The sequence below is a fragment of the Artemia sp. Qi Xiang Cuo genome, chromosome 13, assembly GCF_049724085.1.
Source record: "Artemia sp. Qi Xiang Cuo chromosome 13, ASM4972408v1, whole genome shotgun sequence".
Taxonomy (NCBI): Eukaryota; Metazoa; Arthropoda; class Branchiopoda; order Anostraca; family Artemiidae; genus Artemia; species Artemia sp. Qi Xiang Cuo.
Window position 1 is genome coordinate 52,394,687 of NC_142806.1, and position 113,488 is coordinate 52,508,174.

Consider the following 113,488-nt stretch of genomic DNA (forward strand, 5'->3'; position numbering starts at 1 on the left):
CTTCATTTGGCACAGCCTCCGAGGGATGAGTTCGTCTTGTTTTTTCACATATTATTTCTTCCTTGTTTATTTCGTACCCTCTCATTTTACCGCGTATACTTCTTTCTGATTATATTATCTCTTATTCAATTAGTCAATAACCGGTAAGTTCAACAATTTTTCAAATAATGTCTAGACTTCATTAGGGACATTAAAACAAGCAGTTTTACGCGAGTGAAATATATCTCCGAATAACGAATTAACAAGGGTTGGACGAGAAAATAAACTGAAAAACCGCGCGAATATTCCACTAGTGAATTAGCTGGACTATAACTCAAACAGGGGAACTACCCTGTAAAACAAATCACGTATCCCTCCGGGATGCTCGTACTCCAAACATAATCTCCTCCTAGGCAGATTACTCAATAGAACAGGTGCCTTCCACCTTCCTTGTCCAATGTGCGCATAAACTGACAAATCCTCCTAATTGGTCGTCTTGAATACTCTTACAACCGTTGTCGCTGAAGATTAAATCTAAGTCCGCCAATTCACTCAAATAATAACCCACATCTCAACGTTTTCTTATTTGTCCTTAAACGCCGCAATACTTTTCAATACGGAGATTTCTCTACTGTGAAGTCAACTCATAAATTTCACCTTATTCTTTTTTATATTTGTCTAAAAAGGCACACATCCCATTATAGACCTTCATAATTCTATTAATTGATTACGTATTTCTGTCTTTTTATATGTTACCACAATAGGCTACTTTCTAGGCCAAATTAACCCGTCTCTTCGAAAACGCAGAATTCTTTTACTACCAGTGTTGTTGATAGCTCTTTTTCTTGCTGCCACCACTTATTGGGCTGTAAGTACGGGTGTCGCCACTTATTGATGCAAAAATGGCGCAAAGAGTTGCTATGCCACTGAATGGAGGGGGAGATCCCTCGTTGGTCCCAAAATATTGGGTTTTCCGCGGTTACTCCAAAGGTTCCGTATATACCAGCATGATTGGATTTTCTATGGCCAAATTTAAAACCGAGGTTTACCTATAAGATTTCTAACTATCTTTTAAGACTCGACCTAAGCTGAAAAGTTAGAAGAGTACATAATATAAAAAAGTCTTGTTGTATTCACTGCACGCTGTATAAAAGAACTGATTTTAAAAAGGACTCTTTCTCCCAGCCCGCTCCGCTAGTCGCGTGCTGCGACATGGGGTACGGGGGTGGTAAATGAATTTTTCCAACCAATCCTAGGACTTGCTAACTTACTGGTCAACTTCCCTAACTGCGCAATTTCTTACCTCGTGGTCTATTAAGCAACTACGCAATTAAGAAGACCAAAAATGACGTCACAAAATAAAAGGGAAATTAATATTTATTACTCGGGGAAGGAAAATAATTAAGGGGCCAAAAGAAAGGAATCTGGGAGGGAACTTTATCCAAACAAACTAGGACCAAGGGTTCCAACACTCCCCCTCCCCCAGGAGTATTTTTATTGTTTTTATTGTATGGAACAAGAAACAGTAAAAATCACAATGAAGTGCAAACCAAAGCGCTGCACAGCGGAAATTGTGGTTAGAAGACATAGCAATATTACATCTAAAGAAGGAACGTGTTAGTTCAGTTTTTTTTTTAAGTCTGTGAAGGATAAACAGAAAAGAGGAATTGATTTTTAGCACAGGAAACGTGCAAAATTACACAAAATTAGACGCCCCTGAGTAAAATATTCCTGGGTCTTACTGAATTGCATAATAGTGTAATTAAACCAAAAACACAAAGACAGGGGAAAGGCTGGGAAAGAAGTTTTTCGGTATCTTTGATGTCACATCGAATTGTAAATGAGATCTGCAGGTAGAAGAAAAGCGACAGTGAGAAAAACAAGGAGTCCCAAGGGAAAATATCATAGGCAGCGCAATCGCGCTGCCTAAGTAAAGAACGATGTTGGCACAATGTATTATTATTTTTCTGTTTTCTTCCATACCAGGGCACTTCGTATCGAAGGAGTTGTCATAGAAATTTTGAAAAGGGCTCATTCGATTGGAAATTGGAACGGCTAGTGCCCTTTAGTACTTTCAACGATTAAAAAGGGCACTAACCCTTTCAATTTCCAACCAAATGAGCCCTTTTGAAGTTTCTACGACAAAACTTTCTATAAAAGCCTTATATGCCCCCATGGCATAACTTACGACCTTTGCCCTGAGGGTTGTGGGTGGGAGGGTTGTCATCCTCAAAGACCTAATTTCCAGAACTTTCCACTACTTTGAACAAAATTAATATCTCTTTGATTGGATTCTTTTTTGGAAAATGGTGGGCGTGGGAGGGGGGTTAGTTGCTCTCCAATCACTTTCGACTATTAAGAAGGGCTTTACCCGTTTCAGTTTCAAATCAAATGAGCCCTTTTCGAAGTTTCTACGAAAACTCTTTCTATAAAAACCTCATCTGCCCCCAGGGCATAACTTACAACCCTTGCCCTGAGGGCTGTGGGGGGGGGGGGGGTGTCATCCTCAAAGACCTAATTTCTAGAACTTTAAACAATGTAGAAAAAATAGCTATCTCAAAACTTTATTGGATTTGTTTGTAGAAATGGTGGGCGTTAGTGGGGGGTTATTTGCCCCCCCCCCCCAATTATTTTCTAATATGAAAAAGGGCATTAGCCATTTCAATTTCCAATCAAATGAGCCCTTTTTGAAGTTTCTACGCCAACGCTTTCTATAAGAACCTTATATACCCCCAGGGCATAAATTACAACCCTTGCCCTGAGGGCTGGGGGAGGGGGTTGTCATCCTTAAAAACCTAATTTCTAAAACTTTCAACTACGTTGAACAAAATGGCTATCTAAAAATTTTGATTGGATGTGTTTGGGGAAAAGGTGGGCGGGAGAGGGGGGGGGGGTAGTTGCCCTCCAATCAATTTTGACTGTTAAAAAGGGCACTGGCCCTTGAATTTCCAATCGAGAGCACCTTTTTTAAAGTTTCTACGACAAAACTTTCAATAAAAACCTTTTATGCCCCCAGGCCATAACTTGTAATCCTTGCCCTGAGGGCTCTGAGGGGGAGGGGTGTCATCCTCAAAGACATAATTTCCAGAACTTACAACTACGTTGAACAAAATGGCTATCTGAAAATTTTGATGGGATGTGTTTGGATAAATAGTGGGCGTGAGAGGGGGATTAGTTGTCCTTCAATCACTTTCGACTATTAAAAATGGCACTAACCCTTTGAATTTCCAATCGAATGAACCCTTTTTCAACCTTTACGACAAAGTTTTCAATGAAAACCTTATAAGCCCCCTGGGCATAACTTATAACACTTGCCCTGAAGACTGTGCGGGGAGGGGATATCCGGTTCCAAGATACAATTTCCAAATCTTTCAACTGCGTTGAACCAACTGGCTATCTCAAAACTTTTATTGGACGTGTTTGGGGAAATGGTGGGCGCGAAATGGGTGTTAGATGCCTTGCAATTGATTTTGATTATCGGAAACGACACTAGCCCTTTAAATTTCCAATCAAACAACCCGTTTTTGAAGTTTCTACAACAACGCATTCTATAAAAATCTTGAATGCCCCAGGGTAAAACTTACAACCTTTGCCCAGAGGGATCTGAGGGGGGTGTCTTCCTCAAAGACCTAATTTCCAGAACTTTCAACTACGTTGAGCAAAATGGCTATCTCAAAATTTCCATTGGATATGTTTGGGGAAAAGGTTGGCGTAAGAGGGGGGTTAGTTGCCCTCCAATCACTTTCGACAATTAAAACGGGCACTAGCCCTTTGAATTTCCAATCGAATTAGCCTTTTTGGAGTTTCTACGACAACTCTTTCTATAAAAACCTTATATACCCCCTGGGCATAACTTACAACCCTTGCCCCGAGGGCTGTGGGGGAGTGTCCTCCTCCAAAACATATGTTCTATCTGGAAATCAACTACGTTGAACAAAATGGTTATCTCAAAATTTTGATTGGATGTGTTTGAGGAAATGGTGGGCGTGGAAAGGGTGTTAGTAGGTGTTAATTTGCACTTTACTGAATAAAATATAAATGAATGTGAATTTTTATTTGAATATACATATACTGATATTTAGTAATCAAAATGTTAATATTATTCGATTTATTAAAGTTATAACAGTATAAATATTTATATTTTTTCAGTAAAGTACAAGCTACGTCTTGGCCTGGGAGAAGCATAGGGGTTTTAAGTCCAACACCTGTTTATATCCGCCCGTTTTGAGCACGTCTCGGTTATTTATTGTAACATCTGTCCGGGCTGAGTTTTATTTACTCTTTAATGCCGATTTGCGTTAGCCCTACACTAGGAAGATTGATTTATTTTATTTTTTGTTCATTTATGGTTTAATGGAGTTCTTTACTTTTCTTTCAAAAACTTATTTTATGGAAAAAGTTTTTTTTAAAATTAATATCCTATAAAACGGATGATTCTTTAATGCAATGAAAGGAAGGAGGAATTGAATTCACGCCAGGATTTCTTAATTCAATCGAAATTTCGGATTTGCCACCTCACGACTGCAAACTAAGAAATAGTGCGATGATTTTACTATTGCGTAATTAGAGAACCAAGCGTGTAAAAGCCTGCGGTGTGCTGAGTGCCGGGGCTTGGGGTTGGCCTTTGTGGTTGGCTCTTCGCGATTCTCCGTTGGCTTCTCAGAGTTTATTATGTAATCATAAACTAAAACTGATAAGTGATCACGAAAAAATAAATATTTCATAAGATATTTTTACTTCGATTGAATTTCATTTGTTAATACCAAATGTTCTGAATAAGCTTTCTTTTAACTGTTAACATTCTGAAAAAAAAATTATGGATGAAAACGAAGACAGACGAACACGAGCGCTATATTTTAGAGGTTACCGAAATATTGCTCGGTTTGATATTTGTATCAAATGCCTTCAGTCTATAATCTTTGCTGTTGGATTTAAGGATATTATAGGGTCCTCATGCTGTTGTTTGGTCTGTAAGGATACATTTACTACCATAAATAAGATCGACATTAAATATTTTTGGGACAAGTAGCTTTCACTGGATGGTTGCATGATTTTTTAATGATTTTTTTTATCTCCATACAAACGTTTAATGAGTCTTGTAATGTTTTGAAAGTTTCGTTAAAGTAATGATGAATTTCAGGGTACTTTGACGAAGGACGTCTCTTCTAGGCAATGCTCCCACCCTTCATTTTTTCTACTCATATTTTATCCAAAGCCTGTGCTTATTAACTTTTCCTCTTCTGATATAGGTCTCTTCATGTGCTTGACGATTTGAAAAAAGAAGTCATTTTATGTAGATGTTACTAATAGTACTCTTATGGACAACTCATCACAGCCCAAAGCCACCTGGTGTCAACACAGCCGCATGCCCTCTTTCTCCGACCCGATGTGTTCAGTGCTTCACCCTAAACTCCCTCCTAAAATATCCCTTCTTTACTTCAAATCTTTTACTATTACCATTTCTTACCAGATTCCTGAGCGTTGTTGTCTTGTTTAGTTGGATTGTCGAAAAGCACGATCACCATCTTAAACTTTCTTCATTAAATCCTTAGAAAACCAGAGTGTGCTACATTTTCATTCATCTTAATGCAGCATATACGGTAGTTAATAGGATATAACAGGCTGTAGGATACAATGAGCATTTAAAACAGACCTTAAATTTTTTTTCCGGAAATAGTCCAGCATATCTTACTCGTGACAGAGCCATATTTTATCACTATTATTACTAAAGTTTCTAGCATCCTAATCTTATTTCTAACATTTTAGTTTTAAAACTTGTCTTCCTGTTCTTCAAGACTTTTGCTAACTGTGAAAGAACTACAGTCTATACTTTTTATATCTTCACTACATCCACCGTCCTCGTTACTAACGCTACCTAGCTGAGTAAAGTTTCCACTCTGTTACTTCCTTTTTTACTTAAGATCATCTCTTCATTCTTATTTATTCCTAATTTAAGCAGATTGGCTTTGATTGCATTAAATCTCAGGCTTTTTTCGAATTTGAAGTCTCAAAACCTTTAAAAAATCCTTAATATCACTAAAAATTTTACCCAGAATAGTTCAACGGCTCGTTAAATCTAAGTCTAGTAGAGTTTCAATTTTATAATTGATACCACGCTCTCCCGCAGTTGTTTGTATTTTCTTTAGGCTACAGCTTATCAAATAATCCATGTAAACAAGTAAAACTTCTCTAGAAAAATTTTTTGATTGGATGTGTTTGGGGAAAAGGTGGGCGTGAGAGGGGGCTTAGTTGCCCCCCAATCATTTTTGACTATTAAAAAGGGCACTAGCCCTTTCAGTTCCCAATTGAATAAGCCCTCTCTAAGTTTCTACGACAACCCTTTCTATAATAACCTTATATGCCCCCAGGGTATAACTTAAAACTCTTGCCCTGAGCGCTGTGGGGGAGTGTCATCCTCAAAGACATAATTCCCGGACCTTTCAACCACGTTGAACAGAATTTCTATCTCAATATTTTGATTGGATATGTTTTGGGAAATCGTGGGCGTTAGAGAGGGGTTAGTTGCCCTCCAATGACTTTCGACTTTTAAAAAGCGCACTAGCCCTTTCAGTTTCCAATAAAATAAGCCTTTTTGAAGTTTCTACGACGACACTTTCTATAAGAGCCTCATATGCCCCCAGGGCATAACTTACAACCCTTGCCCTGAGGGCTTTGTGGGAAGTGTCATCCTCAAAGACATAATTTCTGGACCTTTCAACTACGTTGAACAAAATGCCTATCTCAAAATTTTGATTGGATTGTTTGGGGAAATGGTGGGCGTGAGAGGGGGGTTAGGTGCCCTCCAATCAATTTTGACCATTCAAAAGGACATTAGCCCTTTCAATTTCGAATTGAATGAACCCCTTTTGAAGTTTTTACGACAACTCTATCATTAAAAACCTTATATGCCCCTAGGACATAACTTACAACCTTGCCCTCAGGGTTTTGGGGGGGGGATTGTCATCCTCAAAGAAAAAATTTCTAAAACTTTCAACTTCGTTGAACAAAATGGCTATCTCAAAACTTTGATTGGATGTTTTTGGAAAAATGGTGGGCGTGAGAGGAGGGTTTTTTGCCCTCCTATCACTTTCGACTATTAAAAAGGGCACTAGCTCTTTCAATTTCCAATCGAATGAGCCCTTTTTGAATTTACTACGACAACGCTTTCTATAAAAAAAAAAACTTATATGCACCTAGGGCATAGCTTACAAACCTTGCCCTGAGGGCTTTGGGGGGAGTGTCATCCTCAGAGACATAATTTCCGGACCTTTCAACTACGTTGAAGAAAATGCTTTTCTCGAAATTTTGATTGTGTGTGTTTGGGGAAATGTTGGGCGTGAGAGGGGGGTTAGATAGCCTCCAATCACTTTTGACTATTAAAAAGGGCAGTATCCCTTTTATTTTCCAATCGAATGTGCCCTTTTTGAAGTTTCTACGACAGCACTTTCTATAAAAACCTTATATGCCCCCAGGGCATAACTTACTACCCTTGCCCTGAGGGCTGTGGGGGGGGGGGGATATCATACTCAAAGACATAATTTACAGACTTTTCAACTACATTGAACAAAATGGCTATCTCAAAATTTTAATTGAATATGTTTGGGGAAATGGTGGGCGTGGAAGGAGTGTTAGTTGCCCTCCAATTACTTTTGACTGTTAAACAGGGCACTAGCCCTTCCGGTTTCAAATCGAATGAGCCCTTTTCAAAGTTCTACAACAACTCATTCGATAAGAAGTGCCCTGGTCTACAGAAAAAAACTAAAAAAAGAATAATACATTGTGCCAACATCGTTCTTTACTTAAGTAGCGCTATTACGCTGCCTATGATACGTTTTAAATTTTTACTTTATATCCCCACTTGGCATATTAATAGTAAGATAATTTATAAGTTTGAAGTATTCAATGTAATATCAAAGTTGGTTTTGCTGCTTGGTGAGCTATCAGATTCTATTTTTTACCGAGTTCCCCCAATCATATTTTAGTCCGTTCGACTAATTAATTTCATTGGTGTTTATGTCTTGTGTATTTTCTCTTTTTTTATTGTTTTACTCTATATGTGTCATTTTTGTATATTTTGAAATTTACACAAATCTTTAAGAAGAAATGTAATTCGTTGTACTCTAGAACTTAAAATAGTATTCGGCTACTTGTAATTCAATAATGTAACTGCTACGTTGTGTTCGTGCATAATTTTGATTTTGATTTACAGTTGTTAATACGATGCAGTGTTTCTATCATCCCCAAATTTTTCGGTATCTTCCCGAAAGAGTATTAAGACTTTCCCGGAATTTAATATGATAATAATATTAAATAAAATGAATTATTTGTATTTCACACTATTTTTTGTGGATTTAAGACTGTACAATACTTAAAGAATACCCAACTTATACACTATAAGCTGTTTTACTTTGTGTCGTAAACTGCTTACAGTGGATCGGGTGGTCTTGGCAGAACTAAAATAGCTTAAATAAGAGATCTCAACAAATGATGAAAAATTAACAGCCAACACCTACCCCCCCCCCCCCGGAAATATTAAAAAAACCTTTTAACTTCCCTGTTTTTTTTTATTAGACGGAGCAGAAATTTCTTTGTACAGTTCAGAAACAGAAAGTCCTTAATAATATTCTAGCACACTTGCTCGGAAAACAACAAAAAATATTTCAAAGGGATTATTATTTGAGTTATTTGGCCACCCTGAGAGCTACTTTTGGTGCCACCTGCTTTGATTGACAAACTCAGCAGCAAAAGTGAAGTAAATCTTGCTGTCTTTTCAGTCAAATTACACTGTTAAACCAAAATTCTCGGCATATTTTGATGATAGCTAGTCTCCTTGGAAGGTCTGCCTAATAGACCCTTTGTCTGTCAGACGGTCAGCTGACTATGAGGCTTATATAATGATTTTTAAGGTATCATATTGACTTAACGTTGATTTTCGGGAGATATCAGAAACTCACTTTGCTTTCGAAGAAATTCACGGCAAATTTCGAAAACTTTAGGGAGTGCGTAAGTGGAATTATAATGTGACCCAGGCATGGATAATTTGGTTATTTGTTTGTTGCGAAAGCTTTTTAGATTTGGAAAATGAGTTTTTGCATCGAATAGATTATCGTTGTAAAATTATTTTAGTGAGGTGAGACTCCAAGATGAACTGAGCCGCAAATAAAAAGTTTATGGTATATAAGTCTATTTGCCCTGTTTTACAACGTTAAAGGGCTTGGGTATTCGGGTATCTTCAGGCTATGTGTGATGATTCTGATGCGCGCTACATACCCGATGAACTGAGGATAGACCAGAACAGACATCAAATTTATTTTTACCGTAAAATTAATTCAGTTCGACATCTGTATTACAAAAGTTTTATCTGTGGACAGAACTTGATTTTTTACATAGATTTTATTCCAAAATATGATGAATTTTTTAGTTAAAAATGATAAAAGTGAATCGAAAAACCCAAAATTCACCTTCTACGGCGGATGGAAAACTTTCCTACAAACGGAAATAGTAACCCTGACTTCCGAGAATGGCACCCGCAAACTCTTACAGTTATAAATATTTAACATTGGCAACATAGCTTATAGGTTTAATTTAAAAACATGTGAGTTTGGCTCTGTGAAAGAATGAATTTGACATGTTGGATAGTTAATCAACAAGAACAATAGCTCTATTTGCAATGGAGCTTTCAGAAAGCAGCATTTATCTAAGTGCGTTTGATACGTCTTCATATGACCTTTTACATCTCAGAATTGTGTCTCATTCATTCTCTAGTACAGCTTCATCCAACTTACTAGGCCTATTTAGAAAGCAAAGAGAATGCTGCAGGTTCGTGTATCCTTTCATGATAAATTATGCTTTCATAAAGACTGTATTCTTTGGGCTTTTCTGCAGGGAACACTATAATAACATGAGTAATAACATTTCATTCCTCAGTCAACACTTTCCAAATTCAGCCTAGCCTAATGGTTGCTGTCATCATAAAACACTTCCATTCTATTGGGGTCATATATATTCTTAGGATGCATAAAACTGTCAGAAAAGCTATAATCATACAATGCTTACCTGTAATAGACTATTTAAGAACTTTCTGTCCATCAGTTTTTCATGTTTTTTTTTTCCATTTTCATCCATTTGATTGAATAATTTTCAATATAATTATAGGGTATAAGCCTAAAACTAGGGCTATTGAGAAGCAAACATGTTAAGAAAATGATGCACATGTTATAACATGCAGAAAAATTATACTGAACAAATTTTGAAAGCAATTTCAATAAAACTTTACCACCCTACCCCCCCCCCCCAGGGGCATCCTGAGGCTCTTTTTATTTGGGGGCGATTTTTGTAAGTTTACTAAATTGATACCTGATTTATGCCAAATTTTCTGCAGAAATCAAGAATTTTGGTCAATTTTGCAAATTTCTGCTGAAATTTTTGCCTTCAGCAAAAATTCTACTGAATGCCAAAAAAGTTTGGGGGGGGGGCAGTGCTCCCCCCCCCAATGTGCAAATATAAAGCCAGAATTGTATATTTCTCATGTTTTTCTGTCTCTAGATTTTTTGGTACTCTTTCACTAAACAAACTCTTTTATCTAGTGTATATAGAATGTCAAACTGCACATGCAATGAAAAACCTGTTTTTATGGGATGATTCAAGACACCACTGTAGAGAAATACAATGTATAATGTGGTTTTAATTGTGTATAAGATAATAAAAGTGTTGTTTTGTTTTGGGGGGGGGGAGGTACCTAGGTTAGGTTAGGTTATGTATTTAATATATGCTCTGCTTTTCCCCTGCCTACCCCCCCCCAATGTGCAAATATATAGCCCAAATTTGTTTCTAAACTATTATATATTCATCCTATTTTATTTCATTAGCATTAACCAAACTAGCACTATATAAAAGAGTCCATTTAATAGAAGAGTACCAATTTTTCAGTGTTGATTCAATTTATGGGTACATGAATTGAAACAAGAATGATGCAATGGAAATACATAATTTGGGTTCTATACTTGCACACTAGGGAAGGGGTGTCAGGGTAAAGTATAGCAGAATTGCTTTCAAAATTTGTTTACTACAATTTTTGTGCATATCATGTTGTAAAAATTTTTTCTTAATATATTTATTTCTCAATTGCCCCAATTCTAGGCCTCTATTAAAGATAATACCATTAGATTCCTTATTTTATGCTATTTCCAAATGTCATGGCCACTTTCTTAGCCCTAATAATACATTTCTGTATTATGGAATATTGTCTTTTGTCATAGCTTTTTGTTGACATATGTTTTCTACAGTGTCTGAACTTGATGCAACCTAGATTTGTGTGTGATTTTTTGCAATAGGCTGTGTATCCTAAATTACCTTAAATTATAGGCTGGAACAAGTAAGGGATTTTCATCCTTTTAATTCTGTGTGGTGACTTCTATAGGGCTTGGTTTCTTGTCTAGTTTCTTTTTGCTTCCTGGTTAAGGATTCAGCTACCTCTGAGTTGAACAGAAACTTCTGACATCTTTGTCAGTTTTGTACTTAAGTCTGTAAGGTGGTACTGCAGATACTTTGTCTTCTGAATGATTGTTTCATACTTTGGGAACTCTTTGGTAGAAGAAGCCCACCTTATCTAGTGGTACAATGTGGCTTAGGAAGTTTATTTGAATATCTTCTAATCATGTGATGCAAGGAGAAGGCAAATAGATCAAAAAACACTATTTGACATGATTTTAAAAGTGAAAAACTCAGAAAGAAAAATTATAATCAGACTTATAAAAACATGTTGCATATTTTAAAGTAATAACTTCATAGTTTTAGTGCTTTCTTTTAGTTTTGTATATTTCTAGGGCCATATGTAGAACTATCAGGTAAAGATAATGTGTATTATCAGATAAGTAACCATGATATTTAGAAATAATATAAAATGAGGAATTTAATGGTGCTACTTTTATTTTATTAAGGCGTTTTCTTGAGGACAGTGGTAAATCTAGAGTTACATAATATGTTTATCCAGCTGTTCTATTCTAATTCTTTCACATTGAAATGGTGTTATCATCCAGGTTAAGAATAAAATGCTGTTAACAAAAAGACACACAATAATTCAAGCAATGAAAAAAAATAGATAAATACATTCTACAGGGTTATATCCGGTCCTGCTGGAGGGGGGGGGTCATTCTCATGGTAGCAATTTTTCAGCCTAAATTTGGAAAAAGTGCTGATTAGGGAATCAAATCATAGCCTACTACTCTTATTTTTACAGTATTTTCCTATAGCTTGCAGAAGAACCCATAGAAAATAGTATTATCAAGCTTTCTGCTCTTTGCAATTGAAAAGTTTCTCTCCCACTACAAGAAAAAGATGATAAAGTTCTGTTTTCTGTACTACTCTGGAAATTATGTGTAGTGTAAAGGCACCAATGATTTGACAGTGCAATTTTGGAACCACTGTTGAAATTTTCCTTCAAAACAGGATAACTCTGCTTAGTTGTGACTTGGAACACCATCTCTTGAACCTTTTGTTATATTTTGACAATGCAAAATGGGGACATTATATCCAATACACCCATATATGAAAAGAATATTCAGTTCAATCAGTTTCCTGTTTTCAATACAAAATGAGCTCCCAACTATCTTTTAACTATGTAATGTTCAAACTATCATTACTTCGTTATTTTTGGCAAAAAAAAAGTTAGGATGAGCACCAATGCATCAAGATACATCCTATCTTCTCTAAAATGCAGCCATATTGGCATTTTCCTGATAAACTTAAGTTAAAATAGAAGCTAATATTATATTCACAAAACAATGTTCCAAATGTTGAAAATTCTTGTCTGATGTAGTGGAATACCTGACCAACTAAAAATGTTCGTTCAGCCAAATTCAAATGTAGATATTGGCTTCTATTATGATAATCATCTCTTTTGAGAATATCTTGTAATAACCGGATCAACATTTTTGACAGACAGCAACAGGCCCTTTCAAAATATAGGTGACTCTGTCAAAGCTTCATTGAACATGTAAAACAAATGAGAAACAATTGTTGTCAAAATTTAAGGGTCCTCTGACAAAAACATAGTTGTCAAATTTATGGGTACTTTCTCAACAACAAGAGGTTTTGATGATTATTAATTGCAATAATATTAAACATGAAAAAACATTCAAAAAGGCTGTTTTTTAATGTAGTTTTAATGATTTTATGCTAGATGCTAGATTTTTCCATCATCTAAGGAACTGCTACTTGGCCTCATGCTATGTTCATATTTTTAAGCATTTGACTTGGTTGATCACAACACCTTAATTCATTTATCACTGAATACATTTGAAGTACACCCTTTCTTAGTAAAGTTTATACACATTTTCTTTCAAATAGATTTCAAACTGTAAAATACGAGAGATTCTCTCTGAACCCCTCCCTAATTAGCATGGAATTCTTATCTGACCCAAAATGCTAATGACACATGTTAAACTCCTTGGTATCACAAATTTCTAATAATATTAAGTAGGACATGCATATTTCAAGAATTCTGGACTTTCCAGACAAAGGATGGTCAAAACTAATTTTTTTTAAATTGGATTAAACTGGTAGATTAACTTTGAAATGGCCAAATGTTGACAACACTTTAACTGTGAACAACAAAGAAATCTTGGTACTTGTTTAAAGTCCAGTTAACATGCAAGAAAGACTCCATCAAAATTTTAAAGATACTATATGAAAAAACAGGTTTTTGCTACCTAGTGAGGTATTGCTCACTCCATGACAGAGATTTAAACTTTAGTTTTTTGGGGTTGAAGGGGCAAAAAAGGTAACTAGGTTAGGTTACATATTTAATATATGCTATGCTTTATTCCCATCCCCCCTAGTGTGCAAATATATAGCCCAAATTTGTTTCTGAACTATTATATTTTAATCCTATTTTGTTTTATTTCATTAGCATTAACGAAAATTCACTTATCACGTGTTTACTGGATACTAAACAAGTACCAAAATCTTTGCTGGACCATTAAAGCTGAGACAAAGTGGGCCATTCCAGGTAGCATTTATAAAGAGACTATATCACACTATTATATCAACAATATATTATAGAGACCTAGGTCACCCAATTGCACTCCATATGATTATCCAATTTTGTCCCTATACTTTAGGCAATTTTTTAGTTTTCCACTTCCACATCTGAATAGTATTTTATACATTTGCACATTTAGAAAAGTTGAACAGAAACAATGAAATATCACAAAAAGGATGGGCATGTCAAATCCACCAGGATCCATCGCCAAGTATTTTGACATGTGTCAAATAGGGTTCTGACTTACGTTCAAAACAGGTAACTTTTTTGTTCTGTCAAATTTGTAGGTGAAAACGCTTCAATTTAAGAAAATCAGAATTTTATACCCTTTTCTGATAAAACTTCAAACTTCTAATCAAACAGTTAGATTTTTAGATATTTTTTCTGCCTACTGGAACCCTTTTCAAACCAAAAGTCTTTATTTTAAGCCTTCTGGAGTAGAAAAAGTGCTTTTTTTTAACAAAAACTGTCAAATCATAAGTACCTTTACCCTAGTTGAATTGGCTGGGTAACTGAGTAGGTTATTCGCCATTCTGAGCTGACCACTAGCATATAATAAAAAATTCTGGTTACAGTCTTTTTCTTGGCTTCTTCTGAACTAAACAAAATAGAAACATTATATTCATTTCCACAAATAAATTAATGACCACTACTGTGACAATTGCTTTCCCCCCTCTCCTAACTGCTTTCTGTGACAAGAACTTGTTTATTATTACAGTGTATAGAGACTTACAAGGAGGCCATTGCAGCAACCTCAAAAACCAACCCCAAGAAGTTCTGGAAATGCACCTCTGTGCATAAGCCATGTGCATGGTTACTGATCTAATTTGTTATGGAATACAGTCAAATGACCCCCAAAAAATTGCTGATGCCTTGAATCACCAGTTTATGTCAGTATTCACACCTGCAGACACTGCCCCCTCCCAACCCAACTACACTAAGGAATTAACATTCAAGTGTATCTAATAATGGAATGGATACACTTGAAGGCAATGGGAAACCACGGAATCAAATGGAGAGGAAAAAGTCTCCTGGACTTAGATTATGCTGAGGGTTAAAGCATCCTAGATGAAAGTGTGAGCAAAATGAATGAACTTTTAGAGGGTTTATGACTACAGGGTGCTAGAATAGGTTTAAAAATTAATGTTAAGAAGACTAAGTCACTAATTCTAGGAATAAGTGAAGATGAAAAGGTGACGTTGGGTAATGACAAGATTGATCAGGGGGGGGGCAGCTTCATTTACCTTGGTAGTATTATTAGCAAAGATGGTGGGAGCAGTGAAGATGTTAAAAGTAGAATAGCTAAGGCTCAGGGCGTTTTTTCACAGTTATAAAAAAAAAGTTTGGAAGAATAGGAAGATAAATCTGCAAACCAAGGTTAGACTATTGGAATCTACAGTGATGACAGTGGTCAAATATGGCTTTGAATTATGGACGCTCCAAAAAGCGGATGAAGATTTGCTAGATATGTTCCAGAGAAATTGCTTAAGGATTGTTCTGGGTACCCAGCTGACTGACTGTATTTCAAACAATAGGCTGTACAAAAAATGTGGTTCAATACCGCTTTCTAGGGCTATAATGAAAGAAAGGTTGAGATGGCTAGGGCACGTTGTGCGGATGAAGGATGACAGATTGCCAAAGATTGTTCTTTTCGGCCAACCGTCTAGGGCTAAACGGAAAGCAGGTCGTCCTCGTCTGGGGTGAAAGGACATCATGAAGAAAGATTATGGGAACTTCGTGGGAGGGTGTAAAAAGGGAGGCTTTGAATAGATTGGGATGGAGGAGGAGTGTGCGTAGCTTTGTTGGCCTCAGGCGGCTTGGTGCTGCAGTGAGTTGTTAGTGGTAGTAGTTAGTAGTATCCAATAATAGTGGATAAAGCTGAGCTTGAATTTCGGCTTAAAAAGATTAATCCAAATAAGTCTGTTGGGCCAGATGGCATTCATCCACAACTCTTAAAAGACACTCATGCCCAATTAGTAATGCCACTCTTAAGGCTCTCCCAAAAGTCTGTTGACACAAAAGTCATACCATTGGACTGGAAAGTTTCCCATATCTCGCCAATACATAAAGGAAGTGAAAGGACCAACGCTCCCAATTATCAGCCAATCAGTATTACCTCTGCTGTTGGGAAAAATCCTAGAAGGCATTGTAAATACTGCTGTTCTCAATTATTTGGCCACAATTAACCTGCAATCAAAATACCAACATGGATTCTGACCAGGTAGATCAGTTGAAACAAATCTGATTGACTCATATAATTACATAATTGAGCTCCTTGACCAAAGTCTCCTAGTTGATATGGTTCTACTAGACTTTGCTAAAACCTTCGATAAAGTCTGTCATCAAAGGCTCCAGTTGAAACTGAAGGCAATAGGTATTGAAGAGGGTATGGTGGACTGGATTATGTCTTTCTTGAAGGGAAAAAAGCAGCAGGTTAGAGTTTTTGGTGAAGGTGGTGCAGCTTTCTACTCAGAAATAGCAGAGGTCTTAAGTGGAGTGCCCCACTTAAGACCTTTTTAAACCACTTAAAATCTGTTTTTTTCAATTGCAAATTTTCTTAAAAAATTTGGACAAAAGCCAAACTTCAGTAAAAAGTAAGGAGCTAAGGAGGAGATAGCCCCCTTCATATAAAGAATAATGTGTTCAAATAGGTTTCAAATCTGTTCCTTGCTTTCAGTTGAAAAGTTTTTTTTTTTATTTAACTTCTGATTGTTTTCCAAATCATACCCAGGCCTAACCAAGGTGTAATTTGAGGTACCGGTCTCTTAGGTCCCTGGTTAATTGTTCTTAAAATTTGTAAATTAATAACTGTATGTTGATTAGTACCGTCCTACATTTAAATTTGCAATTTTAATTTTGGATAAAATTTGAATATACTTAAAAAATTGGCAATGAATAGTAATTTTGGTAAAAAGGCCTTGTTAATTTTACTACTTAAGAATTTCAGTTGGAGAAAAAGGAGTATTATTGTTTGTATGGATGGAAATTCTGTGAGACTTTTGATCTTCAACATAACTGAAGCCATTACAACCTGTACAATAGAATTTTCTTATCGATAAATATTACATATATTTGTCTAAATACATTGAAGTACTTCATATAAATAGAAAAAGAAAAATATTACCTATAAAATTGCTGAAAACTAAGTTCCTATCCAAGGCCGTACCCAGAGGGGGGGTGGGTTAGAGAGGTTTGAACCTCCCCCCCCCCAGAAATGTTTGTTTGACTCGTAAAAACGTAACAAAAATGGATATAAACAAATTTTATATGCGTTTTGAGTTTTTTTTTGTAACCCCCCACCCCACCCCCACTCCCCGAATTTAAAAAAGCCCCCCTCTGAAAAAAAAATCCTGGGTACGGCCTTGCCTATCAGTATTTGCCACCCCAAAGAAATTTCCTGACGGGGCTGATGATGGCCTACCTTGCCTTTTCAACTTCTGTGCTGGTAGATATGGGAACATAACATTTTAACTGTATAGAGAAACATTTTAATTAATTTCTGCTCCCCCCTACCTCTTTCAACATTCATCTGAAGCCTCATGAAGAGTAAGCAGTTTATCTATTAACATGTACTTTTTTAGGAATCTACCCTACTCCCACCTAAACAATCACTCACCCCCTCCTCATCATAGCTGATACGCAATTACAGATCACCAAATGTAGCCTAATTTCATTACAAATAAAGCTAATCAATTGGGTTGAATCCAGTACTGCCACCCTGCAGCATCACTTCTTTTGCAACTGGGAACCCTAAAATATAGTTATTGATACTTTAAAGTCAGTTAGCTTCTCAGAATTTTAAATTGATTGCAAATTCGTCCTCTTTGGGGTAAACTCGTAGTTCGGTGCCCTAAAATGGCAGAAAACAAGACTTTCCCCTGGCCCAATCTGTATGGTTACTTAAAAAAGAGCTTTAAATTTACGTTTGAATGAGCTCCCTCCCCAATATCTTGGACCTTCGGTTTGATAGAATCACCCCTGTAAAAAAAAACAAAACAAATAAACATCCATCGACGATGTTTCTTCTGAAAAATGGCGAAATTCCACATTTTGAAAATTGGAGCTCTAAGGAACTCTAAGGAAGCTCTAAGGAAGCTCTAAGGAACTCTAAGGAACTCTACCTCTAAGGTAGAGTTCTCTGATATGATTTATCTAATAAAAGGATTTTCAATAAGATTGCTTGCTTTTTTGAGGGTTTTTCCTTTGTTTTCAAAAATCAGGCAAATTTTCTCAGATTTTTGGTTTTGATGGGTTACAATAAACTAAATGAATTTTATATATTTAGAATTAGAATAAAAAGCCAATACTGCCGGCCTTTGTAGCAATTTTCATGAGAATTCCATTTTTAGTTTCGGGGAATATTGGCCCAAGTCACTTTATTTTAACCTGTTCATTTTATTTAGTTGAATAGGATAATAAAAAGAAAAAGGGTAAATTTAAGTGCTAGATAGTAAGTTTGAATTTTGTTTTTCTGTCGCTATTCTTTCTTTTTTGTAAATGTCTGAATATATAAGGGATTTAAGTTTGAGGGGGAGAATTGTCCTGTTATTAAAGAGGTAAATTTTATATGGCCAGTATAAAATCAAAACGTGGTATCTATGCAGGCAGGATGATTTTTGAGTATCTCTACTCTTTCTGTAAACTATTCTAAAGTGTAGGAAATGGCATAAAGACAAGTCTAAATCTGTTAAAATCTACAGAAGCAATAAATATTTCTGTAATTTTGGTTTGAGTTTGATTTTCTTTTAAGATTAAATGCATAATAATTAAATATATTATTGGTTAATAAATTTATCCTTTGCCAGGAATCCTTGTCGTTTATAATTTACTGTATTTTGTTTCATTTTGAATGTAATTTAATCGCTCTTTTTATTTGAGAGTTTTTTCCTAAAAGTATTTTTATTCTTTCTGTAAACTATTCTGAGGCGTAGGAAATTGCATAAAGACAAGTCTACATCTGTTATAATCTACGGAAGCAATAAATCTTTCTGTAATTTTGGTTTGAGTTTGATCTTCTTTTAAGATTAAATGCATAATGACTAGATAAATATCTGATTAAAATACTGATCCCATTACCAGGAATTCCTGTCGTTTGTAATTTACTGTATTTTGTTTCATTTTGCGTGCAATTTAATTGCTCTTCTTATTTGAGAGTTTTTTCCTAAAAGTATTTAAAAATAAACTTATTCCTACGAAAAAATATCCTGAAATATATTCCCTGTCACCCAGCCACTACGGGTATTTTGGCGTCTTCCCCTCCCCCCCCCCGGAAAATTTTCGGTCAGTGCCCTTGACCTCTTGTTTAGTAAATACTGCACAAACAGAAGGAAGACAAAAACAAACAAGAACAAGAAAACAAACTGACTTCACAACAAATAAATAGAAACAACTTAAATAAATAACAAATGATAACAAGTTTGTATCTATATTATATATAAAGTCTCAACTCGTAACTATACTTAAAATAATTTTTTTTGGATCAGAATGAAGGGAACCTCTTGAATTAATTAACTTAATGAGACAATTGTTGCCTATGTTTTGTGATTCTGAAGCATAAATGAAGGAGGGCAATGATTAATGGATTTTTCCTGGGATAAGGGGTAAAGAAATGCCCATAATACATTTTGAGTTACCATTTTGCAAAATATGGGGAGGGTCCTTTGCAACAACCTCTGAGGATTCTCCTATATTTCCTCTGTGTGCAAGTTTAAGTTTAACTATTTATGATCTCTGGCTAATAGCAAAAATATTTACTAACTTTTTTCTAGTCCACCATTGATGAGCAGATTATTTCCAATCATCCATTTATCATCATAATTGCCTACATAAACGTACTGTATCTTAACTGCACACAGACGAAGAGGATTGTCCTGCTAGGTTCAGTCCAAAGGAAACTTATGGAAATTTAAGCTATTTGTAGAATTTAACCTTTTGTGGTTTTGACAACAGGTTGTACAAAGAATTTGGTTCTATTTCACTTCCTAGGGGTGTCATAAATGATAGGTTGACATCGATAGGACGCATTCATGGTTGAAGGATGAGAGGTCGCCAAAGATTGTTCTTTTTGACCTTCAATAGGGAGCCCAACGAAAAGGTTATATAGGTAAGATATGTTAAGATAATGCTTTATTGATAAACCACTATCCCCAGTTAAAAATAGCTGAATATGCATTTGATGTCAAATAGTGTTAACATCAAAGCAGCCTGCCACTTTTTTCACTGGTAACGGGCTATAACATATTTTGCTACAGTAACCTTAGTCTTCGAAAAAAAATCAAAAGAATTTACTGAAAAAAATATGCATTGTCAGTTTAATATACATATGCTGTTATTTATTCCTTAAAATCATCTTCATTCCTTAAAAAGAGAATGATGAAATCTCTTTGATTTTTTTTTTAATTATTGGAAAAAACTAATATTTTTTTATTATTGAGAGTATAAAAAATCCTGTTCCCCTCCCTTTGGGGAGAAGATTAGAGTGAATAAAAATCACTGTGTTTTGTTGTTGTTTTTTGACTCAAACAGGTTTGGCAAACCATCATGTCCAGCCACTTCAAGCACTTGGTAAGGACTACAAAATATAGGTAAGAGTTAAGAGAACTTCTAAGTTGGAAGAAGAAGAAGAGTTTCTAAGTTGGATTCTACTGCTAGAATATTTCTGCTTTTTTAATTTGAATTGGCAAAGTCATGGTGTTTAAGGCTCTAATAGCTCCTAAATTCTTATTCTCCCGTTGTTATTCAGTATCATACAGTTTTACATTGCCTGAAAAGGAGAACTTTTTTTTACTAGACAATGGTGAGTGTTTCCAACCTTCATGTGTTCATAAAATTCTCTAAGTTTATCTCCAAGAATTGGACTTCTGGGTCTGGATATTCAAGTTTTGAGTCCTGGAATAAATATTAGCCCACGGAATCCTGAAGATTGCAACCTCTTGCCAATGTACATTGTATAAAAACTTTCAATAACTGAGTTTTTTCAAGGGAATGTGGTAACAATTGCAAGGATCATTTTCAGGGAATACAATACTGATCAGTGGTGAAACATTTTTTTTTTTTTTTTTTACAGATTATCATTGAAAAAATATATTTATATATTTCTAAGCTTGAAAAAAATAATAAAGTAATCAACAACACCAAAACATCCTGTTGTTCAGGCAGCAATTTCTTTTGGAGTTTTGGGAATTTACCTCTTTAAATTAATTAATTTATGGATTAATTAATTTATTAATCAGTTCTGATCCAACAAAGTAATTTTAAACATAGTTGGGAGTTGACAGTTTTTATATAATGTAGATATAAACGTGCTACTATTTGTTATTTATTTAAGTGTTGTTTCTATTCATTTGTTATTAAGGCAGTTTGTTGTCTTGTACGTTTTGTTTTTTCTTCTTCCTGTTTATGTAGTATTTACTGAACAGCAAACTTTACATTGAATAATAAATAAAATAGAAATATTGATACATTGTCCAATTGTAGAAAACAAATTGTAATGAGGATTTTGGAGATAACCAAAAAATTGATGACATAAAAACAATCACGCGCTTTTGAAGTGTTGTGTCTCTTCGCCCCAACCGACATTTACGTCAATGCATTGTTTAATGCTTCGTAATTAATTAATAAAAATGTTTCAAAGAAAAAGAAGAGCCATATAAAACCCAGTGGCGGATCTAGAGTAAAATCTTGGGTAGGCCCAATGTGAAAAGGACGCCAATGAGCAAAATCGGGGGGGGGGGGGTGTGACAAAGGGGGCAATAATTGACCAAATTGACAAATTTATTCTAAAAAAATGAAAAAAAGGAATGAGGGCACCAGAAAAAATCATGGAGCAGGCGGGTCCCTCCCCCCTGGATCCACCACTGTTAAAACCCAGGACTAGCAGATGAAAACTCGTGCAATAACTCAAACTTAAAATGAACAGGAATGTCTAGCAGGAATAAATGAAACACAGATATCACCAATGATTTTGGTGATTCACCATGATTCACCAATGACCAATGAGTCCAAGTATATAGTAGCCTTCTGGGAAAGCATTTTCTTTTATTTATATCTTAAAAGCGTTCCATTTCTCCACTTTGATGTTCAAGAACTCGCACCCTTATAAATTTGACAAGCATTATTACTCATTACCACTGTTTTTCTTTTCTCTGGAGCTGAGGGTTTTTATTATCCTCTTGCGTGGTTTTAAGGATATTAAAAATCATATTGCGAGTCTCAGCGTCAGTAGACTGTCTAAAAGACAAAGGACACACTAACGAAATTTTATAGCACCACAGGGAACTCCCAAAGTAATTTTGGTAGAAATTAGTAGGGAATCTTAAATTTGTCTAAAATTTGAAAAGCTAACAAGAGGCTAGTTAAGAATAGTTAATCTTTTATCAATTGCTAAGCAAAGTGCTGTCTACTCAATGTACTTACAGCATAAATATCGTCTTAAGAGATTTGATACCTTAAAGGTAGATGACTCTCTCTCCCTCATTATAGACTTTTTTAGTCTGTGCAGCCAAACTGCTCAGAATTAACTGAACAGTCTTGCCATAACTTGTATAGCTTTAATAAGGGATCCGAATAAACGGCAGAAAAGTGAAAGCCGACACATACTTCCCCGGAAATCTTGGGAAAAAACATTTAACTTATACCGTTTTCATCTGGAGATAAATGTTTTCAGATTCAAAGAAACTTACATGATTAGAAAGCGTGAATTTTATTTTTTTCGATTTACTGGAGCATAATTTTTTTTTAAGGTCAGGAAAGGGCAATCCCTAAATATATCCCAGCCCACCTGCTTGGAAAAAATTAATAACCAGCTCAAAAGAAGTATCATTTGATAATTAACAGCTTTGGAAGTTTCCTGTTGTGCTAACCGCCTTGATTGAAATCTTTGTTGACACAGGATGTATATTATTTATGCTGTATCTAAAGTGATTAGACAGCGTTTTACTTATTAGTAAGAGATTAGTATGTTTTCTTTGTTTCAAACTAGACTCTCGTTAGCTTTTTGAACTGTTGACACATTTAAGATCCCGTACTAATTTCTACCAAAATTACTTTGGAAGTTCCTTGTGGTTCTGGAAAAATTTGCCAATGAGCCCTTTATCTTTGAGACTGCCAGCCGATGCTGATACTTGCAAAATGATGTTCATAGTATCATATCCCCTTAAGCAGGTGGTGCTATTGTAATGTTTAGAGTGTGACGTTGTGATCCAAATGGCTGGCCCAGTTAAGTGGAGACATTAACCTTGACGAATTTTGAAAAAAATTGGTAATAGATAAATAAGACCTTTAGAAACGGATCTATAGTCTGGTTCTAGGAAGGTTTTTTTTAAAGCTCCTGTCTCCGTTTTTTTCCACGTTTAGTCCACATAATTTATTCCAAATTAATAAAGAAATATAGATTGGGATTAAATATCTTTGGTCCTTACTTGCTGCGGACGCTTCAACCGGTATCTAGAACACTCTGTATGGCTGACTCCCATTTGTCGCCATCTTGTGTATACTCTAATTTTTACAGTTTTTTTTCTTATTACAATCTTAGTCATTTGAGTCTTTTCTTGAGATGAGATGAGATGGGTTTTATTTTCAACTAATAATTACATCATACTTAACTGGCACTTACCACATTTTTTCTGAGATAAAAGTGAGATACAGTCTTTGGCTTAGCATACGACAGTTTAATTTATGGTATCATTTAAGCATACCAAATATGTCGCACTGCATCCAGGTGGAAAACACCTATTTCTTTAAAATAGCATGGATTTATTTCTGTTAAATTCATTAGTACAAATATATCCTTTCAGGGCCTTGCTAAAAGGAATAAAGAGCTGTCTGGTGGCGCCTACGTACGGCAATTCACACTTGATTCAATGTGCAGTACGTAAAGGAACCATCTCGTCATTGGGAGAATTCAACAAACTTCTTGCTAAACTAGACCTTGAGGTAAGTATCGATTAAGCTTTGTTTTGGCAGAGAACCAAACACCGTATATTCTTCCATGGACATATCTGTTAAGCCTGGGGAGGGGAGGGCTTGGATCCCAAATAAGAGGTAAGATTCCACAGGAATTGGAACGCTAGTTTTCTTGTTTTGTAACACATTCGATAAGTACCATAATATTAAAAAAAAAATTACTTTTCATGTGAGTTGAATTTATAATTCCTGTTTCGATAAGGAAAACAAAGAACTTTTCTTCTGTCGTGCAAAAACGGCAAACATTTGACGGGAACTGGCGTTTCATTTTAAGTTTTTGTACCCTCTTCCCGAAAAAAAATACTCCCCCCCCCAAAAAAAAGAAAGTCCTGGTTGTGGCCGTAGGGATTATATATCAATTTATGCTCCCACTCTCTTCTTGTCCCTCCCTTAGAACTAATTTTGTATTTACCTGAAGGCTCAATGAGAGTTGTGATGTTTTGGAATTACAATACTACCTTTGAGATATCTCCATCTCTCCCTAACTACAAAATAATCAGAGAACCCATTTTCGAGATTTAAAGAGTTCCAGTTCTTTTTTATCAGTCGAAAGTGATTGAAGACCAACCAGCCACGGGAGGTGGGGGAGCTATTTTCTGTTTTTTTTTGCGGGGAGTATTTTCTGTGTGTTTGTGTGTATGTGGGGGGTATTTTCTGGGGGTAAACGTCTAAACCCAAATTTGACTTGATATGAACACCAAATCGAATGCCTCCCTTGCCGACAGAGAATCAAATAAAACGTCAAAAGTCCTTTTCGTGTCGACAGAAATACTAATTCAAACGCGACCTGGTATGTTCGTCTTGTCTTTTGTTTAGTATATAGTAAAATTTTCAAACAAATGTTTTTTATTCAGTAATAGAAAAATTGAAACAGAATTCTGAAAACATTTTGTGCCTTAAAAGAGATGAACTTTTAATTTTTCATGATAACAGAATGCTAGCCAGTCAGTATAATCATTGTCTTAATTTGCATATTCTTTTGTATTTACAATATTATCCGCATTTGCAAAATCTATATGTAGAAGAATAGTCTTTCAAGAAGTTAAAGAAAAAATTTGTAAATTTATGGAATTTTAGCTAAAGCTCTTAATCATCACCAATTCAAAGAATGTTTCTTAGAAATGGAGAGTGGGTACGCTGGGTTTCTGGTTTATAACAAGGTACGTTGGTTATCAAGAGCGGACATTTTAAAAGTTTTGTGTCCCTCTTTCCGGAAATTAAGCATTTCTTCTTGAGAAGGGAGTTCACTATCCAGAACTAACAGACGATCAGTGGATCCAAAACTTATGTCATGATAGATGTTACGCCTCATCTAAATCAGATTAATCGTAAACTACAAGGGAAAGGTAACTTTATTTTTTTGATGTTGAAAGAAGCAATAACCTTCAAAAAACATTGTTCATTCAGTTTTCAGTGTTCATTCAGAGTTCATGGTGAAAAGACATGTTTTGGATTCAAACCTATTGCAAAGGATTCTATCAATGCAGACGAAAAAAATAGCTTTCTCCTGGATTGTAAACAAACCTGTGTGGTAAGTTTATCTTTGATGAACTTAATTTACTATTATTCAGTGCTCGTCGCCTGACCATCACGTGTACTTCGCGTGTGTTGGTTTAAATTATTGCTTTGAAGTGAATTTATGAGATGAGCGTTTTCAAGCTTTTGTATTCACCGCTGTTTAACTTTGTTCAGGAAAATTTAGCCTAAGTTGTGTTGATGAAGCCGTTATTTTACCGAAAGGAGTGGACTTTTTTAAAGATTTGGAAACTGGTGTCCAGAGTGCGAGCGACTAAAAAGCGGTGGACGGTGAATATTGAGAAATCCGCAGCTGAAGATTTTTGCAAATCAGCAAAGGAAGCTCTACCTGGTTCTAGTGTGAAAGTTTTATCTAAAAAACACACTGGTGTTATTCGAAAAATCCCGTCTGATTTTGACCTTGAAACGCTACGGAACCAGTTTGGTATAATCGGGTCTAGTCGATTTGGAACAAGCAAATCGGTTAAGCTTGAATTTGCAGATGCGATTACTGAAGGATCATATCTACGAAACAGTATGACTATTAAGGATGAAAACTTTCATGTTTGGGAGTTAAAGTAATTTCCAAAACTTTGCATCAAGTGTCATCCCACTGGCCATTCGTAAAGGGTGCATACTGGTAGTTTTCCCAATTTAATTTGTTGCACTAGACTACATTTATCTACGAACAGTGATCGTTGTACGGAACCTCCGAAATGTGCCAATTGTGGAGGATCTCATCCTTCTTACAGCATACGATGCCCTGTGATTAAGAAGATCACTGATAAGGTCTATTCTCAGAAATGAATCCGGACATAAGTATAGTCTCATTTAATATTAATGGAACGAGAGGCAAGGACTTTTTTATTGATGATCTGTATGTTAATTGTGTCGTTGTTTGTCTCCAAGAACATTTACTGACCGCCTTTAACGAAAATTGGGTCAATATCTACGAAATCATATTATTGAGTTAGGAATAAAGTGAATGCACCATTCGATGCCTTTTTTTATGCTAATTGCAAATACGATAAGCATTTCTATCGGAAATGAATTTCAGCCCCCCCCCCCCTATATAGGCTACACCTAACCCAACCTAACCTAACCCTGAATTGGCATATATAAGGGGGGGGGGCTGAAATTTCCGATAGAAATGCTTATTATATTCGTAATCAGCATAAAAAAAGGCATCGAATGGTGTATTCACTTTAGTCCTAACTCAATAATATGATTTGGTAGATATTGACCGAAAATTTTCTGAGACGAAGCAGTGATCACGTTGTTTTTGTGCGTCAAGCTAAAATTACGCGTGGCCGCCCTTCTGGCGGCTTAGCTTGTGTTTTTTAAGAAAAGTATTTCTGGTGCGAGTCCTGTGATTTTCCAATCGGATGACACTTTTCTTGCGGTGCGTCTTGGTAATATTGTGTTAATTAATGTGTATCTGCCATATAATGATCGTTCCATTCGTTCACTTCAGAATATCTCTTGTGCTTGTAATGGTCTTAAAACTTTAATTCAATAGATATCGGATAACGGGTTGCATTTTGTTATTGCTGGTGATTTTAATCCCGTTCTGGTTTCTGATAATGTAAGGAATGGTCAGCTTTTTGATTCTCTCCCGGCTTATAAAATTTTCGGAAGTCCCATGATTATACGTATATTCACCAATCAGGTAGTAAACCAGACGTTGAGCACATTATTTGTTCTACAGCTGTTTTCTGCTCACCACTTACAGCTCAATTTGACGAGCAAGATCTTGATCACCTTCCGCGGTCTTTTAGCTTATCAAAGTCTTTTGTTTGTTCTGGGAGTATGTCTAAGAGTCGTGGTGTACGTTCGAAATGGTTTTATAAGCCTGATTGGAATGATGCAAATTTTTCTGTTTATGTTCCAACATTGGCTGCACTGCTAAGCACGATTTATGATCTGTATCAGGTTCTACAGTGTTGTCAGAGTTTTATATATGCTTAATATGAAATAGACCGATATTATCATTATATCCTTTTCGCCATGAAAGAAGTTGAACAAATTTGTCCCAGTAATGCGAATCCGAAAGAATAATCAAAAGCCTCTTTGGTCACAAACCTTAATATTTAAGGTTTCCAAACATTAAGGCCTGTAAAAATAAAGCTAAATTTTGGCTAAAAGTTTGGACAGAATGTGGTCCGCCTAGGTCTGGTAATGTTTTTCCTATTAAACAGAAAACTAAATTAGAATTCAAGAAATATCTATAAAGTGTCCGATACCGAGGGCTTGATTTTCAATCTTCGTCTAATGATAAGAGGAAAGTAAATAATTCAAGTAAAACAGACGATTATGATGTAAGTAATAATGCTATTCCACCTAGTTCTTGTCATGCATATTATTTGAAGACTCTCTCCGTTTTGAATTATTCTGTTCGTAGAAAGTTTGTTGAAACAGTCCCTAGATTTCTAAATCACTACTTTATTCTGCCTATATCACGTTGTAAAGTTATGAATGTTTTGAATCATCTTAAGTCGAAATCTATTGATCCTGATTGCCTTTCCACAAAGCATCTAACTCCCCAGTGTGCTGAACATGTGTCACATTTTGCACTTTTGTTTCAAATGTGCTTGGCATCTTCTGTTGTCCTGGAAAGCTTTTTATGTGGCAGAGTGACTTCAATTTTAAAAAGAGGTAAACCGCCAACAGATTGCTCTTCTTACCGTCCAGTTTCTGTTTCTTGCAATATTAGAAAGGTCTTCGAGTATATTCTTTTACCTAATCCAACTCAAAATACTTCTTTCTTTGGCGAAAATCAACTTGGTTTCAGACATGGTGTGGGGTGCCAACATGCTCATCGTGTTCTTTCTTCTATTCTACTTTCTAATTCTTCTAAGGGTAAAGGCGTATATCTCTGTACACTTGATCTTTCAAAGGCTTTTGATTCTGTTGTTCCTAAGCAGCTTTTCTTTTCTTTGGCTTTTTCTGGTGTTAATTTTTCGGTTATTTACCTTTTACGGTTTTGGTATTCTAATTGTTACCTCCGCCTGAAATTTTCTCAAGAAACAACTATTAAAGTGCTTCGTGGTGTAATGCAGGGAGATGTTTTATCACCAACCCTTTTCAAAATTTGTATTTCTACTGTTCTGGAAAAGATCTCAGGCACTTATCTTTCTGGTTGTACTGATACTTCTTACATTGCCTATGCTGATGACATTCTGTTGATTAGTCGTACTAAATCTGCTCTTTCTGCGAGGATTTCTTTAGTTTTCAGTCTTTCCTAAATATTTGTCTATCCCTGAATCTTGACAAGTGTGAATTCTTATCTTATAATCTGTCTTTGTCTACTCCTCTGGTATGTAATGAATTTTCTGTACTTTCTGTCTCTTCCTTTCGGTGGCTTGGTATTACTGTTTCTAATTCTCTAGCTTTCTTTCGTAAACAGATTGTTGCTGATTCAGTAAGAAAAATTCAGTTCAGTTATTCAAAAATTGTAGTAAACCGTGGAAAATATAACAGAAGAGCTCTTGAGCGCTTATTCTCGACTCTTTCTGATCATTCTATGCTTTATTTTTTGGGTGTTCATTCTGTTCTTAAGCTAAAGGATTTAAATAAGATTAAAGTTATATATTTCAAATTTTGCAAATTTCTTCTTTCTCTGCCGCCATGGACTAGAAATCGGTATCTAGTTAAACGTTTCTATGTTACGGATGTAACTCAAAAAGTTCTGTGACCTACACAAAAAGCTTTCTGCTGATGCTTTTTGTAATATTGGCCCTGACCAAGGTCTCTTACAGATCTTTTCTTAGTTTAATTTAATTGCTAGTGTTTGTTGATGTTCTTTTTTGTTTTTCTTTTTTATTATTATGTTTATACTCCACTTGTACTACTTGTTCTCTTGTAGTTGTGGGTAATAAATGAATGATTGATTGATATATCCACTTTTGCTTAGGAGTTTCAAAGGGAAACATTGTTTCGCTTTTCAAGCCTGCTGAAGCCTCACCAAGAAAATAATTCCTCTATTGATAAACCCATAAACTCAAACAATAAACAATAATTTAAAATATGAGGAAAGCAGGTTTCTCATTGAGGGAAGCAGGTTTCTCATTGAGGGAAGAAGGTTTCTCATTTAGGGAAGCAGCATTTCTCAGCAGGTTTCAGGGATTTAAAAACAGCAGAGCAACTTTAGCATTTTTCAAAGGTCCTCTTAATACTACGGTAACCGGGTGGAAATTTTATCCTTTGGAAAATGACATTGGTAGCTTTGAAATACAGATGCGGGATTTAAAAAACAAGGAGATATGGCACTCTAAATTCGATCGTCTTTGTGTTGAATTGGGAAAAGTGGTGGAGAATAAATGTAATCTTAGTTCCAAATTCACAATTGGTCTGCTTTGAATGACCTGGAGAAGGAAGACATGAGCAGTTTCAACACTCGGAACAGTATTCCGTACTCTTACGATCAACTGAAATAGCTTGCGTGAGCTGTTCTTTCCCTTTTTCGCTTCTGCATGTATATGCGAAACATTCTTGGTCAAGCATGAACATTATCAGAATTAAACTGAGAATTGAACTGAATTTATTGAAAAAGAAATAAACAAGAAATATGTTTAACAAAATCCACAGTACTCCACACACAAAACACCAAAAACTTCAGTTTAGTCTTCCCCGTAAGGCTCTATGGCCAGGAAAAAAAAAAACAGGAGAGAAACAAAGTGAAAAAACAAACAAATACATCCATCATTTTTTATTAGATAACACACTCATATCACCAGCCCAAATAATCCCCTTCCCCCCAAAGAAAAAAGCTAGGCAGGGGAGTAGTGCCACCTACATAAATAAACAAAAGACCCAATCTGGAGACATCAATTCCTCGGAAAACCGGGCAAAACTTAATTTTGGCAAGAAATTCTCTACCATATATTTTGAAGATCCCAAACGAGTGGCAGCCCTGTTCAGACTCTGGTGCAGTGTTCCAAATCATGTTACAAGCTATCACAGGGTTAAAGTCAGGCCGTATTGGCGGAGTATAAGGTATCTGTAAATTATTGGAAGGGTGGAAGTAACAAGTCGTTTGCTCAGAAATAAAAGATATATTACTACATAGGGCAGCAGGAAGCAGGCATGTAACCTAAAAAAATTGAAAAAGCACAAGACAGAAAATAAAGACATCTCAAGTCTAACAAGGATTTAAGTAGGGAACGATTAGTATCCTTATAAAAGTCCTTGCTTTATCATATTGTTTATTGATGAGAACTTGGAATCATGCCAAAGATTAAAAACAACAACTTATAAACCTGACTGACTCAAGCCTTATAAGGAGATGCAAGCATATTGTATGAAATTTAGTTTTATTTGGTGTACTACTTGTAATCTATTATGATTATAAACAGAAACGGAGATAGAACGCATCCCTATTTAACACCAGACAATATCCTGAAGAACCATGTCTCCCCGTTTTCGGTTCAGACACAGCTTTCGCTACGTTCATAGAGGGTTATTATCATTTTAACTAGTTTTAGAAAGGGTGGTCGTATAAACTTGAAGAGGGGGGGCTCGTTGGATTAGTAATCAGAAGTTCTATTGCCCTCCTTAAGAGTCAAAATTATCGGGGGGCAGCTATCCCCCCCGCACACTTCGTATTTCCCCATAATGCATCTGATTGACATTTGGAGATAGTCATTTGTTCGAAAAATAATCTTGAGATCATGTGCAGCGCTATGTTTTTTTTTGTACATCGACACTTCGTATAGAAGGACTTGTCGTAGAAACTTCAAAAGGGACTCTTTCGATTGAAATTGCAAGTTCTATTCCCTTTCTAATTGTCGAAAGTGATCGGAGAGCAACCATCCAATCAAAATTTATCAAAAATTAATTGAAAATTTTGAGATAACCATTTTGTTAAGCATAGTTGAAAGGTCCAATGATTATGTCTTTGGAGAGAACAACCTCTCCCCTCTCTCAGATTCCCCAGTGCAAGCGTTGTAAGTTATGCCCCGGGCGTAAATAAGTTTTTTATTGAAAAGGTTGTCGCATAAACTTCAGAGGAGGCTCATTGGATTGAAAATTCTGATGCCCATTTTAATATCTGAAAGTGATTGGAGGACAACCATCCCCCCCCCGATTCACCCATTATTTCCCCAAACGCATCGAATCAAAATTTTGATATATCTATTTTGTCAAGCTTATTTGAAAGATCCAGTAAATATGTCTTTGGGGATGATACCCCCCCACCCACGGCCCTCAGGGCAAGAGCTATATTTTATACTAGTTGCCCATTGTTAATATTTGAGGTTTTTATGGAAAGGGTGGTGGTATAAACTTCAGATTTGGCTCATTCAATTAGATATCAGAAGTCCCAGTGTCCTTTTTAAGAGTCAAAAGGGATGGGAGGGCAACTAGCCCCACGTCTTCTTTTCCCCAAATATATCCGATAGAAATTTTGAGATAGCCATTTTGTTCACAATATTCTAAAGAGCCTAGTCAAAGCCCTTTTGGGTTGAAATAGCCCGACAGAACCTGGGGGCAAGGGTTGTAAGTTATGCCCGGAACGCCTATAAGGTTTTCATGGAATGGGTGGCCGTACAGACTTTCAATACGACTCATTTGATAGGAAATTTAAAGTTATAGTGATCTTTTTAAGAGTCAAAAGTGAATTGAGGGCAACCAGGCCCCCTTCCTCCCACGACCAATTTTCCGAAAGAAATATCAAATCAGAATTTTGAGACGTCTATTTTTTTCAGCATAGTTGAACGATCCTGTAATTCTGCCTTTGGGGACGTCAGCCCCCTCACAGTCTCCACACCAAGGACTGTTAGGCAATTAGTTCACTTTCTACATATAGTATATATTATTGACAAAGGTATGCATGCTTGAACTTTGCTTCCCAAAAGGACGAAGGGCATTCAGGTGAGCTTTTCAGAGAAGGTTGAGTATGGACTTTCGATACGGCTAATCTGGTAGGAAATTTAAAGTTATAGTGATCTTTCTAAGAGTCAAAAGTGAATTGAGGGCAACCACCCACCTCTCCTACGGCCATCATTTACCAAAACGAACTTCCAATCAAAACTTTGAGACGTCTATTTTCTTCAGCATAGTTGAAAGATCCTTCACTCTCTACATGTAGTATATGCTGTTGAGAAAGGTATGCATGTTTGAACTTTGCTTTCCAAAAGGACGAAGGGCATTCAGGCGAGCCTTTCAGAAAAGGTTGAGGGGAGTGTTGAACTAAATCAAAACACGTTATGTGTATACGGGCTGTCAAAAGGGTGTAACTCAGGAATGACTGAGTATATTAATTTGAAACTTTCAGGAAATTCAATTGACCAAAAAGGTAATATTTGTACTATACTACTACTAATACAACTATTTTCACTACTACTGCTTCCACTACAACTCCTACAACCAAAGTTCAAAATACATTTAAAATATTGAGGGAAATTTGAACTAAATCAAAAGACGTTATGTACATGCGCATTGTCCAAAGAGCGTATCTCAAGAACGGATTTGAGTATTAAAGTGGAACTTTCAGAAAATGTTCAGAAAAGACAATATGTGCATGCTATTACCTCTGCTACATTTACTACTACTGCTGCTACATCAACTACTATCTCTATTCCAGCTACTTGTAAGATTAAGAGTATTAAGATTAAAATCACAAAAGTATATAAATATACAGGTTTATACAGGTATAAGCTTTATCATAGCAACGGCTAATTGTATTAAGTTGAAACATCCAGGACTAAATGTTCAAATCGCCACTTTAACTAATAATTACCACTTTATCAGTTACTTTAACTAATGACGCTACGGGTATTAAGGTGAACATTTTAGGGATCGTTTAGGGCGAGTTTCAATTAAAGGAAAAAACTATGCATGCAGGTTTTCAACAGGGCATATAAGCAATATCATTGGCATTGCTGCTCTGTAATAGCGAGAAATATAATTGAAACTTTTAAAGGAGCTAATTTGATGCAAGATTAAAAGTTCTAGTGCCCTTTTAAAAAGTATAGGAGGGTAAGCAATCCTCCTTCTAAGCCCATTCATTTTCCAAGAATATTAAATCAAAATTTTGAGATAGCCCTTTTGTTCAGTATAGTAGAACAGTCCATCGGCTATGTCTATTGGATATTGGGCATTTCACCCCCCTCCCCCCACAATTATGCAATTGGACCATTATGTTCAAAATTAAATGTTGCTTTAAAACTAAATCAAAAGGGACTGTGTGTATGGTTGAGAATAAGAAACCTCGGCAATATATCAAGAACGACTGGGGGTATTAATTTGAAACGTTTGAGGCTACTAATATTATTACTTCTGCTCTGACAATTTAATAAATCAAAAGAGTGTAAGTGTATCCAGGCTGTCAAAGACCATAGATATAATTTTTTGAGAATGATATTAAGTTTTATTATTTAGGTCAACTTGAGGGTCAACTTAAATTAAGCAATACTGTTGGTGTCAATATTGAAAATTGTTCAAAAAGGTTAGAATTAAGCATGGGCACTGTTTCTGTTCTGTTTTTAAAGTACCTGTTTCTGTTCTGTTCATGCAAAAAAACAGAAACAGAACAGAAACAGATGACCTGTTTTTTATTTACCTGTTCTGTTTTGTTTCTGTTTTTATAATAGCTATTTCGTCCTGTTTCTGTTTTTTTCCTACCTGTTTTTCTTCTGTTTCAGATTTTATTTAAGTGATACGAGAGTAGAATGGCCTTATTGAGTCCCACGATTACAATACCCCTTCGAATCCCGATCCGGACACTTTTTTTTAAAACTCCCACGATTCCCACGTGGTTTATGGTCCTAATATGGGCATAGCCTCCCTAGGGAGAATGATTGCGTAATGGGGTCAATGACCTCTTTTTCCAAGGTCGATTTATTTGATGTTTCTATGTGTAATAACTCCGGGGCGAAGGTTGCACATGCGCATTGAATTCTAACGGGAACAATGTTATTGATCTAGGACTCGAGGGGGAAGTGAATTTCCGAGAACTTGATTGCATAATCGATCGTGAATGTCATGGTGTCCAGAAATAGTATTTGTTGTTGTTGCTCGTGCCAAATGTTATGACTTTCCCGGAAACAGTTAGATCACGTGTTTCCTTCTCAGCCAATCAGCGAGTCGGATACATCCTCCTTCTCAGCCAATGTCCAGAAATAGTATTTGTTGTTGTTGCTCTAGGCAATGTTATGAGTTTCCCGGAATTTGGAACACCTGTGCTGTCGACCTCAATTCACCTATCGTGAATCAATAATTCCCCTTAGAAACAACAAATTAATTTCCCCTTTCTTGACAGATCAATCAATCAATGACATCATCTGTCAGACTTTCGCCTAGAAAATTTTCGCCTAGAAACATTTCTCCAGGAATAGATCCAAATCATTAATGTCTTTGCCTCGGGAACAGTTCTACTGGTCGAACTCCAAAGGATATTAATAACCAAAGGACATGGAAACAATTAGGCAAGAAACATCTTAGCGATGAATTGTTTTAGCGCGCGAAAAGGTTTCCTATTAATTTGAAATGCGTTAGCGCAGAGATGCCAATAACAAAGGAACACGCTGAATTTACGTTTAGGGATTATTTGGGCGAAACCGTTTTAGACAGGTTATGGAACTATTTTGGCGAAACAGATAGAGACATTTTAAAAGAAGATTTTGAAGAGATTTTAGAAGAGAATTTAATGGTGAAACTCTGTGGTCGTTATAATACACAAGTTTCATTTGAACAGTGTTGTGAGGTCCTCTAACCCAACCCCAACGGGTTCCAATCCTCCTACCCCAACCCCGAAGGAAGCCCCCGGTCCTCAAAGGCCCCCAAGCTCCCAAAGGCCCTCCACCGGTCCCCAAATGTCCCCCAGGCCCCCAACTGCCCCCCCCCCGGACACTCAAAGGCCCCCCAAGCTCCCAAAGGGCCACCGGCGCCCCAAAGACCCACCCAGACCCCCAAATGCCATCCCCGGGACCCCCAAAGGCCCAACGAGCACCCAAACGACCAACGGGGTCCCAAAGGCCCTCCACCGGTCCCCAAATGTCCCCCAGGCACCCAAAGGCCCGCCCGGCGCCCCCAAGGCCCACCCAGACCCCCAAATGCCATCCCCGGACCCCCGAAGCCCATCCCCCGGTCCCTAAAGGTCCCCCCGAGCTCCCAAAGGACCACCGACCCTCAAGGGACCCACAGACCCTCAAAGGCTCTCCCCGAGCACCCGTCTTTCGTGGATGTGTGTTGTCTGAAACCTATGATTTGGGATGTGTAGTTTGCTACTTCAGTCTTTTCTGAGCTAAGGTTTCCTAGTATTTCCTAGGTGAATGTTGTCTGAAACCAATAGTTTGGGATGAGTAGTTTGCTATTTCAGGGTTTTAGGAGCTAGGTTTCTTAGCCTTTCGTTGGTGTGTGTTGAGTGAAACTGATGATTTGGGATATGTAGTTTGCTATTTCTGACTATTCTGAGTTGGATTTCTTAGTCTTTCATAGGTGTGTGGTGTCTGAAACCTATGATTTGGGATGTGTAGTTTGCTATTTTCGGCTTTTCTGAGCTGGATTTCTTAGCCTTTCATAGGTATGCGTTGTCAGAAAATTATGATTTGGGATGTATAGTTTGCTATTTCAGGCTTTTCTGAGCTAAGGTTTTCTAGTATTTCGTAGGTGAATGTTGTCTGAAACCAATAGTTTGGGATGAATAGTTTGCTATTTTTGACTTTTCTGAGCTAGGTTTCTTAGTCTTTCGTTGGTGTGTGTTGACTGAAACCGATGATTTGGGATATGTAGTTTGCTATTTTTGACTTTTCTGAGCTGGATTTCTTAGTCTTTCATAGGTGTGTGTTGTATGAAACCTATGATTTGGGATGGGTGGATTGCTACTTTTGACTTTTCTGAGCTGGATTTCTTAGCCTTTCATAGGTGTTTGTTGTCTCAAACCTATAGTTTGGGATGACTAGTTTGCTATTTTTGACTTTTCTGAGCTAGGTTTCTTAGCCGTTCATAGGTGAGTGTTGTCTGAAACCTATGATTTGGGATATATAATTTGCTATTTCCGACTTTTCATAACCGGATTTCTTAGTCTTTCGTAGGTGTGTGGTGTCTGAAACCTATGATTTGGGGTGTGTGGGTTGCTATTTTTTTGACTTTTCTGAGCTGGATTTCTTAGCCATTCGTAGGTGTGTGTTGACTGAAACCTATGATTTGGGATGGTTAATTTGCTATTTTTGACTTTTCTGAGCTAGATTTCTTAGCCTATCATATGTGTATCCATTCAGAAAATTATGATTTGGGAGGTGTAGTTTGCTTTTTGGACTTTTCAGAGCTAGGATTCTTAGTCACTCATAGGTGTTTGTTGTCTGAAACTTCGAGTTTGGGATTAGTAGTTGGCTATTTCAGACTTTTCTGAGCTAAGGTTTCTTAGTATTTCGTAGGTGAATGCTGTCTGAAACTTATGATTTGGGATATGTAAATTACTATTTCGGGCTTTTCTGAGTTGGATTTCTTAGTCTTTCATAGGTGTGTAGTGTCTGAAACCTATGATTTGGGATGTGTAGTTTGCTATTTTCGACTTTTCTGAGCTAGGTTTCTTAGCCTTTCATAGGTATGTGTTGTCAGAACATTATGATTTGGGATGTGTAGTTTGCTATTTCAGGCTTTTCTGAGCTAAGGTTTTCTAGTATTTCGTAGGTGAATGTTGTCTGAAACCAATAGTTTGGGATGTGTAATTTGCTATTTCCGTCTTTTCATAACCAGATTTCTTAGTCTTTCGTAGGTGTGTGGTGTCTGAAACCTATGATTTGGGATGTGTGGGTTGCTATTTCAGGCTTTTCTGAGTTGGATTTCTTAGTCTTTCATAGGTGTGTAGTGTCTGAAACCTATGATTTGGGGTGGGTGGATTGCTACTTATGACTTTTCTGAGCTGGATTTCTTAGCCTTTCATAGGTGTTTGTTGTCTGAAACATATAGTTTGGGATGACTAGTTTGCTATTTTTGACTTTTCTGAGCTAGGTTTCTTAGCCGTTCATAGGTGAGTGTTGTCTGAAACCTATGATTTGGGATATGTAATTTGCTATTTCTGACTTTTCATAACCGGATTTCTTAGTCTTTCGTAGGTGTGTGATGTCTGAAACCTATGATTTGGGGGTGTGTGGGTTGATACTTTTTGACTTTTCTGAGCAGGATTTCATAGCCAATCGTAGGTGTGTGTTGACTGAAACCTATGATTTGGGATGGTTAATTTGCTATTTTTGACTTTTCTAAGCTAGATTTCTTAGCCTTTCATAGGTGTGTCCTTTCAGAAAATTATGATTTGGGAAGCACACAAAAACTTACACATGCACACGAAAACTTACATGCACACAAAAACTTACATACACACAAAAACTTACACACACACACACACACACAAAAAAAAAACACACAAACACACGACAACACACACACACACGCAAAAAAAAACACACACACAAAAAAAAAAAAACACACACACACACACACAAAAACTTACACATGAACACAAAAAAACTCACACACACACGCACAAAAACTTACACACACACACACGCACAAAACTTACACATACACACACGAAAACTTACACACACACGCCAAAACTTACACACACAAAAACTTACACATGCACACGAAAACTTACACACACACACACACGAAAACATACACACACACGCAAAAACTTACACACACACAAACACACACAAACTTACACACACACACACACAAAAAAAAAAAAAAATAAACAACAAAACAAACAAGCACACAAAAAAAAACAAGAACACAAAAACTAACACACACACAAACACACAAAACTTACACACACAAACACACGAAAACTCACACACACACACGCAAAACTTACACACACACAAAAACTTACACACACACAAAAACTTACACACACACATACACAAAAAAACTTACACGTGAACACAAAAAAAACTCACACACACACACGCCAAAACTAACACACACACAAAAAAATACACACACAAACACACAAATACAAAAAAACTTAAACATGAACACAAAAACTCACACAAACACACTCACAAAAACTTACACACACACACACACACACAACAAAACTTACACACACACACACGAAAACTTACACACACACGCCAAAACTTACACACACAAAAACTTACACACACACACACACACACACCCAAACTTACACACACACACACAAAAACTTACACACACACACACACACACACACACACACACACACAGACACACAAACTTACACAAACACACAAAAAACTTATATCCACACACAATAGCTTAGACACACAAAAACTTACACACACACACGAAAACCTACACACACCCCCACAAACTAACAAACAAACAAAAACACAAACACACAAACAAAAACGAACAAATACAAACAAAAGCAAAAACTTACACACACACAAAAACAATTACACACACACAAACACACACAAAAACACAAAAAAAAAAAAACTTACACATTTATACGAAAACTTACACTCACACAAAAACTTATACACACACACACGAAAACTTACACACACACGTCAAAACTTACACACACAAAAGCTTAGACACACAAAAACTTACACACACACGCCAAAACTTACACACACACACAAAAGTATGTGTGTGTGTATGTGTGTGTGTGTGATTGTGTGTGTTTTTGGGTATGTGTGTTTGTATGTTTGTGTGTTTGTGGGTTTGTCTTTGTGTGTGTATGTGTGTGTGTGTCTGTTTGTGTTTATGTGTGTGTTTTTTTTTTTGTGTTTATTTGTGTGTTTGTATGTGTGTATTTGTGTGTGTGTGTGTGTGTTTTTGTGTGTTTGTATGTGTTTTTGTCTTTTTGTTTGTCTGTGTTTGTGTATTTGAGAGTTTATGTGATTGTTTATGTTTCACTTTCTGTTTTTGATTAGGATTTTTAGTAATTGATTCTTTAAGTTTGGGTTAATTTTATTTTTTTTTTGTGTGTGTTTGTGTTTGTTTTTGTATGTGTTTATGTGTGTGTGTATGTGTGTGTGTGTGTGTGTGTGTTTGTGTGTGTGTCTGTGTGTGTGTATGTGTTTCTGTCTGTTTATCTGTCTGTTTGTGTATGTGTGTGTGTCTGTGTGTGTGTATGTGTGTGTGTCTGTGTGTGTGTATGTGTGTGTGTTTGTGTGTGTGTATGTGTGTGTGTGTGTGTGTATGTTTTTGTGTGTTTGTTTGTGTGTTTGTGTGTGTGTGTCTGTATGTGTGTGTGTGTAAGTTTTGTGTGTGTGCGTGTAAGTTTTTGCGCGTGTGTGTAAGTTTTTGTGTGCATTTTAGTTTTTTTGTGCATGTTAGTTTTAGTGTGTATTTGTAGGTTTTTGTGTGTGTGTGTGTGTGTGTGTGTGTGTGTGTGTGTGTAAGTTTGTGTGTGTGTGTTTTTTTTTGAGTTTGTGTGTGTGTTTTTTTGTGTGTGTGTGCTTTATTTTTCGTGTGTGTGTGTGTGTGTTTGTGTGTGTGTGTTTGTGTGTGTGTGTAAGTTTGTGTTTGGGTTTCAGTTTTTGCGTGTGGGTGTTAGTTTTTGTGTGTGTGTGTGTGTGTGTGTGTAAGTTTTTGTGTGTGTAATTTTTCGTGTGTGTGTGTGTTAGTTTTTGAGTGTGGGTGTAAGTTTGTTTTTGTGTGTGTGATTGAGATTTTGTGTGTCTAAGATTTTGTGTGTGTTAGTTTTTAATTGTGTGTGTAAGTTTTTGTGTGTGTGTGTGAAAGTTTTTGTGTGCATGTAAGTTTTTGTGTGTGTGTGTAAGTTTTTGTGCGTGTGTGTAAGTTTTTTTGTGTGTGTGTAAGTTTTTGTGTGTCTAAGCTATTGCGTGTGGATATAAGTTTTTTGTGTGTTTTTGTTAGTTTGTGTGTGTGTGTATGTGTGTTTGTTTAATTTTTTGTGTGTTTATGTTTTTTGTGTGTGTGTGTAAGTGTGGGTGTGTGTATGTGTGTGTGTGTGTAATTTTTTGTGTGTGTAAGTTTTGGCGTGTGTGTTTAAGTTTTCGTGTGTGTTTGTGTAAGTTGTGTGTGTGTGTGTGTGTGTGTGTGTGTTTGTTATTCTGCGTTTTTGTGTGTGTTTTTTTGTGTTGTTGTGTTTTTTTTTGTGTATGTGTGTGTGTGTTTGTTTAAGTTTGTGTGTGTGTGTAAGTTTTTGTGTGTGTGTGTGTGAGTTTTTTTTGTGTTGCTGTGTTAGTTTTTTTGTGTATTTTTGTTGTTTTTTTGTTGTTTTTGTGGTTTGTTTTTTTTTTGGGTTCTGTTTTTGTTTTTATTGGTCTGGTGTTTGTTTTGGTTTAATTTTTGTGTGTGTGTGTGTGTGTAATTTTTTGTGTGCATATAAGTTTACGTGTGCATGTAAGTTTTTGTGTGGATGTGTAAGTTTTTGTTTGTGTGTGTGTGTGTGTAAGTTGTGTGTGTGTGTGTGTGTGTGTAAGTTTTGGCGTGTGTGTGTAAGTTTTCGTGTGTGTGTGTGTGTAAGTTTTCGTGTGCATGTGTGAGATTTTGTGTGTGTAAGTTTTTGCGTGTGTGTGTAAGTTTTAGTGTGTGTGTGTGTAAGTTTTGTGAGTGTGTGTGTGTGTAAGTTTTTGTGCGTGTGTGTGTGAGTTTTTTTTGTGTTCATGTATAAGTTTTTGTGTGTGTGTGTGTGTAAGTTTTTGTGTGTGTGTAAGTTTTGGTGTGTGTGTGTGAGTTTTAATGTGTTTGTGTGTGTAAGTTTTGTTTGTGTGTGTGTGTGTGTTTTAGTTTTTTTTTGCATTTAATTTTTTGTGTGAATGTAAGTTTTCGTGTGCATGTGTAATTTTTTGTGTGCTTCCCAAATCATAATTTTCTGAAAGGACACACCTATGAAAGGCTAAGAAATCTAGCTTAGAAAAGTCAAAAATAGCAAATTAACCATCCCAAATCATAGGTTTCAGTCAACACACACCTACGAATGGCTATGAAATCCTGCTCAGAAAAGTCAAAAAATATCAGCCCACACACCCACAAATCATAGGTTTCAGACATCACACACCTACGAAAGACTAAGAAATCCGGTTATGAAAAGTCAGAAATAGCAAATTACATATCCCAAATCATAGGTTTCAGACAACACTCACCTATGAACGGCTAAGAAACCTAGCTCAGAAAAGTCAAAAATAGCAAACTAGTCATCCCAAACTATATGTTTCAGACAACAAACACCTATGAAAGGTTAAGAAATCCAGCTCAGAAAAGTCAAAAGTAGCAATCCACCCACCCCAAATCATAGGTTTCAGACACTACACACCTATGAAAGACTAAGAAATCCAACTCAGAAAAGCCTGAAATAGCAACCCACACATCCCAAATCATAGGTTTCAGACATCACACACCTACGAAAGACTAAGAAATCTGGTTCTGAAAAGACGGAAATAGCAAATTACACATCCCAAACTATTGGTTTCAGACAACATTCACCTACGAAATACTAGAAAACCTTAGCTCAGAAAAGCCTGAAATAGCAAACTACACATCCCAAATCATAATGTTCTGACAACACATACCTATGAAAGGCTAAGAAACCTAGCTCAGAAAAGTCGAAAATAGCAAACTACACATCCCAAATCATAGGTTTCAGACACTACACACCTATGAAAGACTAAGAAATCCAACTCAGAAAAGCCCGAAATAGTAATTTACATATCCCAAATCATAAGTTTCAGACAGCATTCACCTACGAAATACTAAGAAACCTTAGCTCAGAAAAGTCTGAAATAGCCAACTACTCATCCCAAACCCGAAGTTTCAGACAACAAACACCTATGAGTGACTAAGAATCCTAGCTCTGAAAAGTCCAAAAAGCAAACTACACCTCCCAAATCATAATTTTCTGAATAGACACACATATGATAGGCTAAGAAATCTAGCTCAGAAAAGTCAAAAATAGCAAATTAACCATCCCAAATCATAGGTTTCAGTCAACACACACCTACGAATGGCTAAGAAATCCAGCTCAGAAAAGTCAAAAAAATAGCAACCCACACACCCCAAATCATAGGTTTCAGACACCACACACCTACGAAAGACTAAGAAATCCGGTTATGAAAAGTCGGACATAGCAAATTACATATCCCAAATCATAGGTTTCAGACAACACTCACCTATGAACGGCTAAGAAACCTAGCTCAGAAAAGTCAAAAATAGCAAACTAGTCATCCCAAACTATAGGTTTCAGACAACAAACACCTATGAAAGGCTAAGAAATCCAGTTCAGAAAAGTCAAAAGTAGCAATCCACCCATCCCAAATCATAGGTTTCATACAATACACACCTATGAAAGACTAAGAAATCCAGCTCAGAAAAGTCAAAAATAGCAAACTACATATCCCAAATCATCGGTTTCAGTCAACACACACCAACGAAAGACTAAGAAACCTAGCTCAGAAAAGTCAAAAATAGCAAACTATTCATCCCAAACTATTGGTTTCAGACAACATTCACCTACGAAATACTAGAAAACCTTAGCTCAGAAAAGCCTGAAATAGCAAACTATACATCCCAAATCATAATTTTCTGACAACGCATACCTATGAAAGGCTAAGAAATCCAGCTCAGAAAAGCCTGAAATAGCAAACTACACATCCCAAATCATAGGTTTCAGACACCACACACCTATGAAAGACTAAGAAATCCAACTCAGAAAAGTCAAAAATAGCAAACTACATATCCCAAATCATAAGTTGCACTCAACACACACCAACGAAAGGCTAAGAAACCTAGCTCATAAAAGCCTGAAATAGCAAACTACTCATCCCAAACTATTGGTTTCAGACAACATTCACCTAGGAAATACTAGGAAACCTTAGCTCAGAAAAGCCTGAAGTAGCAAACTATACATCCCAAATCATAGGTTTCAGACAACACACATCAACGAAAGACGGGTGCTCGGGGAGAGCCTTTGAGGGTCTGTGGGTCCCTTGAGGGTCGGTGGTCCTTTGGGAGCTCGGGGGGACCTTTAGGGACCGGGGGGCGGGGTTGGGCTTGGGGGGGGCGGGGTGGGCCTTGGGGCCGCGGGGAGGGCCTGTGGGGGCGGGGGGGCCATGGGGGGACGGGGGGAGGGCCGGGGGGCCCCCGGGGGGCCTTTGGGAGCGCGATGTAGGTTGAGGGGGCCCGGGGATGGCCTTTGGGGGTCTGGGTGGGCCTTTGGGGCGCCGGTGGCCCTTTGGGAGCTTGGGGGCCTTTGAGTGTCCGGGGGGGCAGTTGAGGGCCTGGGGGACATTTGGGGACCGGTGGAGGGCCTTTGGGAGCTTGGGGGGCCTTTGAGGACCGGGGGCTTCCTTCGGGGTTGGGGTAGGAGGATTGGAACCCTTTGGGGTTGGGTTAGAGGACCTCACAACACTGTTCAAATGAAACTTGTGTATTATAACGACCACAGAGTTTCACCATTCAATTCTCTTCTAAAATCTCTTCAAAATCTTCTTTTAAAATGTCTCTATCTGTTTCGCCGAAATAGTTCCCTAACCTGTCTAAAACGGTTTCGCCCAAATAATCCCTAAACGTAAATTCAGCGTGTTCCTTTGTTATTGGCATCTCTGCGCTAACGCATTTCAAATTAATAGGAAACCTTTTCGCGCGCTAAAACAATTCATCGCTAAGATGTTTCTTGCCTAATTGTTTCCATGTCCTTTGGTTATTAATATCCTTTGGAGTTCGACCAGTAGAACTGTTCCCGAGGCAAAGACATTAATGATTTGGATCTATTCCTGGAGAAATGTTTCTAGGCGAAAATTTTTAAAGTCTGACAGATGATGTCATTGATTGATTGATCTGTCAAGAAAGGGGAAATTAATTTGTTGTTTCTAAGGGGAATTATTGATTCACGATAGGTGAATTGAGGTCGACAGCACAGGTGTTCCAAATTCCGGGAAACTCATAACATTGCCTAGAGCAACAACAACAAATACTATTTCTGAACATTGGCTGAGAAGGAGGATGTATCCGACTCGCTGATTGGCTGAGAAGGAAACACGTGATCTAACTGTTTCCGGGAAAGTCATAACATTTGGCTCGAGCAACAACAACAAATACTATTTCTGGACACCATGACATTCACGATCGATTATGCAATCAATTTCTCGGAAATTCACTTCCCCCTCGAGTCCTAGATCAATAACATTGTTCCCGTTAGAATTCAATGCGCATGTGCAACCTTCGCCCCGGAGTTATTACACATAGAAACAACAAATAAATCGATCTTGGAAAAAGAGGTCATTGACCCCATTACGTAATCATTCTCCCTAGGGAGGCTATGCCCATATTAGGACCATAAACCACGTGGTAATCGTGGGAGTTTAAAAAAAAAGTGTCCGGATCGGGATTCGAAGGGGTATTGTAATCGTGGGACTCAATAAGGCCATTCTACATACGAGAATGAGATATTTGAGAATTTTGAACTTACAAAATGATTTTTAAAACATAATTTGAAATTGTGAAGAAGCGTGGTTACGCCTCGTGCGATTTATAAAATTGGAACGTAAGTATAATGATGGAACTCAGTCTGTCAAACGTATCACATAGTGCTGCTTGATTCTTTCAGCTAGGCAGAACTAGGGACTAGCAGTCAGATGATAGTAGGTATTTGCGTAAGTGTTAGCAGTGGTAAATCCAGGGAGGACCCAGCTCTCCCTCCAATATTTTTTCCTGCACCCTCATTCCTTACTTTTTTTCACTCCTTTGTTTAAAATAAATTTGTCAATTTCGTCAATTATTGGTACCTTTGTCACATTGGGTCCCCCCAAGATTTCGCTCATTGGTGGCCTTGTCACATTAGGCCTCACCAGAGATTTTAGTTTAGATCCCCCCCCCGCCCCTGAATGTTAAGACGGTAAAGGTGCAGTTTAAATTCCACTAAAACGACATATTTCTTACAGCATATTATTCCATCAATTGAGCAGGAAAGTTGCACAGCTACTGTTCAGGAGAAGCAGAATCCAACTAAATCACTTATTACTGTCTATCCTCGTTCTAGTGGCAGGGGTAGGGCCTCTGTCTTCTACATTAAATGGGAAATAATTTGCACCTTTAGCCGTGAGAACTTTAATCTGCTGGAATTTATGCTGCTAAATACCATTGACTTGCTACGATTACTGTGCTGACCTATACATGATATTATTTGAAAAAAACTACGTTTTCTAAAGAGTTAAAGAGGCTGAGTCACAAGTTCGAACCTTAAAACGTACAGGGATTAGGAGGTAAAGGTGGGGGGCTGCCGCCCCCAAACCCCCGCTTTTGCAGCCTTTAAATAATAAATTTTTTTTTAAACTGAAAGTAAGGAGCGACATTAAAACTTAAACGAACAGAAATTATTCCGTATATGAAAGGGGCTGTGCCCTCCTCAACGCCTCGCTCTTTACGCTAAAGTTTTTATTGTTTAGAAAAAAGAGTTGTAAGAAATCAAACTTTAGCGTAAAGAGCGAGGCGTTGAGGAGGGAACAGCCCCTTTCATATACGGAATAATTTCTGTTCGTTTTAAGTTTTAATGTCGCTTCTTACTTTCATTTTAAAAAACTTGTTTTTTTATTTAAAGGCTGCGAAAGTGGGGGGTTTGGGGGGCGGCAGACACCCAACAGTACCTCCTAATCCCAGTACGTTTTAAGGTTCGAACTTGTGACTCAGCCACTTTAACTCTTTTGAAAACGTAGTTTTTTTCAAATAATTTTTGCACGTTTTTGTACAGTTTATTGCTTAATATTGGTTGACTAACTGTTAGCTGATCGTGTCAGGAGTTAAAGTTGGGGGGCTGCCGCCCCCAAACCCCCCGCTCTTGCAGATTCTTGTGTTAAGGCTTTTAATTCCTGAATACTCAAATCAAATGCACAGTAAGATTTTCTTTTTTCAACTTTTTTTTCGAGCTTGCGGATATACGGCATGTTATCAAAGCAGTGGAGACTTACCTGTAACCTGAAGGCCGACTGTGATATTCTTCTGGAGACGCCTGTTGAGCCGAAGGATTTAATAGATTGGATTTAAAAAAGAAACTGACTTTCTTTTTTAAACTTTAAATGCAATATATTAATAAGTTTCTCTGACGGGGAATCGAACCCTGGTCTTCCGCCTGACAGTCAGGAATAGCGACCACTGTACCAAAGAGACATGTTACGTTATTTTTATTCTGTGCGATGTATTTTTGACGCAAGCAAATCCCCACAAAACTTGATATTTGGTTTTTGGAAAACAGGGAAGGAGTGATCGGATTTAGCTGAAATTTTGATGATAAGCTCCCAGGCCCCAGGAAAGCTTATCCTCTAAATTTCAGCCCGATCATACAACGTTAAAGGGGGGCTATGGTGGGAAAAATTAACACGGGCTCTTATAGGAAAACGAGGTTTTTCGTAAATGTAAATTCGGGGGATAATTTTTTCGGTCTGAAAATATCAAAAGGCCCTAACAGACCGAATTCCCCTTCGAATGAGTCCTCATTCACCCGGATCCGTTGCCAACTGTGGCCTGTAGGCGTGGCTGATAAAAAAAAGAGAAATGAACTTTAAGTGGCTATATTTGGTTTTTGGAAAACAGGGAAGGAGTTATCGGATTGAGCTGAAATTTCGAGGATAAGCTTCCAGACCTTAGGAAAGCTTAACCTCTAAATTTCAGCCCAATCGGACAATTTTAAAGGGGGCTGTGGTCGGAGGGTCGAAACTTCCGGGCCACTTTTACCCATGAAGATAAAGTCGGAGGGGGGTGAAATTTTGCGCGTTTTTTAGTTGAAGCTTGAGCTACAAAATGCAATCACCGCTGTCGCTCTGCGACCACTAGGATCAGAAATTGCTTAACAGTGTTGTGGGTCGTCTTTGTAAAGAGGCACAAGTGTGCCTCCTTGAAATACTGTTTATTAATTTGTAAAATTCTCTTAAATGCTTGGTCAGAGAGCAATGTAAATGTATTGAAGTCTTGTCCAGTAGAAAAATAAATTTTTACTAGCAAATCTTTATTGCATCAACATAACAAGATAGGCAACTATACTTTTTCTCATGTTGCTAAAATCATCTCTAAAATCAATAGAAATCCTTTCAAGGAAAAGTCTAGAGTTGAAACTAGCTGATTTTCTGGAAGAGACAAATTCTTATAAAATGCTGATATACTTTTCTCATTCAGTAGGATACCAATCTTTTGGTGAACACTGTATTTTTTACCATACAGCAAAAGAAATTCAAAAAATTAATACTAGGCGGTGAATTATTTCATGTATCTGTCTCATAAATACCAATTATAGACAAGCTAATTCCCGTAAAAATTTATATTGTGCTTCAAATGGTATAAGTTGTTATGAAACCTTAGTTGGGATGTGTCATTTTGCTTTTATAAGCAGACAGATTCTTTGGCTTATTGTGCCAACAAAACAGCTCAGGAGGCAATTTGTCCCTTTCCCCCTAGTTTTGCCAGTGAGGTGAAAGAGGCCAGATATTTGGGTGGAGGTGCAATTTTTAAAATAGTAAGCTACTGGAAGGTGCTTCTAATTTTGTAAAAAATCCTAAAATCAACCTTTGTGCTAAGAAAAGCATGATGTCATCTTCTGATGGCGACTTGGATGTTCCAACTAAAACTTCTAATCTATCTCTCTGGGTATCCCATTTGACAAAAGAATCACAGAAAGTATCAGGTGCAATTTCTGCAAAGTGTCTCTAAAGGCTAAGGGAGTCTCTACCACGACATTTATATACCATCTTAAAATGAAGGATATAATTGATGTGCACAAAAATGAAGTATATGTGGCTGGTGCTGTAAATAACAAACCCAAACCAACTAAAAAAAAATATATATCAAGTCAAGCTGCTGCCATAAAGAAAGCTCCCGATAGCAAAGCAAGTGACACAGAGGATAATGAATTAGTGAAATCAAGGAGGCACACTTGTGCCTCTATAAAGAGGCGACCCACCACAATGTTAAGCGATTTCCGGTCCTAGCGGTCGCAGAGTGACAGCGGTGATCGCATTTTGTAGCCCAAGCTCCAACTAAGAAACGTGCAAAATTTCACCCCCCTCCGACTTTATCTTCATGGGTAAAAGTGGGCCAAAGTTTCGACCCTCCGACCACAACCCCCCTTTAACGTTGTCCGATCGGACTGAAATTTAGAGGTTAAGTTTTCCTAGGGCCCGGGAGCATATCCTCGAAATTTCAGCTCAATCCGATCACTTCTTCCCTGTTTTCCAAAAATCAGATAAAGCCACTTAAAGTTCATTTTTCTTTTTTTTTATTAGCCACGCCTACAGGCCACAGTTGGCAACGAATCCGAGTGAATGAGTACTAATTCGAAGCGGAATTCGACCTGTTAGGGCCTTTTGATATTTTCAGACCGAAAAAATTATCCCCCGAATTTACATTTACGAAAAACCTCGTTTTCCTATAAGAGCCTATGTTAATTTTTCCCACCACAGCGCCCGTTTAACGTTGTTTGATCGGGCTGAAATCTAGAGGATAAGCTTTCCTGGGGCCTGGGAGCTTATCCTTAAAATTTCAGCTCAATCCGATCACTCCTTCCCTGTTTTCCAAAAACCAAATATCAAGTTGTGTGGGGATATGCTTGCGTCAAAAATACATCGCACAGAATAAAAATAATGTAATGTCTCTGTGGTACAGTGGTCGCTATTCCTGATTGTCAGGCGGAAGATCCGAGTTTGATTCTCCGTCAGAGAAATTTTTTATAGATTGAATTTAAACTTTAAAAAAGAAGCACAGTTTCTTTTTTAAATCCAATCTATTAAATCCTTCGGCTCAACAGGCGTCTCCAGAAGAATATCACAGTCGGCCTTCAGGTTACAGATAAGTCTCCACTGCTTTGATAACATGGGGCCTGGGGCGGCTGATAAAAATCTTACTGTGCATTTGATTTGAGTATTCATGTAAAAGCCTTAACACAAGAATCTTCAAAGGCGGGGGGTTTGGGAGGCGGCAGTCCCCCATCTTTAACTCCTCAAAAGATCAGCTAACAGTTAGTCAAGCAATTATAAGTTATAAACTGTACAAAAACATGCAGAAATTATTTGAAAAAAGCTACGTTTTCTAAAGAGTTAAAGAGGCTGAGTCACAAGTTCGAACATTAAAACGTACAGGGATTAGGAGGTGCAGTTGGGGGGCTGCCGCCCCCCAAACCCCCGCTTCCGTACATGAAAGGGGCTGTGCCCTCCTCAACGCCTCGCTCTTTACGCTAAAGTTTTTATTGTTTAAAAAAAAAGTTGTGAGAAAGTCAAACTTTAGCTTAAAGAGCGCGGCGTTGAGGAGGGCACAGCCCCTTTCATATACGGAAGCGGGGGTTTGGGGGGCGGCAGCCCCCCCCAACTGCACCTCCTAATCCCGGTACGTTTTAAGGTTCGAACTTTTGACTCAGCCTCTTTAACTCTTTAGAAAATGTAGTTTTTTTCAAAAAATATAGAACAAGAAGAGTAGACATGCGACCAGTCCTTATTTCTAATCATTGGCAGTGTGATAGTGCTGCCTATGTAGAGAACAATGTGGGCACAATGTTTTTTTTTGTTTTTTTTCCTCCATACCTGGGCGTTTCGTATCATAACCCTCGGGGCGGGGGTTTTAAGCTATGCCCCGAGGGCATATAAGAACGATGTTGGCACAATGTATCATTTATTATTTTTTTTCCTTTAGAGCAGGGCACTTCATATGGAAGGGGTCGTCATAGAAACTTCAAAGGGGGCTCATTTGGTTGGAAATTGAGAGTTCTAGTGCCCTTTTTAATAGTCGAAAGTGATTGGAGGGCAACTAGCCCCCTCCTCTCACGCCCATCATTCCCCCAAATACATCCAATCAAAATTTTGAGAAAGACATTTTGTTCAGCATAGTTGATTTCCAGATAGAAAATATGTTTTCAAGGAGGACAATCCCCCACAGCCTTCAGGGCAAGGGTTGTAAGTTATGCCCTGGGGACATATAAGGTTTTTTATAGAACGCGTTGTCGTAGAAACTTCAAAACAGGCTCATTCGATTGGAAATTCAAAGGGCTAGTGCCCTTTTTAATAGTCGAAAGTGATTGGTGGACAACTAGCCCTCCCCCCCACGCCCATCATTCCCCAAACACATCCAATCAAAATTTTGAGATAGCCATTTTGTTCAGCGTAGTTGATTTCTTGATAGAAAATATGTTTTTGAGGAGGACACTCTCCCATAGCCCTCAGAGCAAGAGTTTTAAGTTATGCCCTGAGGGAATATAAGGTTTTTATAGAAGGTGTTGTCGTGGAAACTTCAATAAAGGCTCATTCGTTTGGAAATTCAAAGGGCTAGTGCCCTATTTAATAGTCAAAAGTGCTTGGAGGGCAGCTAGCCCCCCCCCGCCCACGCCCATCTTTCCCCCCAACACATCCAACCAAAGTTTTGAGATAGCCATTTTGTTCAGCGTAGTTGATTTCCAGATAGAAAATATGTTTTTGAGGAGGACACTCCCCCACAGCCCTCAGGGCAAGGGTTTTAAGTTATGCCCTGGGGGCATATAAGATTTTTATAGAAGGTGTTGTCGTAGAAACTTCAAAACAGGCTCATTCGATTGGAAATTCAAAGGGCTCGGGCTCTTTTTAATAGTCGGAAGTGATTGGAGGGCAACTACCCCCCCCCCCCCCCACGCCAATCATTCCCCCAAACACATCCAATAAAAATTTTGAGAATAGTCATTTTGTTCAGCGTAGTTGATTTCCAGATAGAAAACATGTTTTTGAGGAGGACACTCCCCCACAACCCTCAGAGCAAGGGTTATAATTTATGCCGTGGGGTATATAAGGTTTTTATTGAAATCTTTGTCGTAGAAACTTGAAAAAGGGGTCATTTGATTCGAAATTCAAACGGCTAGTACCCGTTTTTATAGTCGAAAGTGATTTGAGGGCAACTAACCCCCCTCTGCCGCCCACCTTGTCCCCAAACAAATCCAATCAAAGTTTTTAGATAGCCATTTTATTCAACTTAGTTGAAAGTTTTGGAAATTAGGTCTTTAATGATGACAACTCTCCCCCCACAGCCCTCAGGGCAAGGGTTGTAAGTTATGCCCTGGGGGCATATAAAGTTGTTATTGAAAGCGTTGTAGGAGAAACTTTAAAAGGGCTCGTTCAATTAGAAATTGAAAGGGCTAGTGCCTTTTTCAATAGTTGAAAGTGATTGGAGAGCGACTAACGCCCCTCTCACGCCTACCATTTTCCAAAAAACATCAAATCAAAATTTGGAGATGTCCATATTGTTCAACGTAGTAGAACGTTCTGGAAATTAGGTCTTTTAGGATGATAACCCCCTCAGAGCCCTCAGTGCAAGGGTTGTAAGTTCTGCCCTGGGGGCATGTAAAGTTTTTATTGAAAGCGTTCTTGTAGAAACTTGAAAAGGGCTCATTCAATTGGGAATTGAAAGGGTTAGTGCCTTTTTAATAGTTGAAAGTGATTGGATAGCGATTAACGCCCCTCTCACGCCCACCATTTTCCAAAACACATCCAATCAAAATTTTGAGATATCCGTTTTGTTCAACGTAGTTGAACGTTGGAAATTAAAAAATGGTCTCTTAGGATGATAACCCCCTCAGAGCCCTCAGTGCAAGGGTTATAAGTTATGCCCTGAGGCATATAAGGTTTATATAGAAAGTTGTTGTAGAAATCATAGGCAGCACGATCGCACTGTCTAAGTAAAAACCGGGGACACTCGAGAACGAGACAAGAAACGGGGACTAAGTAAAAAGGAGGACACTCCCCCAAAACCTTCAGTGCAAGGGTTTTAAGTTATGCCCTGGGGGCGTATAAGAACGACGTTGGCACAACATGGTATTATTATTTAATAATTTTTTCCTTTAGAGCAGGCCACTTCGTATCAAAGAAGTTATCGTAGAAACTTCGAAAAGAGCACATTCAATTGGAAATTGGAGTGGCTTGTACCCTTTTTAATAGTCAAAAGTGATTGGAAGGAGACTAACACCCCTTCCACGCCCACCATTTCCCGAAACACATCCAATAAAAATTTTGAGATAGCCATTTTGTTCAGCATAGTAGATTTCCAGCAAAGTATAATCACCTACGGAACAAGTACTGACAAAACTCTCCAAAAGTGACCCCGCGTACCTCGTCGCCTCTAGACGCAAAATGTTGTACTACTTAATCGCTCCGAGCCAAAGTACTTTGATCCGGCCAATAATTATGCTAGAGCGTGATTCAGGCGATGAGTGACCGGGATGAATTATGTAACTACGGTTTTAGTTGCCAGGTTCGCATAGGTATGCAAAGGGTCACTTTTGTGTGGAGAGGATAAGTTTTGTCAGTACTTGTTCCGTAGGTGATTATACTTTGATTTCCAGATAGAAATTTTGTTTTCGGGGAGGACAGTCCCCCACAGCCCTTAGGGCAAGGGTTGTAAGTTATGCCCTGGGGGCATATAAGGTTTTTTATAGATGGTGTTTTCGTAGAAACTGCAAATTCAGTTGCTCAAATCGTGCAACTGAATTTGCTCGATTGCAAATTCAAAGGGCTAGTGCCCTTTTTAATAGTTAAAAGTGATTAGAGGACAACTAACACCCCTTCCACTCCCATCATGTTCCCAAATATATTCAGTAAAGATTTTGAGATAGCCAATTCGTTCCACGCAGTTCAAAGCTCATCAAATTGTAGTTCTGAGCAGGGCACTCCCCCCAAAGTCTTCAGTGCAAAGGTTATAAGCCAGTCCCTGGAGTCATATAAGGTTTTTATTGAATCTTTGTCGTAGAAATTTGAAAAGGGACTCATTCGATTGGGAATTCAAAGGGATAGTGCCCTTTTTAATAGTCAAAAGTGATTTGAGGGCAACTAAACCCCCTTCCCCTCCCACCCTCCCATTTTCCCATTATGTTTAAAACTAAATTTTGTCTTAAGATTAAATCAAAATGCACTGTGATAATGCCAATTCCCAATTAGGCATCTCAGCAGTATCACAAGAACGACTAAGGGTATTATCTTCAAACTTTCGGGGCTACTTCTGCTCTTAAAATTTAACCAAATTAAAATAACGTAAGTGTATCCAAGCTATCAAAGAAAGTCAACAGATTTTTTTGCAAATGGTATCAAGTTTTCCATTTCAGGTCAACTAGAGGAGGTATGAAACTAAATCAAACAGTACTATTTGTGTCAAGATTTTTAAAAGGGTGTAGGTTGTTAAAAATTGCTGAAAATGTTTCTCCAGCACGCAAATAGCAGGCCAAACTATAAAGTCTTAAAAAAAACGAAAAGATTTAAAGAATTAGTTTATTTTTCCCTGAATGGACTATGTCAATGTGCAACGAACGTAAAATAATTAAAAAACTGTTCCCAAAACACAAGTTTTTCAAAGTAAATTAAATTGTTCCATTTAACCAGAAATTAGCAAAAGTAAAATCAATCAATTTATCAGGCTTGTAACTACCCAAATCCAGCAGTGATCAATAAATAAAACCAAAAACGAACATAAATTACAATAAATAACCGAGTCCAACTCAAAACGAGCAGAGATTAACATAATTTGGGCGCAAAACCCCTATGCCTTCCCAAAGCCAGAACAAAATTTGCATTTTACTGAAAAAATACAAATGAATGTGCATTGTCAGTTTAATATACGTATATTAAACTGATAAAATGTTATATATAATCAAAATGTTAATATTATTTGATTTATTAAAGTTATAAAAGTAAAAACATTTATATTTTTTCAGTAAAGTGCAAATTTTGTTCTGGCCTTGGGAAGGCATAGGGGTTTATTTGAGGGGTATTATTTGAAAAATTTTCACACAAATTGGCTTGGAAATAATTAATCTTAAAAGGCTGCTTTAAGCTGCATTGTAACAAGCAATTTTTTAATTGGCAGTAAGAAGTGTCATTTTCCTGTGCATTTTTCTTCTTTCTTACTTTTGTTTAAGATGACTTCCACACATCAGGATAAAGTGGGGGGGGGGGAAGCATGGTCTGGAGAGGAAAATTTTCCCCTCCTAAATTAACTATATGCTCTGCTTAAATACTAATGACTTTGAGCTGACTGTGTAATTTCATGCATAATTTTTTTTTTCCAAATGTCTCGAATAACTAGTATGTAATATAAACATAAAAGTCTATTTTTGGAATGGGAAAATGGAAGAAAATAACCATAAAGAAAAAAATGATAGCGGTATTTATGTGCGCAGACAATTTTTCGCCCCTATATTAGAAAAACTGCTCTTTTTTGTGGAAAAAATGCTCCAAGAGTACTAGGTTTTTCTCAAAAGTGTTACCGCCACACAAAAGCACTACCCATGGGAAGTGTAGTTTTTGATCAAAAACAGATGTTTTCTGTTTTTACCAAAAAACAGATCAGAAACAGAAACAGGTATTCTGTTTTTTGTTGACCTGTTATGTTTCTGTTCTGTTTTATTCAAGCCCTGTTTATTTTTTTTTCTGTTTCTTCAGAAAAACAGAACAATGCCCGTGCTTAGTTAGGATAAAATATGATTTTCTCGGGCTTTTGAAATGTGGGATGAAAATATCCGGTTAAATCGTAATGGTTTTCTTCTTACTTACGGTAACGTTGATTCCAATGGTGCCCTTTTCTTTTCCAACCGTCGCTATTTTTGAGGGGTTTCGAGCACTTTCGAAATTCTATAAGATGAATCCATCATTTAGATTAATTTACAATTTAAATTACTATTAAGACTACTAACAACTCACCGCAGCTCCAAGCCGCCTGATGCCAACACAGCTACGTATGATCCTCCTCCATCCTAATCTATTCAAAGCCTCCCTCTTTACACCCTCCCAGGAGGTTCCCATTTCCTTTAAATCTTCTTTTTTGACATCCTTCCACCCCAACCGCAGACAACCTGCTTTCTGTTAAGCCCTAGACGGTTGGCCAAAAAGGGCAATCTTTGGCAATCTGTCATCCTTCATCCACAGAACGTGCCCTAGCCATCTCAACCTTTCTCTCCTTATAACCCTAGAAAGGGGGATTGGACCACACTTTTCGTACAGCCTTCTGATTGAAATACGGTCACTCAGCCAGGTACCCAGAACAATCCGCAGGCAATCTCTCTTGAAAACATCTACCAAATCTTAATCCGTTTTTCACAGCGCCCATGCTTCAGAGCCAAATTTGACCACTGTCATCACTGTATCTTCCAATATTCTAATCTTGGTTTGCAGACTTATCTTCGTATTCTTCCAAATTTTTTTTTAAACTTTGAATAAAACACCCTGAGCCTTGGCTATTCTGCTTTTAATATCTTCATTGCTCCCACCGTCTTTATTAATAATACTACCAAAGTTATTGAAGCTATCCTCCTGATCAATCCTTTCGTTACCCAAATTTCACCTTTTCATCTTCACTTGCCTTAGTGACTTAGTCTTCTTAATATTTATTTTCAAGCCTATTCTAGCACCTTCAACTCGCAAAACCTCGAAGGTACTTGCACTCGATTAAATAAATAAAAAATTTTTTTTTTTTAACTGAAAGTAAGGAGCGAAATTAAAACTTAAAACGAACAGAAATTATTCCGTATATGAAAGGGGCTGTCTCCTCCTCAACGCCTCGCTAAAGTTTTTTATTGTTTAAAAAAATAAAGTTTTGAGACAGTCAAACTTTAGCGTAAAGAGCGAGGCGTTTTTTAGCGAGACGCTAAAGTTTTTTATTGTTTCAAAAAATAAAGTTGTGAGACAGAGTCAAACTTTAGCGTAAAGAGCGAGGCGTTGAGGAGGGGATAGCCCCTTTCATATACGGAATAGTTTCTGTTCGTTTTAAGGTTTAATGTCGCTCCTTACTTTCAGTTAAAAAAATCCTCTTTTTTTAATTTAATTACATTAAATGCCCAAGGAAATACAAGGAAATTTTTCTTATCAGTTAATTTGTTCTATTAGGATTGAACTTTTACTGTCGCCCAGAAGTTTTCGGTAAGGGTGTTTTGAAATTTTTGTATGGAGGAATTGCGTAGAATTGCGAGAACTGCGTAAAAAGTTACAATAAAAAGTTTTTATTAACAGCTAATTTATATTTTAAAATTATATTTTTTCAATCTCTCACAAGTTCGGCCTAATATTTTGAAGTTTTCGGGTGCGGAGGAATTTGTGTGGAGTCCTACTAATTTTTTGTAATTGCCCAAAATGAAGAGGTGCTGAAGTTTGAAAGAAAACTTCTAAAAAAGCATCCTGCAACAGCTATAGACCAAAAAGAAAAAATCTGATTTCATTTTGATTTAAGCAACAGGTTGTCCACTTACCTATACCTTCTGTACATCTTGGAGCATCACGTGTGTCGCACATGTCTGTCTCGCTTGTCACATTCCACGCAACGCTTGACACAGTGCCGCCACGCTTGGTACGCTTGGCACGTGTCGCCTGGTGTATATTATTTCTGAAATTTGACTACCCTTTGGAATTAAGCATAGACAATTACACAAATAATTTTTCTCAACAATTAGATCAGAGGCAACGCTGTAGCGTTGCCTATAGTAAAGGCCATACGGCTCCGATGTTTTATTATTATTATTATTATTTTGTTTTTCCAGAGGCACTTCATACGGAAGGGGTCGTCGTAGAAACTTCAAAGGGAGCTCATTCGATTGGAAATCGAGAGTTCTAGTGCCCTTTTTAATAGTTGAAAATGATTCGAGGGCAACTAGCCCCCCCCCCATGCCCATTGTTCCCCCAAACAGAAAATATATTTTATATTTTAGAAAATAGAAAATATATTTTTGAGGAAGACAATCTTCCACAACCCTCAAGTAGAGGGGTGAAAGTTATGCCCTGGGGTCTTATAAGGTTTTTATTGAAAGAGTTGTCGCAGAAACTTCAAAACAGGCTCCTTCGATGGTAAATTCAAAAGGCTCGTGCCCTTTTTAAATTTTTAAAGTGATTGTAGGTCAAATAGCCCCCCCCCCCCACGCCCATTATTTTCCCCAATATATGCAAAAAAAATTTTTAGATAACCAATTTGTTAAGCGTAATTGAATCACGGGTATAAAACATGTTGTGGAGGAGGAAACCCCTCCACAACCCTCAGGGCGAGGGTTTTAAGTTATGCCCTGAGGGCATATAAGGTTTTTCTAGAAGGCGTTGTCGTAGAAACTTCAAAACAGGCTCATTCCATTGGAAATGAAAGTGCTAGTGCACTTTTTAATAGCCGAAAGTGGATGGAGTGCAACTAGCCCACCCCCACGCCCATCATTTCCCCAAACACATCCAATCAACATTTTGAGATAGCCATTTTGTTCAGCGTAGTTGATTTCCACATAGAAAATACGTTTTTGAGAAGGGCACTCCCCCAGAACCTTCAGGGCAAGGGTTTTAAGATATGCCCTGGGGGCATAGAAGGTTTTTATAGAAGGCGTTGTCGTAGAAACTTTAAAAGGCTCATTCGATTGGAAATTCAAAGGGATAGTGCCCTTTTTAATAATCGAAAGTGATTGGAGGGGAACTAGCCCCCCCCCCCACGCCCATCATTCCCCCAAACACATCCAATCAAAATTTTGAAATAGCCATTTTGTTCAGCGTAGTTGATTTTCACAGAGATAACATGTTTTTAAGGAGGACAATCCCCCGCAATCCTCAAGGCAAGTGATTGAAGTTGTGCCCTGGGGGATTATAAGGTTTTTTATAGAAGGCCTTGCCATAGAAACTTCAAAAAAGGTTCTTTCGATTGGAAATTCAAAGGAATGGTGCCCTTTTTAATAATCGAAAGTGATTGGAGGGGAACTAGCCCCCCCCACGCCCATCATTCTCCCAAACACATCCTATCAAAATTTTGAGATAGCAATCTTGTTCAGCGTAGTTGATTTTCACATATAAAACATGTTTTTGAGGAGGACAATCCCCCACAACCCTCAGGGCAAGGGTTTTAAGTTATGCCCTGGGGGCATATAAGGTTTTTTATAGAAGGCGTTGTCATAGAAACTTCAAAAAAGTCTCATTCGATTGGAAATTCAAAGGGATAGTGCCCTTGTTAATAGTCGAAAGTGATTGGAGGGCAACTAGCCCCCCCCACGCCCATCATTCCCCCAAACACATCCAATCAAAATTTTGAGATAGCCATTTTGTTCAGCGTAGTTGATTTCCAGATAGAAAATATGTTTTTGAGGAAGACAATCCCCCAAAACCCTCAGGCAAGGGTTTTAAGTTATGCCCTGGGGGCTTATAAGGTTTTTATAGAAGGCGTTGTCGTAGAAACTTCAAAAAAGCCCCATTCGATTGGAAATTCAAAGGGATAGTGTCATTTTTAATAGTCGAAAGTGATTTGAGGGCAACTAGCCCCCCCCACGCTAATCATTCCCCCAAAGACATCCAATAAAAATTTTGAGATAGCCATTTCGTTCAGCATAGTTGATTTCCAGATAGAAAATATGTTTTTGAGGAGAACAATCCCCCACAACCCTCAGGGCAAGGGTTTTAAGTTAAGCAATGGGGGTATATAAGGTTCTTGTAGAAGGCTTTGTCGTAGAGACTTAAAAAAAGGCTTATTCGGTTTCAAATTCAAAGGGCCAGGGCCCTTTTTAATAGTCCAAAGTGATGTTATTTGGGCATAACGAACGAACAGAAATTAAAATTAACTATCTTACAAACGTAAAGATAACCGGTGCAAACATAAATAAATGAATAAATCTTATATAGCTTCAATATTTTTTATTACTTTCCCCCCAGAGCTTCTTTATATTCAAGGGTTAAAAATACCATTTTGTTAAAAATAGTTGAAAGGTTAAGTAACAAAATTCTGGCGTCAACAAAACCCCCCAGGGCCCGGGGGCAGGAAGGGATTCTCGTATAAACCTCAGATAGGGCTCATTTGATTAGAAATTGGAAGTTCTAGTCCAGCTCTTAAGTCAAAATTGATCGAAGGGCAAATAGCCCCCCACGCCCTTTTTCCCCACCCCTTCCTTTGAACTAATTCTGTTTATACCTGAAAGGCTCGATGAGCGTTTAAATGTGTTGATATTAACACACACCTAACAGGCCTCTCCTCTCCTCCCCAACAATAAAAGAGACATAGAGCGTAAGACAGTAGCGCATCCTGTGGAGGGGAAACTACCCCACGACCCTCAAGGCAAGGGTTTTAGGTTATACCCAGGGGGCATATAAAGTTTTTACATAAGGCGCTGTTGTAGAAATTTCGAAAAAGACTCATTCGATTGGAAATTCAATGGGCCAGTGCCCTTTTTAATAGTCGAAAGTAATTTGTGGGCAACTAACCCCCCTCTGACGCCCACCTTTTCCCCAAGCACATCAAATCAAAATTTTGAGACAGCCATTTTATTAAACGTAGTTTTAAGTTCTGGAAATTAGGTCTTTGAGGATGACAACTCCCCCACAGCCCTCAGGGCAAGGGTTGTAATTTAAGGATTCTCCGAATCCTTCCCATTATTTCTTATGGAAGGGATGCTCGTATAAACTTTAGAGAGGGCTCATTTAACTGCACATTGAAAGTTATTCTTCAATTTTCAATAGTCAAAAGAGATGAGTGGCCGACCAGCCCCCCCTCCTCCAAGACAAAAATGTATAAGATAAAAATTTTGATAGAGAAATTTTTCTAAGATAGTTAAAGTCTCTGTTAACAAAAACTCCGGTGTCGACATAGCCCACCCGTGTCCGGGGGTAGGCGTTATAAGTTATGCCCTGGGACCTAAATTATTAAGTGGGGTTTATAACTTATGAGAAGGGGTTTTGTATGGGAAGAACATATAGGAAATCTATTATAATTATCCAATTATAAGGCTAAAATACATACTCTGTGATAGATGCAAAATTTCTTTGGCACACAAAATCCTATTAAGGTCAATTCCAAACAGCCGTGATCCCTTCGTGTCAGCAAGTGAAATGGTCTAAGACCCCTTATTGGAACTATTTTTTCAATCCCTTAATTGTTGTCGCTGTCTACAAGTTATGCAAGCTGTCTATTGTTCATATATAAGGTTTTTATCATTTTTTAAATCAAAAAATAACAAAAATTAATTAAAAAAAAACATTACCTAAAAATATTTTTTTAAAATAATATTAAAGTCATTTTTAATATTCAGATAAGGAGATAAAAAAACCTTTTAAAATACAAAATAAACACGACCAGAAATTACTATTAAAGAATAAATGAAACCCAAAACGAACAGAAATTAAATCAACAATCATAGTAAAAACATACAACTGGTAATAATATAAATGAATAAATAGATCTTAAAGTGAGTAATGCTTAGATTGAATATGAAAATAAAGCTTAAAACGAAAAAAAATATTTTGCTATTAAAGTATAAATTAAAATTAAAACGAAAATAAATTAAATAAACAATCAATGCTAACAAACTTACAATATATATTAATGTAAATGAATAAATAAATCTTAAAACGAGTGAAACTTAAAAAGAATATGCAAATCAAGTTTGAATCGAATAAAAATAACTACAAACAAGAGTTTGGGAATTACCTCACTGCAGAAGCGTAAAACCTACTGCGTCGTTGGCGCTTTATTGAAAAAGATTTATATTACAAATGTTTCCTTTTGTACCTTATATTTAAGGTGCATATTAAAATTACAGTAAATTTTGAACGGATTAACTTGCATCAATTAATATCATTATGCATCAAATATTCAGTTTAATTTATTAGTTCTTTTCAAGATTAGTAAAGACAAATATAGTTTCACTACAAACAAAATTTGGATACTGCCCCCTTCTTTAACTGTAAAACCTAAACCCTTCTGTGTCATTGGTACTTCACTGAAAACGAATTACTCGTATATTACAAATTTATTATTTTCTAGTTCTTACAGCATTGAAAATGAAAATAAAATTACAGTGAAAATAAATCTTGAACTGATGGATCTTTCAACAATTAATATCATTATATATCTAATATTCAATTTGATTTTGTTTATACTTTCCAAGACTGTTCAAGACTCATATAGTTTTGCCTTTTTTTTTTAACTCTGCCATTTTTTCTAACTAATCGTGTTAGTTTCTATGGCATTTCTATTTGAGCGGAAAACTGCACCTCAAACTTTGTGGAACATGCATTTTCTTGCATGAAACACCAAAATATAATAAAATGTCAAGTTTTGGAGTGTTCCACCACTCGCAAGCAAGTGCCATTGGTATTTTTGAATCCGCATGGTCAGTTTAGGGGTGGAGGGTAGGCTAACTCTCGTAGCAGCCCCATTCCGTCGTGGTATGGTTCACATTTTCAACACTTGGCGTCCGGACTATCATATAATCTACCAAGCATACAACTACCTCAAATCAGTATCAATAAATAAATGAAACCCAAAAAGAAACAAAAAATAAAATAAATCATTTTTCTTATTTTTGTGAAAGTTTTTTTAATTAATTATATTAAAAAAGTCGATGTACCTGCACTATGCCAATCAATTTATAATAAAAATATTTCTGCAAAAAATTTGCGTGAGCAAAAAGCTATTATTCCATTTCCCAAGGTAAATTTCAGGTTTTGCACAAAACTTCAGATTTTGATCAATTTCAACCATGTTAAATTCTGTTTTTTGTTTCTTCTAGTTTCTTAAGAAAGAAGTCGCAACTCTGAGGATCCTACAATTATGCTTGAGTTTCTCCTTAGAAGCGTCTCTATGTTTGAAATGGAACAAGATTTCTAAATGGCTATTGCAGGGAGGAGATATTTTAAGAAATAATGGAGCCATCCCCGCTATTGAATTGGGCTTGCTTGTTGCAGGTAATCCCCAAATTTTTCTATTAGAAAAGTTTGCTCCACCGCAGAGATCTCATTTTACCTGTTTTCTATTTTGTAACCATATTTTAGTTTCACTTACAATTTTACGGGGAACCCTGAAGTTTGTTTTCAATCCCACCGTAATCTCAACATTACATTAATACCTAGAAGAGGCTTCGTAAATATTTTACGATGTAAGGGTATACGCACAACTTCTAGAAAGAGGTAAATTATATATAAAATGTTTGAAATTGTAGGGAAACTAGTGAAAATATCGTGATTTTAGGGGGAACAGGTCCCAAAGTCCCAACCCACTACTTAAGGACCTGGCCCTGTGGTCCTTATATTAAACTAAATGAAGTCCATTTTCTTGTAATTTCAAGATACTGAAAATCTGACATGGGTTGAAGTTTTTTCATCAACTAAGTGCTGCTTCTTGCATTGGCTGAAGTATTTCAGTAGTTGCTAAAATGACTTGGAAGTTGTTTTTTTTCAACGTTGAACCAAATCTACCTACTTTTGTGGTGTTTATTGTTCTCATATTTTATCAAAAATGTATAATAGTTTTCATGTCAAAATGGTCTGGCATATGTTATTGATCTTACAAAATTGGGGCTTTAAAGTAAATGATTAGAATTTAGTCGCTGGACTTTGTAAGTATATTGCCAGTGATATCAATCCAAGAAAATGTAGGGCGGTGGATTTATTGTTCGTAATCTAAGGGGGAGGGTACAATTTTTTTTCAAGGTAAGTACCAAATATAAGGCATTTTTTAATTAAACACGATAAAGGGCATTTTTTAAAATTTAGGGGTAGGGATAAATTCCGCTCCCATTTGATGTCACTAAATATGGCTGGATTGGTTGAAAATTATCTGATCCCCTTTCATTTCAATAATAAGCCAAATCCACCTGGATTGTAATTGTTTATTGTTCTCAGCTTTTATTTGAATGTTATCAAACTTATCATAACGAGTTTCTGTTTTAGCTGTACGCTTTTATTCATTTCATTCGTACAATCATTCAAGGCATTTTACAGTCCATTAACTTCGTTCTGTTTCATGAATTTTTGAAACAAGTCAGAAGTAGCTGAATGGCTCTAAAAATAACTAAATATTTCCAGTAAATATACTAAATGAAATAATAAATAAAATAATAAAATGAAATAATAAATAAAATAATAAAATTAAATAATAAATAAAATAATAAAATGAAATAATAAATAAAATAATAAAATTAAATAATAAATAAAATAATAAAATGAAATAATAAATAAAATAATAAAATTAAATAATAAATAAAATAATAAAATTAAATAATAAATAAAATAGAATAAACCAAATAAAATAAAAATTCTAAAAGTAACTCCAATATTGAGTTGGGTTCACTCAACTTTATTTTGTTTATTGTTCTCTGCCTTTATTTTAAAATTCTTATTACAGCTTGTTGCATCTTATTGTTCTTTGTCCTGGTTTTAAAACTCATATTACAGCTAATTACATCTTATTGTTCGCTGTCTTTATTTTAAAATTCTTGTTACAGCTTGTTGAATATTATCACGCCCTGTAATGGCGCAGTAAGTTTGACCATAGCTTTGTTGTACGGGATCAAGACAGTAGCAACAGTCGAGCAACAGTAGCAACAGCAACAGTCGTATAGTTGAACCCGAATGTATCAACACACTGCAGGGCCGACGCAGGGACCTTACTAGTCAGGAAGTGTTATTATCCGAGTGCTTTTTCTTTATATCTTATTACATTGGTATTATTATTGCTTACCGGTTTTACACAGTCAAAATCCTATGTAAGAAATTCAGTTTTAGGCACTTGAATGTGAAAACCTATATCCTTGTCCGTGAACACTCTACTTATGGACGATGAGGGCATAACTCAAAGAGTGATGGATATGTGTACAATATACATGTAAACAAAACATAGTAATACAATTGAAAATAAATAGAAAACATGCTAAAACAATAGAATACAAATATCAGAAAACTGATAGAAAACATACTATTACAATTAAAATCAAACGTAAGAAAATAGAAAGCATAGTAATACAATTGAAAACAAATGTCAGAAAACAGATAGAAAAAAGGATAATGCAATCGAAAACAGATATCAGAAAACAAATAGATTGCATGACTTTCTCACAACTCTTTTTTTTAAACAATAAAAACTTTAGCGTAAAGAGCGAGGCGTTGAGGAGGGCACGGGCCCTTTCATATACGGAAGGGGGGGGTGGGGGGGGGGCAGCCTCCCAACTGCTCCTCCTAATCCCTGCACGTTTTAAGGTTAGAACTTGTGACTCAGCCTCTTTAACTCTTTAGAAAACGTAGTTTTTTTTCAAATATTTTCTGCACGTTTTTGTACAGTTTATTACTTATTATTGCTTGACTAACTGTTAGCTGATCTTTTCAGGAGTTAAAGATGGGGGGATGCCGCCTCCCAAACCCCCCGCTTTTGAAGATTCTTGTGTTAATGCTTTTAATTCCTGAATACTCAAATCAAATGCACAGTAAGATTTGTATCCGTCGCCCCAGGCCCCATGTTATCAAAGCAGTGGAGACTTACCTGTAACCTGAAGGCCGACTGTGATATTCTTCTGGAGACGCCTGTTGAGCCGAAGGATTTAATAGATTGGATTTAAAAAAAAACTGAGTTTCTTCTTTAAACTTTAAATTCAATATATAAAAAATTTCTCTAACGGGGAATCGAACTCGGATCTTCCGCTTGACAGTCAGGAATAGCGACCACTGTACCACAGAGACTACATTATTTTTATTCTGTGCAATTTATTCTTGACGCAAACAAATCCCCACAAAACTTGATATTTGGTTTTTTGGGAAACAGGGAAGATGTGATCGGATTGAGATGATATTTTGAAGATGAGCTTTCATGTCCTAAGAAAGCTTATCCTCTAGATTTCAGCCCGATTAGACAACGTAAAAGGGGGGCTTTGGTGGGAAAAATTAACATGGGCTCTTATAGGAAAACGAGGTTTTTCGTAAATGTAAATTCGGGGGATAATTCTTTCGGTCTGAAAATATCAAAAGGCCCTAACAGGTCGAATTCCGCTTCGAATGAGTCCTCATTCACCCGGATCCTTTGCCAACTGTGGCCTGTAGGCGTGGCTGATAAAAAAAAGAGAAATGAACTTTAAGCTCATTGGTTTAAGTTCATTTGGTTTTTGGAAAACAGGGAAGGAGTGATCGGATTGAGCTGAAATTTTGATGATAAGCTTCCAGGCCCCAGGAATCCTTAACCTATACATTTCAGCCCAATCGGACACCGTTAAAGGGGGGCTGTGGTCGGAGGGTCGAAACTTCCGGCCCACTTTTACCCATGAAGATAAAGTCGGAGGGGGGTGAAATTTTGCACGTTTCTTAGTTGGAGCTTGGGCTACAAAATTCGATCACCGCTGTCTCTCTGCGACCGCTAGGACCGGAAATCGCTTAACATTGTGGTGGGTCGCCTCTTTATAGAGGCACAAGTGTGCCTCCTTGATGAGGATCTGTTCCTATCAAAATGGGTGTTCCAAGACGGATCAGCTCTTTTCTTAGACCGCTTGGAGGCTGTATCCACCTTCTTGAAACCACATTAAGCCTCCATGTGAATGTTGAAGTTTGACAGCTGCGTGGCCTTCTTAATCTAAAATTTACCCATAATTCGGTGTATGAAGCTTGAAGAAAAACTCCCAAAATATATCATGCAAAAACTATAGACACCAAAAATCCGAGAAGTGCGTAAAAAGTTACATTTTTTTAAAAAGTTAATGTTGTATCAATTTACAGTAACTCACCTCCTTTCTTAGGATTCACCTCCCCTCCTATATCACCTCCTCTTTTTTGTACCAATACATCACAGGTTCTTTTTTGTATCACAAGCGTTTTTCACGCTCAAGGCCGACAGAGTTAAAGTTCTTACATTTGAGATTTCTGAATGGGGCATTTTGAACTTTGACGTTTCTGAAAACTTCTTGAAAGAAGATTCCACTAAATACAGCATTATACCCCATGAGGAGAATCGAATTCTATCAAAATGGGTGTTCTAAGACGGGTCAGCTGTTCTTCGAGGCAAATTGTATGTTGTATCCACCTTCTTGAAACCACATTGAGCCTCCATGTGAAGGTTGAAATTTAGCAACTGTTGGCCTTCTTAGATGTGACTATGACTGTGTGCAGCTTAGCCTCTAAATGCTCTTGCGCTCTGTTGAAAAAGATAGGTTCTTTTTTGCATCACAGGCGTTTTTCACGCTCAAGGCCGGCCGAGTTAAAGTTTTTGCATTTGAGATTTCTGAATTGGGCATTTTGAACCATGACATTTCTGAAAAATTCTTGAAAGAATATTTTACTAAATACAGCTTTATACCCCAGGAGGAGGATCGAATTCTATCAAAATGGGTGCTGTAAGACGGGTCAGCTCTTCTTGGAGACAACTTATATGTTGTATCCACCTTCTTGAAACCACATTGAACCTCCATGGGAAGGTTAAAATTTAACAGCTGCGTGACCTTATTAGATGTGCCTATGACTATGTGCAGCCTAGCCTCTAAATGTTCTTGTGCTCTGCTGAATAAGATAGGTTCTTTTTTTGCATCACAAGCGTTTTTCACGCTCAAGGCCGGCAGAGTTAAAGTTTTTGCATTTGAGATTTCGGAACTGGGCATTTTGATTTCTGTATTTGCTGAGCATTTCCTGAAAGACGATTCCACTCAATACTGCTTTATACCACAAGAGGCCACATGAAACCTTCATATGAAACTTGAAATTGACTGGTGCGTCACCTTCTTAAATGTGACTATGACTTGGTGTATATTAGCCTCTGTGTGCTGTTGTGTTCTGTTTAATTAACTAGGTTCTTTTTTTTTAGCATCACAAGTGTGTTTTACGCTGAAGGCCGGCAGACTTAAAGTTTTCCCATTTGATATTTCCGAATTGGGGCTAGATCAAGAAATTCTTCAATATTTTCTGAATGATGAAAACTCTGTTATCACTTCCTCTATGAGTTCAGCCGTTCGACTAGGCGCAACTGTTCACGTTCTTCCTTCGTAAGTTATTTTTCTGTTATCAGCTGTTTGTCATTTATTATTAATTTATAGTTTTTTTCATCTATTGCATAATTATGTAATATACAATTATAACCCCCTCCCCCCCCCCCAAAAAAAAACAGTAACAACAAAGAATGAAAACTTATTGGAGGGTGGCGTCCCGATCAGCAGTAGAAAATTGTGTCCGTTTACGACAGGAAGGTTTGAACCGTAGTTCTTCGAATCTCCGCAAGGTTTTATAGAATATCATCGTAGCTAAATATAAATAAATTATAATACTTTTTTTATAAATAAATTTACTTTTTATATCTAAAAAGTAAAGAAAAATCAATTAAATTGTACTTTACAGGTGCACTATGACCCTGGAATTAAATTTATATTTATATTCATTTAGAAATAGTTACTGGTTGAGTCATTGACATGGTTGTCCAGTCAAAATAATAGGCCGTCATACCCGAAAATACTCTTAAATGATAAACGTCAAAAACAAGAAGAACAATTGGGAATTCTTTTCGCAAGACAGTGGAAATTCTAATTTGAATGTATATTTTGACTCTATGTCCAATGGCCGTCCTCAGCAAAACAAAAATATATAAAAGAAAAGAGACTCACATTAACATACGATCGTTAAAACTAAAATGAAAATTTTAAAACAGTCCCAGCATCCTTACTTCAGCGAAGTTCAACCAGGACTGATAAATAAAGTGAGGTGAAAGAAAGAAAAATAATTTAAAATATGTTTCATAGCTAATCTTGCTTTTTTGGCAGCTAACCTCGAAGGTCTTTTTGTAGCTGGTTCTGTGTTAATGTCTACTGGTTTCTTAATATATTTTGTAAGATCGTTTTTAATTAAACTTGTGTATAGAGCATTTAGTGAATATTCCTCCAAGTCCCTATTTAGGGAAATATTATTAATATTCTTAAGTCTGATTTCAATTGCTTCTCGAACTACCTGCTTTATGCCTAGGTCATTGCTAATAAGAGCGGATTCTTCAAAAAGTATTTTGTGGCTGGGTTTTTCAAATACATGGCTGCTTAAAGAAGAATCGAAAGAAAAATTAGCAATATTAGAATTTAGAGCTTTGGTGATATCATCTTTATGCTGTTGTAGGTGTTTCTCTAGTGAGTTTTACCTACATAGCATTTGCCACAGTCACATGGTATTTGATAGACCCCTCTTTGGCGAGTAACTGGGGTTTTATCTTTACCAGAGTTTAGGATTATGATTTTGAAATTATTGGTAAATACTACATACAGATTATTTTGTGTGCAAACTCTTTTAAGATTCTTAATGATTTTTGGGATGTATTGTAAGTATATTAAATTTGAGGGCTTTTCGGGATTCTCGCATGGTAAAATACTATTGATTTTACGGGAGTGTCTTCCCTTCAAACACTGTCTAAAATGGGTCGTTTTGGTTGCGATGTCAAATGTCTCCTCCGCACATACTTTTGCTATGCACGGCCAATCTTGGAGTATGCATTTCCTGCGTGGGGCCCTTCCATACTACATACTGCTCACCTAATGCACGACCTAGAGTCAGTACAGAAAAGGGCAGTTAGGATATTCCCTACCAAGAAGCACTCAATAAACTTGAAATCCAGTGCCTTGAGCAAAGACTGAGCAATCTCATCATGAGAGTTGGAAAAGCATTGCTGTCAAACCCAAACCACTGCGATATTCTCCCCGCAGATATCCTCCCCACCAAATAGAAAAACCAGACAAAAACTCAAACTGACACCTATACGTGCATGAACATACCGATATTGTAATTCATTTGTGCCATTTTTTACGTCTATGCTTGACATTTAATGTTATAATGTTTATGCTTATCTATGTCTATGTTTAACATGTAATGTTGTGCCATTTTTTTACGTCTATTTTTAACATGTAATGTTTTTGCAACTGTAAATTAGCCAAGAGCTACGAAAGTTGTGTAATAAACCGTTCTCTCTCTCTCTCTCTAATAAGTAAAATAGGGTACCCGTTTCCAAAAAGTGTGTCCCAGATAAAGTTTAGGTCTGCTGTGATGTGGGAATCAGAACAAGTGTTTAGGGCACGATCGACGAGAGTGATAACGACAGCCCTTTTAACTTGTGGGTGGTGATTTGATTTAAAATGAAGATATCTATTGTATTGTGTTTGTTTTCTGTAAATAGTAAAATTGAGTTTATCTATGCTACGAATAATTAACACATCTAGGAATAAAATTTTATTTGTAATTTCAATTTCTAAGGTAGACTCTCTATCATATGTAGTAATGTTATCTGAAAAAACCCAAGTTCATTTTCCCCATAATTCTAAAGTGATATTACGTCATCCATGTAACGTCCCCAATAGATGTTTTTCAAGAAATACGAATTTAACGCCCAATTTTCAAAATGTTCCACATAAACGATGTTCCATAAAGATGTTCCATATTTCACAGAAAGATGTTCCATTTGATTCATTCAAATTAGAATTTTCACTGTCTTGCGAAAAGAACTCCCTGTTGTTTTTCTTGTTTTTGATGTTTATGATAGAAAGGCAGTTTGATCTTCGTCGCTATTTACTCGTAAATGGCGGTTTTTTACCTCAGAAAATGATCTTTACCGCACATCATTCAGCACAAAAAATATAAACTCATTCAAGTCTGACGAGATGAACGAAAGATTTAATATAGAATGCTTTCAAAGATGTGCAAACCTTAGTGAAACTCGTCCTAATACCCTAATTCGTATATGAGATATTAACTTGAATCAGTTTGAAAAATTTGTGCTTTCATCGTTTTACGTAAGAAGAAGTGCCGGAATAATTACAAGAAAAGAAATGCCTGATAAAATTTTAAGGATAGATACTTCAACAGCAACACTTTAAGAAATTTTAAAAATAAGTTTCTTGTGAATTATTGTCTCGATTAATCAGTAGCTGTACTGAACCCCTCGTGCTCAAAATCCTCCTCAGGGCCATACTGTGGTGTTTCTTTTGTGGAAGTTTTCCCCACTGTAGAGTACAGACGGTCTGGTATCATACTATTATCCTTTCCTTTTTAGCTTAAAGCTTATTCAAAAGGCAATGCAAAGAACTCCCCCTAAAAAAAGTCCCTCCGGATCCCACCCCAAATACTAATGAAATTGATCCATTTTTGCTCCATCCTGCCTGGTCAAGCTCCGTATCACAAAGCTCACATGAAAGCTCAAATTCTGAGAATAGGACAATGATCAGTGTTGGAGCAAATGTCACTATAGATGATAATGGCTTTCAAGAGGTCCTTTCTAGAAGCTCCAAAAAAAGAAAAAAAAAACATCCCCAATCAAAAGTATTTCCCCTCCTCCTTTCCAAGATTATCCTTCCCAAAACTTAGGAATTTACCTCAAAATTTTTCCAAATACCCCCTTTGAAATAACAAAGATTACTACAATAAGGGTTGCAATTTTCAAAATGTTAAAATCAATGTTTTCTCTTAACATTCACCGTGATGAATCTTTGCTAATAGATGTCAAAGATCAGAAATCAGCTAATATGATGCTTAATCTAAAATCTCTTCTGAACACCCCAATTAACTTATCTAAATAGAACCCAAAACAATCCCCAACAAAAATAGTAGTATATAATGTTCCCCTAGAAATACCAATTCAGGAGTTAAAAGAAGGGCTCTCAGATAGGGCTGGTAACACAATCCCTGTAGAACATGTCACTCAACTGGGTAAACCCAACTCTAATGGATTAAAAACAAGTAGATCTTTCCTATTTACACTGAAGGAAAAAATTAATATCCCAGAAAAGTTATTCCTATTTGGGCAAATCAAACCGCACAAGGAATACAAGCCAAAGCCTATCCAGTGTCAGAAGTGTCTGAAACTGGGACACACAACAAATAAATGCAATGAAATTATCCGAGCCTGTAGTAATTTTAAGGGGTCCCATCCTAAAGAGTTGAAGACTTTCAAAAACAATGAGCCTACACGTATCAATTGTTAAGGCCCACATGAATCCACCTATATATCACAATGCCCTACATATAAAAAAGTGCACTAACACTCCAAATAGCAAGAGAGAAGGCCATTCCATACCCTCTTGCAGATATGGAAGCAAATGCTGCCCAATCACACCAAATAAAACCAAATAAAACTCCCAAGTCAAACACTCCCAATGCATCAAGTACTCCTTACAAAACACCATCCTTTAATTCCCCCCCCCAGCTCACATCTCTATCAGAAAGAATCACCAAGCCAACAAACCTCCTTGCCTAGTGAGATGAGGTCGGCCTAGTACCCCCTCCCAACAAGAAACAAACCAGAAACGCTACCAGGAATTAATCCCTTAACTGACAAACTGGATGCACAGCCAAACATGCAAACCCCAAATATATGCTTATTCATTCTAAACTGCAATGCAGTTCAGGCCTTGAATATACAACAGCAACAGAAAACAAAAATCATTGCTGAATTGGCAAAAATCTACATCCCTAATCATATGCTCATTCAAGCAAAAAAGATCTTGCTCTACTATTAACAAAGCCGAACATTGATACACAGTCTTATGAAAAATAAAACAACAACTCAACACATATCAATGCTCCAGTGGGACGTAAGATCACTTACAGAAAATAACTTAAATTAACTAATATATTTTATGAATAATAATTCCATCAATATTGCTTGCCTCCAGGAAACTCATTTAACCCAAAATCAACAAATTAAGTCTCTGGGATACACTATCCTGAGAAAGGATAGATCATCAGAGAGAAAAGGAGGTGGAGTTTAATAGTTAAAAATAATATAAAATTCTGTGGCATCCACTTTCCAGATATTGTAACGGATTTTCATATTATTGGTATCAGTGTTTGACAGAATAATAAAAAAGCTTACGCAATAAGCTTACATAATGCTACTGGGCAAACCACAGTTGCCATGGATTTCCTCAGTTATATAAGTATTCCTAACATGTTGAAATGCCTCATCATTTGTGGAGACATTAATGCCCACAACCTTTCGTGAGTGATTAAACCAGAAAATAAAGCTGGTAAGTTTATTGAGCATATGACTTCAAATAATAATGAATTAGGTGTTGCTACCCCTCCTAACATGAATACATATTTCAACCCCAAAAGTACCAGCTTTTCTACAATTGACCAAAAAACTGTTTCATTAAATATTCTAAGTAAAATTTATATAAATAAAATTGATAGTGTGTTTACTGACCCCATTGCCGTGTTCTGCTCCCTAAACAAACTCGCTGACATCTTGCTCCACTCCTTAAAATATATTGACACTGAAGCAAATTGGTCTATGTTCCAAAATAAGCCAAATGATGAAATTACAAGTTTCACCCAAAATTCATGCATTTCAAACACAACAGCTGATACACATGCTGAAGTTTTGGCATCTTTACTAATAAATACAGCTAATCATGCTATCCCCAGGACAACGCCCAGAAAAACCTTCCCTAAACATATTCCCAAAGCATGGTGGACAAATGAGTGCCAAAATAAACGGAGAACAAAAAAGGCAGCTAGGTGAACATTCTTAAAATAACCTTCACCTAATACATATTTTAAAAAATTACAAGCAGAATCTAATCTAAAAAGGACCATAATAAATGCCAAATATAATTACTGGAATAATTTTGTAAATAATCTCTCCAGAGAAACATATGAGCCAAGTATACAAAAAATCATAAGCCACATCTGTGGGAAAAAGACTTCCTCCAACCCACACCTCTATGAACTTATACATAATAATAACCACTATGACAATAATAATGAAAAGGCTAAGCTATTTGTCACTCATTTTGTTAATAAGCTAACATCAAACAATTGTAGCAAAATACCCCCAATTCCTCTGAACCCAAGTTACCAACCTCGCCCAGGATCCGAGTATATAACCAGCCCATTTTCAATCCAGGAAATGAACAATGCAATACATCATATTAGGACCAAGACTAGCCGCAGCTATGACAATACACACCCTACATGGATAAAGAATCTCCCCCCTTCATACAAACAGGAACTTCTAAATTGTTATAATCATGCTTGGGCTTCATCTATGTTCCCCAATATCTGGAAATGTTCGTCCCTCTTACCAATTATTTGACAAAAAACTACGTTTTCTAAAGAGTTAAAGAGGCTGAGTCACAAGTTCGAACCTTAAAACGTACAGGGATTAGGAGGTGCAGTTGGGGGGCTGCCGCCCCCCAAACCCCCGCTTCCGTATATGAAAGGGGCTGTGCCCTCCTCAACGCCTCGCTCTTTACGCTAAAGTTTGACTTTCTCACAACTTTTTTTAAACAATAAAAACTTTAGCGTAAAGAGCGAGGCGTTGAGGAGGGCACAGCCCCCCAACTGCACCTCCTAATCCCTGTACGTTTTAAGGTTCGAACTTGTGACTCAGGCTCTTTAACTCTTTAGAAAACGTAGTTTTTTCAAATAATTTCTGCACGTTTTTGTACAGTTTATTACTTATAATTACTTGACTAACTGTTAGCTGATCTTTTCAGGAGTTAAAGATGGGGGGCTGCCGCCTCCTAAACCCCCCGCTTTTGAAGATTCTTATGTTAAGGCTTTTAATTCCTGAATACTCAAATCAAATGCACAGTAAGATTTTTATCAGCCGCCCCAGGCCCCATGTTATCAAAGCAGTGGAGACTTAGGCTACCTGTAACCTGAAGGCCGACTGTGATATTCTTCTGGAGACGCCTGTTGAGCCGAAGGATTTAATAGATTGGATTTAAAAAAGAAACTGAGTTTCTTTTTTAAACTTTAAATTAAATATATAAAAAAATTTCTCTGACGGGGAATCGAACTCGGATCTTCCGCCTGACAGTCAGGAATAGCGACCACTGTACCACAGAGACATTACATTATTTTTATTCTGTGACATGTATTTTTGACGCAAGCAAATCCCTAAAAACCTTGATTTTTGGTTCTCGGAACATAGAAAAGTAATGATCAGCTTGAGCTGAAATATAAAGGATGTGTTCTCAGACGCAAAGTCAACTTGTCATAGGAATTTCTATCTGATCGGATGGTGGTAAAGGGGGGCTGGAGTGGGAAAAATTAACAAGGGCTCTTACAGGAAAACGAGGTTTTTTGTAAATATAAATTCGGGAGATAATTTTTTCGGTCTGAAAATATCAAAAGGCCCTAACAGGTCGGATTCCGCTTCGAATGAGTCCTCATTCACCCGGATCCGTTGCCAACTGTGGCCTGTAGGCGTGGCTGATAAAAAAAAGAGAAATGAACATTTAGTGGCTATATTTGATTTTTGGAAAACAGGGAAGAAGTGATCGGATTGAGCTGAAATTTCGAGGATAAGCTCCCGGGCCCTAGGAAAGCTTAACCTCTAAATTTCAGCCCAATCGGACAACGTTAAAGGGGGGTTGTGGTCGGAGGGTCGAAACTTTGGCCCACTTTTAACCATGAAGATAAAGTCGAAGGGGGGTGAAATTTTGCACGTTTCTTAGCTGGAGCTTGGGCTACAAAATGCGATCACCGCTGTCTCTCTGCGACCGCTAGGACCGGAAATCGCTTAACATTGTCGTGGGTCGCCTCTTTATAGAGGCACAAGTGTGCCTCCTTGATCCTAAAGAAAAATAAACCCAAAAATAACCCAGAGTCCTATAGGCCCATAATGATTACTCCTGTGATGGGGAAAATAATGGAGAAAATGATCTATTACCGACGTCTCTGGTTTGTTGAAAAAAATAATATGATTCCTGACACTCAAACTGGCTTCAGGAAACTGGCTTCAGGAAATGCAATAAATGAATCATTCTCAAAAAATAATGTCCTAGTTGCAGCTTTCCTAGATTTGGAAGGGGCATATGACAAAGTGAACCACCAAATCCTTTTAATTAAACTTGCAAACCTTGGACTACCTCCCAAGCTAGTATCTTTTATAAAATCTTTCATAGAATTGCGAAGTTTCATTGTTTGTGTAGGCCCAGCCTCTTCACTCCAAAATATAATAACACAAGGTCTTCTCCAGGGAGCATTCCTCAGCTGCCTCCTTTTTGCCCTGTATATCTGGGACATGAATCTCCCCTCCACGAATCTACAATATGCTGATGATCTGGTACTATAGTACACAGTCAAAGCTGCAAAAGTCACTTTTCCAATTTGAAAATATTTTCTCAACATTCAGATTTACCCATTGCACCTACCAAGTCAAAATAATAACCCAATTTCACCGAAAGCGAAATCATGTTAATGCAAGACTAACTCTAAATGGAACAACTATTCCAGAAGATAATCATATTAATTACCAAGGACTCATGCTTGACCAAAAACTTAACTTCCACCTCCACATTTCAAACACAATAAAAAAATGCTATAGAAAAACAATTATACTAAAAAGACTCCTTTCTACACCCTGGGGCTGTAAGGAGATAACCTTACTCCAGTTTTATAAATCACATATAAGACCCCATATTGACATGGGCTTATCATCTATGGTTCCCGTGCAAAGACCCAGAAGCAAGAAAATGAAATAATACCAAACGATATAATACATCTCATATTTGGTCTGAGGAAACCCACAACCACCAAGTTTCTGCTTATGGAGAGTGGATTAACAACAATAAGGGAGTGACGTAGCTTTCTCTTGACAAAACATCTTACAGAAATTGAATCAAATAGTTCACACACCCTGCATAATTGGTTAAGAAATCCAGCCATGTATAGAGGCATTGCAGATGAGTATACCAATATTCAGAAGAAGTTCCCTGTACCCACAAAGTCTATTGCACCTACTTTCCCCCAATCCCCTCCATGGAATTGGTCAATCCCCATAATAAATACTGATTTCTCAAACTGGAACTAAAGCTTTAACCCCCATTGCTTTTGTCGGAAAAAATTTGCTGAACTTAAAATACAATCACTTATAAAAACCATTTCCGAATATTTGCTAATGGGTCTGAAATGAATGAGAAGGTAGCAAGTGGTGCCTTCCTTCCTCACCTGAAAATTGCAATGGGTGAGAAATTTTATAATAATGCATCTATAATGTCTGCAGAGTTAAATGCCATAATCATGGCAATAGAACACCTAATGGAAAATAAACCCTTGATTGCTAATTCAAATAATATTATAGTTTATTCTGACTCTTTATCAAGCCTTGAGTTGCTGTCTTCAGCTCCTCAGTATAAACTGGATATTGACACTTATCATTATCTTAGTATTATAGATAATCTTGCTTCAAGTGGCATAAGAACTTATCTTCAGTACATTCCTAGCCACTCTGGCATAAGTGGTAATCATCAGGTTGATGAAATAGCAAAAAATGCTATAAATATTGACCAGCCAAGTGGGAGACCAATCCCAATTAGAGATATTTACCGATGGAGGCTATCAGATATTAATTTTAATAAGATTAATCCTTTCCCCCTTTCCCAATAAGTATTTTTCTAAAATTTATCATCAAATTCGTTCTGGAGCAAATGGACTAAATTTTCTTGCATTCTCATATCAGTTTCCTAATTCAAGTGGTTCAGTTCCTCTGTCCCCTTTCTGCAAGTATCGTATCTTGAATGGTTACACGACTGACTGCTTTCTATTTGAATGTAATGTACTAGAACCTGCATAATATACTCAATCAAATAATCTGTTTAAGTGGTTTAATTACTGAAACATCTAAATATCAGTAAACAGCCCTGCTGACTAAACCCACATATCGCACACGGAATTCGCCATCTATCTTTATATATTCGAACTCTTTGAGTCGAAAGATCTTTTGATAGATATCTGAGAATATCTAATAAATAAGAGACAGCCAAGCCAGTAGATCTGTAGCCCACAGAGTGAAGCAAAAGGAAAAGAGCTAAATAGTATCAACTGAAAAGCCCGCCTGCTGTGAAATAGAAGAAGCCTGAAAAAAATTGAGTCTGAAATGAAAATCAACAGGTTTAAAAATTAAGATGTTCTGTTGTATGTATCAGCTTCCTTGTGACACGCAGGAATTGAAATAGAAAACCTCTAATCTACAGACAGTCAAAAATTGACTAAATTTTTTAATTTAGTCTTTTATATATATATATATATATATATATATATATATATATATATATATATATATATATATATATATATATATATATATATATATATATATATATATATATATATATATATATATATATATATATATATATATATATATATATATATATATATATATATATATATATATATATATATATATATGTTGCTATTTATTTCCAATAGACTGTTTTCACGCTTTAAATCTCGTGGACTTAAAGCGTGTAAAAAACATGGCACCGAAAAAACATGGTTTAGGAGTGATAACGTATATTGCAATGCCGGGTTTACTTGTAAATATGGTTGAAGACAGGAGAAGGGGATGAAATTCTCCCCTTAAGGTGGAAATGTTAAAAAAAAATTTGACCCGAGAAATGTTGCCTGTGAGTAAAACACAAGACCGATCTACCGTAAAATTTAAGCATATTCAAAATTTTTTCCAATGGCTTGGTTGTCAATTAAAAAAATTAAATTGAAAGTTAAGTAAGAACTAAGAAAAATGAAGTCTTAAGAATTAAAAAAAAATTTAATAGAAAGTGAATTTTTGGCTGCATTAAATAAAGTCTATGCCTATTCTGAGGAGTCTTTAAAAATTCAAAAGATCAAATTACCAATTAAACAAAAATAAATTAAACTGGAGTCTTAAAAATTAAAACAAGACTTGATAAAAAGCGATTTTTTGGTTGCATTAAATACAACCCATGCCTATTCTGAGGAGCATCTAAAATTCCAATCCATGCAATGAAACTAAATGTTTAATAAAATTTAAAAATGAATAAAAATTAAGTTTTAAAAATTTTAAGAATTTTAATAAAAAGTGAATATTTTGGTTGCATTAAATAAAACCCATGCCTGTTCTCAGGAGTATCTAAAATTCAAATCCATGCAATTAAACTAAATGTTTAATAAAATTGAAAAATTAATGAAAATTAAGTCTTAAAAATTATAAAAAATTTGATGAAAAGTGAATATTTTAGTTGCATTAAATAAAACCCGTGCCTATGCTGAGGAGTCTTTAAAAATTAGTTTGTTTGCTAATCAACCCTTCAAATGTTTTTTTCTCATTTTCTTAGTCGAAAAATGTAAACACAGACCCCTAATTAAATCTAAACACCCTTATTAGAGTTTAAGTAAAATCTAAAAATTTTAGACACGTTTAAAATTTTAGAAAACCCGTAAGTAATAATAATAATAATAATAATTTTATTTCAACCCTTCATACAAATACATATAAATGCTCGAAGGACTTATAAAAACAAAGGAAAAAAAATAACGAAAAGATCACAACACTAAAAAACAAAATTAAAATGTGTTAACTATGGAAGAATGAAAACAAACGGAACAAAAACGAGGACGTTAATACCCAGGACTAGTCAATTATAAGTTGTGGATTGTTCTATTTTAACTTTTGAAACGGGCATACAACTCACTCTTTGCATAACTTTACTCAAAAATATAGTACTTCTGCAAAACATAAGAGTTTCAGAACCATATGGGAATTCCCAATGAATATTTGCAATACCGACAAAAAATTGAACGAATTTGATTACGTTCGGTTTTTAGTATGGAACGATTCGATCCAATAGTAACCGAAACTGTAAAAAAGGAATTTTGATACCAATAGATACATCAAAAGAATTGATTTCTTAGGCTGATTCCAAATATATAAAGTTCATTAAGTTTAGTCTTACCCATCAAAAGCTATGAGCCTGAGAAATTTGCCATATTTTCAAAAAAGGAAGGAAAAACCCTCAATAAGTTAAGCGATCTTAATGAAAATCACACTATAAAATTCAGCATATCTGAGAATCCTGCCGTGGAGGTGTCAAGTTCCTATCTACAAAATTGTGTAATTTTTTTTTTTGTCAAAAGAAAGATCACAGTGTGTGTTTATTATTTTTTTTTTTAGGCTTTTTTTTATGATTGTATGCAACTAATGGTCCGAAAAGATTGGGAAACGGCTCATTCGAACGGAAATGAATAGTTCTTATGCTCTTTTTGAATGACCAAAAACATTGGAGGGCAACTAGCCCCCCTCCTACATCCCATTTTTTTCCCAAAAATATCCGATAAATGTTTTGAGATAGCTGGGGATGATTGATTTTGAGCATATTTTCCGATCAAAGATTTGGTAATTAATAGTTGAAAGATCCACTAGCTATAACTCTGGGGATAACATAGCCCCCAGAGTTCCTGTAGAAAAGTCTGGAAGCTGTGCAATTTTCCCACTGTTAATATATAGTATTTGTTATTGGGAAATATAAAGCAATTTCTAGGAGGAAATTTTTCACGCAGAGAATTTCCCAAGGGCAGGAAAGTTTCTGGGTTGTTGAAATTAATCTTGGTGGGATGTTCCAAAGTGGTGGGAGGGTAACCAGACCCCCATCCATGCCCATAGATTGACGTAACATACACAGTCCCTGGGCCATGGATGGTAAGTTGTTCAAGTTACCCATTGGTTTTATATAAGGTGAATTGCTGGGAATACTGGGCATCTTTGATCCCGGGTCTTGGGTTAAAAGTAAATTATTCTTTTTAGGGTATTAATGTGAAACTTTCGGTAAATTAGGGTATTAATAAGAACTTTCAGAAAATGTTGAGTTAAATGTCGGAAAAAAATCGAAGTACACTATATACAGGATGGTTGTCAAAAGGGCGTATCAGCAATACATATTGAATCTCTGAGTATATAAAATTGAAACCACCATGGCATGTTGAGGGGGATATTGAAGAGTAAATAGAGGGCAACCAGCTTTCTTGCTGTTTTGCTGATAAAAATTTAACAAAGTCATTTGGTTCAGAATAGTTAAATGGTATATCATTATTCCTCCTGGGTTAGTCCGGGTGCGTCTGAAAAGGCTAAAGGTATTGAGGTGAATTTTTCGGGAATGATGAGGGCTATGTTGACTTAAATCAAAAGACACAATATGCATCCAGAATATACAAAAATCATATCTGCAATATCTTTGGATGAGGTAAGGGTATTAGCTGAGAACTTTCAAGGTCACTACCACTGCAACTACAATTGTGGCCGAAACTGCAGCTACTCGTGACTTCTACTGCGACTGTTTTTGACTGCGACTAAGGTTACTCGTGGCAGTGACTACTTCTCATTTCGACTACGACTATTTGTGACTGCGACTACTCTCTATTGTGACTGCAACTACTGTTAACTGCGACTGTGAATGCAGCTGCTTGCTACTGTGACTAATTTTACTTGTGACTACTTTAAGGAAATTTTAAAGGAATGTTGAATAAAATCAAAACACACTGTGTTTATTCTAATTGTCAAAAGAGCGTATCACCAATATCTTTGGGACGGCTTAGAGCATTAAGATGAAACTTTCATAACACGGTCAGGGGTATGCTCAAAAGCGATCGGAGGGCTACCAGTCTCTTACGAATTTGCCTTATTTAAATGCCCCCTGTTCACTATTTATTGAAAATTTGAAATGGTCTAAAGGTTTAATGAGTATGCGTGTGCCTCCGGGATTACCAAGCCCCCCCCCCCCACAGTCTCTGGGCATGAGTTGTAATTTATACAATTTGCCCATTGCTTGTAAACAAGTCCCTTATTGGGAAAGCGGGAATAATTGATTTAGGGTGTGTCTGAAAAAGCTAAGGGTGTCAACGCAAGGAAACTTCAGGAGGGTTTGGAGGGATGTTAAACTAAATTAAAAGACACTCCATCCAGGATGGCAATGAGAGGAATATGCAATATCTTAGGAACAGCATAGGGTGTTAACTTGAAACTGTCAGGACCACTTATGCTACTTCTGTAACTGCCACTGCGACTGTGGCTATGACTACTTACGACTACCTGCAAGTCTGACAGCTCCAAAGGTTTATTAACTTGAAACTGTCAGGACCACTTATGCTACTTCTGTAACTGCCACTGCGACTGTGGCTATGACTACTTACGACTACCTGCAAGTCTGACAGCTCCAAAGGTTTATTAACTTGAAACTGTCACGACCACTTATGCTACTTCTGTAACGGCCACTGCGACTGTGGCTATGACTACTTACGACTACCTGCAAGTCTGACAGCTCCAAAGGCTTATTAACTTGAAACTGTCAGGACCACTTATGCTACTTCTGTAACTGCCACTGCGACTGTGGCTATGACTACTTACGACTACCTGCAAGTCTGACAGCTCCAAAGGTTTATTAACTTGAAACTGTCAGTACCACTTATGCTACTTCTGTAACTGCCACTGCGACTGTGGCTATGACTGCTTACAACTACCTGCAAGTCTGACAGCTCCAAAGGTTTATTAACTTGAAACTGTCAGGACCACTTATGCTACTTCTGTAACTGCCACTGCGACTGTGGCTATGACTTCTCGCAACTACCTGCAAGTCTGACAGCTCCAAAGGTTTATTAACTTGAAACTGTCAGGACCACTTATGCTACTTCTGTAACTGCCACTATAAGGAAATTTTAAAGGAATGTTGAATAAAATCAAAACACACTGTGTTTATTCTAATTGTCAAAAGAGCGTATCACCAATATCTCTGGGACGGCTTAGAGCATTAAGATGAAACTTTCATAACACGGTCAGGGGTATGCTCAAAAGCGATCGGAGGGCTACCAGTCTCTTACGAATTTGCCTTATTTAAATGCCCCCTGTTCACTATTTATTGAAAATTTGAAATAGTCTAAAGGTTTAATGAGTATGCGTGTGCCTCCAGGATTGCCAAGCCCCCCCTCCCCCACAGTCTCTGGGCATGAGTTGTAATTTATACAATTTGCCCATTGCTTGTAAACAAGACCTTTATTGGGAAAGCGGGAATAATTGATTTACGGTGTGTCTGAAAAAGCTAAGGGTGTTAACGCAAGGAAACTTCAGGAGGGTTTGGAGGGATGTTAAACTAAATTAAAAGACACTCCATCCAGGATGGCAATGAGAGGAATATGCAATATCTTAGGAACAGCATAGGGTGTTAACTTGAAACTGTCAGGACCACTTATGCTACTTCTGTAACTGCCACTGCGACTGTGGCTATGCGTACTTACGACTACCTGCAAGTCTGACAGCTCCAAAGGTTTATTAACTTGAAACTGTCAGGACCGCTTATGCTACTTCTGTAACTGCCACTGCGACTGTGGCTATGACTACTTACGACTACCTGCAAGTCTGACAGCTCCAAAGGTTTATTAACTTGAAACTGTCACGACCAATTATGCTACTTCTGTAACGGCCACTGCGACTGTGGCTATGACTACTTACGACTACCTGCAAGTCTGACAGCTCCAAAGGCTTATTAACTTGAAACTGTCAGGACCACTTATGCTACTTCTGTAACTGCCACTGCGACTGTGGTTATGACTACTTACGACTACCTGCAAGTCTGACAGCTCCAAAGGCTTATTAACTTGAAACTGTCAGGGCCGTTTATGCTACTTCTGTAACGGCCACTGCAACTGTGCCTATGAGTACTTACGACTACCTGCAAGTCTGACAGCTCCAAAGGTTTATTAACTTGAAACTATCAGGACCACTTATGCCACTTCTGTAACTGCCACTGTGACTGTGGCTATGACTACTCGCGACTACCTGCAAGTCTGACAGCTCCAAAGGTTTATTAACTTGAAACTGTCAGGACCACTTATGCTACTTCTGTAACTGCCACTGCGACTGTGGCTATGACTACTCGCGACTACCTGCAAGTCTGACAGCTCCAAAGGTTTATTAACTTGAAACTGTCAGGACCACTTATGCTACTTCTGTAACTGCGACTGTGGCTATGACTGCTTACAACTACCTGCAAGTCTGACAGCTCCAAAGGTTTATTAACTTGAAACTGTCAGGACCACTTATGCTACTTCTGTAACTGCCACTGCGACTGTGGCTATGACTACTCGCGACTACCTGCAAGTCTGACAGCTTCAAAAGTTTATTAACTTGAAACTGTCAGAGCCATTTCTATCACTTCTACTACTACTGCTAATACTGCTGTTACAACTGTAACTGCAACTGTGACTGCAACTACTTGCGACTATTTCGAGGAAGTTTTAAGGGGAGGGGGGTTATTGAATACAATTGAATATTACTATAGACATATTGATTGTCAAAAGGGCTCATCAACAATGTATCAGGAATGGAAGGGGGTATTTAGTTGAAAATTTCAGGAAGTTGAACAGTGATAGGGGGGCAGAAGGTTTCTTGTCGTTCTTAAATACCCCCCTTAACACTGGTTAAAATTATGAAATATTTACTTTGTTCAAAATGTTCAAAAGATGTAATAACTATGCCTCTGATGATGCCAATTCCCTCACAATCTCTGGGGAAAGGTTTGTAAATTATGCGGAGTTCCCATTTCACCTTAATCGTCGCTGAGTTTGCACTAAAAACTCTCCGTCAAATGCGATCAAAACCTTTTGGAGAATTATAGGACAATTGTGAGGAGATTGAAGAAAATCATTCAAACTCAGCGGTGTTAATCTACGGAAATCGGGAGAGGGGCACAAAATATATTTCTCAAAATCAAGGAGAGCGACAATTCAGATGTTTTTTTCTTTTTTTTTCAAGGAAAATTCCATAAACAGCCCTTTTTCAATGAAAATACAAAAAAGGTATTTAATTTTTTTTGGGGGGGGGGAAGTAAATAACCTGACTACCCCTTGATCTACGGTAGGCTATTGTTTTTCTAAGACAAGTAGCTGGTTTTTTCAGGCAGGGAAAAACTTTCTTCTAGTAAGTCTGAACTTGTCATTAGACGCTTGGGCCATCCAAATATCAGATTAAAGTTGGTGCTTTTTTTGAAAATGATACCCAATTTGGTCACCCTTGAAGGATGGAAAGACAAGCCTTGTCAGGAAATATGCCATAGCAGAATCGAATTCCAGTCTCGTGGAAAATTGATCTGCCATGTGAAAAACCGCGGAAAGTCTCCTTGAGTTCGTAACACATAAGAAGAGGTTTATACGTAAGCCTCTTCACAGAGGTTTACAAGAAAAGGCTGTAGAAATACGCCATAGCAGAATCAAGCCATTTAATTTTTATGGAAAATCGATCTGCCATTCGAAGAACCGCGGAAGTCCCCTTGTGTTTGTAGCACACAAGGATAGGTTCATACGTAAACCTCTTGACAGATGTTTACTTATATGGGCTGTAAAATTAGTAGATGCTTCTCGTAAATTTTAAGCTGGAAACGTTCCTTGCTTTAAAGTACAGATTTTTAAAGTGCAGTATTTTCAAATTACTCTGTTTTTTAGGTTACGGCAGGCTTCTATCGAATCTATTTCAAGACAAATTCCTCCCTCATGCCCGTATAAGCAGTTGTCTTCATTCATTGAACATTGGAACTTTACAGTAAGTTTTTTTCGCTGACTTAATAAGACGATTAATTATTATTCATTGCACGTGACAATTATAGTAAACAGTTAATTAAATAATTTTTATTAATAACTCCACAAATTAAATAAAAAATTTAATAAAATAAAAAGTAGCCACTATTCATTTAAATTAATACAAAAATTAAATTAAATTAATTAATATGTTCATTTAATAATTTAATAAATTGCAATTCTTTTTTATAATAATTACTTAATTAAATAAATTGATTAATTGTTTTTATTAATTAATCATTATTACTAAGTTTGCAGTATTTATTATGCTCCACAATGCTTTTTTCTTCTTAGTCTTCATAAGCTAGGCCTGAAGACTTTTGCCCGTTCTATATTATAGTCACACTTGTCATTAAATTCAAAATTGTGCACGACTCCAGTGCTAATTATGTGCGCCCTTCGTGTTGAATGTTGGTTGTGTTGAACGCCGTTCGTTCAACAAAATTATAGTCAAAAATATTATAGTCACACTTGTCATTAAATTCAAAATTACGCACGACTCCAGTGCTAATTATGTGCGCCCTTCGTGTTGAATGTTGGTTGTGTTGAACGCCGTTCTTTCAACACAATTATAGTCACAAATATTATAGTCACACTTGTCATTAAATTCAAAATTATGCACGACTCCAGTGCTAATTATATGTGCCCTTCGTGTTGAATGTTGGTTGTGTTGAACACCGTTCGTTCAACACAATTATAGTCACAAATATTATAGTCACACTAGTCATTAAATTCAAAATTACTCACGACTCCAGTGCTAATTATGTGCGCCCTTCGTGTTGAATGTTGGTTGTGTTGAACGCCGTTCGTTCAACAAAATTATAGTCACAAATATTATAGTCAAACTTGTAATTAAATTCAAAATTAACCACGACTCCAGTGCTAATTATATGCGCCCTTCGTGTTGAATGTTGGTTGTGTTGAACGCCGTTCGTTCAACACAAATATAGACACAAATATTATAGTCACACTTGTCATTAAATACAAAATTAAGCACTACTCCAGTGCTAATTATGTGCGCCCTTCGTGTTGAATGTTGGTTGTGTTGAACGCCGTTCGTTCAACACAACTATAGTCACAAATATTATAGTCACACTTTTGTCATTAAATACAAAATTATGCACGACTCCAGAGCTAATTATGTGCTCCCGTCGTGTTGAATGTTGGTTGTTTTGAACGCCGTTCGTTCAACACAACTATAGTCACAAATATTATAGTCACACCTTTCATTAAATTCAAAATTATGCACGACTCCAGTGCTAATTATGTGCGCCCTTCGTGTTGAATGTTGGTTGTGTTGAACGCCGTTCTTTCAACACAACTATAGTCACAAATATTATAGTCACACTTGTCATTAAATTCAAAATTAAGCACGACTCCAGTGCTAATTATTTGTGCCCTTCGTGTTGAATGTTGGTTGTGTTGAACGCCGTTCGTTCAACACAATTATAGTCACAGTATTATAGTCACACTTGTAATTAAATTCAAAATTACGCACGACTCCAGTGCTAATTATGTGCGCCCTTCGTGTTGAATGTTGGTTGTGTTGAACGCCGTTCGTTCAACACATGTATAGTAACAAATATTATAGTCACACTTGTCATTAAATTCAAAATTAACCACGACTCCAGTGCTAATTATATTCGCCCTTCGTGTTGAATGTTGGTTGTGTTGAACGCCGTTCGTTCAACACAACTATAGTCACAAATATTATAGTCACACTTGTCATTAAATACAAAATTAGGCACGACTCCAGTGCTAATTATGTGCGCCCTTCGTGTTGAATGTTGGTTGTGTTGAACGCCGTTCGTTCAACACAACTATAGTCACAAATATTATAGTCACACTGTTGTCATTAAATACAAAATTATGCACGACTCCAGTGCTAATTATGTGCACCCTTCGTGTTGAATGTTGGTTGTGTTGAACGCCGTTCGTTCAACACAACTATAGTCAAAAATATTATAGTCACACTTGTCATTAAATACAAAATTATGCACGACTCCAGTGCTAATTATTTGCGCCCTTCGTGTTGAATGTTGGTTGTGTTGAACGCCGTTCGTTCAACACAACTATAGTCACAAATATTATAGTCACACTTGTCATTAAATACAAAATTATGCACGACTCCAGTGCTAATTATATGCGCCCTTCGTGTTGAATGTTGGTTGTGTTGTTCGTTCAACCCAATTATAGTCACAAATATTATAGTCACACTTGTCATTAAATTCAAAATTATGCGCGACTCCAGTGCTAATTATGTGCGCCCTTCGTGTTGAATGTTGGTGGTGTTGAACGCCGTTCGTTCAACACAACTATAGTCACAAATATAATAGTCACACTGGTCATTAAATACAAAATTATGCACGACTCCAGTGCTAATTATATGCGCCCTTCGTGTTGAATGTTGGTTGTGTTGTTCGTTCAACCCAATTATAGTCCCAAATATTATAGTCACACTTGTCATTAAATTCAAAATTACGCGCGACTCCAGTGCTAATTATGTGCGCCCTTCGTGTTGAATGTTGGTTGTGTTGAACGCCGTTCGTTCAACACAACTATAGTCACAAATATTATAGTCACACTTGTCATTAAATACAAAATTAGGCACGACTCCAGTGCTAATTATTTGCGCCCTTCGTGTTGAATGTTTGTTGTGTTGAACGCCGTTCGTTCAACACAACTATAGTCACAAATATTATAGTCACACTGTGTCATTAAATACAAAATTATGCACGACTCCAGTGCTAATTATGTGCACCCTTCGTGTTGAATGTTGGTTGTGTTGAACGCCGTTCGTTCAACACAACTATAGTCACAAATATTATAGTCACACTGTGTCATTAAATTCAAAATTGAGAACGACTCCAGTGCTAATTATATGTGCCCTTCGTGTTGAATGTTGGTTGTGTTGAACACCGTTCGTTCAACACAACTATAGTCACAAATATTATAGTCACACTTGTCAGTAAATTCAAAATTACGCACGACTCCAGTGCTAATTATGTGCGCCCTTCGTGTTGAATGTTGGTTGTGTTGAACGCCGTTCGTTCAACACAACTATAGTCACAAATATTATAGTCACACTTGTCATTAAATACAAAATTAGGCACGACTCCAGTGCTAATTATATGCGCCCTTCGTGTTGAATGTTGGTTGTGTTGTTCGTTCAACCCAATTATAGTCCCAAATATTATAGTCACACTTGTCATTAAATTCAAAATTACGCACGACTCCAGTGCTAATTATGTGCGCCCTTCGTGTTGAATGTTGGTTGTATTGAACGCCGTTCGTTCAACACAATTATAGTAACAAATATTATAGTCAAACTTGTCATTAAATTCAAAATTAACCACGACTCCAGTGCTAATTATATGCGCCCTTCGTGTTGAATGTTGGTTGTGTTGAACGCCGTTCGTTCAACACAATTATAGTCACAAATATTATAGTCACACTTGTCATTAAATACAAAATTATGCACGACTCCAGTGCTAATTATATGCGCCCTTCGTGTTGAATGTTGGTTGTGTTGTTCGTTCAACCCAATTATAGTCCCAAATATTATAGTCACACTTGTCATTAAATTCAAAATTACGCGCGACTCCAGTGCTAATTATGTGCGCCCTTCGTGTTGAATGTTGGTTGTGTTGAACGCCTTTCGTACAACAAAACTATATTAACAAATATTATAGTCAAACTTGTCATTAAATTCAAAATTAACCACGACTCCAGTGCTAATTATCTGCGCCCTTCGTGTTGAATGTTGGTTGTTTTGAACGCCGTTCGTTCAACACAACTATAGTCACAAATATTATAGTCACACTTGTCATTAAATACAAAATTATGCACGACTCCAGTGCTAATTATGTGCGCCCTTCGTGTTGAATGTTGGTTGTGTTGAACGCCGTTCGTTCAACACAACTATAGTCACAAATATTATAGTCACACTGTTGTCATTAAATACAAAATTATGCACGACTCCAGTGCTAATTATGTGCGCCCTTCGTGTTGAATGTTGGTTGTTTTGAACGCCATTCGTTCAACAAAACTATAGTCACAAATATTATAGTCACACCTGTCATTAAATACAAAATTATGCACGACTCCAGTGCTAATTATGTGCGCCCTTCGTGTTGAATGTTGGTTGTGTTGAACGCCGTTCGTTCAACACAACTATAGTCACAAATATTATAGTCACACTTGTCATTAAATTCAAAATTGCGCACGACTCCAGTGCTAATTATGTGCGCCCTTCGTGTTGAATGTTGGTTGTGTTGAACGCCGTTCGTTCAACACAACTATAGTCACAAATATTATAGTCACACTTGTCATTAAATACAAAATTATGCACGACTCCAGTGCTAATTATATGCGGCCTTCGTGTTGAATGTTGGTTGTGTTGTTCGTTCAACCCAATTATAGTCCCAAATATTATAGTCACACTTGTCATTAAATTCAAAATTACGCACGACTCCAGTGCTAATTATGTGCGCCCTTCGTGTTGAATGTTGGTTGTGTTGAACGCCTTTCGTTCAACACAATTATAGTAACAAATATTATAGTCAAACTTGTCATTAAATTCAAAATTAACCACGACTCCAGTGCTAATTATATGCGCCCTTCGTGTTGAATGTTGGTTGTGTTGAACGCCGTTCGTGTTGAATATTTCTCGAGTTGAACATTATTTCAAACAAAAAATTCTTGATTCACCAATCAGAATCGAGATTTAAGGCATCATTTTTTGAAACTAGAAAACATGGAAACTTGTTACAGCAATTTTCCTATCTGTAGTAGACCTGACAAAAGTTAAGATGGCATAGCTTAAGTAGAGATCGATTGGAAATAAAATAGTGTTGGTGCAAACTTTATAAACTAATTTTTTGTAGTTTTAATCAATAATCCGCGTCTGAAATACAAATATGACGCAAAAATAAAGAAAAAACCCATGCCATTCATTAAATTTGTTTTGTTTTTTTACTGACAGATGTGACTATGGTTTGGCTCGTGCATTATAGAAAATCTGCAAAAGTGTGTAAAATAGGCACATAAAACTCGTTTACTTTCCAGATTCACATCCGGGCTCATTACACTTGTTTTTGCGCCTAGGTCCTCCTAAAATATTTAATAAAATTCTCTCTTATATTTTGCCTTTTTTCTAACCTCCTCCAACCGTAATAAGTGCATGTGTACTGCTTAGTTACAGTGACATAATGGTTTCAAACTGTGTTTTCCAGAAATATTCCCATTTCTCATCTTATGAATGAGCAAGAATGAATTAATTCCCTCTAATGGGTAGAAATTAAGTCGACATGCTAATTACTTTTATAACATTTCCTAGGGCAAGGCCAACATTTCCACCTTTAAACTTCCTAGGTCTTGGTGGCGACACTCTTCAGTGGTACACAGACTATGCAGACACATCGGCCTTATAAAATATAAGATCGCACGATTTTTCCGGGCATTTATAATACTGCTTGGGAATTAAGCAATCTACGATAATAAAATTCTTGAGAAAAATTTTTACGAATCTGAAAATTACTTAGGTAGAGTCTACAGAGGAACAAGACTTTTCCAGTGGGAAATTCTTTACGATAGCTCCCAGTCCAATATTATTTCTCTGTATTTGAGAAAGGAATAATTGCCAGAAGAGTTAATTTCTTTGTTTAATTTAAGAGTTAGTGATGAATGACATCATTCATTCCTCTATCCTATGAGTTTTACGAAGAAATAACTCCTGATATTTACGTTTTGAAGTGGTAGAATATACCCGTTGGATTTGATCTTCGAAAGTGGGTGTCCTCTTTAAGTGTCTCAGTGGTTTCAGCTAGAATTGCGAAATGTGCCACTAGTACCACAAAACACTACCCAGTACTTGCCATGGTTTTGCTGTATATGACGACCACATATTCACTTTAAGAATGGATTTCGATACACGAGTCCGTGGTTACGATCCTACCAGGAATTACGACTCGGAGCACAAAATTCTGAACAAAATAAAAAGTAAAACCATTTCTCCCATGCTGTCTCAAGGTTACCATTGTAACCCTGAAGGGTATATGTAATTTTTTCTCTTAACCAACCCTGATCTTTATATTTAAAAGTAAGTTTTCGTAAAATAATCCATAAAACTTAGTACATTTGTTTCTTTTTTCATATGAAAATTTTTCGGAGATGGTTCAAAATACAATTTTCAAGTGGACCCCAGAACCCATTCAAATTGAATAAACATAATGGAATAAATATATTTTTATAGCACGCGATCTTTGTCGTCTAATGGTGCCAATTGGATTTGATGTGGAAGCAGGACCGTAGCCAGGAATTTTTGGGGGAGGGGGGGGGGCTTACAAAAAAAAAAAAAAGAATAAATAAAAGTTCAAATAGGGATAAAATCCTTTTAATAGACAGTGTTTTTTATAACAGTGATAGAAATTCACAAAAATACCAGATATTTCGGTTACATATACAGTGACCGTCATCAGCAGTAAAACTAAAATAAAACAATTTAAAACAAAAGTTTATATACTAAATCAAATAACACTACATATTATTTGAATCTCTAATTCTTTTCAAAGCAAAGGCGGAAGCTATTCTCTTTGACCTTCTTGGATTCGGTTCATTAGCGTTCAATGATATAACATTTGGACAAAGGTCAACTACATTGGGTGAATTGAACTTTACTCTGTCAGAATTTAATAAATTATCATAGATAGAGTTCAGCCCTTATTCACCTGTATCCCGATTCAAAGCAATATTCTTGAATGAGATTTTCTTTAATTCAAGAGTTTCAGGAAAATTTTACTTTAAACCCCGATCTCTTGAAATCAAAGAGACATTCTCGAACAAAATAAAATGGTCTGAAAAATTAAAAATATGTTCTGAAAGGGCTGAAGTGAAATCTTCAGACCTAGAATCTTGCTTTAAAGCCGAAGAAATAGAATCTTTGTGTTGTAATAATCTCATTTCCAAACTCTGGTTAGTACGTCCCACATATGAGCTTCCACAAGTACATGGGATCTGATAAACCCCACTTTGTTGCCCCAATGAAGTTAGATCCTTCCCAGAATTTGTTACCTTTTTAAGAGTCGGACAAAAATTTCGGGAGGAGGGGTTGAACCCCCCAGCCTTCCCCTCTCCTAACTAAGCCCCTACGTGGAAGATATTATTCTTATTCTTATCTTTTTGGATAGCTATTTCATGTATTATACTATTATATAGTGAGGGCAAAAATAAAGAATAATAAAAAAATAATATCTTCCACGTAGGGACTTAGTCAGGAGATACGAAGCATGGGGAGGGGGGGTTAGATCCCCCCCTCAAAGTTTTTGTCCGACTCGTAAAAACGTAATACATATTATTATTATTTTAAAACACAGTCGTCTAATAGCGCCGATTAGAATTGACCTGGAAGCTATCATTATTTTTCACCGATACTATGCAACAGTGTAACACTTGGAGTAACAAATAAAAAAACATGAAAGAAGGAAACATAAAAATACAAACAACCAGCGCAAACATAATAACACAGTAAACAGAATCAGTAAACACAAGCACGAAAAAAGTAAAAAAGACACCCGCAACTGAAAGAGCCTAGTAAGGTGGGGAAGGTGAAAAATACGGCAAATTCTGCTAAAAGTCGACTATTCTGCATAAAAGCATAAATTCTGTCAAAAAAATAAAAAATTTGAAACTAATTAATCCTCTCAATTGATTTTTGGTTTGTCAAACCATTTAGAAATTTCAAATGCTTTAGCTTTTGACACAAGGTTTTTGGATTTCAATACTTTTATTTACGATCTTTCAAAGATTTTTTCGACAAATACACATAATACACTCAAAAACACTCAAATACACTAAAAGAAAAACAAATGAGTGCATAAAAAATACACTCAAAAATTCAAAATGCCTTTTTTAGAACCTTTGAAGGTTTGCACCAGAGCCGTTCCTAGGGCTAGTGGTGCCCGGGGAAAAATTAATTACAGCGCCCCCTCCCAACTCAAATATAGGCAAAAAAAGGGCGAATCAAAGTGAAAAATTTGATCAAAGTGGCCAGCCTCCTAGCTGCAACAACACCCCCCCCCCGAGTTACGGTGCCCAAAGCAGCAGCTCCGATTGCCTCCCCCTTTGAACGGCTCTGGTTGGCACAGAATACTAACCCTAGTCAAGTATAATACTAATCCTGGTCAAGTATTTCATCATTATCTTTGTTTCAGTACGGACTTGAGATCCCAAATGACTCATCTTCGACCTATTACGTCAATGTAAAGTTTTCACCAACTGGAACAACTTACACTTATCCTCATTGGTGCGTTCATTCAAGGTCACCAGTTATCCTTAAACGATTTGATCCAACACCAATTCTTCAAGATTTTATTAATGATGTCAATGAACTACAAATGGGCTTGAAGTTAGAAGCGAAAGGATACAAACCAGTGTCTTCTTTTGCTGTAACTGACCAAGTAAGATATTTCGTTGTGTCTTCTTACACAACGTATATTTAAGGAGGTGTATATTTAAGGAGGGATTAAGTTAAGGAGGGATTCCCTCCTCCTCTCGAAATAATTTTGAAAATATTGAAGGAAATACTTTTAAATTACTTTTTTATAATTACTATATAATTACTTATACTTGTTATTTATAATTATTTCATTATTATTATATGTTGTTATATCATTATTAATATATATATATATATGTATATATATATATATATATATATATATATATATATATATATATATATATATATATATATATATATATATATATATATATATATATATATATATATATATATATATATATATATATATATATAATTATGATTATTAATTTTAATTATACAAGTGTAATGAATTGTATGATATAGTTACTATACAATTAATACAATTATAGGTTTTATAATTACTTTACAAAAATAAAGAGGAACTACTTTAGAAAGGATTTCTTCCGCGTTTTCAGCTGCTGTGGCGTCATGTGTCAAAATTAACCTCGTCTTCTTCATCTGAGGACAATTCGATTGATATAAGCTCTTGGAAAAATGTTTCTTCTCCTTATTTTCTGATGATCCGCCTTCTCTTGACACTACATTTTGATAACTTACTTTTGGGTAATTTTTCAAAGCTAGACCATGTTAGAAACTCTATCACAATTACGCCGGCATCTATTCAGGCACATATTCGTCGTATAAAACCAGGCAAACCATCGGTTTCATACGGCCTGCAACTGTTTAGCATAAAACCGTTGCAACGGTTCTGTAACTTCGTATAAAACCAGGTAAACCATCGGTTTCTTACGGCCTGCAACGGTTTTGCATAAAACCGTTGCAACGGTTCTGCAACGTCGTATAAAACCAGGAAAACCATCGGTTTCTTACGGCCTGCAACGGTTTTGCATAAAACCGTTGCAACGGTTCTGCAACGTTGTATAAAACCAGGCAAACCATCGGTTTCATACGGCCTGCAAGAATTGTTGACAACAAAAATTGATCGAACATCTTGCCATCCTATTCCAGGCCTGTATCGCCCAGCATTATATTCCTGAAGCGGCATGTGAAGGTCTAGTAACGTGATTTCTTAAGGAAAATAGAGGTCCAAAATCTTTCGATTCATATAGACCAATAACCATATGGTCGTAGATTGGAAAGCTTTTGAGAAGCTCATCTATAATGAAATTAGCACGAAGTGTGATCACGGTGATAACCAAATTGGTTTTTATGTAGGACTTGGCGTGCAGAACTACAAAGCAACTTTTCTAGCTATTCTCGATAGGCATAAAAAGTCAAAAAGTAAACTTTTCAATAAAATAAAAGTTCAAAATAGGGACAAAATCCTTTTTAATAGACAGTGTATAGAAAATTCACAAAAAATACCAGATATTTCGGTCGCATATACAGTGACCGTTTTACCTAGTTTTACTACTGATTACGGTCACTGTATATGTGACCGAAATATCTGGTATTTTTTGTGAACTTTCTATACACTGTCTATTAAAAAGGACTGTATCCCTATTTTGAACTTTTATTTCATCGTCATGGAAAGGCAGTGTGGTCTCTGAAATTATCTACGTAAACTCTACATTTATGCCATTGACATTTCAAAGGCATTTGACCCGGTTTTTCATACCCAAGCAATTCTGTCTCTTTCTAGAAGTGGAGTTAATCCATTTGTGTGTGTTTGCTTTTGGAGGGGGTACCTGAAGGCCTCAATCCCGGTACGTTTGTAAGGTACTGTTAGTAATCGTATTCGTGTGTGCCGAGGTGTTAAACAAGGTTCTGTTTCAAGTCCTGCAATATTTAATAACGCTATCAGAGTAGTCACTCGACAAATTCAGCCATACCTAATTTAGTCATTAACCGATGCAAGTCAATTGTCGTATGCCGACGACATTCATCTTTTAGTTGATAATCTTGAGGCACTCCAGAACGCCGTTGATGTTATTTGCTCCGGACTGAATGAATCAGTCTTTCGGTTGCTGCTTCCTAAACCAAGTTTCTTGTTTGTTGACCGCCTGAGCCTGCCAAGTGTTGAGACCGCCTCCAGTGATACAATCCAAGTTGGTCCAGCTACAATTTCATCTTCCAGTCCACATAGGTATTTAGGCCTTCCATTTGGAGCGTCAATTCGGTCGACAAGACAGCTTATAATTGATTCTTTGAAAGAAAAACTAAGAAAATCTTACTGTTTTTCGCCAGGGTAAAGGGCCAATTTAATAAGAGGACCCTTGGTCGGCTATATAGTGCGTTTTTCGTACGCCTTTGCACTAAGCACCTTTAATCGATGCTCTTTAGCTTCTGCAAGTATTTTCTCAGCATCCGTAGTTGGCCTCGTAATAGCTACATTTCCCGATGGTACAGTGTTTTTTAGATTTGTCAAAAAATGGATGATGTGTCTCGTAGATTTGCTGACCGCTGGAATAGAATTGTCGATTTTCTACTGATGTGTTCAGTTTTTGGAGCCTGGGAGCTCCGAAAAACGGATGAAAATTTTCTAGATGTTCTCCAGAGAAACCTATGAATTATTTTGGGTATCTGGCTGACTGACAGTATTTCAAACAGTAGGCTGTACGAAAAGTGTGGTTCAATCCCGCTGTCTAGGGTTATAATAAGAGAAAGGTTGAGATGGCTAGGGCAAGTTCTGCGGATGAAGGATGACAGATTGCCGATGATCGTCCTTCCTGGCCAACCGTCTAGGGCTAAACGGAAAGCAGGTCGTCCGTGATTGGGGTGGGAGGATGTTGAGAACTTTCTGGGAGGTTCTAATGAAGAAGGCTTTGAATAGATTAGGATGGAGGAGGAGCGGGCGTAGCTGTGTCGGTCTCAGGTGACTTGGGGCTGCGGTGAGTTGTTAGTAGTAGTAGATCATCCTATTGTAATTTTGTAACGTAATCCGATTGATATTGCTTATATGTAATTCTTTCAGTTTGAACCGCGATAGCAAACAATTATAGGCCAATTTGCAAAGTAAAACTTTGCATGGAATCCTAAGCTGTAAAGAAGAATATTGATATTATATGCCTTACTAATTATGTGCCTCTAATTATGTAACAAAAAAATTAAATACGAAAATCTATGACATTAAAAATATCCGTCTTGAAAAAATGTTTACTTGGTCTGGTTTTTAACATAATTTTTGTATAGCTATTACCCGATTTCTTGTTTTGTAGTTTCATAATATCTTTTTTTTTATTGTATTTGTTTCCAGTTTTGTTTCTTTTTTGTTTCTTATAGTTTAATTATTATAGTTTATTTTTTCTTTATTTTAATATTTGGTGATCATGGAACTCGTAAATATATTTGTCTTAGTAAATATTGTTTCTATTATTTAACAACTCTTTTATAGTCAGTGGGTGACTTCCAAACTTCTCTTAAGTGAACAGATGCATAGATTTTCTTCCAGTTTGGGATGAGACTCATCTGGGGTGCTCTTCTGTCACGTTCGTACGTCCTACGGAACGCATTCTTTGTTCATCTTCGGTAACGAGTCCCGTTATCGATACTTGCAGATTGCACGGGTATCGCCATCTTCGTTGTCTCATAACGTAGGTGATTTGTGATTGGCCTATGTAGGTCTGAATTCCGTCAATGTCTCCGACTGATATGGTCTCTCCAACTGATCTTTAGGATTCGGTAAAAACACATCCTCGAAGACAGAAATAATTAAAGGTGAGCAATAATTAAGGAAATAAGGAAGGGTAAATGAACAGTTGGTGAATTATCAACTGCTGAACCAAACCCCCTTCTAAATTATATCTGCTATTTTTATAGCTATTTGTCCTATTAATAAACTTTTATGCGTCTCACAAAATTGACACGCAATCCAATTGCACAAAACTGCATAGATGCTTCAATGCAGAGAACTATTTGCGTCAAAATGTGTTATCTCACAGGGCATTAAACTGTGTTTTTACTTGTGAACTTCAACTGTGCTTGGTAAAAGCTGTGCTGTTTTTTAATTGTTTCCTTCTTTTAGGTCTTATCGCCAGCATTTCAGAATTTAGAAGCTCATTTGCCGGCAGTGGCAGGATCTTATAGAACTGTTAATCCTCGCCCAACACTAAAGCAGCAAAGTATTTTTGAAATGCTCAAAAATATTAAAAGTCCAGCAAAAAATAAAGCTTTTACTTCTCAAAGTCACTCTCAATGTCAAAATTCACAAACTATGAATGGAAATGCTACAATATTCCGACCTAGTTTTGGTGCAACATCCTCTTCTCAAAGTGAAATATGTGCTACTCCGAGTGAAAAAGCGGGGAGAGTCCAGCCATTTGTCAGTGAAACTACATCTCAAATAAGAACTGGCAACGTGGCGGACGTAAAAGTTAATGAAATAGAAAATTATGATGTGATGAATAAAACAGGATTGCCATCAAAGTACTTTCAGTCTCAACTTATTACTCCTAAAATGAATCCTAAGCCTTGGAATCCTATCAAACACCCTGAATTAGGTCAGACAATTACTGATAAAGGTCAAGCCAACCATACTTCTAAGGCTTACACTGAAACTGATGGTTCTTCAAAATATTTTATTTCTAAAGCTACTAATTCGAAATTACCATTCAAACCACGTGATAAAGGCAGACAAACAAAACTTATACCAACGATTTATATTAAGACCACAGATAGCAAGAAAATGCCGGAAAATTTGAAGAGTATTCCCATTTCTGAGTCGAAATTGATGAGTGAAGCTGAAATCCTGAAAAATCAATTTAAAAATGAGGTTATCGAAATTGCCACAAGTACTGCAGATAGTATCTACCCGTTTCGCCCAAATTTGCCTCAAGGGGCTGTTATACCTGTTCAGGCTCAAGGTTATGATTTCATTAGTAAAGTACCCAGTACTGAGGAGAAGTCAGAAAAATCTGTTTCTGATTCAGAGCATTATTTGGTGAATAATGACAAACTGATGGAAATTCAAGTGAATACAAGCAGTGCTATGCATAAAGAAAGTGTCTTACCTCAAGATGGTCATTCATCTAGTTCAGTTTTTAGTTTAACTCCTAGTGGAGCTTCCCAAAATTTAGCAATCCCTAATTTAGTAAACAAGCCTTTGCAATTTAATCATGGCTTTGTGAAACCACAAGTTGAGAAAGTTGACACACGACCTGGTTACGCTTCTTCTTCTGGTAAAGCAAATCCATCTTGCAGCTCAAATCTCTGTAGAATCCCAGATGTAAAGGAGGTAGTTAAAGTCATTTCTGGCTCTGCAAAGTCGTCAATTGAAAATGCTGGTACACATGAAACTCAGACTGCTTTACCTAATTATGGCTACTCTTGTAGCCAAGGTAATCTAACTATTGACTCACGTGCTTGTAGAACCTCTATTAATTGTGGAGATAAAGGACTAGTCAATGAGGGAGTAAAAGTCAGCTCTGGTTATGTGAAGCCGTCAGTTGAGCAGGTTACCATGTCTAGGACATTTCATCATGACTCTTCTTCTAGTCAGGATAATCAGACTGTTAGCTCAGTACCCATTTTAACTCATCACCCTCAAATTGAAGCTAATAAATATTTAATAAAGGAGGGGATCAAGTCAAGCTTTGACTCCGCAAAGCCGTCGACTGAGAAAGTCGCAGTGACAGTTCAAAATACTATTCCTTCTAGTACTATTCAGGGCCACCCAACTTCTAAAATAAATCCTTGTGGAACTCCTCGAGCTATAGCAAATAATCATTTGGTAAACAAAGTAGTAAGAACTGGCTCAAGTTTTATGAAACCATCAATTGAGAAAGTTTGCACCCCTGCAGCTCACGACAAGATTGTTCCTGTTTTTGTCAAAAAGAAGTTTGACTCAGCTGTATTAAAACCAATTATTGAACACAACCCTAAGCCACAGAAACTGATTCCTAGTTTTATGCTGAAAAAGAAACCAACATTTGGTCAACTAAATGGAAAAGATGAGAGTGTGAAAAATATGATTAGGAAAAATGATTCTGCAAATAATATTGTGTCTGTTCAGGGAAAGAGTGATTGTCGAAAGGATTTGGATAGAAGTAGTAAGTCTGCTATCTGCCTAGAAAAGAAAGTGCCAATTTTTTCTCAAAATAAACTACAAAAACCTATTATGTCTTCACCAGCTTTTTTGAAAAAGCCTGCTCTGGATCTTAAGAAAAAACAGAAAGCTAACAAAGCGAGTTTAAAACCAAAAGCCCCCCAGTTAGAAAACCCTATTAACGCTCCAATCGGAAGTAAAACGCTGGCATCGTATTTTTCTTCATCCACTGGGGGTGTTACAAGTCCACAGATCAACAGTATTACAAGCAAAGTTAATTTGTCTACCACAGAGCCATCTATTTTTGAAAGAATTTCTGAATTGGACCTGAAAAGCCCGGCAGAGTTTAAAGGACTTGGGAAGGATTTCGCTGAAACTGGAAAGAAGCGGAAGAAAAATGATAATCAAGTAAGTATTTTCATGATCTCTCATGCAAGTTTCCCATGGCGTCAATAACGTTAAGAGAGTTTTTCACTGAGTTAATTAACCGTTTTTAATAATATGTTTTCATCTACTTTATTATACCGTATTCATAAAGAAGTTAGCTTCTTGGAAAAAAAATCAGCTAATTTGGTGTACATGCTACCGTGAATGTCCAAAATTGATGAATGTCGACATTCACCGGTAAATGTTCGAAATCCCTTTTTTACTCCTTCGATTTAGTCGGCGTTGCCAGTCAACTTTTTCAGTTTTATTCAAGGCTAATTGAATCAAAGCAGAAAAAAGGAATTTTAGACAATCACAGTAACATATACTAAAAAAACTTGCTGTAAATTCGAAAAGGTGAAAGTCTTGTGTGACCGGGACTAACTCTTGCTTTGTACTTCGTGGGGCACTTTACTGACTTTATTGAACTTCTATCAGGTATGGTTATGCGCAGAGTCTTGAGTTGTTTATTGGGCACCAAGGGAAACTATTGGAATAAAGCAGTCCCCTAAAGGGTGGTTAAGGAGGGTCTTAGTCTCATACAAATTACTTCATAGGGTTTACGCTGTATGAGAATATGCTTTAGAGACCATTGTCTTGAAGCCGCACTGGTATCTTTTCTTTAGCAGCATCTCTACTTTTAGTACCGTTTTCTTTTACTATCCTAGAGCATATATGCGTATGTATATATATTTATGCATAGTATAATTAATATAATATGATGTAATCTATATAGATAGATAGATATATTTATTCTCACGAAAACCCTATTAGACCATGGTGACATTCACAAAACAAGCGAAAAAAAAAATACAAAAACATAATGTAAACTGAAAAACACTGATTGATTAAGAAAATCATCATGATGCCTTATGCCTACCCGGACGAACTTTTTATTATTTATATCTAAGCAACACCCACTTTTCAAAATTTCTAAAATCTGATCTCTCCCCCCGACCTCCCCGTAACAACCTCCCCCAACCCAACCTGTAAGAAATATTTCCAGATGTAATTCCATCAATTCCTTACATTCCCCTAAAAAATGATGCAAAAACTCATCCATCTCTCCGCACATTTGCCGGCAACAGAAATTGTTCCGTATATGTTTCATTTTGCGTCCGAGTATAAAGAGCTATCTGAGTTATGGAATGAATGTTTTGGACGAGTTTTTGAGAGTGAATGCTGGTTAATTGAGCAGATGGCTGAGAGGAACGCATGTGCTATTAAACAGTTGTGTAAGTTTCTTCGTTTAGGGATTAAACATAGGGAATCATGTTTAAGTGAATAGCTTGCTACGGTTTTTAGGATTTGAATTTTATTATGATTGGTGTATTTCGGTTGAAATGTTGAACCTTGGTGTGTTCCTTTTTTTTTATCGTTTTGTTGTTCTTTTTCTTTTTTTGATTTTTATTATCTAAATTTGTATTTTGTTCCTGAGCTTTGTTTTTAGACTGTATTCTGTGTTGCTATGGCCCACAGGCTTTTTGCAATAAACTTTATCTTATCTATGAAGGGTTGCTCCTTCCTCAATACCTTGTTCTTTACACTTAAGCTGTTAGCACTTTTAAAAAAAGCTTCCTATTTTAATTAATTTCCTATTCTATTTCAATTTCTCTATGTCTCATTAGCCGTTCTTAAATACTTGGGACAAACAGTCAAACTTTAGCGTAGGAGGGGGGCCAGTTGCTCTCCAATCTTTTTTATTTCTTATTAAGGGCACTAGAACATTTATTTTCCGTTCGAATGTGCCCTCTCCCGACCTTCTAAGGACCATTATTTCAATACAATCACCCCTTGAAAAAACAACAACAAAATAACAAATAAACACGCATCTGTCTTCTGGCAAAAATAGCAAAATTCCATATTTTTGTATATAGGAGATTTGAACTTCTACAGTAGGATTCTCAGGTACGCTGAATCTGATGGTGTGATTTCATCACGATTTTATTGGATTTTTGGGGGTATTTCCCCCCTATTTCAAAAATCAGGCAAATTTTCTAAGGCTATTAACTTTGAATGGGGGCACTAAACTTGATGAATCTTATATATTTGGAATCATCATAATACGCTGATTCTTTTGATGTATCTATTGATATTAAAGTTCTGTTTTTTAGAGTTTTGGTTGCTATTGAGCCGAGTCGCTCCTTACTTACAGTTCGTTACCACGAACTGTTTGAAAATATCGGCTTTTCCAGTATAATAAATCTAGACACGTAGAAAAATAACATATAATAAATGTGTTAGTTTAGAAAATTAACGGATAATAAATACAATGTATTTTAATCATCGATCCGAAAATAAAATAGGGTATCCGATATACCCTATAATAGGGTATCCGATAGGGTACCCGATACCCGATATATAATAGGGTATCCGATATCCGAAAATAAAATAGGGTATCCGAATTCTTATATTGCTGGTGTATGACATAATAGACCTCCCATTTCCTAGCATATTCCGTTTCTCTTTTAAAGTTTTATAGTAAACCGACTATCAATTGTTATTGCCCTGACTAGTATCGATGGGGGAAGCCCGCGAAGCAATTAGATGCCACACTTTTTATTTAACTTAATATCAGTGGGTTTTTCATAACTTAATAAATTAATCTAAATTTTAATTAACTTATTTATAAATATCCAGACAATATTTCTTTTTGTGTGGTATTGCTCTTAAAAGTGAGGAAAATTAGCCTGGAATAATCATAGAATAGAATATGATTTATTAATTAAAATAGCCCAAGAGCTGGCATAAACATGTTAGAACAACCAGAATGATAAAACACAAGTTGGAGTATGAACATAAAATAAAAGGTTAATCAGCTATTAAAATGGGAATCAAAATCTGCTAAAATAGCACACAAGCTATCATAAGCAAGTCAGAATAATTACAATCATAAAACAGATGTTAGGGGATAAACATAAAACATAAAGTTAAATCGATTATTAAAATGGGAAACAAAATAGGGGACGAAAGAGTTTTTGTACCTCATGGTCAACAGTTGGGAACACAGGTCCAGTTGGGTATTTGGAGCTCTACGAGTATTGAGTCTTGTATTAGGAAGGATTGGGGGATTTTCTTTAAAGGGAGGGAGAAAACATCGATGATAGGCAGAACTAATTGTGACAAAAATTCATGATAAAGATGTCACGTCGTGATTCCAATGTAGTAAGTTCAAGTCTAGCCACACCTTCATCGTATGTAGTATAGAATGTCCCGAGTATAATTTTTATTGCTCTTTTTTTGAATACCTTCAATTTTAGAACATTGGTCTTTGGTCAACCCAGGGTGCCAGACAGGGCAAGCATATTCCAGGCAGGGTCTTATATAAGAACAAAAAATTATTTTAAGGTTTTGGATTGATAAGGAGAACTGTTTGAGAAGGGAGAAAGATTTAAGGAGAAAACTACCAGACTTAAATAAGTGGAAAATGTGGGAGTTCCATTTAAGGTCGTTGTCCAACTGCACACCAAGCATGTAAATTTGGTATGCAAAGGTAATTATTGATAGGGGGTATATTTCTAAAAAAAAGAGAGTAGCATGAAACTGCTTTTGGGTATGCTTAAGTTGAGTTTAACATTGTCAAGATCATTCTTCAAATTGTTAATGAGTGAGACGAGTGTAACATTCAAAGTATTAGATGTTTGACAAAGGTTCAGTAATGTCAAATCATCAGCAAATTTAAAAGAGTTTGCCAAAACTTGGTAAAACATTATTAAAAACAACAAAAAATACTAAAGGACCTAATTTAGTCCCTTGAGGTGCTCCACAGAAAATCGAGGAAATACCTGATGAATCCCAGTTAGGGAGGCCTACAAATTGTTCAAGACCTGGCAAAAAACTAGCTACCATACGTAAAACAAAATCTCTTGCACCTAAAGCCCTTGCATTATCTATAACTGTTTGATGATCCAAATTGTCGGAGGCTTTGCTAATATCAGCAAAAACAGCCTCAATGTAGGAACTATTCAACTCAAGATGTTCGAAAATAGTGTCAAGTATATAAATTAAGCAATACGTGGTGCTATGATTCGGCCTAAAGTCAAACTGATTCGAGTTGATTTTATCATGAATATTGTCAAAAAGGAAATTGTTGGGGGGAAAGGATGATAAAGGGGTCCAAAAGATGCATAGATGGTCACATGCCCCTAATGGAGGGGCTATTTTGGGGGGACAGTAGTAATCTTCAATGTTGGTAAAAATTAGGTCTAGGGTTTTATCACTGCGTGTAGGCGACTTGACCACTTGATCAAGGCTAAGAGCAGAGCTTATCTACTTTTGGTCTAGCTCATTAAAATCACCACATAATGTAATTGCAGCATAGGGATAGTTGCAGCGAATTCTGTCAGTATAAAGTTGCAGATATGCCGTCAGCTCCTTCTTAAATCCACTACGAGGAGGGTAATAAATACTACAAAAAATCACGAAAGATACTTCTTTTGGGAGGTTTTTGGGTGTGGTCCAGAGCCATAGAACTTCGGTTTTGGAGTTGTTCTCTATTTCAGAAAATGAAAAAATCCGATTAGGGAGGGTAGACTAACAAAAACAAGCCACTCCTCTACCATGAAATAGAGGGATACCATCCTTGTCCAATCTGGGCTTAAAATGGGAGTCATAATTTGGAATTGAGCAAAAATCTTTAGTGGCAGACCATGTTTCTGTAAGGCAAGCAATATCAATCTGGTTTTGTCAATACTAATTTGTAGTTCATCTGTTTTATTTGCTAGTGACCTTACATTTGCAAGAAGGATTCTGGGAAATGAGTAGGAGGGGGAGTGATGTATCCCACCAGGTGATTTGCTATTGGGTACTTGATGTAGTTTCTCGGGTTCATTTGATGCGAATGGTTCGCATCAAATGAACCCAACTGAGAAGATGGACTGATTCGGCAATTGAAATGAGAGGGAGCTGGAACGTTACATGGGCTGTCTTTACTCGTTTAGACTTCAATTTCGTTAGGATACAGTTTTTTGGAGAATCTTTTTGCGCACAATTTACGCACACAGAGGTCCTCTTTAATTCATTTTAGTACTTAGTTTTTCCACAGCTAAAATAAGACAATATATTGCATTTAATACACTGCACGCTACCTGATTTGTTGGTTATTCTTTTTGAGCAGATGCCGCAATGTTCAGGATCTATAATAGTTGCTTCTGCTATACACAAAGAGTTCAGTTGAATACTTGAGTTCAAAGAATTCAATCCTCTAAGTTAATTAAATCTCTTAGTCCAAGTCTCTGTTGTTATTCAATCACTAAATTTCAAGGGAATTTATATTAAATAGCAAAAATGTAAATACCAGGTAAATAAAATAATCCGCTTATAAATGTCTCTAGAGAAATCACACAGATTGAAAACTTACTTTATTAAAAGGTTAATATCCAAAAATACGGTGTTCAGACAACGAACTCTGAAAAACTAGTGGTTTGTTTTATCACAAATGAAGGGGACAAAGGTTTTTTCATATGTGGAGGTAAAGCAAGGAATGTGGGAAAAGGAACGGGTTCAGAAACAGTATGTTGTATGTCTGATTTAAAATAAAACCTCGAAAATAAAAAGCAAATTTCTTGTTCATTGCTTTGGCCAAACTAGATTTTGGGTGAGGGGAGGAGGGAGGAACACCAGGGAAAAGATCCTTATTTAGGCGTCTGGTCATTAAATAACCTAAAAAGGCCTACTAGTAGTAACCTAAAACGTCCTTAATATCAAGATTATCACTGAAAACCTCAGAGTAAGTTCCTGCAAACACAATTTTTCGAATTGACTTGTCAGATGGATGCATGGGAACACGTTTATTTTGACGAGAGCCATTCCATTTGAAATGTCTCCTTGCTGCTCCAGCGAGGAAAAAGAAACTTCGTAAACGAAAAGCAAATTTCTTTTTCATTGATTTTGTCAAACTAAGTGAGAAGGCACCGATGATTTATTATTATTATTATTCCTATATTCACGGCGTCAGTTAAATAGAGGTATATGATATGTCGCTATTTATTTACCTCGTTCCGAAACCTTGAGGTTTTAAATGTCCGTTGAACCTTCTTTTGAAGGTATTAACAGATGGATTTGCAGGAATATCATCCCCAGGAAGATCGTTCCAGATAGAAGTGCAACGCCGGATGAAGCTCTTCCTTAAACACTCAACTCTTGGCGTTTCCTCCTTTAGATAATTATACCAAGCTGTGTATTCGTATCTGCCTTGATGGCTGGACAAACGGGGGCACAATGCGAGAGAGCTTGTCTGAGGGAGGTGAATTCATGTACTTGTAGAAAACAGCCATCGATGTTGCATCAACCCTTTCATTTAGAGGCTGGAGCGAGTCATGTGTAGAGGCGTAGCTCACCCTACTTGCCTTTTTCTGGATCTTCTGGAGTGGTGCCAACAGCGTTTTCGGAGGACCAGCGTATAGCGAGCATCCATACTCAGCTGTGGGTCTGATACAGGACTTGTAGAGTGGGATAAGCGAGCTGGATAGAAGAAGATTTTTAAAGCGAAGGGTACCTCCCAGCTTTCTTGCGCAGGAGGTTCTCACCGTAACAAGGTGGTTATTCGAAGAGAGATCGGCGGAGAAATGAATCCCCAATATACGAAGCTCGTCGACTCTCATTATATTTTCATGTTTGAAAATGAAACTTGGGTGTTCACATGGCACCTTTGATCGGGTAATAAGAAGCTCATTTGTTTTTGATGCATTGAAGTTAATGATCCTTGCATCAGACCACTTTTCAATTTTAAAAAGATACATCTGTAGGGAAAGAATGAAACCATCATTTTCCAGGCTTTTAGCCGTTAAATTACCTAAAAAGGCTTATGCTAAAATACTTTTCGTATCTGGAGAGGAGGAGGCTCAAGTCTGTTAATTACCCAGTGCATGGGTAAGTTCATGTTTCGGAAAATTATTTCACCTTCTTCAATGTAAATTTATTAGGCTCTTTCGGGCTAAAGATCAGGTAATATATTTTTTGCGGGTTAATGCATTGAAAAAAGTACTTGAAAATCTAATCAATTTGTTTGAAGCTGTAGATCTATCGGGAACCGACTCATTGAGTGGTTAGGCTACTCATGCAAACATTCGTTTATATTTGTGTTGAATTTAGGGATTAAAATGGGTAGGTAGGTGACTTGTCATTTGGTAATTATTGATGTTGAAAGCAAAACTTGATTTGCTTTCAATGATTTTTTTTATTTAGTTAAGATGTGTAGTTTAGTATGCGATTTGAATTTATAATTGATTATACGCTATCGTATGTTAGGGCTTTCGGAACCAAAATAATAAAAAAAAAGGCAAACTAAAAAAAAATAAAATAATTATAACCTTAGGTAAAAAGAAACAACAGAAAATTTTATTTATCCCATAGAAAAATTATCCCATATCTTTGGATAAGAGCATGGGAATTAAGGTGAAAGCCACCTTAGCCAACAAAATTCAATTCATAATTTAAAAAAGTTGTTTAATTTGAATATTTAGTTTGATTACGTAATTTTATGCTATGTAATTCTAGTAAAATGTTTATAATATATATTTTTAGAGCTCGCAGAATGAGAATGGAGCCAAAAAACCACGTGCCCCGCCCAAAATTGCCACCGATGTTAATGTAGAGGAATTGGCGAAACTAGGTCAACTCTCCATAGCGAATGTGCCTACCATCACAGCTTGGCTTAAGGCTAAAGGAGTTCAGGTGAAATCAAAAGACAAGCGACAGGATTTGGTTAACAAGGTCCATCAATCATTAGGCCTTCCTGTTCAGTTTTAATTTTCTTTATTTTAATCTTTCTCTATTTTCTTCTTTTTCTTCTCTGTCTCGACTTTCTTCTATCCTTCTCCTTAGTTTACCTGATTGTAATTCTAACAACTAAAGCCTAGATCTAAAACCTATTTGAAGGGATAATTGAGGGCGTATTACTTGAACTAATAAAGTACGAAAAATCGCTTTTTCACAAAAATTATTGATGAATGCAGTTAAACGCCGCGTTTCTTGAGTTGTAAATCAATAGAAAATTTGAATCAATAGAAAACTTATATACAATAACGATATAAAATTCGACACCTATGTATGTTCATACAGGAAGGTTAAGTAGGATGCCCCCCCCCCCTAAAAAGATTTTTAGGAAACGGTGTCGAACCATAAAATCTTTGCTTAATCAAATGGGATATTGTAGAATATCGATTTGCTATACACTGTCTTCTGGTTGTTAACTTTGTTATGTTAAACTGTTTTGATGTTTTTTTTGTTCTGTATATTTAGCTTTAACAATTCATTAGTCGATAGATGAATTTTTAAATATTTGAATGTTTCACCATGCTATGTTGTAGGTCTGTTATCAGAGCTGTTGTCTATTTTCGGAAAGAGTATTTTCATGTTGTTTGAGCAGAACATAAGCTATGCTGGGATAAACATGTATGGTATCTTTATTGTGAGACAAGATTGTAGGTGCGGATCCAAGGGGTGGATTTTGGGGTTCATGATCCCCCCAGAAGGTCGAAAGTTACTCTAATTACAGAGTTAAAGGGGCTAAAAATACCAATTTTGGAGTTGAATTCCTATCAGTACCCCCCCCCCCCCCAAAAAAAAAACAACACTAATTATGTTTCTACATCTATAAGATTGAGTTTTTACATAGATAGCAGTATAGCTGAGGAGATGATCTGGTTTCTGTTTAGGATTTTGTATATTTTTGTTTGTTAATTCTCGATTGAGTCATTCAGAAGCCAAATTGGTTAAGCCCATAAAAAAGTTACATATTTGGTTTTGACTTTAATTTGCCAATTATTTTAAGGAAAAGATGCCTTATATGTTTTTTAATTATTGTTGTGTTTAGCGTCATAGAACGTATTCTTTTTGCCCTGATATTGGTCCCCTTTCCCCCTCTTTTGAAAAAATTGGAAGAAGGGGCATAAAACGCATTCTTGTTACATTTTGTTTATTTCCGATTTTTGTTTGTGTAGGGGTTTGCTGAAAGATTTTGTTTAATTTCATACTGGTGTGGACTTAGTTTAATTAACCCATATAATTAGTTTATGCTTTATTATCATTATATTATAATTAGTATATAATATAATTATTATATAATCATTTGAAGATTATAATAGTTTCAGCATTTTTATATCAATCCTTAAGAACGTACCAAGTTAAGATTCATAAGTTAAGTTTTTAAATCCCGAAAAAATTAAATCCCAAAAATTCATCTTTGGGGATGGCTCAAAAACGTTTAATTAGGCCAATGATGTCCTAAGTTCTTTATACCAGAGTGTGCTAAACGCCGTTTTATTAGTAATAAAAAGAAGAAAATATAAAAGTCTCTATTACAAAATTAATAGAAATATAATATTTATTAATTAGCGTACAGTTGCTGACACTATGCATTTGCCCCGTCCTGATATTTGTCCGCTCTCCCTCCTCTCGTGAAATTGAAACAAATGGGCTTAGAAACACATGTTTTCCCATTTTGCTTGCATCCAATTTGTAGGCTGCTTATCAGAGTCCAATTAAAGTTGCTTTACTGAGGAATAAAAACACACATCGTCAGTTTCATCTTTGTCTAGATGATATAATTGTAATATTTGCTCAATTTTCTACGTTTCCAGATGTCATAAAAAAGGTTATAAATTCACTTAGTTCTTAAAGACAATTTTAATGGTAATTTTAAACATACCGGTAAAGTAGTTTCTTAGCCAGTGGAAACAGTCAAGGCGAAGCTATTTTTTGTTTATACGAAATGAGTTGTAATGCCTTTGTATGGTTTTTAACAGCACCCACTATATTTTATCTTGTTTATTTGTCATTTATTTCAAGAAAGGAATTGTTTAGCTAAGGTTAAAAACAGAGAAGAGGACTCGTCAGCTTGGTAAAAAATTAGAAAAAATTACAGAAAAAAGAAAACTTAGAGACACAATGAAAATCCCCGTTTAAAATTATTTCTGTAATCGAGTATTTAGTTTAAAATTATTTAAGATGAAGGCCTTAGTTCATAAATTGTTTTACCAAGGGAAAAGAGCGCAACGCCAGTTTCACCAGTGATTAATTAATATAATTATTTTTGATTATTATTATAATTAGCATAATTATTATATTTATACTTATTGTTATAACTAATCTGGTTGCAATATTTAGTGAATTGTGTACCGTTGCCGATGTCATAAGACGTTCGAGTTATAAATCACTTCATCTCTTAAAGCTAATTTTTATGGTAATTTCAGACATACTGGGGAAGAAGTTTTTTAGCTTTTATAAACAGTCAAAGTGAATTTATATTGTGTTCACACGATAATGATAGGACGCATGTAAATGAAATAGCACGTGCCATAGGTTCACGCGCATTTTGGGCTGTAGAAATGAGTTGCAATGCCCTTGAACGGGTTTCAACAGCCCCCGTCGTATTTTGTTGTTGAAACAGTTTATGTGGGAGTAAAAACAGCGCGGAAAAGTCATAAGATAGACTTTCCTACTTAGAAAAAAAAAGTAAAAAGAAAAATATTTTGGACGAGTATAACGGTTTTTATAGACTGACTGACCGTTTTAATGGTTTGTTTGAACTTATTGCTAGACTACACATGTTGGAAATGTGGCCTGTTTCCTAGACCGTGATCTGCGAATCGTTCTTCGAAAAAGAGAGAACGATTTTAAAGCTTCGAATCCATTTGCAATCGTAACGGAATAAATCAAGTAATAAAGCGATATAAGAGAAAATGGCAATACAACAATATGCGTTTTAAGCTTTAGAAATAAATAGCTAAAAAAACTGAGGGCTGTTTCTGAAATAAAAATATAATTTTGAAAAAAAACGAAAGAAAGAACATTTACGATTTTTCTGTGACAAGTTTCTTGATCCTAAAGCATAATATAAGTACAAAACTTGTGATATCCATTAAAGTTATCTTGCTCGTAGATTCAAAGATATCAGGAAAATCCCAGTTTTAAATTATTTCCTTAACGAATTGCTTCCTTAACATTTAAAAATGATTCATTTAACTAGTTTCATGAACAAATCGCTTAAAACTTAAGCTAAATAAACAATTAAATTTAATGTGAAAAAACTGTCAATTTATCTTAATGTGGCTCATGATTACAAATTACGTGCCTTTGGGCTATATGCACTATTTCGTTTTTTTTTTGTGGCGAGAGAAAGGGGACATTATTCCCAAATCCTCCAGAGCAAATGCACATTCTCTGAAGACATTAAAGTTGCAAGTCTTAAGATGGCGTAAGTAACTGTCTAATGCATTTAGTATGGCAATTCTGGTAGCAGCACATCTTGCAACATTTCATATAAGTTAATAGAATAATTTATAAATTAATAGAAAATATAAAGTAAATTAATAGAAAGTAAATTTATTTTCAGTTTGATTCAGTGACAAGTTTTCGCCCCAGATATGCTTCTTAAGAATGAAGTTTGAGCCTTCCCCACTAAAATTATCCGAAAATTCAGTTTTTAAAGCCCGAATTCGTTCTTAAACTAAAAAATTGTTCGGTAACTGCGGTGGGTTTTTCTTATTTAAAAAAAAGTCCCCTCCCCATTCCTGTTATTCCTTGGCACGGGCCGAAACCGGATAAATGTTATTTTTCTGTTGAGTTAATGCGTGTTAGAAAAAAAAAGTCTTTCATCGAGTCGAAGTGAGTTTAACTAGTTTTATTTTTAGTATTTAAGCAGTGGTTATCTTATTTTAGTTTTTTCTGTTGCTTTTATTATAATAAACTTTTTTCCATGATAACGTTAGATTTTAGTCATTTCAGTTCGTTAAATTTTTCTGAATGTTAGAGTTAAAATAGTATCTTTGGTACTTGTTAATTAAACGAAACACAGTCCAGAAGTTTGCTGAATGTAAGATTTGAGAAAACCGGTTTCGTAGCCACAAAGGCAAATGACGGGTGACAGAATGCAATGGGCTTGTGTAATTTGGGCTATGTTTTGCATCTTCGGGGGTTGGGGTTGAGGTTGCGTTGTGCTGTCCAAATACTTTACCGCGACCCAGCCCCCCTTGTGTGCAAATACATAGCCCAAATGATATTATTATATAAACTAAAAGTTATATGAAGGTTATATTTCATTAATATTGACCTAACTTGACTTCTTGACCGTATTTCGTTGAATTAGCAAGTGCCGTATCTTTTTATACAAGTTGCTTTAAGGTACAAATGAGTGTATCCAGGGCGCCAGAAAGTTTGTACCACCGATAAAAGCGAAAAATAAAGTTTATCTACGAGAGCGAAAAACAGTGCCATCTAGCTTAATCCGGAAATTAAATGATAGCAGGTCTTAGTATGGCGTAAGTAGCTGTCCTATGAATTAAGCATTACAACTCTGGTAAGGGCACATCTTTCTATATTTAAAGATGTTTATATAAAGTACTAGAAAGCACATTTATTTTCAGTTTGATTTAATGACTTTAGGGACACCCTGTATAGTTTTATAGAGTTTCCACCCAGAAAAATGAAAAGCAAAAGATTTCATTCTATATAAAACCTAAAACAACATTTTATTTACCTTAAGTATACCTGCTTAATCTTGGTTAGTCAAAATTAATATATTTTTCAAAAGCCAAGCTTTCTGTCTAAAACCTGACACCCTATTGAAAACTGTAAAGAACTTGAAGAGAAAGGCAAGAAAAAGCATGTATTTACTGAAAAATAATCATGATAATAATCTATGAAACTGAGGGTTCAAATTTGGGACTTTTGGCACAGTTCCTAAAACCTTCACAGTGTGCAAGCGCAGTGGTCAAAATAGCGACACTGGGTGGTTACACTTTACAAATAATCGTGAGACGTGAGGACCATATTCGCCACCCTTATCTTAATTCGATGCTTGAAATGATGGTTTGGAATTTCACTTGCCAAATTATAATTTTAACAGACGAGCAAAGTGTATCCAGGATTTTGATTGATTGGTTTTGGTTTTCGGTGGATTTTACAAAAAAAAAACTATTAAAAAAGAATAAAAAATTCGTTTATACGCATTATTGTCACCTTATACGTGTCTGGCAAGAATTTTTTTTTTGGTTTTTTTGGGGGGGTCAAACTTGTTCCCTCCTGGATAGGCCTACGGCCTTGCAGCTTAATCATTGATCTCAAATACAAAGGCTGAAAATATAGTTTTAGATGGACCATGGTCAACAATACTTTGAAACCGCAAAAAATTTTTGGAATAAAACAAAAAAAATTGAAAGTGGGAGGCTCTCTTTTTACGCATGTTTATTTATTATATTACTGGAAAGTTTAGTAAAATCATGACCAGGTGAATAAAGACGTTTTTCATTTACATTGTTTCCAAGAAAATCCATGAGAAAAAACGAATTACCTGTTCTGTTCCATGTTTCTGATCAAGTTGCTTAAAAAATTTAATCGAAAGTTCAGTTAAATAAACCATTGGGCTGAGCTTAATAGAAACAGAAATCTTAATATTTATCAAATCTAAAAAAAATCTTGAATAACACACAACAAATTCTAATTTTGTGCTAGGGACGTTTTAACATTTGTTTTTGTATTTCCTGTATATTTCCCAGGAAAGAATTTCCCATTTCAACAAACATTATTGAACTCGGTATTACTGCTGATCTCGCGTCACATATTCGATTAAAAAAATTCTGAGAAAAAGAAACAAATGGAACTGCTCAATGTAATGGGCGCTGGCATTGCAAGGGTGGACAATTCAAGGTCTGGACAAGACAAGAGTCAGGATATCATATTGAACAAAATTCAGAGCTTGTTTTGAGGCACTTGTTACAAATTTATGGCGAAACAATATGATTTCATTAATCCGAATACTGGCCGACAGCGTTAGTACATGTTGCGTGCTAGCTGGAATTCTGTCCCAAAGTGCGAAACATTGAAGTGCAAAAAAATCTCTCTAAAAACTTGAAACCAACTGATGTGTCAACAATCAAATTGCATTTTAAAATTCCTCCTACATATGCTCAAGGCTTTCAACCTTCAGGTGTCTCTAATTTCAGTCAGCAGAAGCTTCATCAGAAATATTAATGGGGCTATGAGGGGATAGTGTTAAAATATGAGTATTTTTAATAATTAAAACGTGAGAAATATGAATGGTAAAGCTTTAATATTCGTTAATTCTCAGAAATTTGGTCATTTGCCTACATTTA

The 113,488-nt window shown here is 36.5% G+C and overlaps 1 protein-coding gene across 3 annotated transcripts; it reads left to right on the plus strand.

The window, feature by feature from the left end:
* Positions 1–9,579: 9,579 nt before the first annotated feature.
* Positions 9,580–107,929, plus strand: LOC148945408 (uncharacterized). 3 transcript variants are annotated; one of them, XM_089098661.1, is made up of 8 exons: positions 9,590–9,798; positions 23,815–23,953; positions 61,896–62,070; positions 66,938–67,115; positions 84,352–84,448; positions 92,694–92,939; positions 96,951–99,377; positions 106,920–107,929. In XM_089098661.1, the coding sequence occupies exons 1-8, from the start codon at positions 9,650–9,652 to the stop codon at positions 107,142–107,144; spliced, it is 3,636 nt and encodes a 1,211-aa protein (XP_088954787.1). In that variant the 5' UTR covers positions 9,590–9,649; the 3' UTR covers positions 107,145–107,929. The 3 variants fall into 3 exon arrangements, with proteins under 3 accessions (XP_088954788.1, XP_088954787.1, XP_088954790.1); XM_089098662.1 differs by lacking the exon at positions 61,896–62,070 and having other exon boundaries at positions 9,580–9,680; XM_089098664.1 differs by lacking the exons at positions 9,590–9,798; positions 23,815–23,953 and adding an exon at positions 25,437–25,514.
* Positions 107,930–113,488: the final 5,559 nt, after the last annotated feature.

Bases quoted from the DNA above. Each gene is read 5' to 3' on its own strand.
- LOC148945408 (XM_089098661.1), top strand. From the start codon at position 9,650: ATGGAGCTTTCAGAAAGCAGCATTTATCTAAGTGCGTTTGATACGTCT. The intron at 23,954-61,895 runs GTAAGTATCGAT...TGTTTCTTCTAG, and splicing joins TTGCTAAACTAGACCTTGAG to TTTCTTAAGAAAGAAGTCGC. The intron at 92,940-96,950 runs GTAAGATATTTC...TCCTTCTTTTAG, and splicing joins CTTTTGCTGTAACTGACCAA to GTCTTATCGCCAGCATTTCA.